The sequence below is a fragment of the Zingiber officinale genome, chromosome 4B (genome assembly GCF_018446385.1).
Source record: "Zingiber officinale cultivar Zhangliang chromosome 4B, Zo_v1.1, whole genome shotgun sequence".
Taxonomy (NCBI): Eukaryota; Viridiplantae; Streptophyta; class Magnoliopsida; order Zingiberales; family Zingiberaceae; genus Zingiber; species Zingiber officinale.
In genome coordinates, this window is record NC_055993.1 from 61796418 (window position 1) to 61940596 (window position 144179).

Below are 144179 nucleotides of genomic sequence, written 5' to 3' on the forward strand. Positions count from 1 at the left end.
CACCAGTGGTATCAGAGCCACGTGCAAAGCGAGTACGAGTTTCGTATCATATTTTTATGAAAAATATAAATCTGTAAACTTTCTGTAAATTGATGTTTTTATAGTTTTAATGGGTTATTTTCTCGTAGTAACGAAGCACAAGTGTTTAGACACTTGTACGCTTCGACTACCGAGAAGTTTTTCACGAAAAGGCGAAGTTTCGACCCAAAAATGTTTTGGGACAGCGGGCTTAGGCGCTATTGGATCGATTAGGAGCAACTCCCGATGGTTAGATCGTGGGTAGGGGTACTTCCCCTAACCCCGCAAGGGGATTTGCTCCGCGATTGCGCCCGAAATCGCTAATCGAGACCGCCGGGAAAAATTTACCCATAAAATTGTAAAATTATGAAAAAATTATAGAAAATTATGAAAAAATATATAATTTTGAATTATATATTAATTTTGTGATAGTCATGGCCCAAATGACCCAAATTAGATTTGGAAATTGTGTTGTAATTTATAATACGGCCTGCGCGCCGTCATTTGTGTTTGCGTGTGTTGTATATCATTCGCGACCTGCGCGTCGTGCCTCTCTTTTATATATTCTTGTTGTAAATTAGATTTAGACTCGAATGTAACTCGAGTTTCAAAAATTGTAATGTACAAAATTGGAGCGGTGGAAGGTCCACTCGAGACGGAGTTACGAGGAGGGCACGAGCAACACAAGGTGGTCAAAAGGAAAGCGCTTAAGAAGCTGTTGACCCTAGGTTGACCATCCGATCTTCTCATTGGCTTGAGAAGATCGTAGTAGGACCATGACTAAATCACAAAAATTATTTAATTAATTGATTTTGTGTATGTGATGCATAATTTAGTAATTAATTAGTGCCTTACGATTAGATTAGATCTAAATTGTGCACAAGATGCACCCTTACGATTAGATTAGATCTACATCATGTACAAGATGCACTCTATCAAATAGATTAGATCTATCGTGTATTTGATACACATCGACGTTTAGATTAGATCTAAATTACGTCAACTCTAATACCTACCATGTCGTGATACCTACCACTACCTCGATCGCATGCTGTTGTAGAATCTGCCAAAGCAGAGCAACACATACTATCTTGGTAGGGTACGGAGGGACAATCTTGGTCCCGCCTATCAACGCATGGGTGAATACAAACTCAATTAGATTGAGTATTCCTAATTTACTCGGTTAGATCGAGTACAACTATAGGCATTCTTCCAATGGTTGGAAAGGTAGGACAAAATCACGTTTATATTGATTCTCGGGCGTATTAGCCAAAGCTAACTCAAGTTTTAATATAAATGTGGATTTTATCCTATAAACAAGAGTTGCATAGAGATGTAATTGGTAATCGTTACCTACCGATCATACTAAGTCTTGGGCGTATTAGCCAAAGCTAACTCAAGGATTAGTATGATATGGATCTTGTCCCACATGAATTATAGAATTCAGTGGGAGCATCATTTAGTTAAAGGCCTAATTAAATGATTTAGAATATGGTATTTATTTCTGTTTTTATTTCTGTTGTAGATTACCATGACGTCGAATACGAACACCTTCTCTCTGTGATCTGTCCTTGAGAAGGACAAGCTCAACGGAGCAAATTTCCTGGACTGGTACAGGAACCTGAGAATAGTTCTCACTAAGGAACGTAAACTGTACATTCTGGAGCAGCCCATTCCAGAGGCTCCTCTTGCCAATGCCCCGCGAGCTGACAAAGATGCTTACAAGAAGCATCAAGATGACGCATTAGATGTGTCATGTCTAATGCTCGCGACCATGAACTCTGAGCAACACGAGTTAATGGGCGCTTATGATATGGTTGAACATCTTCGTCAACTATATCAAGGTCAAGCGAGGCATGAGAGATTTGAGATCTCAAGGGCACTGTTTCAGTGCAAGATGTCAGACGGGGCTCCTGTAGGCCCATATGTACTCAAAATGATTGGGTACATAAAGAACCTACAAAGGTTGGGGTTCCCACTTGGCCAAGAGCTGGCCACTGACCTGATCTTGCAATCCTTGCCGGATAGCTACAGTCAATTCCTTCTAAACTACAATATGAACGAGATTGACAACCACTGCCCGAGCTGCTTAGCATATTGAGAACTGCTGAGCTAAACCTTAAGAAGGCTAAGCCCAACACTGTTCTGATGGTTCAGAAATATAAGGGCAAGGGCAAGCCCAAAGGCAAGGGAAAGTCCCAAGCCAAGGGCAAAGGCAAGGCACTGAAGCCTAAAAGAGGGGTCGCCAAGGATGCTACCTGCTTCCACTGAGGTTAGACCGGGCACTGGAAGAGGAACTGCAAGGTATACTTGGAGGATCTTAAGAAGAAGCGAAGTGAGACTTCCACTTCAGGTATATATGTTATAGAAGTCAATCTATCTATTTCTACATCATGGGTATTAGGTACTGGATGTGCTTCTCACATTTGTACTGATGTGCATGCGCTGAGAAATAGCAGGGCATTGACAAAGGGCGAGGTGGACCTACGAGTAGGTAATGGAGCACGGGTTGCTGCTGTTGCTGTAGGGACTTACTTTCTATCTCTGCTCTCTGGGTTGTACTAGAGTTAGACGATTGTTGTTATGTGCTTGCATTAACTAAGAACATCATATCAGTTTCTTGTTTGGACAAGAAAGGTTTCTCGTTTACTATAAAGAACAAATGTTGTTCCGTCTATTTAAACGATATGTTCTATTGTAGTGCACCTCTGATAAATGGACTCTATATTCTAGACCTTGAGAGCCCTATCTATAACATAAATACCAAGAGATTCAAGTCAAATGACATGAACCAAACTTACCTCTGGCACTATCGCTTAGGTCATATAAATGACAAGCGCTTATCCCAGCTCCATAAGGATGGTATGCTGGACTCATTTGATTTTGAATCATATGAGGTATGCGAGTCATGCCTACGAGGCAAGATGACCAAGACTCCCTTTAGTGGGCACAGCGAGAGAGCGACTGATTTGTTAGGACTCATACATAGTGATGTATGTGGCCCTTTCAATGTTGCTACTAGAAGCGGTTATAGGTACTTCATCGCATTTACTGATGAGTTCAGTAGATATGGTTATGTGTACTTGATGACACATAAGTCTGAATCCTTTGAAAAGTTTAAAGAATTCAAGAATGAAGTACAGAACCAGCTTGACAAGAGTATTAAGATACTTTGATCCGATCGAGGTGGAAATACCTTATCCATGAGTTTCGTGACTATCTAGCTGAGTGTGGGATTCTATCCCAACTCACTCCTCCTGGAAAACCACAGTGGAATGGTGTGTCCGAAATGAGGAATCGTACCCCATTAGATATGGTGCGATCTATGATGAGTCACACAGATCTTCCGACATACCTTTCGGGTTATGCTCTAGACACGACAGCTTTTATAGTCAACCGAGTTCCATCCAAGGCCGTGATAAAGACACCATATAGGATATGGACTGGGAGAGATGCCCAGGTGTCTTTCATGAGGATTTGGGGTTGTGAGGCTTACGTTCGACGTCAAGTCTCAGACAAGTTAGGACACAAATCCGACAAGTGCTACTTTATTGGATATCCCAAGGAAACTAAGGGATATTACTTCTATCAGCACAAGGTAGTTGTGGCAAGATCGGGTCTTTCTAGAAAGGGACTTTGTTTCTAGAAAGACTAGTGGGAGCGCGTTCGATCTTGAAGAAGTTCAAGATGCGAACAATAGCACTGATGCCTCGATGGAAATTGAACTGGAACCACAAAGTGTTGTGGATGATGTTGTTCCACAAGGAGTTGAGGAACAACAACCAGTTCAAGTAGACCTACCTCTTCGCAGGTCTGATAGGGTACGTCGTCAGCCTGAGAGATACTCATTTCTCTTGTCTGACCATGATGACGTTGTGCTCATAGAGGATGAGCCTACCACCTATCAGGAAGCTGTGATGAGACCAGATTCCGAGAAATGGCTAGAGGCCATGAGATCCGAAATGGAATCCATGTACACCAACCAAGTATGGACTTTGGTTGATCCACCTGAAGGGGTAAAACCCATTGGGTGTAAGTGGGCCTTTAAGAGAAAGACTGACATGGATGGACTTATCTATAAGGGTCGTTTGGTAGCTAAAGGTTTCAAGCAGATTCATGGTATTGACTATGATGAAACATTTTCTCCAGTAGCGATGTTTAAGTCCATTCAGATCATGCTTGCTATTGCAGCTTACCACGATTATGAGATCTGGCAGATGGACATCAAAACCGTGTTTCTGAATGGAAACCTACTCAAGGATGTGCACATGACACAACCTGAGGGTTTGGTAGATCCACAGCATACTAGCAGAGTATGCAAGCTGCATAGGTCCATTTATGGACTAAAGCAAGCTTCTCGGAGCTGTAATCTTCGATTCGATGATGCAATCAAACAGTTTGGTTTCATCAAAAATGAAGATGAACCTTGTGTCTACAAGAAGGTTGTAGGGGATATAGTTGTCTTCCTCATATTGTATGTGGATGACATACTACTCATTGGGAAGGGCATCCCGATGCTTCAGTCTGTCAAGACCTGGCTAGGGAGTTCCTTCTCAATGAAGGACTTAGGTGAGGCATCCCGCATTCTAGGAATACAGATCTATAGAGATAGATCTAAGAGATTGCTTGGCCTAAGTCAGAGTACATACATTGACAAGGTACTCATTCGGTTTGCCATGCAGAATTCCAAGAAGGGATTTCTGCCGATGTCACATGGTGTGAGTCTTTCGAAGACTCAAGGTCCCTCTTCTAGAGAGGAGAGAGACCGCATGGATCAGATCCCTTATGCCTCAGCCATAGGATCGATCATGTACGGCATGCTATGTACTCGACCTGATGTCTCGTACTCTTTGAGCATGACGAGCAGATACCAGTCAGATCCAGGTGAAAGTCACTGGATAGCGGTCAAGAATATTCTTAAGTACTTAAGAAGGACTAAAGAATATTTCTTGATATATGGAGGCAATGATGAGCTAGCTGTAAAAGGTTACAGTGATGCGAGCTTCCAGACCGATCAGGATGACTATAGATCGCAGTCGGGGTTCGTATTTTGTATTAATGGTGGTGCTGTGAGCTGGAAGAGTTCGAAGCAGGACACAGTAGCTGATTCTACGATAGAGGCCGAGTATATTGCTACATCAGAGGCAGCAAAGGAGGCAGTTTAGATTCGCAAGTTCATCACTGAACTTGGGGTGGTTCCTAGCATTGCTGACCTTATTGAGCTCTATTGTGACAACAATGGAGCTATAGCACAGGCGAAGGAACCTCGCTCACACCAGCGGACCAAACACATACTACGGCGCTTTCATCTCATTCGAGAGATCATCGAGAGAGGAGATGTGAAGATTTGTAGAGTACCTACAGAGGCTAACATCGCAGATCCCTTGACCAAGGCTTTGGCACAGAAAAAGCATGATGGTCACACTAGGTCATTTGGGCTTAGAGCCTACACTGATTGACACTAATGCTAGTGGGAGATTGTTAGCTAGAGCCCTAGAGCCAATCATTTGATGATTGTATTTTGGACTTGTTGTATCATATTCTATATAAATAAAGGCATTTGGTTTTTGGTTATTATACTTACTTGTATTGGTGCCAAATAAACTAAGTATAGTAACGTCCTTGAGTAGAAGGTTCTTACCTATATCAATCGGTTAGTTGAACCGATAGTGAGATGATATAGGGAACACTACTCTAAATCATAACTACTCGAGTATTAACATTCAGGGACAATGTTAATGAGACTTGCATGTAGGTCAACTCGATGACTTGATCTCACAAGTCATGGATATAGAGATATCAAGTTGACACATGGGTATGCATTAGAGAATGTAAACTGAATGACCCACCATGAGAAAGTATCATGGATCATTATATGAGTGTCATATACTTTCTCATGTGGCTATTAGTATGACTACTAGTCCTTAGACATGAAGTCACCATGGTTCCCTACATAAGGAGTTATGTACTTTAGTTTCGTCAAACGTCACCCGTAACTGGGTGGACTATAAAGGCGATTACTGGGTATGCTACAAATTATGCAGAGGGATGTGAGTGATGTAGATGAGATCTATCCCTCCTATATGACGGGAGTGACATCGGTATTCTTGATAGAGTGAGATCACGAAGTGCATGACCATGCCCAAATGAGTCAATATAGGATATTCTGCTCATTTGATTTAGTGAGCCTACTTGGAGTTCAAGATTTAGATTGGTCAGAGGGTGACACGGTCTATGCCTCACATTGGCCAATCTAGATGTCTAGGATAGAAGGACACTTGTCATATATTGTGAGGAGTCACAACTAGTAGTCACAAGGTGATGTTGGATCTCAACATTCTTGTAACTTGGGTAGTAATGATGTGTTGCTATATACCGCTCATTACTTATGCTCCTAAATGGGTTTAGGGGCATTCTCAACGTTACAAGAACCTATAGGGTCACACACTAAGGACAATTAGATGGAGATTAGGTTCATATGATGAATCAAGAGGACTTGATTCATTTGATGGATCCAATTGGATTAAGAGTAATCCAAATTGGGCTAATTGAGTTAGACTCAAGTTGATTCATGTATACAATGAGTCTAATTTAGATTATGACTCATTAGATCAATTTAATTTAATGAATTAGATTCATTATATTAAGTTTGCTTGAATCAAATGGTTAGATTAGATCAACCATGGAAGAGATTTGGTCAAGTTTGCTTGACTTAAGAGGAAGATGAAAAGTCAAGTTAGACTTGACTTTATGCCACCTCATTGGTGAGTTGGCATTGATGTGGACTAATGATGTTACTCCACATCATCATTGGGTGCCACCTCATGGAAATTACAAAGTCATTCTCTTTAATGGCTTCACATTAATGACACTTAATGCATTAATGTGAAGAGTTACACACATGATGGTGGCCGGCCACTTGAATGAGAAGAATAACTTTTCATTTTGAAAATTATTCTCTCATTCATTCCTTCTTCTTCCTCCTTGAGTTCTTCTTGCTCTCTCCCTCTCCTCTTCTTGCCGTGGCCTATCAAGGTGCTAGCACACCTTTGTTTAGGTCTTCTCCACCTAGGTTGTCCGTGTGGATACTTCTAGAGGACCGTACGCTTGACGGTCTAGAGATCCGGCATTTTGGACGAGCGGGATTTGTTAGTTAGAGCCCTAGAGCCAATCATTTGATGATTGTATGGACTCATTGTATCATATTCTTGTATATCAATAAAGACATTTGTTTGGTTATTATACTTATTTATATTAGTGCCAAATAGACTAAGTATAATAGCGTCCTTGAGTAGAAGGTTCATACATATATCAATCGATTAGTTGAATCGATAGTGAGATGATATAGGGAACACTACTCTAAATCATTCCTAGTCGAGTATTAACATTCAGGGACAATGTTAATGCAATAAGACTAGCATGTAGGTTAGCTCGATGACATGATCTCACAAGTCATGGATATAGAGATATCAAGCTGACACATGGGTATACATTGGAGAATGTATACTGAATGACCCGCCATGAGAAAGTATCATGGATCGTTATATGAGTGTCATATACTTTCTCATGTGGCTATTAGTATGACTATTAGTCCTTAGACCTGAAGTCACCATGGATCCCTACATAAGGAGTTATGTACTTTGGTTTCGTCAAACGTCACCCGTAACTGGGTGGACTGTAAAGGCGATTACTGGGTATGTAACGAATTATGCAGAGGGATGTGAGTGATGTAGATGGGATCTATCACTCCTATATGACAGGAGTGACATCGATATTCTTGATAGAGTAAGACCATGAAGTGTATGGCCATACCCAAATGAGTCAATATGAGATATTGAGCTCATTTGATTGAGTGAGTCTACTTGGAGTTCAAGATTTAGATTGGTCAGAGGATGACATGGTCTATGCCTCATATTGATCAATCTAGATGTCTAGGATAGAAGGACACTTGTCATATATTGTGAGGAGTCACAATTAGTAGTCACAAGGTGATGTTGGATCTCAACATTTCTTGTAACTTGGGTAGCAATGATGTATTGCTAGATGCCGCTAATTGCTTATGTTTCTAAAGGAGTTTAGAAACATTGCCAATGTTATAAGAACCAATTGGGTCACACACAAAGAACAAGTGGATGGAGATTGGGTTCATATGATGAACCAATTGGATTAAGTTCATATGATGAACCAAGATGATTAGATTCATTTGATGAATCAAATTGGATTAAGAGTAATCCAAATTGGGCTAATTGAGTTGGACTCAAGTTGATTCATGTATTCAATGAGTCTAATTTAGATTATGACTCATTAAATCAACTTAATTTAATGAATTAGATTCATTATATTAAGTTGGCTTGAATCAAATGGTTAGATTAGATCAACCATGGAAGAGATTTGGTCAAGTTTGACTTGACTTGAGAGGGAGAGGAAGAGTCAAGTTTGACTTGACTAATTTCCACATCATTAGTGAGATGGCAAGATGTGGACCAATGATGATGCTCCACATCATCATGGTATGCCACATCATGGAGTTTACAAGCCTCCATTCTCATTAATGTGGCCGGCCACATTAAATGAGTAGGAGTTACTCATGTGGCCGGCCACACAAGTGAATGAATGGGAATGAATTTTCATTCATTGGTCTCATTCATTTCATCTCCTTCCTCTAGCCATTCTCTTCTCCCTTTCCTCCTTCTTGGCCGAGAGTTTCAAGCAAGGTGAAGAGGAATGTGTTAAGGTCCAAAGAAAAGGGTGAAGTGAAGGTCACAAAGGAGGACACCTAGAGGAGTATGTGAGATTCCTTTCCTTTCTCTCCTTTTTCCCTTTTCAAATCCTACCCGAGAGCTCTAGAAAGTGCTAGCACACTTGGGGCTCTCTTCTCCATCCTTTGAGTGTGAGAGACACTCCTTGTTCGTGTGGATATCATTAGAGGAGTGTCTACGCTGACACTCTCGAGATCCGACAATTCCTTGGACTAGTGGGAAAGCGAAAGGGCTCGCTTCGAAGGTATAACTCTCATCTAGTGTAGATCTAGAGTCTTTGAAACTCGTACTCGTATTTTCGTTCGGTTTTTTCCTTGCACGGATCCGTTGGCCTTGGGTGATTTGGGGTTTCCGCGACGCGAAAAGCGGTTTTCGCGGCCCGAAAAACCCAACAGTGGTATCAGAGCCATGTGCAAGGCTTGTACGAGTTTTATTTTTGGTTTTATGAAAACTAAAGTTTCTGTAATTTTCTGTAAAATTATGATTTTTATAGTTTTTATGGGTAATTTTTCCGTAGAAGCGAAGCACAAGTGTCTCGGCACTTGTAGGCTTCGGCTACCGGAAAGATTTTTCCAAATCCGTTTGGGACAGCGGGCTTGGGTGCCATTGGATCGCAAAGGAGCAACTCACGATGGTTAGATCGTGGGTAGGGGTACTGCCCCAACCCCGCAAGGGGATTTGCTCCGCGATTGCACCCGAAATCGCTAAAAACGAACCTGCCGGGAAGATTTTTCCGAAACGGCAATGTCTTGACCCAAATCGTTTTGGGACAGCGAGTTTGGGCGCTGTTGGATCGCAAAGGAACCCTCGCGATGGTTAGATCGCGGGTAGGGGCGCTGCCCCTGGCCCCGCAAGGGGATCCGTTCTGCAATTGCACCCGAAACCGCTAAACGGGACCGCCGGGAAAGTTTACTCGTAAAAATTGTAAAAAATTGTTTTTAAAATTATAGAAAATTATGAAAATATATAATTTTGAATTATATATTAATTTTGTGATAGTCATGGCCCAAAAACCCAATATGATTGGATTGTGTTGTAATTCATAATACGGCCTGTGTGTTTGCGCGTGATGTATGTTTTTATTTTTCCGCGACCTGCGCGTCGTGCCTTTCTCTTATATTCTTGTTGTAAATTAGATTTAGACTCGAATGCAACTCGAGTTTCAAATTGTAATGTACAAATTGGAGCGGTGGAGGGTCCACACGAGACGGAGTTCCGAGGCGGGCACGAGCAACACAAGGTGGTCAAAGGGAGGAGCTTGGAGAAGCTGTTGACCCTAGGTTGACCATTCGATCTTCTCATTGGCTTGAGAAGATCGTAGTAGGGCCATGACTAAATCACAAATATATTAATTAGTTAATTGCTTATGTATATGATGCATGTTTAATAAGTAATTAATTAATTAGTGCCTTACGATTAGATTAGATCTAAGTCGTGCACATGATGCACCCTTGCGATTAGATTAGATCTAAGTCGTGCACAAGATGCATCCTTTTCGATTAGATTAGATCTTGATCGAACCAACTCTAAATGCTTAACCGTGTCGTGATACCTATCACTACCTCGATCACATGTATTGTTGAATCTGCCAAAGCAGAGCAATACATATTATCTTGGTAGGGTACGGAGGGACAATCTTGGACCCACCTATCAACGCATGGGTGAATACAAACTCAATTAGATTGAGTATTCCTAGTTACTCGGTTGGATCGAGTCAACTATAGGCATTCTTCCAATAGTTGGAATGATAGGTCAAAATCACATCTATATTAACTCTCGGGCGTATTAGCCAAAGCTAACTCGAGTTTTAATATAAATGCGGATATTGATTTTATAAATAAGAGTTGCATAGAGATGTAATTGGTAATCGTTACCTACCGATCATACTAAGCCTTGGGCGTATTAGCCAAAGCTAACTCAAGGGTTAGTATGATGTGGATCTTGTCCCACAAGAATTATAGAATTCAGTGGGAGCATCATTTAATTAAAGGCATAATTAAATGATTTTAAAAGAATATGATATTTATTTCTGCAAATTTTCTATTGTAGATAACCATGACGTCGAATACGAACTCTTTCTCCCTGCGTTCTGTCCTTAAGAAGGACAAGCTCAACGGAGCAAATTTCCTGGACTGGTACAGGAACCTGAGAATAGTTCTCACTCAGGAACGTAAATTGTACGTTCTGGAGCAGCCCATTCCGGAGGCTCCTCCTGCCACTACCACGCGAGCAGACCGAGATGCTTACAAGAAGCATCAAGATGGCGCATTAGATGTGTCCTGTCTTATGCTCGTAACCATGAACTCTGAGCTTCAGAAGCAACATGAGTTGATGAGTGCTTACAATATGGTTGCACATCTTCGTCAACTATATCAAGGACAAGCAGGGCACTGGAAGAGGAACTTCACAGGATACCTGGAAGATCTTAAGAAGAAGAGAAATAAGGTTTCTACTTCAGGTATAAATGTTATAGAAGTCAACCTCTCTATTTCTTCGTCGTGGGTATTAGATATCGGATGTGCTTCGCACATTTGTACTAATGTACAAGCACTGAGAAATAGCAAAGCATTGACAAAGGGAGAGATAGACCTACGAGTAGGCAATGGAACACAGGTTGCTGCTTTTGCTGTAGGGACTTATTTTCTATCTCTGCCCTCTGGGCTTATACTAGAGTTAGACTATTGTTGTTATGTGCCTGCATTGACTAAGAACATTATATCAGTTTCTTGTTTGGACAAGAAAGGATTCTCGTTTATAATAAAGAACAAATGTTGTTCTGTCTATTTAAACGATATGTTCTATTGTAGTGCACCTCTGATGAACGGACTCTATATTCTAGACCTTGAGAGCTCTATCTATAACGTTAGTACCAAGAGGTTCAAATCGAACGATATGAACCACACCTATCTCTGGCACTGTCGCTTAGGTCATATAAATGACAAGCGCTTATCCTAGCTCCATAAGAAAGGTTTGCTGGAATCATTTGATTTTGAATCATATGAGGTATGCGAGTCATGCCTACGAGGCAAGATGACCAAGACTCCCTTTAGTGGGCACAGCGAGAGAGCAACTGATTTGTTAGGACTCATACATAATGATGTATGTGGACCTTTCAATGTTGCTGCTAGAGGCGGTTATAGGTACTTCATCACATTTACTGATGATTTCAGTAGATATGGTTATGTGTACTTGATGACACATAAGTCTGAATCCTTTGAAAAGTTTAAAGAATTCAAGAATGAAGTACAGAACCAGCTTGGCAAGAGTATTAAGATACTTCGATCCGATCGAGGTGGAGAATACCTTAGCCATGAGTTCCGTGACTATCTAGCTGAGTGTGGGATTCTATCCCAACTCACTCCTCCTGGAACACCACAGTGGAATGGTGTATCCGAACGGAGGAATCGTACCTTATTAGATATGGTACGATCTATGATGAGTCACACAGATCTTCCGACATACCTTTGGGGCTATGCTCTAGACACGGCAGCTTTCATTCTCTACCGAGTTCCATCAAAGGCTGTGATAAAGACACCATATAGGATATGGACTGGGAGAGATGCCCAGGTGTCTTTCATGAGGATTTGGGGCTGTGAGGCTTACGTACAACGTCAAGTCTCAGACAAATTAGGACCCAAATTCGACAAGTGCTTTTTCATAGGATATCCCAAGGAAACTAAGGGATATTACTTCTACATTCCCAGTCAGCACAAGGTAGTTGTGGCAAAGACTGGGGCCTTTCTAGAAAGGGACTTTGTTTCTAGAAAGACTAGTGGGAGCGCATTCGATCTTGAAGAAGTTCAAGATGCGAACAATAGCACTGATGCCTTGATGGAAGTTGAACTGGAACCACAAAGTGTTGTGGATGATGTTGTTCCACAAAGAGTTGAGGAACAACAACCAGTTCAAGTAGACATACCTCTTCGCAGGTCAACCCGAGAAATATTCATTTCTCTTGTCTGACCACGGTGATGTAGAGCTTATCGGTCTTGATGAGCCTACATCTTATCAGGAAGCTGTACAGGGCCCAGATTCTGAGAAATGGCCAGAGGCCATGAGATCCGAGATGAAAACCATGTACACTAACCAAGTATGAACTTTGGTTGATCCACCTGAAGGGATCAAACCCATTGGGTGTATGTGGGTCTTCAAGGTGAAGACTGACATGGATGGACTTATCTATAAGGGTCGCTTGGTAGCTAAAGGTTTCAAGCAGATTCATGGTATTGACTATGATGAAACCTTTTCTCCAGTAGCGATGTTTAAGTCCATTCGGATCATGCTTGCTATTGCAGCCTACCATGAATATGAGATATGGCAGATGGATGTCAAAACAGCGTTTCTGAATGGAAACCTGCTCGAGGATGTGTACATGACACAACCTGAGGGTTTTGTAGATCCACAGCATACTAGCAGAGTATGCAAGCTGCATAGGCCCATTTATGGACTAAAGCAAGCTTCTCGGAGCTGGAATCTTCGTTTCGATGATGCAATCAAACAGTTTGGTTTCATCAAGAATGAAGATGAGCCTTGTGTCTACAAGAAGGTTGTAGGGGATATAGTTATCTTCCTCATATTGTATGTGGATGATATACTACTCATTGGGAAGGACATCCCTATGCTTCAGTCTGTCAAGACCTGGCTAGGGAGTTGCTTCTCAATGAAGGACTTAGGTAAGACATCCAGCATTCTAGGGATACAGATCTATAGGGATAGATCTAAGAGATTGCTTGGCCTAAGTCAGAGTACATACATTGACAACGTACTCCTTCGGTTTGCCATGCAGAACTCCAAGAAGGGATTTCTGAAGATGTCACATGGCGTGAGTCTTTCGAAGACTCAAGGTCCCTCTTCTAGAGAGGAGAGAGACCGTATGGATCATATCCCTTATGCCTCAGCCATAGGATCGATCATGTACGTCATGCTATGTACTCGACCTGATGTCTCGTATGCTTTGAGCATGACGAGCAGATACCAGTCAGATCCAGGTGAAAGTCACTAGATAGCGGTCAAGAATATTCTTAAGTACTTAAGAAGGACTAAAGAATATTTCTTGATATATGGAGGCAATGATGAGCTAGCTGTAAAGGGTTACAGTGATGCTAGCTTCCAGACCGACCAGGATGACTATAGATCGCAGTCGGGGTTCGTGTTTTGCTTAAATGGTGGTGCTGTGAGCTGGAAGAGTTCGAAGCAGGACCTAACTCGTACTCGAAATTTTTCGAATTTTTCCTTTGCACGGATCCGGTGGCATGGGTGATTCGGGGTTTTCGCGACGCGAAAAGCGGTTTTCACGGCCCGAAAAACCCAACAAGAACTTCCTGATGGTTCTACAGCACAACAAAAACTTGACCTTGATGCTCACTGCTAAGGGAATATTGATTAGTTCAATGGTAAATGACTTGATATTTGATTACGAGTCTGTTGGTGTGGGAAGCATTCGATGATCGAACCTGAGTTTTTATAATGTCAAAGGGTTCAAAGTTAAGGTAATTTGTTGTCTAACATGTTTGAATGAGTTTGCAGGAAAGCCCTAAGTGTACTTAGGCAAATGTTCTAGCTGCGGTTAGACAAGTGGAAAACCTTAGGGGGTGGTAACCCTATGCGGAAAGTCTTGACGGGTCGAGGGTTTTGAACAAAAGTCCTAGAGTTAGGGACTCTAGGTGGAAAGTCCTGGTACCGCGAACCAGGTGGAAGACTGGACGGGTCGTGGAGTGGACGTCTAACAAAAAATCATGGAGCCTCGAGTGCTGAGCAAAAGTCCAATCGATTTGGAGGGCTAGTCTAGCAACATGTAAATTCTCCTGAGTGGAGTAGGTGAGGACGCGTTCCCCAGTGAGGGAACAGTAGGCGTCGGTTCGACCTAAGGTTTCCGGATGTGAAATTCGAAGTCAGAACCGGACAGTTTGGAGACTATCAAATACTTTATTTATCATGTCTATATTGTGCTAAATTTGTTTTGGAGGGTATGGTTAGTTTCTGGGACTAACGTATTTTGCATGAAACGAATTGGACACATTTGCCTCGGATGAACAGTACTCGAGGTGCCCTCCATGGAGATTGGAGGTGCCTCGGGTTCACTTGCAGAGACGGCCTCACAGTAAGGCGCAAGGGTGCCTCCATGGAGCTTGGAGGTGCCCTGGACACTGGCGCGAGGGTGCCCTCCATGTAGGTTGGAGGTGCCCTCAGGTGGATAAACAGTGACCAGTTTGGAGCTCATCCATACTACAATTTCAGCGGGATTGAGGGCGGCCTCCATCCACCGGCTACTTAAGCCCAGTTAGAGCAGGAGCCAAATAACAACAAAAACTAATAATCCTTCTTCCGTGTGCTGCTCAAAGATCGATTCTACAAAGTTGTAACTCGACACCGACGACCAGAAGTTTCAAACTCTTTATTTTTCATTGTCGGTATAATTTTCATTTTTCTTTATATTGTAAATCAAAATTGTATATTTCCGAGCTTATAGTGATTGCCCAAAGTAAACATTCAACGAGCGTGAGCCTTGGTGTAGGAGTCGCCATAGGCTCCGAACCAAGAAAACCCTGTTAGCTAGAGCCCTAGAGCCAATCATTTGATGATTGTATTTTTGGACTTATTGTATCATTTTCTATATAAATAAAGGCATTTGGATTTTGGTTATTATACTTACCTGTATTGTTGCCAAATAAACTAAGTATAATAATGTCCTTGAGGAGATGGTTCTCACCTATATCAATCGGTTAGTTGAACCGATAGTGAGATTATATAGGGAACACTACTCTTAATCATTCCTTGTCAAGTATTAACATTCAGGGACAATGTTAATGCAATAAGACTAGCATGTAGGTCAACTCGATGACTTGATCTCACAAGTCATGAATATAGAGATATCAAGTTGACACATGGGTATACATTAGAGAATGTATACTGAATGACCCGCCATGAGAAAGTATCATGGATCGTTATATAAGTGTCATATACTTTCTCATGTGACTATTAGTATGACTATTGGTCCTTAGACCTGAAGTCACCATGGTTCCCTACATAAGGAGTTATGTACTTTGGTTTCGTCAAACGTCACCCGTAACTGGGTGGACTATAAAGGCGATTACTGGGTATATAACGAATTATGCAGAGGGATGTGAGTGATGTAGATGGGATCTATCCCTCCCATATGACGGGAGCGACATCGGTATTCTTGATAGAGTTAGACCACGAAGTGCATGGCCATGCCCAAATGAGTCAACATGAGATGTTAAGCTCATTTGATCGAGTGAGTCTACTTGGAGTTCAAGATTTAGATTGATTAGAGGATGACATGGTCTATGCCTCACATTGATCAATTTAGGTGTCTAGGATAGAAGGACAATGTCACATATTGTGAGGAGTCATAATTAGTAGTCACAAGGTGATGTTGGATCTCAACATTCTTGTAACATTGGGTAGTAATGATGTGTTGCTAGATACCGCTCATTACTTATGCTTCTAAATGGGTTTAGGGGCATTGCCAACGTTACAAGAACCTATAGGGTCACACACTAAGGACATTTAGATGGAGATTAGGTTCATATGATGAACCAAGAGGATTAGATTCATTTGATGAATCAAATTGGATTAAGAGTAATCCTAATTGGGCTAATTGAGTTAGACTCAAGTTGATTCATGTGTTTAATGACTCTAATTTGGGTTATGACTCATTAAATCAATTTAATTAAATGAATTAGATTCATTATATTAAATTGGCTTGAATTAAATGGTTGGATTAGATCAACCATGAGAGAGATTAAGTCAAGTTTGACTTGACTTGAGAGGAAGATAAAGAGCCAAGTTTGACTTGACTTTATGCCACCTCATTGGTGAGTGGGCAAGATGTGGACCAATGATAATACTCCACATCATCATGGTTGCTTATGTGGAATGCCACCTCATGGGAGTTACCAAGAGTTGTGACTCTTGGCATTCCATGGGAGTTACTCATGCTCTTAATGTGGCCGGCCACATGAATGGGTGAGATAAGTTTCATTTTGGAATTAATCTCATTCATTCATTCATCTTCTTCCTTGCTCCGATTTTTCTCTCCCTCTCCTCTCTTGGCCGAACCATCTAAAGGTGCTATCACACCTTGTTTTGGTCATCTCCACCTAGTGTGTTCGTGTGGATACATATAGAGAAGTATCTATCCTTGATACTTTCGAAATCCGACGAATCTTGGACGAGCGGGATACGAAAAGGGCACGCATCGAAGGTAAAGATCTTCATCATGTAGATCTAGAAGTTTTGTAACTCGTACTCGTATGTCTTCGAATTTTTCTTCGCACGAGATCCGTTGGCTAGGGTGATTCGGGGTTTCCGCGACGCGAAAAAGCGATTTTCACGGCCTGAAAAACACAACAGTGGTATCAGAGCCACGTGCGAAGCTTGTACGAGTTTAATTTGATTTTTATGAAAATTTAAAGCTTCTATACATTTCTGTAAATTTATGATTTTTATAGTTTTAAGAGTAATATTTCTCGTAGAAGCGAAGCACAAGTGTTTATACACTTGTAGGCTTCGACTACCGAGAAGTTTTTCCCAAAACGGCATCGTTTCGACCCAAATTTTTTTTTGGGACAGCGGGATAAGGTGCTCTTGGATTTCTTAGGAGCAACTCGCGATGGTTAGATCGTGGGTAGGGGTACTGCCCCTAACCCCGCAAGGGGATTTGCTCCGCGATTGCGCCCGAAATCGCTAATCGGGACCGCCGGGAAAAATTTACTCATAAAATCTGTAAAATTATGAAAAATTACAGAAAAATTACAGAAATATACAATTTTGAATTATATATTAATTTTGTGATAGTCATGGCCCAAATACCTAATTCGATTGGACAATTGTGTTGTAATTCATAATACGGCCTGCGTGTCGTTATGTGATGTGCGTGCTTGTATTTTATTTTTATTTTTATTTTTCGTGACCTGCGCGTCGTGCCTTTCTTTTATTCTGGTTGTAAATTAGATTTAGACTCGAATGTAACTCGAGTTTCAAAGTTGTAATGTACAAAAAATTGGAGCTGTGGAAGGTCCACTCGAGACGGAGTTACGAGGAAGGCGCGAGCAACACAAGGTGGTCAAAAGGAAGGCGCTTGATAAGTTGACCTTAGGTTGACCATCCGATCTTCTCATTGGCTTGAGAAGATCATAGTAGGGCCATGACTAATCACAAAACTTAGTTAATTACTTGTGTATATGATGTATGTTTAATTAAGTAATTAATTAGTGCCTAGCGATTAAGATTAGATCTAAATTGTGCACAAGATGCACCCTTACGATTAGATTAGATCTACATCGTGTACAAGATGCACTCTATCGATTAGATTAGATCTATTTCGTGTATATGATACAACATCATTTAGATTAGATCTAAATCACGACAACTCAAAATGCCTACCATGCCGTGATACCTACCACTACCTCGATCGCATGATGTTGTTGAATCTGCCAAAGCAGAGCAACACATACTATCTTGGTAGGGTACGGAGGGACAATCTTGGTCCCGCCTATCAACGCATGGGCGAGTACAAACTCAATTAGATTGAGTATTCCTAGTTTACTCGGTTGGATCGAGTACAACATAGGCATTCTTCCAATGGTTGGAAAGGTAAGACAAAATCATGTTTATATTAATTCTCGGGCGTATTAGGCAAATCTAACTCGAGTTTTAATATAAATGCGGATTTCATCCTATAAACAAGAGTTGCATAGAAATGTAATTGGTAATCGTTACCTACCGATCATACTAAGTCTTGGGTGTATTAGCCAAAGCTAACTCAAAGGTTAGTATGATGTGGATCTTGTCCCACATGAATTATAGAATTCAGTGGGAGCATCATTTAGTTAAAGGCATAATTAAATGATTAAGAATATGATATTTATTTCTGCTTTTATTCTGTTGTAGATAATCATGACGTCAAATACGAACACCTTCTCCCTGCGATCTGTCCTTGAGAAGGACAAGCTCAACGGAGCAAACTTCCTGGACTGGTACAGGAAACTGAGAATAGTTCTCACTCAGGAACGTAAACTGTACATTCTGGAGCAGCCCATTCCGGAGGCTCCTCCTGCCACTGCCCCGCGAGCTGACCGAGATGCTTTCAAGAAGCATCAAGATGACGCATTAGATGTGTCCTATCTAATGGTCGCGACCATGAACTCTGAGCTTCAGAAGCAACACGAGTTAATGGGCGCTTACGATATGGTTGAACATCTTCGTCAACTATATCAAGGACAAGCGAGGCATGAAAGATTTGAGATCTCAAGGGCAATATTTCAGTGCAAGATGTCAGACGGGGCTCCTGTAGGCCCATATGCACTCAAAATGATTGGGTACATAGAAAACCTACAAAGGTTGGGGTTCCCACTTGGCCAAGAGCTGGCCACTGATTTGATCTTGCAATCCTTGCCGGATAGCTACAGTCAATTCTTTCTAAACTACAATATGAACGAGATTGACAAGCCACTGCCCGAGCTGCTTAGCATGTTAAGAACTATTATTCTGATGGTTCGAAACATAAGGGCAAGGGCAAGCCCAAAGGCAAGGGAAAGTCCCAAGCCAAGGGCAAAGGCAAGGCACTGAAGCCTAAAGGAAGGGTCGACGGTCAGACCGGGCACTGGAAGAGGAACTGCAAGGTATACTTGGAGGATCTTAAGAAGAAGTGAAGTGAGACTTCCACTTCAGGTATATATGTTATAGAAGTCAATCTATCTATTTCTACATCATGGGTATTAGATACTGGATGTGCTTCTCACATTTGTACTGATGTGCAGGCGCTGAGAAATAGCGGGGCATTGACAAAGGGCGAGGTGGACCTACGAGTAGGCAATGGAGCACGGGTTGTTGCTGTTGCTGTAGGGACTTACTGTCTATCTCTGCCCTCTAGGCTTGTACTAGAGTTAGTCGATTGTTGTTATGTGCCTGCATTAACTAAGAACATTATATCAGTTTCGTGTATGGACAAAAAAGGTTTCTCGTTTACTATAAAGAACAAATGTTGTTCCGTCTATTTAAACGATATGTTCTATTGTAGTGCACCTCTGATAAACGGACTCTATATTATAGACCTTGAGAGCCCTATCTATAACATAAATACCAAGAGGTTCAAGTCAAATGACATGAACCAAACCTACCTCTGGCACTGTCGCTTAGGTCATATAAATGACAAGCGCTTATCCCAGCTCCATAAGGATGGTATGCTGGACTCATTTGATTTTGAATCATATGAGGTATGCGAGTCATGCCTACGAGGCAAGATGACCAAGACTCCCTTTAGTAAGCACAGCGAGAGAGCGACTGATTTGTTAGGGCTCATACATAGTGATGTATGTGGCCCTTTCAATGTCGCTGCTAGAGGCGGTTATAGGTACTTCATCACATTTACTGATGACTTCAGTAGATATGGTTATGTGTACTTGATGACACATAAGTCTGAATCCTTTGACATGTTCAAAGAATTCAAGAATGAAGTACAGAACCAGTTTGGCAAGAGTATTAAGATACTTTGATCCGATCGAGGTGGAGAATACCTTAGCCATGAGTTTCGTGACTATATAGCTGAGTGTGAGATTCTATCCCAACTCACTCCTCCTGGAACACCACAGTGGAATGGTGTATCTGAAAGGAGGAATCGTACCCTATTAGATATGGTGCGATCTATGATGAGTCACACAGATCTTCCGACATACCTTTGGGGTTATGCTCTAGACACAGCAGCTTTTATACTCAACCGAGTTCCATCCAAGGCCGTGATAAAGACACCATATAGGATATGGACTGGGAGAGATGCCCAAGTGTCTTTCATGAGGATTTGGGGTTGTGAGGCTTACGTTCGACGTCAAGTCTCAGACAAGTTAGGACACAAATCCGACAAGTGCTACTTTATTGGATATCCCAAGGAAACTAAGGGATATTACTTCTACATTCCCAGTCAGCACAAGGTAGTTGTGGCAAAGACTGGGGTCTTTCTAGAAAGGGACTTTGTTTCTAGAAAGACTAGTGGGAGCGCGTTCGATCTTGAAGAAGTTCAAGATGCGAACAATAGCACTGATGCCTCGATGGAAATTGAACTGGAACCACAAAGTGTTGTGGATGATGTTGTTCCACAAGGAGTTAAGGAACAACAACCAGTTCAAGTAGACCTACCTCTTCGCAGGTCTGATAGGGTACGTCGTCAGCCTGAGAGATACTCATTTCTCTTGTCTGACCATGATGACGTTGTGCTCATAGAGGATGAGCCTACCACCTATCAGGAAGCTGTGATGAGACCAGATTCCGAGAAATGGCTAGAGGCCATGAGATCCGAAATGGAATCCATGTACACCAACCAAGTATGGACTTTGGTTGATCCACCTGAAGGGGTAAAACCCATTGGGTGTAAGTGGGCCTTTAAGAGAAAGACTGACATGGATGGACTTATCTATAAGGGTCGCTTGGTTTCAAGCAGATTCATGGTATTGACTATGATGAAACCTTTTCTCCAGTAGCGATGTTTAAGTCCATTCGGATCATGCAGCCTACCATGACTATGAGATATGGCAGATGGATGTCAAAACTGTGTTTCTGAATGGAAACCTACTCGAGGATGTGTACAAGACACAACCTGAGGGTTTTGTAGATCCACAGCATACTAGCAGAGTATGCAAGCTGCATAGATCCATTTATGGACTAAAGCAAGCTTCTCGGAGCTGGAATCTTCGATTAGGTGATGCAATCAAATAGTTTGGTTTCATTAAGAATGAAGATGAGCCTTGTGTCTACAAGAAGGTTGTAGGGGATATAGTTGTCTTCCTCATATTATATGTGGATGATATACTACTCATTGGGAAGGACATCTCTATGCTTCAGTCTGTCAAGACTTGGCTAGGAAGTTGCTTCTCAATGAAGGACTTAGGTGAAGCATCCCGCATTCTAGGGATACAGATCTATAGGGATAGATCTAAGAGATTGCTTGGCCTAAGTCAGAGTACATACATTGACAAGGTACTCCTTCGGTTTGCCATGCAGAACTCCAAGAAGGGATTTCTGCCAATGTCACATGGCGTGAGTCTTTCGAAGACTCAAGGTCCCTCTTCTAGAGAGGAGAGAGACCGCATGGATCAGATCCCTTATGCCTCAGCCATAGGATCGATCATGTACGCCATGCTATGTACTCGACCTGATGTCTCGTATGCTTTGAGCATGACGAGCAGATACCAGTCAGATCCAGGTGAAAGTCACTAGATAGCGGTCAAGAATATTCTTAAGTACTTAAGAAGGACTAAAGAATACTTCTTGATATATGGAGGCAGTGATGAGCTAGCTGTAAAGGGTTACAGTGATGCTAGCTTCCAGACCGACCAGGATGACTATAGATCGCAATCGGGGTTCGTATTTTGCATTAATGGTAGTGCTGTCAGCTGGAAGAGTTCGAAGCAGGATACAGTAGCTGATTCTACCACAGAAGCCGTGTACATTACTGCATCAGAGGCATCAAAGGAGGCAGTTTGGATCCGCATGTTCATCACTGAACTTGGGGTGGTTCCTAGCATTGCTGACCCCATTGAGCTCTATTGTGACAACAATGGAGCTATAGCACAGGCGAAGGAATCTCGCTCACACCAGCGGACCAAACACATACTACGGCGCTTCCATCTCATTCGAGAGATCATCGAGAGAGGAGATGTGAAGATTTGCAGAGTACCTACAGAGGCTAACATCGCAGATCCCTTGACCAAGGCTTTGGCACAGAAGAAGCATGATGGTCACACTAGGTCATTTGGGCTTAGAGCCTACACTGATTGGCACTAGTGCTAGTGGGAGATTGTTAGCTAGAGCCCTAGAGCCAATCATTTGATGATTGTATTTTTGGACTTATTGTATCATATTCTACATAAATAAAGGCATTTGGATTTTGGTTATTATACTTACTTGTATTTGTGCCAAATAAACTAAGTATAATAATGTTCTTGAGTAGATGGTTCTCACCTATATCAATCGATTAGTTGAACCGATAGTGAGATGATATAGGGAACACTACTCTTAATCATTCCTTGTCGAGTATTAACATTCAGGGACAATGTTAATGCAATAAGACTAGCATGTAGGTCAACTCGATGACTTGATCTCACAAGTCATGGATATAGAGATATCAAGTTGACACATGGGTATACATTAGAGAATGTATACTGAATAACCCGCCATGAGAAAGTATCATGGATCGTTATATGAGTGTCATATACTTTCTCATGTGACTATTAGTATGACTATTGGTCCTTAGACCTGAAGTCACCATGGTTCCCTACATAAGGAGTTATGTACTTTGGTTTCGTCAAACGTCACCCGTAACTGGGTGGACTATAAAGGCGATTACTGGGTATATAACGAATTATGCAGAGGGATGTGAGTGATGTAGATGGAATCTATCCCTCTCATATGACGGGAGCGACATCGGTATTCTTGATAGAGTTACACCATGAAGTGCATGGCCATGCCCAAATGAGTCAACATGAGATGTTAAGCTCATTTGATCGAGTGAGTCTACTTGGAGTTCAAGATTTAGATTGATTAGAGGATGACACGGTCTATGCCTCACATTGATCAATCTAGGTGTCTAGGATAGAAGGACAATGTCACATATTGTGAGGAGTCACAATTAGTAGTCACAAGGTGATGTTGGATCTCAACATTCTTGTAACATTGGATAGTAATGATGTGTTGCTAGATACCGCTCATTACTTATGCTTCTAAATGGGTTTAGGGGCATTGCCAACGTTACAAGAACCTATAGGGTCACACACTAAGGACATTTAGATGGAGATTAGGTTCATATGATGAACCAAGAGGATTAGATTCATTTGATGAATCAAATTGGATTAAGAGTAATCCTAATTGGGCTAATTGAGTTAGACTCAAGTTGATTCATGTGTTTAATGACTCTAATTTGGGTTATGACTCATTAAATCAATTTAATTAAATGAATTAGATTCATTATATTAAATTGGCTTGAATTAAATGGTTGGATTAGATCAACCATGAGAGAGATTAAGTCAAGTTTGACTTGACTTGAGAGGAAGATAAAGAGTCAAGTTTGACTTGACTTTATGCCACCTCATTGGTGAGTGGGCAAGATGTGGACCAATGCTAATGCTCCACATCATCATGGTTGCTTATGTGGAATGCCACCTCATGGGAGTTACCAAGAGTTGTGACTCTTGGCATTCCATGGGAGTTACTCATGCTCTTAATGTGGCCGGCCACATGAATGGGTGAGATAAGTTTCATTTTGGAATTAATCTCATTCATTCATTCATCTGCTTCCTTGCTCCAATTTTGCTCTCCCTCTCCTCTCTTGGCCGAACCATCCCAAGGTGCTAGCACACCTTGTTTTGGTCATCTCCACCTAGTGTGTTCGTGTGGATACATATAGAGAAGTATCTATCCTTGATACTTTCGCGATCCGACGAATCTTGGACGAGCGGGATACGAAAAGGGCACGCATCGAAGGTAAAGATCTTCATCATGTAGATCTAGAAGTTTTGTAACTCGTACTCGTATGTCTTCGAATTTTTCTTCGCACGAGATCCATTGGCTAGGGTGATTCGGGGTTTTCGCGGCCCGAAAAACCCAACAAACCCTTGGTGTGTTTGTGTTTTATTATTCCGCTGTGTATTACTCAAAGTTTTCTAAAATGAACATGAAAGCCATGAGCGCTATTCAACCCCCCCTCTAGCGCTTTTTGATCCTACAATTGGTATCAGAGTAGAGTCGTTTCGAATTGGTGAAACCACCAATCAAGCAAATTTTTCGTGGTGATTTTTAGTTTTTCGGAGATAATCGGAATCGGTTAAGTTGCCGCCTTCTGATATGTTCTAATCGCAATCAAATTTTTTCCTCGAAGTTGGTGTAACACCACTCGAGTTCACATATTAATTTCTTAATCCCACACTACTAATCCAAGACCAAGTCTTGGAACAAGTTTCTCACTTCTTTTGTGTGCAAGGTTTTCTCCTAAATGGCCCATCAGGAAGGCTATAGCACAGTCTGCCCGCCGCTCTTCTTCGACGAAGATTTTGGCTACTGGAAGGGCCGAATGGAGTTACCTCCAAACCCAGTTCGAGATGTGGATGATCATCAAAACTGGAATCATACTCCCACCCAACGACTCGGGAAAACTAGTTTCATGTGAGAATTGGGATGCAAGTATAATAAATAAGGTCGAAGCCAATGCCAAAGTGACATGCACCCTTCAGTGTGGCCTAACAAAGGAGGAGCTGAACCGAGTTGGCCCGTTCTCAAGCGCGAAAGAGCTGTGAGAAAAATTGATCGAGCTGCAGGAGGGCACTTCCGACACGAAGGTAAGCAAGCGTGATTTACTTTTTAATAAACTGTATAACATCAAAATGCAGGAAGTTGAGACGGCTAGCCAACTTCACACGCGCATTCAAGACCCCCTCGCAATCGGACAGGAGGTGGAGAATCGGGATGTAATAAGGTACGCATTCAACACTTTTCCGAGGAATACATTGTGGGCATCAATAGTAGATGCCTATAAGGTATCTAAGGATTTGTCTTTAATTAAACTAGATGAGTTGTTTTTCGAATTTGAATTGCATGAACAGACTAATGCACGTCCAGTTGAGAAAGGTATTACATTGATTGCAGGTACAAGCAAGGCAAAGGAGGCTAGAAAGAAGCATCAGAACCCGAGTCCGAAGAAGAATCGGACTCAGATGATGATGACGATGAAATAGCAGCCAAACTCATCAACCTAGTACACAGAACTCTATAAAAAGAAAAAGGTAATTCAATCTAAGAAAGTACAAACAAGTTCAAAAGTGAAGTTTGAAGTAACCTGCTATGGCTGCAATCAAAAGGGACATGTCAAAGCCAACTATCCAAACCAAAAGAAAGAAAAGAAGCAGAGGAAGAAGAAAGCACTGCAAGCAACTTGGGATGAGTCCTCGTCAAAAGATTCAGACGAAGAGCTCAGGCAGATGAGCTTCCTTGTGCTGACAGCCCTGGAACAAATCGATGAATCAGAGACTGAGAGAGAATCAGAAACAGAGTCTGAGAAAAGCCATGGATCCGTATCTATTTTCAAAGGACCTAAATCCACTGTAAGTATTTCTCAAGTAAATAAATTTTATAATTTAGTCAATTACTTTATGCGTAAATTTGCTAAATTCAATGTCCGGGTTAAATCACTTTAAAAGGAGGTAACAACCCTTAAAGAAGTGACTAACCCTAGCTCATTGACTGACCTCATTCAGACTGAAACCTCAACTCAAGTCCAAAATTTGAAGAAGAGAATTCTAGCCTGAAAAATCAAGTTAAGGAACTAAAGGATATGTTGGAACGGTTCACCTTGGGCTCCAAGAATCTTGATCCGATTCTTGAAAAATAGCGAGCCGTTTACAACTGATTCGGACTTGGATTTAAGGCTAAAAGGAAATACAAGTCTTATTTATCCCTTATAAATAGAACGAATAGAAAAATAGTCCAAGCATGGGTCCCCAAGTCAAACTTGGTTAATCAAGTTGGACTTGGACAATATTGGGTCCCCAAGGATCAAGTCCACTACCTTGATAAACCTTATCGAGGCTATAATCCAAGGAGCCAATAAAAAGACTATTTTTATTAATAAATATATTTGTTTGTTGATTGTCTTTACTGCTTTTATTATACATGCTTAGATTAGGATAAATAAGGACCTAGGCGTGATTTACACTTGATTAGTTAGACCTAGGGGTTTTAAAAGGAAAATTAAATATTCAATTTCTTTGAAAGGCTTTGTCTAGAAGTGGTGGATGATTCCATACCCAAGAAGGCCTAGTGTCTCACCACAACATGGAAGCCAATCTTTGAAATGAATATTTAATTGACTAATTGGAAAACTTGAGTCTAATTCAAGTATAAATTAATCCTTAGATGATAACCTAAATCAAAGATTAAATTAACCATCTCACAAAAACCTATAAGGTTTCTGATTGATAATTTAGAAATGGGTGAGATGGACTTAGGTAAAATTTAGATCACTCAATTAATCTAATCTAATTGATAAAACTAATTAAATTAATCTCAATTAATTAACCTAGTCAATTAATAAATCTAATTAATCTAATTAATAAAATTGATTAAATTAATCTCAATTAATTAACCTAATCAATTAATAAATATAATTAATTTAATTAATCTAATTAATAGAACTGATTAAATTAATCTCAATTAATTAACCTAATCAATTAATAAATATAATTAATTTAATTAATCTAATTAATAGAACTGATTAAATTAATCTCAATTAATTAACCTAATCAATTAATAAATCTAATTAATCTCAATTAATTAACCTAATCAATTAATTTAATCAATTTAACCTAATTAATTAATTTAATTTAATTTACCTAATTACTTTAATTTAATCTAATCAATTAATTTAATTTAATTTAAACTAATTAATTTAATTTAACCTAATTAATTTAATTTAACATAATTAATTATTTTAATTTAATTTAACCAAATCAATCAATTAATTAAATCTTAATTAATTAATACTACTTATCTCTAAATTAACCTAATCCAAATTAGAACTTAAAAAAAAATATTCAGAAGGGCCATCGAAGGGTGCCTCCTGAAGCCACCTCCAGCACCGAAAGGAGGCGCTCTCGGGAGTAGCGGGAAAAACTCCCACCGAAACTAAGGAGGGCGCCTCCCAATAGGTTAGAGGCACCTCCCATAAACATTGAGGGTGCCCTCAATGAGATTAAAGGTGCGCTGATTTTTCCAGCAAACAGAACTTTCTTTGTTCACGTTTTTTCACTGCTCAATTCACATCGAGGCGCCCTCTGCAACCCGATTTCTCCCCTTCAACACAAAATGCCTCCTAGGTATACCCTATTTCATTATATTACACCAATATATATATTTTTTGTGTATTTTTGTTACATTTTTGTGTATATAAATCTAGGAAAAGATGAAACATAGGTCCTCCTAATAATAACACCCCATCCACGGATCCTAGGTTTCCTACTGAGCGACATATGCTAGAGTTCATTAGACATACATTTACTCCATTAAAATATAGATATTTGAGTAGATATTTTTTTTCTAGATATTGCGCTCCTATTGTCCAAATGATTGAGCACTACTAGCTAGATATACCGGTTTACTGCAGCCATGCAGTTAATCATGACCTGTGTGCTCAGTTTTATAATAACCTAGATAGAGTAAATGATTTGACTTACTCCACCAGAGTTGGTGGAAAGGAATTTTAGTTTTCTCCGACCCTCTTACGTACTAGCCTAGGACTTAGGCCATCCACTTGTTCATTTTTGTATTACCCTAGTAGGGACCTCTCATTTGGTGAGCCCTATTCCCATATTACATTAGATACTATCTATATGTATCTTTTTGAGGAGGAGAGACCACCTATGATGACTGACTTCAGGTCACTCTCTCTTAGGGTCCAGAATTATATTATGTATCAGGTCCTAACAACCTGCATTTTGCCAATCGCATCTCAGAACATTCCGACGATGCACCCTTCTGACTCTTTCTTTTTGTATGCTCTTTGTCATCATTTAGATATAGATATAGCATTGCATATATTTCATAACATCATTTGTGCATCCGGTCTCATCACTAGACTTGAGGTCCACATGCCCTACTGTCATATTTTGACATATATCTTTTTGACCTTAGAGATAGACACAACCCAGGGAGGGTTACTTCCCTTACTCTATATGGCGAGATTGGTCAGCATTAGTTCTCTCTAGTGCATATAGACATTACTGCTCAGGGGATCCTAACCTGAAGAGGTGGACCTCAGCCAGCTGATTCAGCTGAGGATGAGTTTATTGCTCCAACCGAGGGCGCTGCTCTAGCCGAGGGATTCGTTCCAACTGGAGATGAGTTTTATTACCCAGCCGAGGAAGAGTAATGGTTAGAGTTTACGAATGCATAAATTTTTGAGCATCCTTCTTCACCGGCACAGCCCTCGACCTCGACCCAACCCTCGACTTCACGGTCCGTTAAGGATCGACTCACTCATCTCGAGGAGTCGTCCGCACAGATACAGCAGACAGTCACAGATGGTTTTAGTGCACTACGGGGGGAGATGACTGCTCTCAGGGATGACCTGACTACCAGACTTGAGCAGATCCTTCAGACACTGTGCGCCCCTGAGCGATCACCACTACACCTACTAACGATAATTAGAGTTGATCATACTATGTATTGTATATGATTGATATGTTATAGATAGTTTGTTTGATGTTTACATTTGATCGACTAGGATTCCTTTTCAAATATGCCTTCACTTATAATTCATCTTTTTATTTTTTGTTATATTCTTTTACTCAGTTTAAAAATCTAGGAAAAATATATTTCAAAATTCTAATTTTGTTAGTTTTTCAAAATTTGGACTTAGCCTAGGTATTTACCTTCTAGAAAGCATGTACCCCTAGGTTTCAGCCAGAGCATCTCACAAGCATACTAGGATTACCTTGATTGTGTATGAAAGACACTTAGAATAGTGCGAGATGCATAGGGTACTACTTGGACTTTAGAATGCTTATGTCTGTGCATCAATATAAGTCTGAGCATTAAATACCAAATTCATATTAATCAAATTAAGTTGTCCATGCTTAGTTAAACTAACTGGAATACTTACTTAATTTGACTATCAAGTGAAAGCTACTACCTCATGGTAAACCACTAGTAACTAAAAGTTAGACATTTGTTTGAAAGTAGAGATTTTGTTACTCATGCTTGGACTCTAAGACTTTAACTTTTTTTACAAAAATTGACTGGCATTAATCAAGGGGGAGTAAAAGAAAGATTTTCAAATTAAGCCAAATTCATGTTTTTTTTCAAACAGAAGTTTTTTGTTAGACTTTACTTTAAATTATTTTTAAAACTTGGTTATTTTAAAACTTGGTGTTAAAATGAAATTATTTTTCGTGTTTAAAATAAATTATTATTAAACTTAGTGTTTATTCAAAATTAAAATTATTTTTTTATCTTATTGTTGAATTAATATCATTTTTTGAAGTAAAATTATTTTTAAAGCTTAGTGTTTATCAAAAGTTTTTTTTAATGCTTAACTAAGCTAACACTTTTATCAGAATTTTTATTTAAGATGAGTACTTTTAAGGCTAAGTATTTAATCAACTTCTTTTAAAGCTTGCACTTACCTATGTTTAAAATCCTTTAAAGCTAAGTTATTTTCAATATTTAATTAAAATCTTTTTCAAATTTTTACTTCTTCTTACAAAACTATATTTAAGTAAGAGCTACCTTCAGGGGGAGTTAAATATTTTCTATCTTTCCATTGTTTTCTCCTTTTTAGGTAATATTTTTAATATATGGCAAAGGGGGAGAGGAGAGTGAAAGTTAAGTAAATAAGTGATTAAGGGGGAGATACAAACAAGTTGCAACTAAATGTTTATATTTTTTTTGCACCTACATGTTTTTTCAATTGATTTATACTACTTTAATATTTACTTAAATTTTACTTAGCTTTGAATTTTATTGTCATAATCAAAAAGGGAGAAATTGTTGGTGCGGGAAGCATTCGACGATCGAACCTGAGTTTTAATAATGACAAAGAGTTCAAAGTTAAGGTAATTTGTTGTCTAACATGTTTGAATGAGTTTGTAGGAAAGTCCTATGTGTACTTAGGCAAAAGTCTTAGCTGCGGTTAAGTAAGTGAAAAACCCTAGGGGGTGGTAACCCTAGGCGGAAAGTGAAGGATCGAAAGCGCTAGAGGGGGGGGGGGTGAATAGCGCTCGTGGCTATTTTAGCGATTTAAAACTGAGAGTAGAAACGCAGCGGAAAGTAAATGCAAACACACAGAGACGCAAGTGGTTTACTTCGTTCGGAGTCTATCTCGACTCCTACTCGAAGGCCCGCGGTCCTTGACCGCTTTCGGTGGGCAACAACTATATGTCGGAAAGATGATTACAAGTTGGAGTACAATTAAGTGCAATAAATGAAATATACCAACGAAAAGAGAATAGAGAACTTTGGAGTGATTCGTTGGAGTAGCAGAGCGTTGTTGAGGCGTTAGCAGCAGCACACGGAAGAGCGCAGTTTTCTGTTCGAAATCGATGATCTGAGCTGCTCCTCGAGGACTCCTTTTATAGCTCTGCAAAGTCTGATCCAGATCCCCAAGGCTCGGGATCAAGATTGACCCGACGCGGATCGGTCGACCGATCCCAATGTTCGGTCGACCGATCAGGCGATCTTCTCCCATCCGATCCGCCCGATCCTCTCGCTCCGCTGGTCAAACTTTATCTGAGGTTCGGTCGATCGATCACCATTTTCGGTCGACCGATCAGCTGTTCTGACTCAGCCCAGTCATCTTGATCCCGTCGACACCAAACCCAGGTTCAGTCGACCGATCACGAGGTCTAGTCGACCGATCCCCTAGTCGAGCCCGGTCCAACCTCTAGAGATTTGATCTGCTGGCTTGTGGGTTCGGTCGACCGATCTTGTGGGTTCGGTCGATCGATCCTGGTCACTTCTAACCCTGCACAAAAAGGTTGGTCTCATGCAAAACAGAGTTATAGCAAAATGGATAATATGTAAACAAATGAATTGACAGCCTTCGGACTGTCCGGGTCTGACTTCGGGTTTCCGACCGGAAACCCTAGGTCAACCCGACGCCTACTGTTCCCTCTACGGGGAACGCATCCTCACCTACTCCACTCAGGAGATTTACCTGATGTCAGTCCGATCCTCCAGACTGATTGGACTTTCCGCCTAGGGTTACCACCCCCTAGGACCTAGGGTTACCACCTCCTAGGACCTAGGGTTACCGCCCCCTAGGGTTTTCCTCCACCTAGGGTTACCTCCCCCTAAGACCTAAGGTTGCCGCCCCTTAGGATTTTCCTCCACCTAGGGTTCCCTCCCCCTAGGACCTAGGGTTACCACCCCCTAGGGTTTTCACCTGCCTAGCCGCAGCTAGGACTTTTGCCTAAGTATCACTTAGGACTTTCCTGCAATCTCCATGAACCTTGTTAGATAACAACACAGCTTAACTTTAAGCCCTTTGCTATAATCAAAACTCAGGTTCAATCATCATCTGGTGCTCACAGCACCAACAATCTCCCCCTTTTTGATTATGGAAACCTCGGGTCAAAGTTAAGTAAAACATAACATTAAATAAAGGAACAAATAATGGAAGTTAACCATGAGCATGAATGAGATTTAAAGTTTATGCTTCCCCTTTCATTATTTATGTTTGATTTCTTAACTTTGACTTTTCACTCCCCCTTTGACATAAATCAGAAAGGAATTAACACAAGAGAGAAATCGTCTCTTTAATTTTAAGCTCCCCCTAAAGGGTAGCATAGTTTAAGTACTTAGACTTTGATAAAAAAATTTGGTTAAGTACTTTAGCTTAATTTAAAAGACTTTTGAAAATAATAGTTTTCTTAAAAAGACTTTTCTTAAAAAAAATTATTTTGAAAACCACTTAGCTAAATTTGAAATGCTTAACTATGTTTTCAGCTTAAAAATGATTGAGTTGAGAAAGTATCTTGCCAAGTGGCTAAGTTTAGAAAATAATTTAACTCAGTTCGAGAAAACTTAATTAAGTACTTAGCTTAGCTTCTAGAGGAGTTATAATTTAAAAGTCAGGTCATGAATAATTTTAATTTTAAAGCTAAGTTAAAAAATAACCTGAATTTATGAAGATAAGGAAAAATTAGTTTTTAATTTTTAAGTCAAGTCAAAGATAATTTTATTTAAAAACCAAGGGAAAAATTACTTTAATGAACAACTAACTTGGAAAAACTAACTTTAAGGCCAACCCAAAATCACTCCCCCTTAATTAATGCCTTAATAACTTTGAGTATGGTTATTCATTCAAATTTAGCATGAGTCAATATGTTTCAGGCTATTTACTTTTGAGAGGTATCAGAGCTCTAAAGTTCATGCCTAAGTGAACTCAAACTGGTTTAAATATCAAGCACGTTGTTTTATGGCCACATGTCTAACTATTTAGCTACTAGCTGATTACCTAGAGGGCAACAGCTTTCACTTGGTTAGTCAAGTTAAGTCACTAAATCCAGTTAGATTTGACTAGTGCTGGAAGACTTAACTTGATTACTGTTTACTTGGTGTTTAACGCCCAGACTCATATTGATGCACAGATATAAGCCGCAGCTAGGACTTTTACCTAAGTATCACTTAGGACTTTCCTGCAATCTCCATGAACCTTGTTAGATAACACCACAGCTTAACTTTAAGCCCTTTGCCATAATTAAAACTCAGGTTCGATCATCATCTGGTGCTCACAGCACCAACAGAAAGTCTTGGTGGGTCGAGGGCTTCAGGCAAAAGTCCTAGAGTCGAGGACTCTAGGTGGAAAGTCCTAGTGTCGCGAACCAGGTGGAAGACTAGACAGGTCATGGAGCGGACATCCAGCAGAAAGTCCTGGAGCCTTGGGCATTGAGCAAAAGTCCAGTCGATCTGGAGGATCGATCTAGTAACAGGTAAATTCTCCTGAGTGGAGTAGGTGACGATGCATTCCCCAGTGAGGGAACAGTAGGCGTCAGTTTGACCTAGGGTTTCCGGATGGAAAATTCAAAGTCAGAACCAGAAAGTTCGAAGATTGGCAAATACTTTATTTATCATGTCTATATTGTGATAACTTTATTTTGCATGATATGGTTAGTTTTTGGGACTAACATATTTTGCAGGAAGCGAATTGGACACATTTACCTTGGATGAACAATACCCGAGGTGCTCTCCATGGAGCTTGGAGGCGCCTCGGGATCACTTGTAGCGACGGCCTCATAGTAAGGTGCGAGGGCCCCTCGATAGAGCTTGAAGGCACCTGGACACTAGAGCAAGGGCGCCCTCCATACAGGTGCATCCTCAGGTGGATAAGCAGCGACCAGTTCGGAGCTCATCCATGTTGCGATTTCGGTAGGAATGAGGGCGCCCTCCATGGTGTTGGAGGCACCCTCTATGGACTACTTAAGCCCAGTTCGAGCAGGAGCCAAATAACAACAAAAACTGACAATCCTTCTTCTGTGTGCTGTTCAAAGATAGATTTTACAAAGCTGTAACTCGACACCGATGATCTGAAGCTTCAAACTCTCTATTTTTCATTGTCGGTATAATTTCTATTTTGCTTTATATTGTAAATCAAAATTGTATATTTCTGAGCTTATAGTGATTGCCCAAAGTAAACGCTCAACGAGCGTGGGCCTTGGAGTAAGAGTCGCCACAGACTCTGAACCAAGTAAAACCCTTGGTGTGTTTATGTTTTATTATTCCGCTGTGTATTACTCAAAGTTTTCTGAAACGAACGTGAAAGCCACGAGCGCTATTCACCCCCCTCTAGCGCTTTTCGGTCCTACAGAGTCATTACCATATGTTCATGCAGTCTGGGTTACCCTTAGAGAGAAGTATAGTGGAGTAAGTTTAAGCAAGTTTCGTCATGATGTTACAAAAAGCGTCCGAATGTTACCATAACCCAACATATGAGGAAAATAACAAATATGATTCGGGACTTAAAAGCTACTGGTCATGAGTTGACTAATGAACAATAGGTTCAGATAGTTATCCATTCCCTTCTTGATTCTTGGGAAACGATGAAATAGAATCTGACATATAGTGAAAGTATCAAAATGTTCACTAATACCTCAGGCGGATAAGCAGCGACCAGTTCGGAGCTCATCCATGCTGTGGTTTCGGTAGGAATGAGGGCGCCCTCCATAGTGTTGGAGGCGCCCTCTATGGACTACTTAAGCCCAGTTCGAGCAGGAGCCAAATAACAACAAAAACTGACAATCCTTCTTCTGTGTGTTGTTCAAAGATAGATTCTACAAAGCTGTAACTCGACACCGATGATCTGAAGCTTCAAACTCTCTATTTTTCATTGTCGGTATAATTTCTATTTTGCTTTATATTGTAAATCAAAATTGTATATTTCTGAGCTTATAGTGATTGCCCAAAGTAAACGCTCAACGAGCGTGGACCTTGGAGTAAAAGTCTCCACAGGCTCTAAACCAAGTAAAACTCTTGGTGTGTTTATGTTTTATTATTCCGCTGTGTATTACTCAAAGTTTTCTGAAACGAACGTGAAAGCCACGAGCGCTATTCACCCCCTCTAGCGCTTTTCGGTCCTACAGAGTCATTACCATCTGTTCATGCATTCTGGGTTACCCTTAGAGAGAAGTATAGTGGAGTAAGTTTAAGCAAGTTTCGTCATGATGTTACAAAAAGCGTCCGAATGTTACCATAACCCAACATATGAGGAAAATAACAAATATGATTCGGGACTTAAAAGCTACTGGTCATGAGTTGACTAATGAACAATAGGTTCAAATAGTTATCCATTCCCTTCTTGATTCTTGGGAAACGATGAAATAGAATCTGACACATAGTGAAAGTATCAAAATGTTCACTAATATCTCATGCCATGTTGAACTTGAGGTGGAGAGAATAGAATCCGCAAGGATTACTGGATAAGCTTTTGTAGCTAAAGATTCTAGTTCCAAGAATAAAAAAAGATAATTTAAGAGAGGAAAGAGAAGGGAAAAGAAGCTGGTGTTGTTGCTGGGCAAGACCAAATCAAGAAGAAAGAAAAGAAATATGGATAAAAACCTAAGGGCAAGTTGACTTGCTATAATTGTGGTAAGAAGAGTCATTTTGCTCAGGATTGTACTGAGCAGAAAAAGGTAAATCCATCTTTATCTTCTTTCCATAAATATTATGTTGCAAGTTCAGTGTTGTTAGTTAATTCTTATCTGTTGTGGATTATAGATTTAGGAGTAATGAACCATGTAGCTCGTGAACGAGATACATACATGGAGTACTGTCAGGTACTAGCTGGTAACAAATGGATATATGTGGAAAATAATACAAGGATTGAAGTCAAATGAATTAATACTTGCAAACTCAACCTATATGGTTGGCATACCTTGTTTCTACATAATGCTTTGTATGCTCCTAAGATTCAACGGAATCTAGTTTCTGTTACTAGTCTTTTTGATTAAGGTTATTATGTAAACTTTTATAGTCGTTATGTGGAACTTCAGATTAACTCTGTGTTAATTGGGAATGGTTATGTAATAAATGATTTCGTGGTTCTTGATATAGAACCAAATAATAATTATGGAAATGATGGTTGTTTTTCAAATATTATTTTTACTAGTGATGCTGATATTAATGATGAAGTTTGACATGCTAGATTAGGACATATAGGACATGAATAAATGGATAGATTAGCTAAAGAGGGTTTGCTCGATACTCATGCTAAAGTTAACTTGTCTATATGTGAGTATTGTTTTGTTGGAAAAGCAACTAGGAAACCATTTGGTGAGGCTATTAGAGCTGAATCACTATTGCAATTAACTCATTCGGATATTTATGGTCCAATAAATGTGAAGGCTAGAAATAGAAGTTCTTATTTCATTACATTTATTGATGACTTCATAAGTTTTGGTCATGTGTATTTGATTTCTCATAAATTTGAAGCATTAGATTGTTTCAATCATTAATTAAACGAAGTTGAGAATCAATTAGATCATAAGGTTAAGACCTTACGCACTGATTGTGAAGGTGAATATTTATCTAATCAGTTCAAGACAATGTGTAATGAGAAATGGATCATTAGACATCTAACTATCCCTGTAACTCCACAGTAAAATGGGATTGCTGAAAGAGAAAATTGAACTCTTCTAGATATGGTTAGGTCTACGATGACTCAAGCTAATTTGCCTATTTTCTATTGGGGAGATACGTAATTAGCTGCAACCTATATATTTAACTGAGTGTCTTCTAAATCTATTCCATCTACTCTATATGAATATTGGACAGGTAGAAAATCATATTTGAGTAATTTACGACCTTGGGGGTTAGCTGCCTACATTCATGATAAGACTCATAAATATAAAAAATTAGGACATAGAGGTAAAAAGTGTATTTTTATAAGATATTCTGAGACTTCTAAGAGTTATGTCTTTATTGATGAGCGACTAGATGAAACCATATCTGAAATAGAGTCAAGAGATGCTACTTTTCTCAAAATTGAGATCCCAACAAAAGGTGAAGTTGATAAGATAATTCCTCTATTTAAAATAGAGGAAGAGAATAATGCTTCTTTATCAATAAATCAGGAATCACTAAAGATGCTTGAATCTAGTCAACTTAGTGGGAGTAATTTTCTAAGTCATAAGTTGACTTCTCAACAACTCGACTTACGAAGAAGTGTTTGTAAGATTAAACCTCAGAAATGGTTTGATTTTGAGAATGAGGCATTAATATCACTCTTAATTGACGACGATGAACCTCGAACGGTTGAGGAAACATTAAGATGCTCAGTTAGAGAAAAAAATAGAAAATTGCAGTGGATGAGGAAATGGAGCCAATGAGAAAGAATCAAGTTTGAGATTTACTCAATCTTCCTCTGGGCCGAAGGGCTATTGGGAATAAGTAGATTCTTAAAATCAAGAAGAAAGCAGATGGATCGATTAATCAATACAAAGCTCGACTAGTTGCAAAAGGATATACCTAAATGGAGGCACTATAGTAAATATGACTTTCCACAACGTGCAATTATGTTATTCGCAGCACGCATCGCACGCAACATAACTGCAAGCTGTTGAAAGTCATAAGACAATGATAACATGCATCACGTGCTGTGGTTAAGAGCATTCACGACATGCATTGTGCACTGTGATTAAGAGCATTGGCAGCATGCACCGGACACTGCTGTTAAGAGCATTGACAGCGCGTAGTGTGCGCTGCGATTAAGAGCATTTGTAGCACATGGTGCATGCTGCGATTAACCACATACAATTATCAGCATCATACAATTATCACTAATATTTATTTAAAATATATAATTTAAATTTAAAATTTAGAGATCATCTGAATTCATTCATCATTTTAAATAGAAATAAAAATTTTCAAAATACAATCATGAATATATAATTTTATTCATCTAATAAACATTTGAGTCAATTTACAAATGAAAATTTACAACATTAGAAATTTGATACATTAATAATTTGAACATTTTCTAATACAAATTAAGCCTTCACCAAATAGCTAATACCATTCATGATTTCGTCAAAAGCCAAGGATACACTATTCTTTCCAAGCATCTTTTATTGTAAACAACTAAATCAATCAATCTAGTAACACCGTCTTCATTAACAGTTGCAAAGATCTCTATGCTTACGTCCAAGACAGCCTGCATATGATAAAACAAACAAAATGACATCAAAATCTTATAGCAAGAAATATAATTTACACTAGTGGAGAATGAATATACTTCCTGTTGTTTTCAAGACTTAATGAACTTTTAGCAAAACAGAGAAAGGAATCAAGGTCCAAGGATAAGGCATGAGCTGAGAACGTGGGAGAATTCACATAACAGTATTGATAGAATAACAAATGAAAAAGAAAAATATGAATTACAAACACTGATGCAATATAGGCCAACTCACTGAATGCCTATGTTATGAAGTAAGAGTGATTCACTAGAGAGGTGAAAGATGAGCAAGGAATGTTTAATTTTCCAAAGAACCAAATCTTCAATCAATACTCACTATTGTCATAGCGAAGGTCGCATAGATCTTGTCAGATTTGAAGAACCTAATCCAGTGGTGATGGTCCCCTCAAATCCATGTCCAAGTTCTGAGCATCTGTCAATTTAATTTTGTGGATGAACTAATGAGCATCCAATTCATATAATTGTTGTAACCTCTTTTTTTTTTCCTTTTCAAGCTCCAGCTTATAATACTGGAGAAGATTGTTACTTCCTGTAAATGGTAAGTAGAAGAACAAAGTAATAACTTTAATAATCCTAAAGAAAAAGAAAATGAAAATGATAGGTACAAAAAGTGCAAATTACTCATTATAAGGATCAAAGCGATAAAGAACTTGGCAATCATTACTCAAATAGATGATAGCAATCTTTGGTTTTTTACTCTAGATGCTTTCTGATGTCAGGAGAAAAGACATTTAAACACAAAGGGACAACCATAACCACAGTTGATTACTTAATTCTCAAATCTGTTGCAGCAATCAACCTCAAGAGTTTTGATATTTGACAATATACCTAAGTCTAGTTAGTTTGACCAAGGATTTATTCAAACAGAACTTAATATTTGGAAGAGAGAAGTCGAGTCAGGATTAGATGACTAGTAAAAGTCTCATAACTTAGGCAAGGGTAAATCTTAGTGAGTGAAGCTAGGCAGTGAAAATCCTAGGAGGAGGTATCCTTAGGTGATGGAAGTCCTAATGAGTGAAGCTAGGTGGTGAAAATCCTAGGGGGAGGTATCCTTAGGTGGTGGAAGTCCTAGTGAGTGAAGCTAGGTGGTGAAAATCCTAGGGGGAGGCAACCTTAGGTGGTCGAAGTCCTAGTGAGTGAAGCTAGACCATAATAAGTAAAGCTAGGTGGTGAAAATCCTAGGGGAAGGTAACCATAGGGGTCGAAGTTCTAGTGAGTGAAACTAGGTAGTGGAAATCCTAGAGGGAGGTAACCCTAGGTAATGGTAAAGTCTTGGATGCTATCTAAGCATGAAGCCTAGTAGGTGAGATAAACTTACAAGAGTGCGGCTTGATCCTAAGGGATTGACCCTTAGGTGGTAGACTTGGAGAAGGGACCTCCAAGCAAAAGGTAAGCCTAGTAGGTCAGGTAGACTTACAGATATAGGCTAGGTTGTTTGTTTGTTTTTGTATGATTGTTTTATAGGAACCTGGAGCTGGAAGAAAAACAAAGAACAGACAAATACAAATGGGTGAACTAAACTTGCCTTTGGTCGAACCGGACCCAAATCGATTCAGGTAGACCGACTGGGTTCGGTCTAGATTGCTGAGTTGTCAAAAATATTGACATGGAAGATGATGTGGCAAAAGATCATCTTTATGATTTGGATCAGGATAAAGATAAGCTAGATGATAAGGATAGAGATAAAGCCTGATCTAGATATTCCTTCATCTAGATATGACTTTATCCAGATATGCTTCATCCATATCTGAGACTTCATCCAGATAAGAGTTGATCCAGATAAGGATCTGATCCAACTCTATAAAAGGAGATGAATGCTCTATGTTCAAGATATCAATTCTTTTACTACTCATATTCCGTGTGCTCAAAAGGAAGGCTATGAAGTGAATCTTTGCTACCGGGGAAGCTCTAAGAAGGGTGCGCAACACTCAGGACTTCTGAATCGGCTCAGCAAAGTTTTTGTTTGTATTTCTTTTACTACAAGCTATATTTACTTTATCATTCTTTTATGCTTGTACTTGATAAATTGTAAGACGGATTTCTCCACCTTCGGAAAGCTTCCGGTAAGGAGACCACTAGTGGACTCACACTTGAGTGCGTAGGCCTTAGAAGTACTAACCCTGAGGGGTTGGGAACCAAGTAAATCCCACGAGTATTCTTTCCTTTAAGTGTCACGCCCTGGGGGTGTCCCTGTCCGAAGAAATTTCGGCAACACCTCCCCTGTACGGGTGACAATCTGAAGCATTTCTACAGACACAATATACATCAGCCACATGCGGCTGGAATATATACATAACCACGCAGTTAATAATCTCAGCCTACACGGCTGGACAAACATAACATCAACCACGCAGTTATATACATTTTTTATCAGCCCACTCGGCTGAAACCAAAACCAACACAGCAGAAATACATGAAACAAGCTCATATAAAACAAAACAACACACTGCTAGCCAGCTAGGCTTACACCACACAACGACACAATACTCCAAAAACAAAACCGGAACACACCAAGCCAAAAACACACATATCATATACCAAGATAAAAAAAAACAAGAAGGCGAAGACATGTCTTCTGATGTGACGTGGGGACCAGCAGACAGGATGCTCCAAGCGACACCATAAATAACATGGTACCTGAAAAAGATTGTGTCAACGGGGGTGAGTTCAATAACTCAGCGAATACCAATGGACATTAGTAGTAAGATATATCTAACAGCAACAAACATGGAATACAGCTTCCTAATCATATACAGGGAATATGCAAAACTGAAAGGTAACTGAGGAAGCTGTACTCACCAGGAACTCCTATCCAGAAAAAAGGATCGTCAAACAGAAAGTGTCAACAATCCTGTATGCAGGTCAAAGGTATGCATCCAACCAAAATGCAGCAACCAAATGCAGCAAACACCATCACAAGAAATAAATGCATCAATGCATATGATGCTAATGATGCGTCCTAGTCACCCCTGACGCAGTTAGTCATCTCACACACAAATGGCGAGATCGAGTGGGTAGGGCTGTGACAACCGTGCACTCTATCGTCACTGCTACTGATGAGTGACCGAGTGGCGGGATGCTGTCGGAGCACACCTATCCTCCTACCCCAAATCATAAATGGGGGAGCGCAATGCTCTCAACTCCCGGTACACGATGACGGGGAGGAATCCCTGCCGGCTAACACGTTGTGTCACACTACCCATGAGCGGACCAACGTAGCCAAACAAAGTCCCTGCTGCAACACACACTGCCTTAATCGACCACTAACCCATGAGTGGTGGTGTGTGCAGATCCATGTAACTGGCGATGTGCTTAACAATAATGGAGTCGACTATCGCACAGCATGCAATCATGATGCATGACAATATCCTGATCATCATAGAAAAATCCATGTATATATAATATGGGTACCACAATATCAATAAGTCAAATTCACGAATCCAGGGTATACTGGTCCTCTATGGTATAACAACCTATATCCTAAACATATCCCCCTCCATAACATATGTACCAACAATATGCCCAGATCAAAGAAAAAGGGTCTAGGTACACAAATCAGATATGATATACAAATAGAGGTACACAAGTCAGGTATGGTATAAAATCCTAGGTATCAGATAATCTAGATACACATGCCAGAAAATAAAATCCAAAACCTAGTCCTAACCTCAGTAGGTATGGTATGTCATTTACTCTAGGAACTAAGGTACTCATGGCAATAATCACGAGGTATAACATAGATACCTAACCAGAGAAAAAATAGAACACGCTATGGATATCAAACTGACATACCAAAGACAATCATGATTATTGCATGTAGTTATAAAATACTATGCATATCCAATTGACAATATCATAAAAGATAAGTCAAGAGGTACCCGCCTCCAATCGGAAGGTCCAAATCCAGTCCAAATCCGACGTTGAGATGCTCGTCTCGTGTCAACGTCCTATGATACATGGTGTCCAGTTTTAGCTAATTACATAAAATAAATTAGCTAAATCAAATCCTCGAGAAGCTAACATAAATCCAGATCCAATCATAAACTCTAATTGGATCACCTAACTCCTCAATCGATTCTAATTAATCCAAAACTTAAATCCAATTACACATGAATCTAAAACATGATCAACCATGATATAGCATGTATCAAATGCCCTACACCTTACCTTATTTCTCAGCCGCTCCTGTTAATCCACAGGCAAGGAAAAATTGCTGTTGGACGAAGTAATTGCTTAATGTCACCAATCCTCTACTCCACCAGAAGCAACTAGCTGTTCCAGAAGCCACCCAATGCCTCCGCTGCCATAATCAGTCCACATATAAATTCTCAACCCTTTAATATACCCTGATCCCACCAATAGGATGTAGATCTAATAGGTCAGAAATAATCAAACCCAAACTCACCAGTTTCGAATGCTCCCGTGCTGGTTCACTGTAGGAGGTGGCTGAAGGAAGACATAACAGGGGAATTAGGGCACGGAAAAGAACACCAAGGCTTGAGTTGCTACTCCTAACCAAAGACCTACTCAAATTTCTGGATTCCAGCGACCTAGGGCACAGATACGCCGGCAACAAAGCACAGTGAGGTCGGCGTCGTCTGTGGTGGCCGGCAGCAACTCACGAAGAGGGAGAGGCTCGGCTGTGCCAGGTGGTGTCGACGGTACTCGGCGGCTACGGCACAGGCGCTATGGCAGAAGAAAAATGTCGCGAAGAGGAGATCGGAGGCGCCTACAGTCGGGGAGTCAGTGTCGGCGCAAGAAGAGAAGAAAGGAGACTCGGTCGGCGGTCGCTTGAGCGTCGTCGGCGCTAGGGCACAAGGATGGGGCGCCGGCAAGGCACAGTGGCGTCGCTGGCGGCAGTGGGCGTCGCTGGCGCAAGTAGGAAGAAAGGTTCGGCTCGGGGAGGAAGTATGAGAAGAGAGGAGGGATCGACGTCTAGTGGCTTAAGGCACGAGCGAGAGGAGAAGAAGGAAAGGCCGTGAGAAGATTAGGGCATGGCATGGTTTCGGCGGAGAAACGGCAGGGAACGAAGAAAAACAAAGAAAAGAAATAGAAAACAAAAAAAGAAAAGGAAAAGGAAAATGCAACTTTTCCTCATTTAATTGGGATAGCCTAAACAGGCTTTCTCGGGACTCGTTTTTTTTAATCCTCATAAACTCGTCCATGCGAGTTCTGAAAAATTCCCAAAAAATTTCTAAAAATTTCGAAAAATTCCCTTATCATTATTCATCATTTTTTTTTCGGTATTTTACATTAAGTTTTTATTATATTCCGCTGCGACTAACGCTTTGATAGAAAGAACAAACGAAATCGAAGCGAAAACGACGAGTCGATATTCACCCCTCTATCAACGCCACCAATCCTACAATTGGTATCAGAGCGTGAGGTTTTGATTGGACTAACCGCCGACAGAGCGAACAGATCACGGATTAAGGGGGAGAAGGGTAAAAAGGTAATTTTACTTAATGTTAAATTTAAAATTACATATTATATACTTCAAGTGTAGGTAGAGAGACATTATAAAAATAAGTGACCTACTCATAAGAATCAAACGACACCACTAACAGCAAAGGAGGAACCATTGGCAGGAGTTCAGAGGAGAAAGGACCACATCCAATGTTTCAAGTGTCAGGAGTTCGGACACTATAAGAATCGTTGCCCAACATAGAAAATTGTGAAAAAAGTTAGTAATTTTATATTTTATGCGAATCCAATTTTTTTATGTTATACTACATACGAAAATTCAAATAAAAAATTTAAATTAAATTAATTGTGAACATTCAAATACTATGAAAAATTTAAATCTTAATAATAAAGATAATCAAGAAAGTATAGTTCTAAATAAAATTAATCATAATCTTAATAAATTTTTTAACCAAGATAAATTCAAATTGGATGAAACAAATCTAACTAATTCAAACTTAATTAATTTAAATAATAATTCTAGAAATTTAAATAATAATTCTAAATATTCAAATAATTATTCTGAAAATTTAATTATCAATTAAGAAAATTCAAATAAGAAATCTAAAAATTCAAATAGTAATTCTGAAAATTTAAATAATAAATCTAAAAATTCAAAAAATAAATCTGCAAATTTAAATAATAAATCTAAAAATTCAAAAAATAAATCTGCAAATCTAAATAATAATTCTGAAACATTTAATTAATAATTCTGGAAATTCAAATAATTATTCTGAAAATTCAAATAATAATTCTAGAAATTTAAATAATTATTATGAAACTTTAATTATTAATTCTGAAAATTTAAATAATAATTCTGATTCTGAAACATTTAATTAATAATTCTGGAAATTCAAATAATTATTCTGAAAATTCAAATAATAATTCTAGAAATTTAAATAATTATTATGAAACTTTAATTATTAATTCTGAAAATTTAAATAATAATTCTGAAAGTTCAAATAATTATTCTGAAAACTTAAATAATAATTCTAAAAATTTAATTATTAATTTTTGAAATTTAATTAATAATTATTCTGAAAAATTAATTAATAATTCTGGAAAATTAAATAATAAATCTAAAAATTCAATTATTAATTATGAGAATTTAATTAATAAATATAAAAATTTAGTTTTAATTAATTTAATAAATTTAAATAAATTAATTAATAAAAATATTAAAAAATAATAAATATTTAATCAATAAAATGACCAAGTTAATCTTGAACTAGATAAGATTAGACAAAATTTGAATAAAATTTTTAATCTATTTGGTGAATATAATTCAAATTCTAATTTGATTAATATTCCAACTGAACAAGAGAAACAAAAGTTGAATAAATCAAATTTAGTTAATAATTTATAATTAAATATTAAAATAATTAATAATCAAGATAATCATAGAGATACCAATTCAAAAGATAAGATAAATTCTAATCTTATAAATTTAAATCCTAAAAATTCCAAATTAAAACTCAAAAAATCCAAAAATCAAATCTACAAATTTTAATTCAAATGATAATGGTAAAAAATTAAATTAAATTAATTATAATAATTACCTTTTAATTATGAAACAATTAATAATTTAGTCTTAAAAATTCAAAATTAAATCTTAAAAATTTAGGAAATAAAAATTCAAATATTAATAATTATAATTTAATTGCAAAAAAATCGAACCTAATCAATTATAATAGTGTACCATTTAATTATGAAATAATGAATAATAAATTTAAATTTAAATATAAAAATTTAAGAAATAGAATCTACTAATTTTTACAAAGTAAACCAAAATTAAAATTAATAATAATAGTAAAATAAATAAAAGTTTGATAAATTCAAATCTTATGATAAACTCTATTCAACAATTAAGATAAAATTAATCTAATGGTTTAACCAACGAAGATAAAATTTTAATTAAAATAAATCCAAATATAATTTGATTAATTCCCATCTTACGAATATAGTAATTCTAAATTAAAACTAAAAATTTGAAAACAAATCTTAAAAATTTAGAAGATAAAAGTTCAAATTTTAATTATAATTTAAACACATTAACTCAGTATAATAAAGCTATAAAATCAAGATTAAAATTTAAAATTAATTACCTTAATTCAACAAGATAAACCAACAAATTTTAGTAAGTATATAGTCAAAAGTTAAATCAAAACTAATTATGAAACTAATTAACAAATCTAACCTAATGAAATAATTAAAATAATTAGAATGTGTCAACGAAATGCATCAAATCGAGAATTTGATTCATCCTTAGAAATGAACTATAAATTGCTTGACTTGTTTGACACATGCATACTTGCCATGTACATGCATTATTAAATGTTAATTTATCAATAAATGTTATGTCATTCATACTAGTATTTTATTCATGCTTAATCTAGAATGATTAAGGACTTAGTGTTGATTAATACTTGATTAGTTAGACCAAGGATTCTAAGGAAGAAAGTTAAATATTCAATTTCTTTAAAAAATTTGTCTAAAAGTGGTTGTTGTTTCAATACCCAAGAAAGCATCGTGCCTCGCTACAGCCTGGAAGTCATTATTGAAATAAATATTTAACCAACTGACTGTCAAACCCTAGCCTAACTTAAGTGTAAATCAATTCTTAAATTCCAACTTAAATTTTAAATCAGATAAAACTGACAAAATATCTCACAAAACTCATAAGGGTACCCTGATTGATTGCGCTGAGACACTTAAAATGGGTGAGATGATAAGGACTATTAAATTGAAAATACTTTGAAAAAGTTTTCAAAATTCATAGATATTTTTCTAAAAATTATTTTTAAAATAGTAATTTAACATAATAATGTTTTAATGAATTTCATACTTGATTGGGTGTACTTATATATAAATTTTGAAAAATCTATATACTTGAAAAATATTGATTATTGTCAAGTACTTAGGAATCCACATCCCAAGGTCAACACTAGAATCTAGTCCCCTAGGCACTTAGGTAAATTTCCTCGTGGTTAATAAGGATAACCAAGGTGTGTCAAGTTAAGGGGGAGGTGCTTTTTTAGGAAAATGCTTAAAAAAAGTTTTGGAATTTTTTTTATAATTCTTTTTAAATCTTTGAAAACTCTTTGAACAATCTAGATATGTTTTCCTTTTGAAAAATCACAGTTGAAAATATTTAGAAAACTTATTTTGAAAATTTATGTTTTGAAAAATATATGTTAACTGATCTTTTGATTTGGATTAACCCCTAAACATATATGCACTCTTCCTTGTGGTTAACAAGGATTCTTAAGGATGTGCCAGGATAAGGAAAGACCTTATAAAAAGATCGATATAAGTTTAAAAATTATTTCAAAATTCATTTGTAAATCTTTGAAAGCTCATTTGAAAATTCATTTTGAATTTTTTTGACAAATATTTTTGAAAACTTACTTTGAAAATTCTTTGAACTTCTTTTTGGAAAACTCTTTGAAAAAGTTAGTTTGAAAACACTTTTGAAAATACTTTCCTTAAAAATTTTTAGAAAATACTTTAAAAAATACTTTAGTTGTTCTTTTAATTTGGATCAATCTCTAAGACACATAAGATGTATTCCTTATAGTTAACAAGGTCCTAAGAAAGTGTCAGATTCAGGAGGAGTCCAGATTGAAAGATCAAACATAGTTTTCAAAATTCTTTCAAAGTTAATTTGAAAAATTCTTTAAAACTATGTTTGAAATTTTTTTGAAAATTATTATATTTTTAACTACACTTTCAAAAATGATATTTTCAAAATAATGTTTGAAAATAAATGCTTTCATAAAGATTTCTCAAAGTATTTTTTAAATTGTTAGTGCAAAACCAAGGGAACCTTAGGTAATCTTTTTGATGTATGTCAAAGGGGAGAGTAACCTTAAGTCTAAAAATATTTTGACTTCTAACTTTGGTATAAAACCCTAGAGACCATATACCTAACTTAAGAAAATTATCAAACATCAAAAATGGGGAGATTGTTGTTGCAATCAGCCTCAAGAGTTTTGATTTTTGACAATATACCTAAGTCTAGTTAGTTTGACTAAAGGTTTATCCAAACAAAACTTGATATTTGGAAGAGAGAAGTTGAGTCAGGAATATATGACTAGTAAAAGTCCCCTAACTTAGGCAAGGGTAAGTCCTAGTGAGTGAAGCCAGGTAGTGGAAATCCTAGGGGGGTAACCTTAGGTGGTGGAAGTCCTAGTGAGTGAAGCTAGGTGGTGAAAATCCTAGGGGGAGGTAACCTTAGGTGATGGAAGTCCTAGTAAGTGAAGCTTGACCCTAGTGAGTGAAGCTAGGTGGTGAAAATCCTAGGGGAAGATAACCTTAAGTGGTTGAAGTCCTAGTGAGTAAAGCTAGACCCTAGTGAGTAAAGTTAGGTGGTGAAAATTCTAGGGGGAGGTAACCTTAAGTGGTGGAAGTCCTAGTGAGTGAAGCTAGACAGTGGAAATCCTAGGGGGAGGTAACCCTAGGTATGGTAAAGTCTTGGATGCTATCCAAGCATTAAGCCTAGTAGGTCAAATTGACTTACAAGAGTGCGGCTTGATTTTAAGGGATTGACCCTTAGGTGGTAGACTTGGAGGAGGAACCTCCAATCAAAAGGTAAGCCTAATAAGTTAGGTAGACTTACAGATATAGGTTAGGTTGCTTGTTTGTGTTTGTATAGTTATTTTGTAGGAACCTGGAGCTGGAAGCAAAACAGAGAATAGAGAAATGCACATGGGTGAACCAAACTTGACTTAGGTGGAACTGGACCCAAACCGGTTCTGGTTGACCGACTGGATTCCGTCTAGATTGCTGAGTTGTCAAATATATTGACATGGAAGATAATGTGGCAAAAGATCATCTTTATGATTTGGATCAGGATGAAGATAAGCTAGATGATATGGATAGAGATAAGGCTTGATCTAGATATTCCTTCATCTAGATATGACTTTATCCATATATTCTTCAGCCATATCTGAGACTTCATCCAAATAAGAGTTGATCCAGATAAGGATCTGATCCAACTCTATAAAAGGAGATGGATACTCTATATTCAAGATATCGATTCTTCTACTACTCATATTTCGTGTGCTTAAAAGGAAGGCTACGAAGTGAATCTTTGCTACCGGGAAAGCTCTAAGAAGGGTGCGCGACGCTCAGGACTTCCGGATCGGCTCAGTAAAGTTTTTTGTTTGTATTTCTTTTATTATAAGCTGGATTTACTTTATCATTCTTTTATGCTTGTACTTGATAAATTGTAAGACAGGTTTCTCCGCCTTCGGAAAGCTTCCGGAAAGGAGACCATTAGTGGACTCGTACTTGAGTGCGTAGGCCTTAGACGTACTGACCCTAGAAGGTTGAGAACTAAATAAATCCCATAAATATTCTTTCCTTTAAAAGAAAATGATGTCACTGATCCTACAAAATCATCATATAAAGAACCATCTAAACAAGAAAGGAGTGTTGAAAAAGAGAAACCTATTCATGAATTCACAATTTGACTGCAGTGTTCATTTTGACCAAGTTAGATATGGTCTGTCCAATTGAAGTCTTTAACTAATGAGTGGGAAAAATTCATCAAACAGAACTTAAGTTGAAATGTGTTAAATTTCCAGACTAAATAAAAAGGAAGTGTTGAGAGCAAAATAGATTTCAGGTCTTTATCATAACAATTTCTTTTGGAAAAAACTACTGTGCTTGTTAGAAAGCTCTTGGCATCGGTAGGATCGACTAAAATATATTGAAAGAATAGGAACAGTGAATGCAAAACATAATAATCTATGAAGGATTAGAAGGTGAGGCAGGATATGGGAAGATCATCTGTGGGTTATGGTCACTCCCAATGAGCCCTCTGAAATACTGTTATTAAACTCACAAAATAAATTTTCCACCTTGTCATCAAGAAACCATTCTTTAGTCACAAGATACATAAAAGATATTATTTATTCTTAGGAACAGTCGTAGTAACATAAATAGTGAAACAACAATGTGTATACCATCTTCCTTCACCATCAAATACATAATGGAGAATCCTTGTAGAACACTTCCTTGACAGCATATCCCATGTATTTGTCCTTTGAAATATTATCCCATCGATCGTTTTGTGTATCTTGGCAATCCAAAGAAAGGTCAATTTCCAATGGAATATAACGACCAAAAATAGATTAAAATCAACATGACACTTGTCATATATGTTTTGTTCAAAACAGAAGCTATTATGGTAGATGACAAACCTTACTGGTGAGAAGAAACAAAAACGATTGTACTGATCGCCAACTTCTAGAATTGCTTGGAATAGAAAGCAAATCCATTTCACTGGAATTAAACATGCAGCAAAAGTATTAACCTAGACTAATTCAACTAGTAAAAGAAACATAAAGTTCAATAAAAATAGAGAAACTTGGTAGGAGTAAATTTCAGAATAAGCACTGAAAAAGTTTGATTACCTATTGTTAATGTAGTCTTCTTCCTACAAACTTTTGATAATTTCATTCCAATGGCCTCTAAAGGCCGTGCAACAATGAAAACCACAAACATAGAAAAGCAAGGAAAATAAAAAGAAAGGAAGCAAAAAATATAAAAAAAAAAAACTAACCTAAGAAAAGAGCTAGGTGGAGATCAGAGAGTGCCAAGAAGAGAATCGAGAATCCTACGAGGTGGCGGATCGGGTGAAGGATAGGGTTTTATATTTTCATGAGTGAGAGAGAATCTGTTGGCCGTTACAGGAGACGAAGGGAAACGGAATCCTTTCGTCTTTCCTCATTGCTGCCAACACCAAGGAGATGAAGGGACGTCCTTTCCCCTTCCTCTTCCTCAACTTTCCTATAAAAGGAGCGTCCAAGCAATAGATCGGGAGACGCAACAGAAGGTTTGAGAAGGTGATCAAAGAGGAGCGTAGCGAAGTTGTGAGGTGATCAGCGAGCGTTGGAGAACGTCCAGAGGCTAGGATTTGGTTCGTGGAAAAGTTCGAGGAGGTTCCGAGTGGTGATCTTCTTGGCGACAGCAGCAGCGACTTCTCCGGCGGTTCTTCGGCGATTTCTTCGGGAGATCACTGTGAGTGGTTACCGCTTTGATTTCGTTTTGTTTCATGCTCTCAAAGATACAATAATGGTATCAGAGCATAGTTTTGAAAGCATGAAAATCGGGATTTTCGCATTTTTTTTCTTTCTGTCGCGAAGAAGATGAACAGTGGGCACTGTTCATCAATTGAATCGATTAACCAATCGATTCAATTGAATTGAATTGATTGAAATTTCATTTCAATTGATTCAAAATCGCGCACAGTGGTTTAATCGATTGAAGAAAAAAAACGAGATGCATAGCCTTAATCGATTCATGAATCGATTGAAAAAAAGGAAATGCACAGTATTTTTTTACGAAGCATAGTGACGAAGAAAAAAAAAACGTGTAAAAAAATGCATGCATGTTTTAATTTTTTTTCTTCTTCACGTGCATGAATAGTGTCTAAAATTTAATTAAATATATTTATTAATTAATTAAATATATAAGAAAATATATTTATTAATTAATAAATAAATATTTAATTAATTTATTGTTCAATTTACTGAAAATGGAACCAGACCAACTTGTTCAATCAAACCCAAGTCTAGTTTAAATTATTAGTTGATTTAAGCAGACCAGTTTGATTCAATGATACTTAAAGCTGGTTCAAATTATTTGTTGGTTTAACCAGCTCGGTTTATTATTGAATTAATTGGGATAATCTTGATTACAAAAGTTGGGTTGATCAAATATGACCGGATTAATTCTGTTGTGTCAGATTTGATCAAAAAGATTAGATTTGTTCTAATGGGTCAGACTTAATCCAATGGGCATTGGATGAATCAAACAGACCTAAGTTTGATCAATAAATCTGAGATTGACTCAAATGGGCTTAAACAATAATAGAACATAGGTCAGAATTTCCTGTCCAATTAGATTAGTTCTAATGAGGACAATAGACTAAGCTTAAGATCCGGACTCCTGATTGACCGGTCTAATGGGTCAGTCGACTTAAATTCCTAAAAATCAAGAAGATTTATTTTTCTTGATTCATAATGATGGTATTATGCTTGTATGAATTGAATTAAACTGATTTTGTACTGGTTAGTTAGTTTTGTACTGACTTATTTAAATTCAATTTTTTAGATGACACGGACTATTACCACATTGACTCGTCGCGAAGTGCGGCGAAACCAGCTCCGAGAGGAGATTTAGGAGATAGAGTATAAGTCTGCTTATGGAGTCGACGGACATGTAAGAAGGCTTGATAGACTGTTCTGGAAACTTGAGCAAGAAGAGTTTCTAGTCCTGGACAGTTATAGGATATGGGCATTGATGCAATCATTGCCAGAGTATCCTAGGGTAATAGCAAACTATGTATGGGGACGTCATGAAGGACAGGTCACATATTCAGAACTGTGTGAGGAACTGCCTCACCATATGGGTGAAGAAGAACCTGAAGAGTTTGAAGAGGACCAGGAAATGTTTGAGGAAGATCCAGAAATGGATCTGATGGAGAATCCTGAAGCTGGCCCATCTGAGATTATCCCAAATGAGTCTAGGTTAATAGGGATAATATTGACTGTTGCACTAGTGTTTGTCCTAGTGGGAGCAATGCTGGCCAATCTAGTTTATTAGTGTTCTGTTTACTGTTATTATGTATGAACAGTGTTAGCTCATCTAGTTTTTGAGTTATGTAATAATTTCTGTCGTTATGTATGAACAAAATTATATAATGAAAAGTTGTGTTATATGTTAACAAACTTGGAAATGATTAGTTCATTTCATGACATGATTAGTTCATGTGAATATGATTCGTTCATATATCCATATGATTAGTTCATATGAAAAATGATTAGTTCATTTTAATAATGATTCATTCATTAGATGAGTTGTGTGTAATATGATTGATCAATGTTGATTAGATTAGAACATACAAATGATGAGAGGAAACAATGTTATCACTTGATTTTGTAAACTAACTCATGTAACACCCTTAAATTTTCTATTCCAAAAGAGCAAAAAGAAATAAAAGAAGAGAAAAAAAATAAAAATATATTCATAAATGGCCCGGGCTAGGATTCAACCCTAGACCTCTTACTTGAGATTTGTTTAAGCAACCATTAGGTGGTGGTAAAGCATCACATTGGTAATAAGAAACAATTCCTTATATGCAGGTTTTGTGGGAAGAGATGCTTTAACTTCCGCTTAGTATAAAAGGGAATGGAAGAGACCAAAACCTAAAATCTTTTCATTTCCTCTTCTCCTTTAGCCGAAATTTCTTCCTCTTCCCTTTAAATTTCGGCCAAGAACCTTAGGGTTCCATCCTTTGAAGCTTTTCAAGAGGAGAATCAAAGAGGAGGGTTTTCTTCCAGAGATGAATACGCGGGTGAAGAGAAATCCGGAGGCCAAGGCATACAAGGGAGGTTTATTCTCCCAAAACCCTAGTGGTATAATTGTAAGAAATAGCGAAAGGATGTAAGTATCTCTCACCTGCAGTATAAGTTGCTTTGATATTACATATATTGATACGTTTTAAGCATGTAAAGGAAGATGCATGTTATGAGATGTTTATTGCATGTTAAGAAAAGATAGATTCTATGATATATAAGATGCCCTCCAAGTTTGCGATTAAGAGTAATGTTAGAGTATCTTGATTTGCTTCCCATTAAGTTTTGGGACTAAGAAGCATAATCAAGTGCCCTAAAGTGTTTCCCTATAAGTGTGAGGGATTACGCGCACATAAGGTGCTTGTTGAAATGAGAAGTGCAAGTATAAGAAACCAGCATTTAAAAGAAAGTATTTTACTTTAGAAAGGCATGTACTGGACACAAGGTCCATGGGTGGGCTCCTAGATCGCCCCTAGGCCCCTAGATCACCTAGTAGTACCTTGATAGGTTCGAGATTAGCTACCTCGGATCTTATTAAGGATACGCGCAAAGTGGTACAATGTCGGGCCCAAAGAAAGTTGATTATTATTTTCACTAATTATGTAATATAAAGTTTTCAAACTTCATGGTTTATCTTAGTGGAAGTTTCCTAAGTAGAGAATTTGAGTCATATTGGGTAGCCTTGATGAACTCTATAATATGCCAAGATTCCTATGTTCCTTACATTACTAGCAAGGTTTTTAAGTTGATGGTTTGCATGATAAACTGGTTTAAAAATACATGTCATGTACATATTTCCGAAGTATAGTTTTTAGCGTGAATTATAGTCAAGTGCATGTTTTGCTTTTTCCCAAGCAGTTAAAAAAAAAAGCATGTCCTCTTTTAATGTATCATTTTGTGAGTAGATAGTACTTACTAAGTATTTGTTTATAGATTTTCATTTCCTTATACTGCAGATAAAGGTAAAGGAAAGCACGAGTAAGAGGGGGCAGCAGGAGCAGTGCTTGGTGGGTGTGTGTGTGACGGAACCGTGGAAAGGATCCTGGAACTTACTAGTGCAGGGAAGGTGTTAAAAACTGGGTGTAGTGTAATTTCCTACTTTTTGGTTATGCATGAAATACCTTTAAGAGTTGCCTATGATGAATTTATAGTTTGCTAGCAATTAGTGTGTCAAAGACTCTTCCTCAAGTAAGGGGATAGAAGGGTAGTCTAAGGAGGAGTACAAAGGGGAGAACAACTCCTTTTGTAGGGCTGGGTGTGACCCCCACACGGCTTGTGACACAGTCGTGTGGATTCACATGACCACGGTCCTCTCCCTTTCGGCCAAGGGGACACAGTCGTGTGAATTTACACGGCCGTGCACCTCCTGCTCTCGGCCAATGTGACACGACCGTGTGGTTTCACACGATCATACACCTCTTCCTGTCGGCCAGAGTGACACGACCGTGTGGATTCACACGGTCGTGCACCCTTTTGGTCTCAGCCAAGGTAACATGGCCGTGTGAAGTCACACTACCGTGCACCTCTTCTTCTCGGGTAAGATGACACGACCATGTGGCTTCACATGGTCGTGCCCTACTCCAGCAGTGAAGGCCTTACACGGCCATGTGGCACACACGGCTGTTCTCGGGCCAGGTAAGGTCACACGGTCGGTTATCACCACACGGGCACGACTAGCTCCTTCTTCGGTGAGGCTACACGGCCGATCAGGGTCACACGACCCAAACCCTCTAGAAGCTCTAGACTTCATCTTAGCTCTACATCACTCCAAACCATGACTCAACAGTCGAAACAAGTTCAGAGTAGATCTTTAAACCGAGCAGTGTGCATATAATGAAGTCTTTAGAAGTTATGAAAAGTGTAACGACCGTGACTGAGGTTTGGGTAAAGAAGTAGGGTGGGCGTTTACAACTCTAATTTACACTGAGTCAATAAATAATTACACATATATGAATTACACTGAAATAATAAATAATGTGTTTATTTATGTAGATCATGACAACTAAAAACATCATAGCTGAACTCAATAAGGGTGAGAAATTATATGGGGATAACTACAAAATCTGGCATCTCAAGATACAATACGTTCTTGAGGAACAAGAAGTTCTAGAGGCTGTAAATCAAATCATGGAAGAACCAGCTGATGGTTGTACAACACAATACAGATGTGACCTTGATGCCTATAAGGCATGGAAAAGGAAGGACTCCATTGCTAAGAGTATATTGATTAGTTCAATGGTGGATGACCTAGTATTTGAGTATGAGCCATTACCATCTGCTCATGCTGTCTAGGTAACCTTTAGAGAGAAATACAGTGGAGTCAGTCTGAGTAAGCTCCATCAGCTAACTATCAAGTTTGATAGCTATAAAAAACGCTCGAATGTTACCATGGTCCAACATCTCAGGGAGATGGGTAACATGATTCGAGAGCTTAAGACTGCTGGTTATGTGTTGACTGATGAACAACAGGTTCAAGCAATTATCCGTTCCCTTCCTGATTCTTGGGAAACGATGAAATAGAATCTGACCCACAGTGAGAGTATCAAGACTTTCACTGATGTCTCATGCCATGTGGAACTTGAGGCGGAGAGGATTGAATCCGCAAGGATTTCTGGTCAAGATTTTGTAGTTGAAGGTTCTGGTTCCAAGAATAAGAAAAGATGGTTTAAGAAAGGAAAGGGAAAAGGAAAGAAGGCTAGTGTTGTTGCTGTTAAAAACCAAATCAAGAAGAAAGGAAAGATATATGGATAGAGACCTATGAGCAAGTTGACATGCTTCAACTGTGGCAAGAAGGGCCATTTTGCTCGGGAGTTTGCTGAGCCTAAAATGGTAGATCCATCTTTGTCTTCTTTCCACGAACAATATGTTGTAAGTATAATGTTTTTAGTTGATTTGTATCCTTTGTGGATTGTAGATTTAGGAGCAATGAACCACATAACACGTGATCGAGCTACATATGTGGAGTACCGTCAGGTACCAGCTGGCAAAAAAGGGATATATGTAGGAAACAATGCAAGAATTGAAGTAAAAGGAATTGGCACTTGCAAGCTCAATCTACGTGGTGGGCGTACTTTGTTTCTGCATGATGTCCTGTATGCTCCTGAGATTCGACGGAATCTAGTTTCCGTCATTTGTCTTCTTGATTTAGGTTACAATATAAATTTTTATATTCATTGTGTGGAACTTCGAATTAACTCTGTGTTAATTGGGTATGATTATGTAACAAATAATTTTATGGTTCTTGATGTAGAATCAAATAATAATGATGATTGTTTTTCAAACATTGCTCTTACTAGTTATGCTGATGTTAATAATGAAATTTGGCATGCTAGGCTAGGACATATAGGACAAGAATGAATGAATAGATTAGCTAAGGAGGACATTTTAGTCACTCATGCTAAGATCAACTTGTCTATATGTGAGCATTGTCTTGCTGGAAAGACGACAAAGAAACCATTTGGTAAGACTATTAGGGCTAAATCACCATTACAATTAATTTATTCGGATATTTATGGTCCAATGAATATGAAGGATAGAAATGGGAGTTTTTATTTCATTAAATTTATTGATGACTTCACAAGTTTTGGTCCTGTGTATTTGATTTCTCATAAATCAGAAACATTGGATTGCTTTATTCGTTACTTGAATGAAGTTCAGAATCAATTGAAACGTAAGGATAAAACCTTGCGCACTGATCGTGGAGGTGAATATTTATCTGATCAGTTTAAGATAATATGTAATGAGAAAATGATTATTAGACAGCATACTATCCCTGGAACTCCACAGAAAAATGTGGTTGTTGAAAGAAGAAATATGACTCTTCTTGAAATGGTTAGGTCTATGATGGCGTAGACTAATTTTCCAATCTCCTATTGGAGGGATGCATTATTAGTTGTGACCTATATACTTAACAAAGTGGCTTCAAAGTCAGTTCCATCTACCCCACATGAACGTTGGACAGGTAGAAAGCCGGATTTAAGTAATCTGAGACCTTGGGGGTCAGCTGCCTATGTTCATGATAAGACTCACGAACATGGAAAATTAGGACCCAGAGGTAAGAAGTGTATCTTTATAAGGTACTCTGAGACTTCTAAGGAGTATGTTTTTATTGGTGAGCGACAAGATGGAACCATCTCTGAAATAGAGTCAAGAAATGCTACTTTTCTTGAAACTGAGTTTCCAACACGAGATGAAATTGATAAGATAATTTCTTTATATGAGATAGAGGAGGAGGATAATTTTCCTTTATTAATAGATCAGGAGATGCCTGAATCTAGTCAACCGAGTGGGAGTAATTTGCCATTGAATGAGTAAGTTTCTCAATAGTCTAACCTTCGAAGAAGTAGTCGTCAGATTATTTCTCGGAGAAGGTTTGATATTGAGAATGAGACATTGATGGTTCTCCCAGTTGATGATGAGGAACCTTGAACAGTTGAGGAAGCTTTGAGAAGCTCAGTTAGAAAAGAATGGAAAATTGCAATGGATGAAGAAATGGAGTCAATGAGAAAGAATCAAGTTTGGGATTTAGTCGATCTTCCTCTGGGCCGAAGGGCTATTGGGAATAAGTGGATTCTCAAAGTAAAGAGGAAAGCAGATGGACGGATTAATCGATACAAGGCTCGATTAGTTACAAAAGGATATATCCAAATGGAGAGTATTGATTTTGAAGAGACATTCTCCCCAATTGTGAAGTTTGTGTCAATACGTGTCATGCTAACTATAGTAGCACAATATGACATGGAATTACATCAGATGGATGTAAAAACAACTTTCCTTAATGGTAATCTTGACGAAGAAATCTATATGGTATAACCAGAAGGTTATGTTGCTGAAAACTAAGAGAAAAGAGTATGTAGACTTAGGAAGTCTATATATAGGCTAAAGCAAGCGTCAAGATAATGGAATATAATATTTAATGAAGTAATATTGTCTTATGGTTTCGAAATGGTCAATGAGGATCATTGTGTTTACCAAAGAAAGGAGAAAGGAAAGTTTGTCATTTTATCATTATATGTTGATGATATGCTAATAGCTAGAAGTGATATAAAGTGTGTGATAGAAGTCAAAAGTTGGCTTTCATCACAATTTGACATAATAGATATGGGAGAAGCAGAGTATATCTTAGGAGTGAAGATCATTAGAGACCGATCAAAAAGGCTTTTGAGTTTGTCATAAGAAGCTTATATCACTAAGATGCTACAACACTTCAATATGTCAGATTGCAATATTGAACAGATGCCTATAGCGAAAGTACTGTCTTGAGCAAAAGTATGTATCCCAAGACTCCTGAGGAAATAATCGAGATGAAAAAAAAAATCATATGCTAGTGCCATTGGTAGTTTGATGTACACTATGTTGTGTACTCGTCCTAATATAAACTATGTTGTTGGCTTAATTAGTCATTTCCAGTCAAACCCAGGATCGAGACACTGGAAAGTGGTGAAGAGGATATTCAGATATCTTAAAAGAATAGTTGATTATTGCCTCTATTTCCAAGGATCAGATATGAGCTAAAGTGGCTACTCAGATGCAGATTGGGTAGGGGACCTTGATGACAGAAAATCCACATCTGGTTATGTCTTCTTGCTGAATGGTGGCGCCATCTCATGGAACAGCAAGAAGCAGGCTTGTGTAGCCTTGTCGACAATGGAAGCTGAGTATGTGGCTTGTGCAGCGGTTGTGCAAGAGGTTGTCTGGCTAAGAAGGTTCCTAAAGCATCTGAAGATTGCTGAGGATAGTGGGAGTCATGTTACTGTGCACTGTGACAGTCAAGCTGTGTAGCTTTTTCCAAGGATCCCAAATATCATAGAAAAGACAAGCATATAGAAATTAAGTATAATTTTGTTAGGGATATTGTTGACAAGAAAAAGATTATTCTTGAGTACATCCCTACACAGAATATACTTGTTGATCTTTTTACTAAGTCATTGACTAAAGAGTCATTTCATGGACATGTGAAGTCTTTGGGATTTCAAAGAATGTAACTAATTGTAAAGACATTTTGATAAATGAAAAATGCCATGATCTATTCAGTGTATATATGTCTTTGTTACATTCGAATAAAAGTCTCGATAAGCATATTGGTAGATTGAGATTGGTCCACTCACATGGACAATCATCTGTATTTGTTAAATATGAATAGAGGTAAGACCGTTGCTTATGGAATAGCTTATGTAGCTATGAATAGAGACATATCCATAAGTTTAGATCACCTTGATAATTGTGTCAAGATGAGATCATTTGTGTAATGATTGGAGTAAATTCACCCACTATTTACTGAATCTGCTTAAAGGCCAGATTAGAATTCATATGTTGAATTCAGGATTAGACATTAGGTATGTCTAGATCAAAAACTGTACAATGTTAAATTTGGAAAAAAAAACATGCGCTCTTTTTAGTAAAGAGAATAACATCGTAGCATGTGATTCATACCAAATGTGCTATGGTGACAAAAGGGTAGTAGAAGAATGGATCCCTGCTTCTCTACTATGTATGACCCTTGAGATTATAAGTTAATCTCAATCTTACCCTAAGTGACTATTTAGCTGTTTACTTGAAGTTTTAATCAGTGTCTGCTACTTTAGCATAACTAGGAAAGTGACTGATTAGAATGAATAGATTCTAGCTAAAAAATAAGATTAAGATGGATTTACATCTGTGACATTTATTCACTGGTACCAGTTACATTTTTAGTTCAGTAGATAAAATGTAATTGTGAATAATTTGTTTGATTGGAGATGTTGAACATGCTCTTGACATATAGTCAATATGAGGGATTAGAGATGTTCATAATGATGTAAATAATTTAATCTAGGGTAAAGGCAAGCCATTTATGTCTCTGATTCATTCTATGGACATTTATGTCTCTGATTTATTCTATGGAGTAGCTAAGTAAGGTATGATAATTTTCTTAACAGTTGAATGCTCAATGTGCTTCCTGTTGCACAAACCATTTTCCCTAATGTATGGAATGGATGTTCTTATTTGGTCTTTGTGACTAATTAATTTTACTTTGGTCTTCGTGACTTGATCCTCATAAAGTCTACGTGACTTATTTGGTCTTTGTGACTAATTTTGCTCTGGTCTTCGTGACATGATCACCTTGTAGTCTATGTAACTGACATGGTCTATGTGACCATATAACCTTATGGATTGACTTGGATGAGTGGGAGATGTTCGGCGTTACAGGAGACAAAGGGAAACAGAGTCCTTTCATCTTTCATCTTTGCTGCCAACGCCAAGGAGACGAAGAGGCATCCTTTCCCCTTCGTCTTCCTCAACCTTCATATAAAAGGAGTGTCCAAGCAATAGATCGGGAGACGCAACAGAAGGTTTGTGAAGGTGATCAAAGAGGAGTGTAGCAAAGTTGTGAGGTGATCAGCGAGCATTGGAGAACGTCTAGAGGCTGGGATTTGGTTCGTGGAAAAGTTTGAGGAGGTTCTGAGTGGTGATCTTCTCGGCCACAACAGCAGCGACTTCTCCGGCTGTTCTTCGGCGATTTCTTCGGGAGATCACTATGAGTGGTTACCACTTTGATTTCATTTTGTTTCATGCTCTCAAAGATACAACAGAATCGAGAAGCTTCACCACCATGATGCTGTAACACCCACGAAATTATAAGGTATGGGTAGCATTTTTCATTAGAGCATAAAGGTAAGAGGAAGCAAAAGAAATAATAGAGATAAAAAGAAAGAGAGGGAAGGTTTGAACCTTGAACCTCCCACAAATAATAGAGTTAAATTGGTGTATGATAACCACTAGAATAATGAATGATAGATGGATAGGAAGGAATAGAAATTGTAGTTAAAGGTAAGAAGAAGGAACTAAGTAAAAAGAGTAAGAGAAAACCAAGTTGCTTACATTCTCTTCCTCTTGGTTAAGAGAGGGAGCAAGAAAAAGGCAAATTGCCTTCTTTCCTTCTTTCCCTTCTAACTTTTCGTGAGAATCAAAGAGGGAAGAGATAGAGGAGTTAAGGGAAGGATAAATGAAGACATAATTCATTCCCATGATGAATAAATAGAATTTAGAGGAGAAAAGAGAAAGAGAATTTCTAATTCTTCTTCTTCCTCCTTCTTCCTCCTTCCTTTTCCTTCTCCACCGAAACATTGAGCTCTTCTTCCTCAATCTCAAGAGTCAAGTTAAGGTTTCCTCTCTAAGAAAACCTTATTTCCAATAAAGGAGTCTCAAGGTTTACCTCTTACAAGAAGAAGAAAACAAAAAGAGAAAACTAAGAAGAGAAGTTCTTCTTCCTCCTCATAAGGGTATTATTTTCTTAAGGAACAACAAGCGGAAATTAGGTAAGCATCCCCTCACCTGTGGTACAATAGTTCATGTGTTCTTCCATGAGGTTAGATTTCTTGAAAAAAAATCTAGGTTTATTTCATGGAACTCTCGGCCAACGCAAAAAGAAAGACCTAGGAAATTTAAGACCTAACTAGATATGCTCAATATGTTTCTTGTAACATGTATCTTATGGTAGGAGGTTAATCTAATGTTTCTATGCTGGGATATTTAGTTAGAACTTAGATCCATGTTCTTAGACTCTCGGCCAAGCATGAATAAAAGAACTAGGTGAGCTTAAGACCCAAACTAAACATGCTCCCTTTGTTGTTATGATATGTAACCTATGATAAGAGAGTTGTAACATTTTCTCATACTTGTATGTTGCTTGGAATTAGGATTTCTCCCCTTTCAACTTTCGGCCATGATAAGATTAAGGGCCTAGGAGAACTTTAAACTTAATCCAAGCATGCCATGATTTTTACCTAAGATAAGATATGGAGTTAACATGATATGCTCATGCTTGTATGTTGATTTGAACTTTATTTCATGCTCATGAACATTCGGCCATGGTAGGTTTTAGGGCCTAGAAGAACTTTAAACCTAAACTAAGCATGTCATGATGTTCCTTAAGACAAGATATGTAGTTAACATGACATGCTCATGCTTGTATGTTGATTAGAATTTTTATTTCATGCTCATGAACATTCGGCCATGGTAGGTTTTAGGGCCTAGGAGAACTTTAAGCATAAACTAAGCATGCCATGATGTTCCTTAAGACAAGATATGAAGTTAACATGACATGCTCATGCTTGTAGGGTTGATTAGAACTTTTCATGCTTTATGAACTTTCGGTCACAACTAGATTAAAGGCCTAGGAAACTAAGAACCCAACCTAACTATGCTTATGATGTTCCTTGTAATAAATGCTATGAAAATGGTTTAGGGTTTTTCATGCTTTTATGCCACATGAAACCTAGTCCCATGATTAACATGCTTCGGCCATGGTAGGTTTATAAGCTTAGGAAACCTAGAACCTAAACTAAACATGCTTATGAGGTTCCTTATGATATATGATATGATATTGGGTTAGGGTTCATATGCTTGTATGTTGATTTTTAACCAAATGTGATGCTTGATGGTATTCGTCCATGACAAGTTTATAAGCTTAGGAAACCTAGAACCTAAACTAAACATGCTTATGATGTTCCTCATGATATATAATATGATATTCGTCTAGGGTTCACATGCTTGTATGTTGCTTTTAACCCAATGTAATTCTTGATAAGATTCGGCCATGACAAGTTTCTAAGCTTAGGAAACCTAGAATCTAAACTAAACATGCTCATGATGTTCCTTATGATACATGATATGATATTGGTTTAGGGTTCACATGCTTGTATGTTGATTTTTAACCTAAGTCACAACCATATGTTTCGGCCACTATATGATATTAGGGTTAGAGACCTAAATATGATTTCCATGTGTCTCACATGCAATGTTTCATGATATGATAAGAACTTGCTATGCTTCTATGATTATTTATGTATGCTCATGATCTATGCATGTTGATAACCCTTATGATGTGCTGTGTGCCCAAATTATGCATGCTATTATGATGAGCTGTGAGCCCAAATTATGCATGTTTTTATGATGTGCTGTGTGCCCAAATTTATACATGCTATTATGATGAGCTGTGTGCCCAAATTATGCATGTTTATGATAGGTTAAGAAATATGATATGCATGATATTATAAGAACCATGATATGTATGATATGCTACTTTACTTGATATGGCTTGTACCAAGGGTGGGCTCCATAAGCGTCCCAGGGTCGATGGACTAAGAAACGGGCCTCGTTAGGGATGGGCTCCTAAGTGCCCCTAGGTCGATGGACTAAGAAACGTGCCTAGTATGTATGCCTTGTAGGGTTCAAGACTTGCTACCTTGGACCTACATAGGATGCGCGCATTTATGTATGTGGTACAAGCCGGGGCCCCCCTTATGTTGAGATTATGTTTAAGTATGTATATAATAAGTTTTCAAAAGACATGATACATATATTTTTCATGATACATGTTTTGAAAGTCATCTTGCATATACTTTATGATTTTGCCACGATACGTCATGATACTTATGATTATGTTATGATATGCTAGGATGCACTTTATGATTATATCAGGATATGCCATGATACTTATGATTATGTTATGATATACCAGAATGCACTTTATGATTATGTCATGATATGCTATGATACTTTATGATTATGTCATGATATGCTATGATACTTTATGATTATGTCATGATATGCTATGATACCTTATGATTATGTTACGAAATGCTATGATGTGCTTTATGGCATGATATGATTTGATACTCTTATGAATATGACATGATATGATAAGATGTTCTGTATTTTATGATTATGAGAGTTACGATATGATGCTTCTATACATGATATGATGAGTTTATCTCCATGCTTTATGCCTTGTGATTATGCTACGCTATACGGTTTTTGTGAGTAGGAAGGATCTTACTGAGCCTTGTGTGCTCATAGCTTACTTTCCTTGTACCACAGATAAAGGCAAGAAATGGATGAACTAAGGGAGCAGCAGGAGGGGCAAGAAGGATGTGTGTGGTAGTGGCTTGGCTAAAAGAGAAAGACCTGCTTTTGTTTAATAAGAATTATGCTTAGCTTATGTTATTGTTTCATGACTCCATGACATTTAATCATGCTTATTGGTATTATGACTTAAAATCATGTTAAGCATGCTATGTGACCTTATATGCTAGGTAGTTAGTCATGGTGATTTGAAAATTAAAGAAAAGTTTTAAAAGAAAAAAAAATCCTATAAACAAGACTTCCGCTGTTTTAAGTAGAAAAGAATATTAATAATAAGTAAGTAAGTAAAGTAACCCCCGTCCCTTGAGCAGGAGGGTCGGGGCATTACAGATGCAAGGCCGGGTGAGGCGACGACGACGAGGTGCTGTGGCTGGGCGAGGTGGCCATGGCAAGGGCCTTGTGAAGTGCTACAGCTTGGTGAGACATCAGAGAAAAAAAGACTGAGGTTTACCTATAAGGAAGCGGAGGCTTGTTAACAATGGGGAGGAACTAAGTGTTCATGTGTCCGGAACTGAGATTCCTACATTGCAAACAAAACACTTGGTTGGGCTACAGTCCATGACAATCAACTTAAATCCATGTCTGAGCGCGTGGAGAGGGATTTGAGAAAAAGAGGTTTGGCGAAGAGGGGTTCGGTGGAGAGGAGTTCGCCCTAGAGGGGTTGGGATGAGATGTTCAACGGAGAGGGAGTGCGGAGAGGGAGTTTAGGTTTCGACAGAAAACTTGGGTGAAGAGGGAGTTGCCATCTTGCAAAAGGTTTTGGGCAAAAAAAAAAAAATGTTTACGAATGTTTGCGATATAGTCATAGGGTTTATGTATTTATTTTTAAAATTTTTTTAAAGATTATTAACAACGTGCTTTACACGTTGTTCATATTTTAGATAATATTTATTTAAATATATATTTTTTACATGCCATCATTTATCTAAGTATAATAATATTAACAACACACAAAACACATTGTTAATATTTAATTTTAACAGCATACTCTATACGCCGTAGAAAAATTTATTGACAGCATACTTTTTCTACACGTTGTCATTTGCATAAACATTATACTATTTGCAATGCACATAATTGTGTGCGCTGTAAAAACTATTATTAACGGTGTACCATAATCGCGCATCATTGATAACGTGTTGCGGAAAGTCAGATTTGTTGTAGTGAGGGTATTATTTTTGAAGAGAAGTTGAGTACATCTTAGAAGTGAGGATCATGAAAGATCGATCAAGAAGGCTTTTGGATTTGTCTAAAGAGGCTTATATCACTAAGATGCTACAACACTTCAATATGTCGAATTGCAACATTGTATCCTAATATTCTTGAAGAAATAGCTGAAATGAAGAAAAAAATCATATGCTACTAATATTAGTAGTTTGATGTACACTATGTTGTGTACTCGTCCTGATATAAGCTATGTTGTTGGCTTTAGGCGTTTCCAGTTAAATCCATAATCGAGACACTGGAAAGTGGTGAAGAGGATATTAAAATACCTTAAAAGGACAACAGATTATTGTATCTATCTCCAAGGGTCTAAGATGAGCCTGAAGAGCTATACAGATGCAAATTGGGTGGGAGACTTTGATGACAAAAAATCCACATATGACTTCTTGCTAAACGGTGGTGCCATCTCATGGAATAGCAAAAAGCAGGCTTATGCAGCCTTATTGACAATGAAAGCTTTGTAGCTTGGCTTATGTAGCCTTGTTGACAATATAAGCTATATAGCTGGGCTTGTGTAGCCTTGTCGACAATGGAAGTTGTGTGGCTTACACAACGGATATTCAAGAAGCTGTTTGGTTGAGAAGGCTCTTGAAGCATCTAAAGATTGCTGAGGATAGTGGGAGTCCTATTACAATGTTCTGTGATGGTTAAGCTGCTATAGCTTTTTCCAAAGATCCTAAATATCACAACAAAGGTAAGTATATAGAAATTAATTATAATTTTGTAAGGGATATTGTTGATAAGAAATAAATAGTTATTGAATACATCCTTACAAATAATATGTTTGCAAATCCTTTTACTAAGCCATTGACTAAGAGTCATTTCAAGGATATGGAAAGTTTTTATGACTTTGTAAAATATAACACATTGTAAAATATCATGATCTATTCAGTGTATATGTTGTTACATTTTGGAAGTCTCGATGAACATGTTGACAGGTTGAGATTGGTCCACTCACATGGACAATCATCTCTATTTATTAAGTATAAATAGAGGTAAGACCATTACTTATGGGATAACTTATATAGCTATGAATAGAGACATACCCATAAGTTAAGGTTGCCTTGATCATTGTGTTAAGATGAGATTATTTATGTAATTATCAAAGTAAATGAATCCATCATTTACTGAATCTTCTTAAGGCCAGATTGAAATTCATATGTTGAATTCAGGATTAGACATTAGGTATGTTTAAATTGAAATCGGTATGAAATTGAATTTTAAGAAAAACATGCGCTCTTTTTAGTAAAGAGAATAACATCATAGCATGTGATTCATATCACATGTGCTATGACGACAATAAAAGTAGTAGGAGAATTGATCCCTGTTTCTCTACTATGTGAGACCCTTGAGATTATAAGTTAATCTTAATTTTACCCTAAGTGACTATTTAACTGTCTACTTGAAATTTTAATTAGTGTTTGCTACTTTAGCATGTTTCCTATTGGTTATGGGTGATTCAATCTATGGAGCATAAAGCAACTGATTAGAATGAATAAATTCAAGCTAAGAAGGAAGATTAAGATAAATTTACATCTTTGACATTTATTCACTAGTTGACCAGTTATATTTTTTGTTTAGTAATCAAAATATGATTGTGAATAATTGTATTGATTGGAGATGTAGAATATATGTTGGTACCCCAAGGTAGTTTTGATGTGATCAAACAAGTTAAGTTAGGTTATATTATGTTTAACCCTGTGTCTAAGTTTGTAGGAACTTAGGAGCACAGGAAGTCGAGCGAAAGACGCAACTAGCGAGAAGGACGGCATGGGAGCGAGCCGACGGGCTTGGTGCATCTGAGGGATCAGGTGCTGCGGAAGAGTACATCGGTGGAAGAGAAGGGACCATGCGGTGTTTCTGAGGGACAAGAAGCCGGAGCGGAAGATTGCTCGAGGAACAAAAGACGCAACTGTCCGGGGAACAAAAAGCTAGGGAAGGACGCTGGTAGACGAGAAGGAAGCAAGCAACGATTCTGAGGGACAAGAAGTTGGAGCGGAAGTTTGCTCGAGAAGGTAGGAAGTTGGGTTCGGGTGAGCCTTATTCTGGATGGCCAAAATCAACCAAGAAAGTGGAGCAGGAGCGGAAGACTCGGATCAATGCGAGCGGAACTAGAGCAAGAGATTAGGAAAAAAAATCAGTAAAAGCTGATTTTTGGTGCTCGGAGCGCCCGGACCAATTCGGGGCGCCTGGACCAATACGGGGTGTCCGAACTCCAGGCGCCCGAAACCATTTCGGGCACCCAAAACCTAGTTTTCATCCAAAGTTTATGTGGTGTGTACCATTGCATCGGGGATAGAATTTTAGCACATTCCAAGCACCTGGAACCCTTCCAGGCGCCCCGAGTAGGGCTATATAAGCAGCCCTGCTCCCAGAAGCTAAGAACAATAAGAATTACAGAGTAACAATACTTGTGCTTGAGTTTGTTTGAGTTTAGCTTTGTTTTGTGAGCTTTGAATGTTGTACGAGGCTTCTCCACCCAGAGGAGACTTTTAGTGTACTTTTTCATCTGCCTTAGATTAACAACCTCCCCGGTTGTAACCAAGTAAATCTGTTGAGCCTCATCTTTTTAGTTTATTATTATTTCTATGTTTATGTAAGTGTTTTAATTATGTTTTAAGTCCGAGAAAGGTTCTTTTTATTTTGTTTTTGTGCAAGGGCTATTCACCCCCCCTTTAGCCGGCCGCCAAGGGTCCTAACAATATGCTCTCGACATAATAGTTATTATAAGGGATTAGAGATATTCATATTGATATAAATGATTAATCTTGAGTAAAGGCAAGTTATTGATCTCTCTGATTCATTCTATAGAGCAGTTATGTAAGGTGCAACAATCTTCTTAACAATAATTGCTTAGTGTGCTTATTGTCATAAGAATCATTTTTCCTAAAGTATGGATTGAATGTTCTTATTTGGTCTTTGTGATTTATTAGTATTTTGCTCTGGTTTTTGTAACTTGATTATAATATAATTTTTGTGACTTACATGGTGATGTGTTACCGCAAGCGCACGGTCGTCGTTAAGTAATAAAATTTATAAGTCAATCCCATAAAGATTGAGAATTAAATGCTAATTGATTTTGCACTTTGAATTTAGCTAGACAATAATCGATAAACGAGTATTTTGGTTTTTCAACTAAGATATGAAAATAAAAGTAAAAAAAAGATAACTAAGGAGGTCCTTTGTTCAGAAAATGTTCCAGGTCGAAGGTTTCATTGTAATGGTGGATGTTGTGCTACGAATTGACCCATTCCTAATTCTATGCTTGCATATTGTAGGACAGTCTAAATATCTACCGAATTCGACCTTGGGACGGTGTATTGGAGTACTTCCCCTATTGTAGGACAGTCTAAATATCTATCGAATTCAACCTTGGGACAGTGTATTGGAGTACTTCCCCTACCAGTAATCAATTATGCCATCAAGTGAAGAAGTAACTTAGAGAGTTTGGGTTTTCAGTAGAGTACATCCTGTCACAAGATCTCCCCCGAGTATATGTCTCTAGATTATGTAGATCACTTGCATAGCATATGATTAGGGGAAGCCCAGGGTCAAGTGGTAGACCTGTCCATACATAGAATCATTCTCCATTAGGAGGTTACGTTCCATATAGAAGGATAATTACTTTAGATACTCAACTTCAAACAAGTATCTTAAGGCCATGCCGAATTATATCGGAACGTACACTCAAAAGAGTCAACAAACTATGCATCTCTCCAATGAAAATTTAGGTTCATACCCAGTCCTAAATATAGATACACAGCAACACATGTAACTCAGAAATAAGATCTATGCATACAAAAATGAAATCTAGATAGACAAATTCACGCTCATAAGGAAAAGCCTCTATGCAAGTATTTCATCAAACAGAACAAGTGTCACACAAGCATCATCAAACATGGACATTGGCAATTCAATAGAGTTTACAACCTTCCACACATTATAATTACTTTCTACATCCTAGAACAATGAAAATCTACTCTATAAGTGAAAGATCTACAATCCAAGAGCTCAAATGTATAGAATTTCTAGAACCCTAAAGAAAGGGGAAGAAAAACTTATCCTTGGAGTCAAGTGGAGCTTCCGGTCAAAGATATTGGAGTGTCAATGAGGATGGAGTAGCAGGATGGCCTTAGATCACCCAGAGGATGCCTCAGAGTGCAGGACTTGACCTAGATGGTCACTTCTTGCCTAGGATCCTCCTCCCTCAACAAGGAGGTGAAGCCCTCTTTAAATAGAGGTGAGGCTCGGGGTGGCCATGCCTCTGGGCACGACCTGACCAATGCTGGGGCTTCTGGCCATGCCATTTGGCATGACCAGAGCCAATTTTTCTCTAGCTCTGGTGGGTTGTCCACACGGGACCAACAAGTGGTATCAGAGTGAGGATGTTTCAGGATGACTAACCATGAACCGAAGCACACAAGAAATGGTTGGACCAAGCATCTACCCACCTAAGTTTGAGGGGGAGTTTGCGACTTGGAAAAAGAAGATGGAGGTATTCTACAAAACTGATTTTGAATTACTTTTAATTATGAAATATGATTTTGTAGGACCTAAGGATCAGCAAGGAGCCGACAAAGAAGAATATCGATGGATGAAGAAGGAGCAAGCCAACATTGTGTAAAATGATAAGGCAGAATTCCATCTATTGAGCATTTTATCATCATAAGAAGTCAACAGGATTAGAGCCTACGAGTTAGCCAAAGAGTGTAGGATCATTGCTCTAGGGGGGGGTGGGGGTGAATAGCTCTCGTGGCTAATTTGTTCATTTAAAATCAATCGGAGTAAAAGCAGTGAAAAGATAGAAAGAAAACCAAGCAATCGCTAACACATTTCTTTTACTTGGTTTGGAGCCTGTGATGACTCCTACTCCAAGACTCACACGTGAGAGTGTTTTCGATGGGCAAATACTAATCTGTTGGGACTTTCGGGCCGCAAAAACCGCCTTTTTTGCGTTACGAAAACCCCGAAGTTCCATGCCACCGGATCCGTACGAAGATTAAAATTTTACATGTACAAGTTTTCTAATCCTAGATCTACACTAGATCTACATGGTAGAGAAGTTATACCTTTGATGCGAAGCCCTTCGCTTATCCCGCTCGTCAAAATTTTGCCGGATCTAAAGGGTGTCAAGTGAACACCCCTCTATGTGTATCCACACGAGCAAAAATGGAGAAGAAACCTTTAGAGTGTGCTAGCACTCTTGAAGGTTTCGACCAAGGTGGAGGAGAGGGAGAGAAGAAGATGAGAGGAGGAAGAAGAAGGAGTGAATGAGCACACACAACATTCAACACCACTTAAAGTGGCCGACCACTTCAAGAGGGGTTTTTAAACTCCATGGAATACCAAGAGTCACAACTCTTGATCTCCCTCATGAGGTGGCACACACATGTACTATCCTTGATGATGTGGAACATCATCATTGGCCCACTCTATGCCAACTCACAAATGAGGTGGCATTGGTCAAGTCAAACTTGACCTTTCATCTTCCCTTCTCAAGTCAAGTCAAATTTGACCTCTTCTCTCCCATGGTTGATCAAATCTAACCATTTGATTCAAACTAATTTAATTTAATGAATCTATAACCATTTAATTAAATTGACTCAATGAATCCAAATCTAATTAGACTCATTTATCACATGAACCTAATTGAGTCCAACTCAATTAGTTTAATTAGGATTACTCTCAATCCAATTTGGTTCATCACATGAACCTAATCCTCTCGGTTCATCATATGAACCTAATCTCCATCTAATTGCCCTTTGTGTGTGACCCTATAGGTTCTTGTAACGTTGGCAATGCTCCTAAACCCATTTAGAAGCATAAGTAATGAGCGATATCTAGCAACACATCATTACTACCCAAGTTACAAGAATGTTGAGATCCAATATCACCTTGTGACTATTAATTGTGACCCTTCACAATATATGGCAATTTCCTTCTATCCTTGACATCTAGATTGATCAATGTGAGGCATAAACCGTGTCATCCTCTAATCAATCTAAATCTTGAACTCCAAGTAGACTTACTCTAATCAAATGAGCTTAATATCTCATATTGACTCATTTGGGCATGGCCATGCACTTAGTGATCTCACTCTATCAAGAATAATGATGTCACTCCCGTCATATAGGAGGGATAGATCCCATATACATCACTCTCATCCCTCCGCATAATTTGTTACATACCCAGTAATCGCCTTTATCGTCCAACCAGTTACGGGTGACGTTTGACGAAGTTAAAGTATGTAACTCCTTATGTAGGGAACCATGGTGACTTCAGGTCCAAGGACTAATAGTCATACTAATAGCCACATGAGAAAGTATATGACACTCATATAACGATCCATGATACTTTCTCATGGTGGGTCATTCAGTATACATTCTCCAATGCATACCCATGTGTCAACTTGATATCTCTATATCCATGACTTGTGAGATCAAGTCATCGAGTTGACCTACATGCTAGTCTCGTCGCATTAACATTATCCCTGAATGTTAATATTTGACTAGGAATAATTAAGAGTAGTGTTCTCTATATATTATCTCACTATCGATTCAACCAATCGATTGATATAGATAAGAACCTTCTACTCAAGGATGCTATTATACTTAGTTATTTGGCACCAATACAAGTAAGTATAATTACCATCAAGAAATGCCTTTATTTATATATAGGAATATGATACATCTAGTCCATTCAACAATCATCATATGATTGACTCTAGGGCTCTAACTAACAATCTACCACTAGCACTAGTGTCAATCAGTGTAGGCGCTCTAAGGTCCAATGACCTAGTGTGACCATCATGCTTTCTCTGTGCCAAAGCCTTGGTCAAGGGATCATCTATGTTAGCCTCTGTAGGTACTCTACAAATCTTCACATCTCCTCTATCAATGATCTCTTGAATGAGTTGGAAGCACCGTAATATATGTTTGGTCCGCTGGTGTGAGCGAGGTTCCTTAGCATGTGCAATTGCTCCATTGTTGTCACAATAGAGCTCTATGGGATCCACAATACTAGGAACCACCCCAAGCTCAGTAATAAACTTACGGATCCAAACGACCTCCTTTGCTGCTTCTGATGCAGCAATATACTCAATCTCTGTTGTAGAATCAGCAACTATGTCCTGCTTCGAACTCTTCCAGCTCACAGCACCACCATTCAAGCAAAACACGAACCCAGACTGCGATCTATAATCATCCTGGTCAGTTTGGAAGTTGGCATCATTGTAACCCTTTACAGCTAGCTTATCATCGCCTCCATATATCAAGAAATATTCTTTAGTCCTTCTCAAGTACTTAAGAATATTCTTGACCGCTATCCAATGACACTCACCTGGATCTGACTGGTATCTGCTCGACATGCTCAAAGCATACAAGACATTAGAATGAGTGCATAGCATGGCGTACATGATAGATCCTATGGTGGAGGCATAAGAGATCATATCCATACGGTCTCTCTCCTCTCTAGAAGAGGGATTTTGAGTCTTCGAAAGACTCACACCATGTGACATCGACAGAAATCCCTTCTTGGAGTTCTGCATGGCAAACCGTAGTAAAACTTTGTCAATATATGTACACTGACTTAGGCCAAGCAATCTCTTAGATCTATCTCTATAAATCTTTATGCCTAGAATACGGGCTGCTTCACCTAAATCCTTCATTGAGAAACAATTCCCTAGCCAAGTATTTACAGACTACAGCAAAGGGGTGTCATTCCCAATGAGTAGTATGTCATCCACATACAATACAAGGAGGATAACTGTGTTCTCAACAATCTTCTTGTAGACACAGGGTTTATCTTCATTCTTGATGAAACTAAACTGTTTGATCGCATCATCGAATCGAAGATTCCAGCTCCGAGAAGCTTGCTTTAGTCCATAAATGGACTTATGCAGTTTGCATACTCTAACAGTATGCTGTGGATCTACAAAACCCTCAGGTTGTGTCATGTACACATCCTTGAGTAAGTTTCCATTCAGAAATGAGGTTTTGACATCCATCTCCCAGATCTCATAATCATGGTATGCTGCAATAGCAAGCATGATCCGAATGGACTTAAACATCGCTACTGGAGAAAAAGTTTCATCATAGTCAATACCATAAATTTGCTTGAAACCTTTAGCTACCAGACGACCCTTATATATAAGTCCATCCATGTCAGTCTTTCTCTTAAAGACCCACTTACACCCAATGAGTTTGACCCGCTCAGGTGGATCAACCAAAGTCCATACTTGGTTGGTGTACATGGCATTTCGGATCTCATGGCTTCTAGTCATTTCTTAGAATCTGGTCTCATCACAGCTTCCTGATAGGAGGTAGGCTCATTCTCAATGAGCATAGCGTCATCATGGTCAGACAAGAGAAATGAGTATCTCTTAGGCTGATGACGTACCCTATCAGACCTGCGAACAGGTAGGTCTACATGAACTGGTTGTTGTTCCTCAACACTTTGTGGAACAATCTCATCATCCACAACACTTTGTGGTTTCGGTTCAACTTCCATCAAGGCTTCAGTGCTATGGTCCATATCCTGAACTTCTTCAAGATTTGACGTACTCCTACAAGTTTTTCTAGAAACAAAGTCCCTTTCTAGAAAAACCCCAGTCTTAGCCACAAGTACTTTGTGTTGACTAGGAATGTAGAAGTAATATCCCTTTGTTTCCTTGGGATATCCTATAAAATAGCACTTATCGGATTTGGGTCCCAGTTTGTACGAGACTTGACGTCGAACGTAAGCCTCACAACCCCAAATCCTCATAAAAGACACATGAACATCTCTCCCAGTCTATATCCTATATGATGTCTTTATCACAGACTTGGATGGAACACGATTGAGTATGAAAGCTGCTGTGTCCAGAACATAGCCCCAAAGAGATATAGGAAGATCTGTGTGACTCATCATAGACCATACCATATCTAATAGGGTACGAGTCCTCCTTTCGGATACACCATTTCACTGTGGTGTTCCAGGAGGAGTAAGTTGGGATAGAATCTCACACTCAGCTAGATAGTCACGAAACTCATGGCTAAGGTATTCACCACCTCGATCTGATCGAAGTATCTTAATACTCTTGCCAAGCTGGGTTTGTACTTCATTCTTGAATGCTTTAAACTTTTCAAAGGATTCTGACTTATGTGTCATCAGATACACATAACCATATCTACTGAAGTCATTAGTAAATGTAATAAAGTACCTATAACCACCTCTGGCAACGACATTGAAAGGGTCATACATCACTATGTATAAGTCCTAACAAGTCAGTCGCTCTTTCGCTGTGTCCACTAAAGGGAGTCTTGGTCATCTTGCCCGGTAGGCATGACTCGCATGTCTCATATGATTCGAAATCAAATGAGTCCAGCAAACCATCTTTATGGAGCTGGGATAAGCGTTTGTCATTTATATGACCTAAGCGATAGTGCTAGAGATAGGTTTGATTCATTTCATTTGATTTAAGTCTTTTGGTATTTATGTTATAGATGGGGTTCTCTAAGTCTAGAATATAGAGTCCGTTCATCAGAGGTGCACTACAATAGAACATATCATTTAAATAAACTGAACAACATTTGTTCTTTATTATGAATGAAAAACCTTTCTTGTCTAAACAAGAAACTGAAATTAGGTTCTTAGTAAGAGCAGGCACATAACAACATTCATCTAATTCTAGTACAAGCCCAGAGGGCAGAGATAGATAGTAAGTCCCTACAGTAACAACAGCAACCCGTGCTCCATTGCCTACTCGTAGGTCCACCTCACCGTTCATCAATGCCCTGCTATTTCTCAACGCCTGCACATTAGTACAAATGTGAGAAGCACATCCGGTATCTAATACCCATGATGAAGAAATAGAGAGATTAATTTCTATAACATATATACCTAAAGTAGAAGTCTCACTTCTCTTCTTCTTAAGATCTTCCGGGTACACTTTGCAGTTCCTCTTCGAGTGTCCGGTTTGACCGCAGTGGAAGCAGGTAACATCCTTGGCAACCCCTCCTTTGGATTTGAGTGCCTTGCCTTTGCCCTTGGCTTGGGACTTTCCCTTACCTTTAGGCTTGCCCTTGCCTTTGTGCCTTTGCACCATCAAAATGGAGTTGGGCTTAACCTTCTTAAGGTTGAGCTCAGCAGTTCTTAACATGCTTAGCAGCTCGGGCAGGGGTTTATCAATTTCGTTCATGTTGTAATTTAGAACAAATTGATTGTAACTATCCGACAAGGATTGCAAGATCAAGTCAGTGGCCAACTCTTGGCCAAGTGGGAATCCCAACCTCTGTAGGTTTTCTATGTACCCAATCATCTTGAGTACATATGGGCCTACGGGAGTCCCATCTTGCATCTTGCACTGAAATAGTGCCTTAGAGAACTCGAATCTCTCGTGACTTGCTTGTCCTTGATATAGTTGATGAAGATGTTCAATCATATCATAAGCACCCATCAACTCGTGTTGCTTCTGAAGCTCAGAGTTCATGGTTGCGAGCATGAGACAGGACACATCTAATGTGTCATCTTGATGCTTCTTGTAAGCATCTTTGTCTGCTCGTGTGGCAGTGGCAGGAGGTGCCTCGGGAATGGGCTGCTCCAGGACGTACAGTTTTCGTTCCTGTGTGAGAACAATTCTCAGGTTTCTGTACCAGTCCAGGAAGTTAGCTCCATTGAGCTTGTCCTTATCAAGGATAGAACGCAGGGAGAAGGTGTTCCTATTCGATGACATGGCAATCTACAACAGAAAATGTAGAAAATAAATATCATATTCCACTAATCATTTAATTAGGCATTTAACTAAATGATGCTCCCACTGAATTATAGAACTTTTGTAGAATCAAGTCATGGATGTGGTCAAACCACACCTACTAGATTCTAACCAACTAGCTATAATTCTTGCGGGACAAGATCCACATCATACTACGCCTTGAGTTAGCTTTGGCTAAATCGCCCAAGACTTAGTATGATCGGTAGATAACTAATTATCAATTACATCTCTATGCAACTCTTGTTTATAGGATCAAGATCCACATTTATATTAAAACTTGAGTTAGCTTTGGCTAAATCGCCCAAGAGTTAATATAAATGTGATTTTGTCCTATCTTCCAACCATTGGAAAATACTTATAGATATACCCAATCCAATTGAGTTAACTAGTTATACTCAATCTGATTGAGTTTGTACTCACCCAGGCGTTGATAGGCAGGACCAAGACTGTCCCTCCGCACCCTACCAAGATAATACGCGTTGCTCTACTTTGGCAGATTCAACAACAACATGTGATCGAGGTAGTGATGGGTATCAAAATGTGGTAGGCATTTCGAGTTGACGCGATTAAGATCTATTCTAATCGTTAATGTGTATCATATACGCGATTAAGATCTAATCTAATCGTTAAGATGTATCATATACGCGATTAAGATCTAATCTAATCGTTAAGGCACTAATTAATTACTCTACTCTAGCATGCATCACATACACACAAGCAATTAATTAAATTTTGATTAGGTCATGGCCCTACTACGATCTTCTCAAGCCATTGAGAAGATCGGACGGTCAACCTAGGGTCAACAGCTTCTTCAAGCTCCTCCCTTTGATCGCCATGTGTTGCTCGCACCCTCCTCGTAACTCCGTCTCGAGTGGACCTTCCATCGCTTTATTTTTGTACATTATAAATTTGAAACTTGAGTTACATTCGAGTCTAAAATCTATTTACAACAAGAATTAAATTAGAAAGGCACGACGCGTAGGTCGCGTATCAAATACAACACGCACAATCACACAAAAATGCACGCAGGCCATATTATGAATTACAACACATATTTCCAATCAAATTGGGTTCTTTGGGCTATAGCCATCAAAAAATTATATATAATTCTAAATTATGTAATTTCCATAAATTTCTATAATTTTATACCTATTTTTACAATTTTATGAGTTACAACTTCCCGGCGGTCTCGTTTAGTAATTTTCGGGCGCGATCGCGGGACAATGCCCCTTGGGGGGTTAGGGGCAGCACCCCGGCTCGTGAAATGAGTCTCATGAGTGTCCTACGACGATTTAACAACGCCTTAAGCCGCTGTCCCAAAATGTTTTGGACGAGACCTTGCCGTTTTGGAAGGTGTTTCTCGGTAGTCGAAGCCTACAAGTGTCCAAACACTTGTTGCTTCGCCTTTACGAGAAAAATACCCATAAAATCCATAAAAATAATAAAATCACAGAAACTCACAGATCTATAATTTTTCATAGAAATACAAAATGAAACAAGTACATGCTTCGTACGTGGCTCTTATACCACTGTTGGGACTTTCGGGCCGCAAAAACTGCCTTTTTGCGTTGCGGAAACCCCGAAGTTCCATGCCAGCGGATCCGTACAAAGATTAAAATTTTACTTATACAAGTTTTCTAATCCTAGATCTACATGGTAGAGAAGTTATATCTTTGATGTGAAGCCCTTTGCTTATCCCGCTCGTCCAAAATTTGCCGGATCTCAAGGGTATCAAGTGAACACCCCTCTATGTGTATCCACACGAGCAAAAATGGAGAAGAAATCTTTAAAGTGGACTAGCACTCTTGAAGGTTTCGGCCAAGGTGGAAGAGAGGGAGAGAAGAAGATGAGAGGAGGAAGAAGAAGGAGTGAATGAGCACACACAACATTCAACACCACTTAAAGTGGCCGACCACTTCAAGAGGGGTTTTTATACTCCATAGAATACCAAGAGTCACAACTCTTGATCTCCCTCATGAGGTGGCACACACATGTACTATCCTTGATGATGTGGAACATCATCATTGGCCCACTCTATGCCAACTCACAAATGAGGTGACATTGGTCAAGTCAAACTTGACCTTGCATCTTCCCTTCTCAAGTCAAGTCAAACTTGACCTCTTCTCTCCCATGGTTGATCAAATCTAACCACTTGATTCAAACCAATTTAATTTAATGAATCTATAACCATTGAATTAAATTGACTCAATGAATCCAAATCTAATTAGACTCATTTAACACATGAACCAAATTGAGTCCAACTCAATTAGTTTAATTAGGATTACTCTCAATCCAATTTGGTTTATCACATGAACCTAATCCTCTTGGTTCACCATATGAACCTAATCTCCATCTAATTGCCCTTTGTGTGTGACCCTATAGGTTCTTGTAACGTTGGCAATGCTCCTAAACCCATTTAGAAGCATAAGTAATGAGCAGTATCTAGCAACACATCATTACTATCCAAGTTACAAGAATGTTGAGATCCAACATCACCTTGTGACTACTAATTGTGACCCTTCACAATATATGACAATGTCCTTCTATCCTTGACATCTAGATTGATCAATGTGAGGCATAGACCGTGTCATCCTCTAATCAATCTAAATCTTAAACTCCAAGTAGACTTACTCTAATCAAATGAGCTCAATATCTCATATTGACTCATTTGGGAATGGCCATGCAATTAGTGATCTCACTCTATCAAGAATAATGATGTCACTCCCATCATATAGGAGGGTTAGATCCCATCTACATCACTCACATCCCTCCATATAATTTGTTACATACCCAGTAATCACCTTTATAGTCCACCCAGTTACGGGTGACGTTTGACGAAGCTAAAGTATGTAACTCCTTATGTAGAGAACCATGGTGACTTCAGGTCCAAGGACTAATAGTCATACTAATAGCCACATGAGAAAGTATATGACACTCATATAACGATCCATGTTACTTTCTCATGGTGGGTCATTCAGTATATATTCTCCAATGCATACCCATGTGTCAACTTGATATCTCTATATCCATGACTTGTGAGATCAAGTCATCGAGTTGACCTACATGCTAGTCTCGTCACATTAACATTGTCCTTGAATGTTAATACTTGACTAGGAATGATTAAGAGTAGTGCTCTCTATATCATCTCACTATCGATTCAACCAATCAATTGATATAGATAAGAACCTTCTACTCAAGGATGCTATTATACTTAGTTATTTGGTACCAATACAAGTAAGTATAATAACCATAAAGAAATACCTTTATTTATATATAGGAATATGATACATCGAGTTCATACAACAATCATCATATGATTGGCTCTAACTAACATAATCAATCATAAAGAGTACAAATACAGTTTTAAATGATTACAAGTGATTTGAAAACTAAAGAATACTGACAACTTTGTATGATGAAATCTTTAGTAGAATCGTCATCAGAACTTTCGAATGTCATAGAGGCATTTTCTGAGCAGCTCGAAGAAGTAGAAGTCGTTCATAATCTTGTGTTCAAGCTCCTGGTTGAAGGCTATTTTTAGGCGCTTGGAACCACTCCGGGTGCCTGAACCATGTGGTTCGGCCAACTGGCACGCACCACATCAGCTTGATTTTTGTGTTCCGGGCACCCGGATGACTCTGGGCTCCCGGAATAGCTTTTCCCAGCCCCTTATTTTCTGAAAAATAAAGTTAGTATAGGTAAAAAATATATATATAATATGAAATTTGACAACCTCTGATTGTCTGGTTCTGACTTTGAGTTCGTCGAAACTCTAGGTCGAACCGATGCTACTATTCCCTCTTCGGGGACATGTTCTCACCTACTCCTCTCAGGAGAGTTTACCTTTTGTCAGACCGGTCCTCCAGACCGACTGGACTTTTGCTCAGCGTCTGAGTTTTCAGGTCTTCTCTGCTGGACATCCGATCCCGACCCGTCTAGTCTTCCACCTGGTTCGCGACCATCAAGATTTTCACTTAGTGTCCCCGACTCTATGATTTCGCCCAAAGAACCTCAACCCATCACCTAGGGTTACCACCCCCTAGGATTTTCCACCTGTCTAACCGCATCTAGGGATTTTGCCTAAGAATACTTAGGACTCTTCTATAATCTCATTCAAACTTGTTAGACAATAAATAACCTTAACTTTGAACCCTTTATAATATCAAAATCCAGGTTCAATCGTTTGATGCTTCCCACACAACAATCTCTCTCTTTTGATTATAACAACAAAATTCAACGTTAAGTAAAATATAACACAATTATAAAGAATAAAAATGCAATTTGTAGCATAAATATGCATAAGTGCAAAAAGATGCAACAGTCAACAGTTAAAACAACTTGTTATAGCTCCCCTTAATCACTTAACTTAATCTTTTCCTTAACTTTAGAATTTTCTAGCTTTTCTCCCCATTTGTCATATATAAAAAAATGAATATTTTATCCTTTAAAAGTACAGAATATGGAGAAAATTTCATAAAGATTGTTAGTTAAGATAAAGATTTTGATAAACACTTAGCTTTAAAAATATTTTGATAAACACTTAGGTTTAAAGGATTTTGATAAATACTTAGCTTGAAAAAGAGTTTGATAAACACTTAGCTTTAAAATTATTTTTTTTCTCAAAAAAACTATCTTTTCAAAAGTAAATAATTTTAAAAAATAGTTAAAAAAAACTGAACTTTTTTTTTCAAAAATACTTTTAATTTGTTAATGGAAAATTTTAACTAAGAATACTTTAACTTTCAAAGATATTTAACCCTTAACTTAGCTCTTTTCACTCCCCCTTGATTAATGCCAAAAATTTCTTTAAGTTTCAGAGTCCTAGAGTCCAAGCATGAGTGTTAAAAAGAAATTCAACATAATCTTTCTTAACAAAATGTCTAACCTTTAGCTACTAGTTGTTTACCATGAGATAGTAGTTTTCACTAGGTTAGTCAAATTAAGTAAATGCTCTAGTTAGTTTGACTAAGCATGGATAACTTAACTTGATTAATTTAACTTGGTATTTATTCCTCAAACTTATATCGATGCACAGACATAAGCATTCTGAAGTCCAGGCAGTGCCCTATGCATCTCACACCATTCGAAGTATTTTTCATATACAAGCATGATAATCCTAGTGTGCTTGTGAGATGCTATGGCTGAGACCTAGGGGTACATGCTTTTTAGGGGTAGATACCTAGGCTAAGGCCATTCTTTTGAAAATCTAATAAAATTAAAATTTTGAAAACATTTTTTCTAGGATTTTAAAACCAAGCTGATTTTAAAAAAAAACAAAAATTTTGAAATAGCAAAAAAAAGTTTGAAAGTAAACTCTATGCTACTAAGCATATACCTAATTATCTTCTAAGTGCACTGAACTCAAGTTCAGGTAAAGGTTTTGTGAAAATATCAGCTAGGTTTGACTTGGACTCAACATAGTTAAGTACAATGTCACCCTTAGCTACATGATCCCTTAGAAAGTGATGTTTTACTTCTATATATTTAGTTCTTAAGTGGTGGATTGGATTTTTGGTTAAGTTAATTAAACTTATATTATCAATTAAAATTTTTATATTTTTATATTCTAATTGATAGTCCTTTAAGGTATGCATCATCCATAATAGTTGAGATGCGCATTCCCCCATAGCTAGGTACTCTGCTTCAGTAGTGGATAAAGCAACACAGTGTCGCTTTCTGCTTGACCAGCTTATTAGGCACTGACCTAGAAATTGTCAACTTCCACTTGTGCTTTTTCTATCTAGTTTACACTGAGCATAGTCTGATTCAGAATAGTCAACTAGGTCAAAATAGCTGATCCTAGGGTACCAAAGTCCTACATTTAGGGTTCCCTTAATGTATCTAAGTATTCTTTTAATATTTGTTAGGTGTGATTCTTTTGCACAAGATTGGTACCTTGCACACATTAATTTACTTTCCATTAATTTAGTAAAATCTTTTAAAAACTTAGTATTGGTTGAGCCAAAAATTATGTCATCTACATAAATTTGAGCTATAAAGAAATCTTTGTCTAAAGTTTTAACAAATAAAGTTTGATCTATATGTCCTTGATTAAATCCTTTGGATATTAGATAAGTTGAAAGTCGTATATACTATGCACTAGGCGCTTGTTTTAGTCTATACAAAGCTTCCTACCTAAGGGCATGGTTTGGGTGGTCAAAATCTTCAAATCCTGGGGGTTGATTTACATAAACTTTTTCTTTAATGAACCCATTTAAGAATGCAGATTTTACATCCATTTGATATAACTTGAATCCTTTATGTGCTGCATAGGCTAGCAGCATCCTTATGGATTCAAGTTTGGCTACGGGTGCATAGGTTTCATCATAATCTAACCCTTCTACTTGGCTAAACTCCTTTGCTACCAACCTAGCCTTATTTCTTACTATTTCACCTTTCATCTAGTTTATTTCTGAATAACCACTTAGTGTCAATTATAGATTTATTTGTGGGCTTAGGTACAAGTTCCCAGACCTGGTTTCTTTTAAATTGGGTCAACTCCTCATGCATTGCTATTATCCAATCTTAGTCAGGTAAGGCTTCTTCTATAGTTTTGGGTTCAATTTTAGAAATAAGAGCTATTTGGCTTAGGTTTCTATAGGATGATCTAGTTCATACTCCTAGGGTTGGATCATCTAAAATTTGGTCAAATGGGTGATTGGAACTTATTCTAGATGGCCTTGGGTTAGGGTCAACAATTGGTTCTTGTGATTCACTTTGTTTAGGTCTAAGTTGAATATCTTCTTCATTATCTATTTTTCTTATATTTTGATTATCACTTTTAATGATAAAATTAGGTAGGTCATTTTCTTCATCAAAAATTACATTGATTGTTTCTTCAATTTTTTGGATATTTTTAGTATAGACTCTATAGACCCTACTAGTTGTGGAGTACCCTAAAATATGCCAGTTGTAGATTTTGATGTAAATTTACCTAAATAGTCCTTAGTATTTAATATGTGTACATTACATCCAAATACTTTTAAATAATTTATGTTGGGTAATTTATTGTAATAAATTTCATAAGGGGTTTTATTATGGAATTTATTAATTAGTATTCTATTTTGAATATAGCATACAATATTTATTGCCTCAGCCCAAAATTGATTGCTTAGGTTGTATTCATTTAACATGGTTCTAGTAGCTTCTTGTAATGTTCTATTTTTTCGTTCTACTAGACCATTTTGTTGGGGAGTTCTAGGGCATGAAAATTTATGATTATATCTATTAATTTTATAAAATTTAGTAAATTTATGATTTTCAAAATTCCCTCCATGATTACTTCTAATTCTTTTAATTTTGGTATCTTTTTGATTTTTTATTAATTTACAAAAATTCTTAAAGATTTCAAATGTTTCGTCTTTGGATTTTAAAAATTTTACCCAAGTAAATCTTGAGTAATCATCAATTATGACTAAGCAGTATTAGTTTTTGCTTAGTGACTTGGCTCCGTGTGAATCAAATAGGTCTAAATGTAGGAGCTCAAGTATTGAGTTAGTTCGATTTTGGTTTATTGATTTGTGTGTTAACTTAGTTTGTTTACCTTATTGGTAAACATTACAGATTGTATTTTCTAAATTTTTTAATTTGGGTAATCCTCTAACTAGACCAATTTAACTCATTTTTGAAATGTCTTATGTGAGTGTGACCCAGTCTTCTATGCCACAACTTAGTTTCCTCTTATTGTGTTAGGAGACACTTTTATGAGGAGGTTGGTATGCCAATAGTGTAAATATTATTTTTCCTAATTCCTTTAAGTGTAATTTCAGGATTTTCAATATTTCTAATTATACACTTAGAGTTGGAAAAGATAACTAAATAACCAGAGTCACACAGTTGTCTTATGTTAAGTAAGTTAAAGTTAAATTTATCAATAAAATCGGAACTCAGTTCGATATTACCTGTTCTGATTACCTTAAGTTTTTCGTCCTTGTTGAATGCAACTGACACTAAGTTCTTGAGTTTTAGCTTAGTGAATTTCAATCTGTCTCCAGTCATGTGTCTAGAACATCCACTATCCAACATCCATTAATTCAAATCTTTATGTTTCTATACATAAAGTATTTGATTTAGTTCAATTTGACAGATTAAAAGATAGTTTGATTGAAATTAGCTCCTTAATATTCCATCTCACCCAGTCTAGACTGTTAAACATGTTATTCGTATGGGTGATTGTGAGATGGTTTATTTTTAAGTTGATTTGAATTTAAGTTTAATTTTAATTTGAGTTAGTTAAATGTTAAAATTAAGTTAGTTTAATTAAATTTGATTAAGTTTAAGTTAGTTTAATTAAGCTTGATTTAGTTTTAATTTAATTTAAGTTAGTTTAATTAAGTTTGATTTAGTTTTAATTTAGTTTAAGTTAGTTTAATTAAGTTTTAATTTAGTTAAAATTAGTTTAATTAAGTTTTAATTTAGTTTAAGTTAGTTTAATTAAGTTTAATTAAGTCTTAATTTAGTTTAATTAAGTTTGATTTAGTTTTTATTTTAATTTAAGTTATTTAATTAAGTTTGATTTAGATTTAATTTAATTTAAGTTAGTTTAATTAAATTTAATTATGTTTTAATTTTAATTTAAGTTAGTTTAATTAAGTTTGATTTAGTTTTAATTTAATTTAAGTTAGTTAATTAAGTTTAATTAAGTTTAGTTAAGTTTTAGATTTAACTAATTTAAATCTAAATCCATCTCACCCTTCTTCTAGATTGTCAATCAGAGAACCTTATCTGTTTTGTAAGATGGTTAATTTTTATCTTCAATTTAGATTGAAATCTAAGCATTAATTCACATTTTAGTTAGATTAAGGTTTAACAGTTAGTTAATTAAATATTCATTTCAATAATTGACTTCCAAGTTGTGGCGAGACACTAGACGTTCTTGGGTATTGGATTATCAAGCACTTCTAGACAAAGCCTTTTAAAGAAATTAAATATTTAATTTTCTTTCTAAAAATCCTAGGTCTAACTAGTCAAGTGTGAATTAAGCTTAAGTCCTTATCTACCTAATCTAGGCATGAATAATGAGAAGCAGTAAAACATACATCAAACAAATTTATCTAATGATTATGGTCTTTCTGTTGGCTCCCCCTGGATCATAGCTTCAATAGGGTCTATCAAGATAGTGGATTTAATCCTTGGGGATCAAATATTGTCCAAGTCCAACATGATTAATCAAGTTAGACTTGGGGACTCATGCTTGGAGTGTTCTATTATTTGTTCAATTGACCAGTGATAAGTAAGGTCTAAATTTCTGCTTAGCCTTATATCCAATTTCAGATCGATTCTATATGGCTCTTTATTTTTTAAGAATCAGATTGAGATTCTTGGAACACAAGGTGAACTGTTCCAGCATATCCTTTAGTTCCTTGACTTGTCTTTTCAAGCTGAAATTTTCTTCCTCGAGCTTTTGGCTTGAGTCGAAGTTCCAGTCTGAACTGATTCTATCAAGGAGTTTGAGATAGTCACTTTGTCACGCCCTAGGTAGTCCCTGCCAGAAGAAATTTCGATAGCATCTCCCCTGTACGGGTGACAATCTGAAACTATTCTGCAATGCCCTCAGGGCCACATATACATCGGCCAACACAGCTGAAACAATAACAATAATATAAGGCAATCACCCACGCTGTTAATAATTAACAAACTAGAACAGTGATAAGAAGACTCAAAAACAACCCTATTCAACTACACCCAAAAAGCTCACAACCAATATCCTACTCCACTACACTCATAAAACACAAATCACAACGAACTTACCTCTTCTGCCATCCAGGCAGGCATGTAGCAAAACATATCCAATCCAAACCCATCGACAAATAAAAATCCATACAAGATCCAAATGTATCAAAATAGAACAAGTCTAATAAAGAATAAACCAAAAGATCAACACACGTCCTCGTGGACTGCAGGGGACTAGCGACTGGAACTCTCCGGACAGCATCAACTTGAAAATAACAACGGAGAAGGGTGTGAATCCAACACTCAGCGGGTAACAACTGATATGCATAATAAAGAAAATAACAACCAGCACTAATCATGCGTACAGTCTCTTGATACAAGAAGGATAAATGCAACTGAAACAAGCAGGAGAAAAATATACTAACCAGGACCAGGGTATAAGTACAACAGGGTCGTCAGACCGAGAGTGTCATAAATCCTGTATGCATGTCAATCATATGCATCCATATAAATGCAACAAGTAAATGCAGCAAACACAAGCAATAAATGCATCATGCATATGATGCAAATGTCATGGTCACCCCTTCAGCCAGTCAGCCATCTCACACACAATGGTGAGACCGAGTGGGTAGGACTGTGACAACCGCGCACTCAGCCATTACTGCTCCTGATGAGTGACCGAGTGGACGGGATGCTGTCGGAGTACACCTATCCTCCTACCCCAAATCATAAATGGGGGAGCTCAATGGTCTCATCTCCCGATACACGATGACGAGGAGGAATCTTTGCCGGCTACCACGCTGCATCACACTACCCATGAGTGGACCAACGGAGCCAAACAAAGTCCAACTGCCTACCGGCTACCACGCTGCTGCACTAAACCAACGAAGCCAAACAGAGCAGAATTGTCTGCCGGCTACCACGCTGAGTCACCGGACCAACGGAGCCTAACAGCAGAACTACCACACACCTGTCTGATATACCACTAACCCATGAGTGGTGGTGTGTACAGATATATGTAACTGGCGATGTGCTCGACAATAATGGAGAAAACTATCCACTACAACAAAATTGTTAAAAGACAACATCATAAAGACAACGGTTTTAGAAGGAACTGTTGTTAATTTGGTAAAAGACAACGGTTTTTGACAAAACCGTTGTCTTGTCAAAAACCATTGTCTTTGAGCGTCTGAAAAAAATAAAAGACAACAATTTTGTAAAAACCATTGTTGTTGAGCGACTTTTTGTAAAATCAACAACACCTTTTACAACAGTTTTCTAAAACTGTTGTCTTTAAGTGCTTTTTTAGGGGGTCAAAGACAACAGTTTTAATAAACCGTTGTCTTTGACTTTATTCTTTCGCCGTTTTTCCCCTTCGTCGTTTTTTGTTGTAGCAGTGGTTTGCTTCCCTCTCTCCGAAAATTTTTTGGCGCCCTATTTTCCCCCCTTAGCCTAGCCGAACCCTAAACCTTTCTCCTCATATGATCTTTCTCCTCATACGGCTCTAGGCGAGTGTGGAAGTATGCCTCCTTTTTTAAAACGTGAGGCAGGAGCGTGGGTGGTTGCTGCTGCTTATGCAGATTGCTAGGTAGAGGCGGAGGCGGAGGTGACTCTGGTCGGTAGTTCTACCGGCCGATGCCTGAGATGACTCTTCTCTGGTAGGATTGGTTATGCTCTTCTTACAATTGAAAGCCACATTTGGAAGAAATGTCTTTTGATTCTTTTCTAGCTGGATGCCTGGAATGCTTGCCCTTGACTATGCCCTCCCTGTCTGCTCCCTAGCTGTTCATGTGTCAAATGCCTCTACTTGTTCTTGCCATAGGTTCTGGCTTATCAGATGCAAGTCTAGATCCCGCTGGCACGAAACCCTATCCAAACACTTTTTTTTTCCTTTTTCTGTAGGACTTGTTTATCTTCATTAAGTCGGCGTTTGTTCGTGCATAATGATCACAGTTGAACATGGAATCCTCATATTGATTATTTTTGTTTATTTAATGGTAGGTCTTGGCCTCACATTCCAGTGGTGAGCATTCCTGAAGATCCGACAATGAAAATTGCCCTATCTCTGAGATACGAGATCAACAGGAGTCTTGCTGTTTTAATGGAAATTGCATTAGGGCGCGACATGAAGAAATTCCTTGCTGTATGCTTCTAAATTTGTTCTGTTAAGAAGATTTGGATATCGATTTTCTTGTATTTGCCCCAATTCATGTTCTGGATACAGGTTATTGCTGGTCTATGGGTTATGATCCTGTCCGGAAGCTGAGTCGGACGAAGGCTGGTCACGGCGGCCTAGATGTTGACGGAAAGTCGTGGATGATCCGGCTCCCACGGGCGGCTGACGATGCTACAGGCTCCTGCACACACTCAGACGATCCCCCCTCCTCACGTCAGAAACCAGAACCCAGGGAAAAAGTCCCCGGGTCAGGCCCTCCGACGCTCAAGTCAGGTACTTTTTCCCCAGAAAAATGCAGAGAGCAAAAAACGACTGAAAGTGAAAAGTTGTGGAAAAAAAAGTGATGAGAGAGCGTCCCCGCGTACGAAGAATCCTCCTCCTTTTATGCATCGCCTCGCTTCTAGAACCTGCAAGCCTCTCCGAAAACGTTAGACGCTGGGCTTTCTCCTGTCGTGAAGGACACCTGTCTGGCTACTATTGGTTAAGGAGGCATCTTCTCGTTTAGGAACCTCCGCCTTTGCGCAGGGACTTTGTCATGTAGTGAAAGACACTTGTCTGGTTATTACTGGTTATGAAGGCATCTTCTCTTTTAGGAACCTCCGCCTGTGCGTATGTCCCTTGGTATGTGATGATTACCTCCTCACCTCCTCCTGTCAGACCTGCTCCCCAGCTTTTAAGCGCAGCCTGTAGTCGAGTTGTCCCTGAATAGCTCTGCTGATTCCAACCTGTACTGTGTGACTTATGCTCCGGGCCTTCGAACGCAGGCCTGTAGATCGAGCTGTCTCTGCCGATCCCGACCTGTACCGTGTGACTTATGCTCCGGGCCTTCGAACGCAGGCCTGTAGATCGAGCTGTCTCTGAACAGCTCTGCCGATCCCGACCTGTACCGTGTGACTTATGCTCCGGGCCTTCGAACGTAGGCCTGTAGATCGAGCTATCTCTGAACAGATCTGCCGATCCCGACCTGTACCGTGTGACTTATGCTCTGGGCCTTCGAACACAGGCCTGTAGATCGAGCTATCTCTGAACAGCTCTGCTGATCCCGACCTGTACCGTGTGACTTATGCTCCGGGCCTTCGAACGCAGGCCTGTAGATCGAGCTATCTCTGAACAGCTCTGCCGATCCCGACCTGTACCCTGCGTTTTGTATTTCTTGGCCCTCGACTGTAGGCCTGTGGATCGAGCTACCTTTAAACAGCTCTGCCGATCCTGACCTGTACCCTGCGTTCTGCCTGTCATCTCCTTTTGTCTTTCAACTATTTTGCCCCCTTGATCGACAAGTCTGCCTGACCTTTGACTACCACATATGCTTAACTTTGACTGCCCAGTCAGCTTGACTATTGACTGCCACATCATCTTGACTTTTGACCATTATATGGCCTTGACCCTTCTCACCCTTTCCTTTTGGGCCCCTCCATTGCCAGCCGTATCACAAGCCTCCCCCACAAGTCTAGTCGAAGGAGGATGACAGGTTGACTGACTAGACCTCAGCACATCTCTAAGATCTCAGCATATCTTTGTGACCTTAGCATATCTCTGTGTTTTACCATACCTCTGCGCCCTCTGCTTCCTGCTTCACGTACCAACCTTTGTGTCCCGTCGCCTGGGATACTATGCCTCATTAATTGCTTTACCAGTTGCTTGGGGTAGAGTGCTTACGTAATTGCTTTGACTTAAAGGCGAGCTCCCCTTTTTAAAGAACCTTCCAGCCGCTTCTTTGTCATGTCATTCTTTCCTCATACTTTCTTTCTATCTTTTGTGATCTTGCATTCCATTAGTTTCTCCTCGACCCGATGCATTCCCCTTCTTATGATGAGGTTGATCAGCCGTCCCCCCAAACGGGGCGAGATCAACTCATCTTACGCCTTGCCGAGAAGGAACGTGAACTGGAACGTATATCCCGAGATCAGGCACGTCTGCTGGCCGCCTTGCAGGACATGGACGCCCTGTATCGTCTTACAAAATCTCGCGTGCATGCGGAAAAGGCGATGAAGGAAGAATACCAGTCTAGCCTGCAGCACCAACTTAGCCTCCAAGAACGTTTACAATGAGAGCATGAGACGGAGATATCTCTTCTCCACACCTGCCTTGACGTCAAGAAAGACACGATCGCTCATCAACAAGCAGTCATCGAATCCTTACACGCGGTGCGGGCTCGAGCTTTGAATGCCCCAGAGGCTCCTAAGTCCCCAGATATTTCTTCACACGGCAGTGCTCATGCTCCATAACCAATCCTTTCCCCGAGTTAAAGCTAGTCCGGGTTTTAGTTGTCTCAGTGGCTCCTGACCCACGGACGTTCCTTCTTGTAGCCTCAGCTGTATCGCCTAATGGTTTTATGTAATTTAGATACAGTAATGTAGCTAATGAGCTTTAGTCGTCTCCGGGGCTCTTGACCCACGGGACGTTCCTTCTTGTAGCCTCAGCTGTATTGCCCACTTATCGAGCTGTGCTGCTATACTTGTATATTTGTCCTTTTCCTGCATAGTCTTTCCTGATCAATTTTTATCTAGCAAGCATTCTTAGAAACGGACCCGTATATAAATGATAAGAGTTGCATCATGACTCGTTTTTATGAATTTTGGATAATCAAACCAGTATAATACTTGAAAATTAAAACTGTAACCAACGGGCAAATCCTGATTTCGCAGTTAATATTGATGCTTTATGGGTATGGTGGATGACCTCCCTTATTCAGTACCTTGCATATTTGCTGTATATTTGCAATTTGCATAAAGGAGCTAAAATAAGATCAGATGTAGTTGACCTGATTATTTGAAGACGCACTGCTCAGCGTGAGGCATATCAGTCTGGAAGGCCGTTAGGCGTGGGCGCCGGGTTCACTTTTGATTCTTTCAAGAGAGCTGATTTTTGATTCCCGCATGGGAGCCAACCTGAAAGGTCGTTGGGCGTAAGAACAGAGCTCACTTTTGATTCTCGCATGGGAGCCGACCTGAAAGGTCGTTGGGCGTGAGAACAGAGCTCACTTATAACTCGCACTGAGGTGAGAGTCTGGGACAACCGACCTAAAAGGTCGTTGGGCGTGAGCACAGGGCTCACTTTTGATTCTCGCATGGGAGCCGACCTGAAAGGTCGTTGGGCGTGAGAACAGAGCTCACTTTTGATTCTTGCATGGGAGCCGACCTGAAAGGTCGTTGGGCGTGAGAACAGAGCTCACTTATAACTCGCACTGAGGCGAGAGTCTGGGACAACCGACCTAAAAGGTCGTTGGGCGTGAGCACAGGGCTCACTTTTGATTCTCGCATGGGAGCCGACCTGAAAGGTCGTTGGGCGTGAGAACAGAGCTCACTTATAACTCGCACTGAGGCGAGAGCCTGGGACAACCGACCTAAAAGGTTTGTTGGCTGTGAGCACAGGGCTAACTTTTGATTCTCGCATGGGAGCCGACCTGAAAGGTCGTTGGGCGTGAGAACAGAGCTCACTTATAACTCGCACTGAGGCGAGAGTCTGGGACAACCGACCTAAAAGGTCGTTGGGCGTGAGCACAGGGCTCACTTTTGATTCTCGCATGGGAGCCGACCTGAAAGGTCGTTGGGCGTGAACACAGGGCTCACTTTTGATTCTCGCATGGGAGCCGACCTGAAAGGTCGTTGGGCGTGAGAGCAGAGCTCACTTATAACTCGCACTGAGGCGAGAGTCTGGGACAACCGACCTGAAAGGTCGTTGGGCGTGAGCACAGGGCTCACTTTTGATTCTCGCATGGGAGCCGACCTGAAAGGTCGTTGGGCGTGAGAACAGATCTCACTTATAACTCTCACTAAGGCGAGAGTCTGGGACAACCGACCTAAAAGGTCGTTGGGCGTGAGCACAGGGCTCACTTTTGATTCTCGCATGGGAGCTGACCTGAAAGGTCGTTGGGCGTGAGAACAAAGCTCACTTATAACTCGCACTGAGGCGAGAGTCTGGGACAACCGACCTAAATGGTCGTTGGGCGTGAGTACAGGGCTCACTTTTGATTCTCGCATGGGAGCCGACCTGAAAGGTCGTTGGGCATGAGAACAGAGCTCACTTATAACTCGCACTAAGGCGAGAGTCTGGGACAACCGACCTAAAAGGTCATTGGGCGTGAGCACAGGGCTCACTTTTGATTCTCACATGGGAGGCGACCTGAAAGGTCGTTGGGCGTGAGACATAGCTCACTTATAACTCGCACTGAGGCGACAGTCTGGGCGTCGGTCCGAGATCAGTAATGATACTCCGGTTTGAGACCGGTGGCGATGGCGCTGGTCCGTGACCAGTAATGATACTCCGGTCCAAGACCGGTGGCGATGGCGCTGGTCCGAAACCAGTTGGACCTCAAATGGCAAAGGTATAGATGAATTGCTCTTTTCCGCTTTCATCCATCTTGCCTATGCCGACCTAATTGCCCTTGTCGATCTGGTTGTTATTGCTAGCCTTAGGCTTACTCATCCGCACCACTTTTTTCTCTGCAATCGCATTATGTATGGTATAGGATTAAGAATAAAGAAGGGAGCACATAAACCTTACTTGACCCTTGGGCCATAATGCCCTCGTAGTTTGCGATGACCCCGCAGCTCTCGCGATGCGCTTAGTTAGATGATCTGATCCGGAGATACCTACGCAGAACTACTTACTCGGATGATCCGAGCAAGCAACACCCCTACAGGCCTGCTCGCTGCTTCTCTGATCTGACACTCACTCCTGCTGACCTGCCCTGTCTCATTCTCTGCCCTTTTGAATTGCCTGGATTCTGTAGCTTTATGAAACTTCCCGCTTAGTCTCGGGCCTTTCATGAAGAATGCGTCTTTTTTAGGTCACACCCCTTCATGATCGCCTTGCCATGTCAATCCTTAATGCACTTCTTCTCGGGACGACACCTGTTTGACACCTTTACTGCTCACGCCTCCTAACGCCAACTTCTGACCCTTTTTCGCACCCTTCGACGCTTACTTCCTATCAGACGGCGCTGGGGCATATTACCCAAAAAGATACTTGGCTCAACTCTCGATGTTTCCTAGGAATGAATGGGCTTTATAAACCTTAAAGGTAGTCCGCCGTCTTCACTTTGATGCTTCGCTATCCTCTTCCTTTCGTTCGTGGCCGTTTCTGGTAGTGTAACTTTTCGTCTTCCTGCTTGCGCCCGACCTGTGACCCCTCTCGTCTCCGACCCCCTCACTTGCTTACTCCTCATAATCATGGATGGTAAGGAAATCTTTTGGTATTCATGTTACATCTCTGATTTAGACCATCATGACCTGTCTCTACTGCAATCCCACTTGAAGCTAGATTTCACGTATGAGCTTCGTCTCCCTTTGCCAAATGAACACCCTTCTTCCCCTCCCGAAGGTTTTGTCACTGTCTTTAGGGATCAAATCTTAGGCGGCCTTCGCTTTCCTTTACATCCTTTCCTCTCCGAGTTGTGTCAGTATTGCGGCATCAGCATTTCTCAGTTTGCCCCCAATGTATTCCGAGCCGTTTGCGGAATCATCATCTTGTGCCGCATTTATCAAATTCCCTTGACCGCTCAACTATTCCATCATTTCTATTCCTTCAGGCGGGCTGAGCCGGGGGTGTTCAAGGTACAGGCCAAGCCGGGCTATAAATTTTTTGATGACTTACCTTCTTCCAATAAAGGCTGGAGATCTCACTTTTTCTTTCTTAAGCCCCCAGTCCCCTTAGCTGGGCCTTCCCAATGGCATTCCATCCTTCCTTCGGACTTCCCTTCACATGTTCATGAATCTGCCGGCTCCACAGCCTTGGACAAGCTAACCGGCGTTGTTGTTCGCTTGTCCGTGCTGATGCTGGAAGGCATTCTGTACGCTTTTGGTCTTAGCCCTGTTTCAACATAAATCGGAGCTCCTTTTGGTAAGTTGCTATTTTTTATATGCCGTTCTTCGCTAACTGAGGTGCTTTTTCCTCTTATTTTTGTAATGGCTGTCATTCTCCGTTCTTTTGTCAGCCAGGAAAAACCATCTGTGGTCGTTCTGCAAGCTCTGAACGAAGAGCTAACACAAGGCTTATCTTCTGATCCTGCTGCTTCCGTCGGTCTACAGCCTTTGGAACCCCCAACCTCTGATGCGGTAGCCACCTCGACACTTATCGAACCACCTGCCCCCAGCCCTGCAGACTCAGCCCTACTCCGAGTCTCTGATCGACCTGCAACTGAGCCATCGCCAGCAAGACAAGTGCCCTCTCCCCTTCCTACTATGAAGCTGCGTCTTGCGCGCAAGGGCAAAAGAGTGGCACCAGTCACCGCAACTTCTCCGCCACCCCCTCGCCATCAACGTGTAGTTGGTATCTCTTCTCCTTCTAGGTCCTCGGATACAAGCTTGGCCCAGGAGAAGGCCTCTAATCCGGAAATTACAGACCTGTCATTGGACGTGAAAGCTCCGGTACCGATCCAAAGCTTATTACCTGCCCCGCCTTCGTCCTCTGGCGAGCAGCCCCAGGGCTCGATGACTCCCTCAGCCTCTCCTCTTCTTATGCCTACAAGCTCAGCCACACCGACCCATGAACTGCCTTCCACGGAGCTAGCTTTCGAGGCTTCCTAGAGACTTCCCTCAGAGACCGATCCGGCTTATGCACCCTCTGCCGCCCTATCTTCCATCCTTGGTAGGGTTGATTTCTATGGGGACTTGGCCACCTCCTGGCAATCAGCCAATCGTCAATTCTGGGAGAGCAGTTCCCCTTTGGAGGGGTTTGATCAAATTGCCCGTTCCTTGGTAGCGGTAAGCTCCTTTTCTTCTCCTGGGTATTCATACATTTCTATAACCTACTTTCCCTTCCTATGGCCATTTGCAGACCTGTTCCGCGAGTTTGAGTGTCGTTCAACAAGCGGCCGAGCTTCAGCGAGAGAATATTGTGCTCCAGGCCCGCCTTCGGGAACTAGAGCCTCCTGTGGCTTCCTCAGCTCCTCCTGAGCCTTCACTTGGAAATTTGGATGCCTATCTGCGTGCCGCTGGGGAATCTGCGGCCTCTGCCCGAGCCATCTCCCATGCCGCCATCGATAATCTACAAAAGTTGGAGGCGGCCTTAAAGACGAGTGAATCCTCATTGGCTTCTGAAGCGGAGTGCCATCGCGCGGCAGTTTCTGAACTGAAAAATAAAGAGGCCGAGTTGCTTTCCCGATCAGCTGAGTTGACACTGTTACGGCAAAATCAGGAGCTCCTGCAAATGGGACTGGCCGATGCCCAGGCTCTGGCTCTTGCTTCCGCTGCCCGGGAGGCAACCATGGAAACTCAATGGGAAACTTGTCATGCTACTCTTCAGTCTTTGCAAGCAGATCTCTTGAAGGTCCAGGAAGCAGCATCTCAGGGCCAGAATGACTTATCCGTGGCCCGCGCTGAGGCTGCCGAGAACAAGAACAGTTTGGAAGCGTACCAGGCTGGCGATGCTGCTATGTTACGAGGCCGCTGGCGGGGTCAGACAGGCATTCGAGCAAGGTTTTCTACGCTTGGCACCCTCCGCCACTTTTCTGGACACAGCTCGCTTATCTAGGGAATTGTCGCAGGAAACTTTTCCTTCCTTTGAAGCGGATGATGGACTTTTTCTTCTGGAGGCTCCTCCCCTTGCGGCCGACCAGACTTCCCTTGATATTTCTGCCCAGGCTCTTCCTACTACTGTTCCTGAAGCGTCTGCTGATCTTGCGTCTTCCTCCACAGTGCTGGCCGAACCCGTGCTCCTTCCGTTGGTATCCAATGACCCTGCACCCTCTTCCTCGGATGTTGCGTAATCGGAAACATGCTGTAATGTTAATATTTACGCGCTGATGCTGAATCTTTCATGACTGTACTTATCTGTGTGGTCATGCTAAACTTTTGATGACTATACTTATCCGCCCTTATATCTGTATGGTCATACTGCTTCCCTTCCATGCATCCTTAGCTTGCCTCTTTTCTTAGCAGGTCGTCTACGGCTTTTGTTAATCCGCTGATCTCTAGTAATCAGCTTGCCTTTGCTTATTATGCTTTGCTACGTTGCTCTTCTTCTAATAATCGCTTTTATACTGAGCTCGACGAGAGCTAGATTTTACTTTTTATCTCTGATGCATGTCCATGAAGCCCGCTGATCTGATCTACCTATCTTTCTGATGGCCCTTCTGTACACCTCTGTCCTTACGAGGCGCCTCGTATCCTGAGCCCCTGCCTTTCCTATAATGCCCCCTGGTTATATTCTCGAGGATCCTCACAAGGCGTTCCCTGCCTATCTCCGCCCCTGTATCAACCGTCCGTTGTCAACTTACGAAAATGTCCTTCCTCTACAATACCTATAAGTATCTTCTTACTCTCTTCCTTCTGTTATGATTCGCCATTACCACGGAGCACTCAGACGTCGCCGCCGCAGACCGACTTCCTTTGAAACTTCCCCGAGATCCTTCCTTTTCTCCAGGCTTCTTCTTTTCGTTTGTTCTTTCTCCCTCCGAAGGTAATCTCTTTTGCAATGACCTCTTCTTCTTGGTTCTCCCTGTTAGCGGAGCACTTCCCGGGTGCTTCGACTTTTGCTGAGTTGGATTGGGATGACCTAAGGTATACTTATGAAATCCCTATTAGCTTTCGCCCCATCATCCCTACTGGTGTGAACCTATACTTTGATCCTCCGCCTGGTTCTTGTACTTTCTTTACTGAACAATTTGTATCTGGCCTTCGTCTACCCCCACATCCTTTTTTATCTGGAGTGTGCCGCTACTTTAAGATCCCCCTAGGTCAATTGACTCCCAATTCCATAAAGATTTTGTGTGGCTTTGTAATACTCTGCGAAGTTTGTGAGGTTTCCTGGTCAGCTCCTCTTTTTCACTGCTTCTTCGCTCTTGCTCGGCACGCTGACGGTCTTTTTTATTTCCAAGGTCGTAGTCACACAGCTTTCTTCTCTCCTCTTCCTCCTCCCAGCGCTAACTGGAGGAAAAAGTTCTTTTTTCTCCGGTTTCCAGAGGAAGCAAGCTGGCCTATGCATTGGCAATCTGAGCTACCTCTGACTCCGGCGTTGGAAGACTTCCATATGGACCTTCCTTTTACTGTGGCTGCGACCCGCATGGAGGATTGGCACTTGAATCTAACAAGACTGTTGTCCGGCGACCTACTTTCTTATTTCAGGCTGAGCCCCCCTTCTCCTGAAACACCGCACTCCTTAGGTAAGTTTGCGCTGAGCTCCCCCCCCCCTTTCGATCATTTTCTCTGTTAGAATGACCTTTCGTGTTGGTGCCTACAGTTGAGGTTTTGTATCGCGCATCCGAGGTTCTGCCTTTGCCCCTCAGTGATCTGGAAATACTGCGGCGCGGTCGGGTAATCTTGGAGAGGAGGCTACTCCCTCATCTTGGATCCACCTCATTTGGGGCAGCGACTCAGCCTACTTCCAACCCCGCCTCACACAACGCTTCTCCTTCACCTGCCGCCCCGAGCCGAGGTCGGGGTCGTGATCAAGCCGGCCGTCTGTGTAACGACCCAACTCCTGGGTACTAGGCTGTGAGCTAGATCGCTACATTAACTACTGAAACTACTGTGCGAAAAACTGAGCAAATTTGAAATTTGCTAAACTAATTACTGTAAAGTCTTAACCTGACATTCTAAGAGTACCTGAGTGTTGTACACATGCTAGGAGAGACAATCTATGCCTCTTGGATGTCCTGCTAGCTGTAATCAGACATTTCAACCGATCCGTGAGTCGATTGAGGCGTCGGAACGATTCACAGATCGTTCCAGCTGATACTGGCACGGTGGCACCCTCTGGATCGGTCGGCTGACCGATCCACAAGCTTACCTCGCTTCTGTACGCAGCTGGATCGGTCTACCGACCGATCCAGGAACACCCTGATCGATCGGGAGACCGATCAGTGAGCCTCCGTGCTTCTGCTGCGTTCTGTACGCAGCTGGATCGGTCTACAGACCGATCCAGGAGTACCCTGATCGGTCAGTAGACCGATCAGTATACTTTCTATGCTTCTGTTCGCCTCTGGATCGGTCGGCTGACCGATCCATAACCCTTACCAACTCTCTGTTCGTGCCTGGGTCGGTCGGCTGACCGATCCAGGAACCTACAAATCTCCTCCGAGGCTACTGTATCGAACTAGATCGGTCGGCTGACCGATCCAGGAGGATACAGCAGCATACTGTATCCCGCTGGATCGGTCGGCTGACCGATCCAGTGGGGCAGCTCAGACACTGATCGGTCTGGAGACCGATCAGTGTCTGATTTCACTCGAGAGTTCTGATTTCAGCACTTTGGCGTGCCAAAACATTACACAACAGTTCTAAAACAATGGAAATACATTCCAGCATGTAAGTACTAATATTCTAAACATGATGACTAAACAAGATATAGTTTACTAAGCTGTAACAAGACTAATTCATAAAACTAGACATGTTAAGTACTAAAACTGAAATAAAAGCGTGTAGATCCCAAGGATCTTTATTCCAGACCCCTTGCACACACACATCATCGTAGCATCGCCCTCCAGCCTCCGCTAGTCCACTTTTCTTTTACCTGTATCTGCAGTATAAGAAAAGTAGTACCTGTAAGCTTAAAGCTTAGTAAGAAACCATCTACCTCACTAAATCATGCATACGATGCGAATATGATTTTAAATCATTTTGTTTGAAAAACATACTGAACATGCAAGCATGGCATGGCATATCAAACAAAGCATAAACTGGAACTGAAACATGGCATAACATATAAACTGAGCATGAAACTGAACTAGTCATGCATATGTCTAAATCTGTACATGAACTCAAATCATGTAAACTGAACCTGAACTGAACTGAAAGCTAAATTAGTGTTCTCATCACTGGTTTCAAATTTGAAAACTATACATATAATAGATGAAAATACTAAACATGCTGCTGGGGCCCTGGCAACTGTACTTACTGTGCGCGCATCCCTACGAGACCCGGGATTGCAAGTTCCGAATCCAGCAGGGTTACTAGGTTATCTGAACCTAGGGACAACCATGGATATCTGATCCAAGTACAGTGCCAACTGAATAAAAGTAAAATACTGAATACTGTTTTATTTTACTTTGCTATTCTAGGTTATCTGAACCTAGAGCTAGGTTATCTGAACCTAGAGCTAGGTTATCTGAACCTAGAGGCTACTGCGGGAGCCCACCCAATGGATATCTGATCCATATAGCTGTAATAACTAATAATAAACTGAATAAAATGTTTCTATTACATTTTATATGCTGTTAGGACGCCTATTGGTACATCCTTCTGAACTGGGCATTCTACCGAATGCTTGGTGTGCACTAAAAGCATGCCCTAAAACTGAAAACTATAAAATTACTGAACTAACGCCAAAACTAACAAGCGAGAGCAATTATACTGCAGGTGAGGGGTTTCTTACCTCAATCGTAAGGTTCTCTTAGGTGTTTCCGGAAAACTGTCCGCTCGACGAACCGCTTACGTCTTCGCGTTCCTCTCGCGGAGAAGAACCCCTTTCGTGTTGGAGTCGTCGCCGGAAGATGATCCTATGGACCCTTGCCTTGGTGTGCCGTGCGTGAGGAAGAGGAGAAGAAGGGAGAGGCGGCGGTGAGGTTTTGGAAGAGAAAGTGGCGTGAGGTGAAGAGGTGCCGAACCAAAATAAACCAAACCCCACTTAAGTTTATTATTTATATTAAGTGGTTTAATGAACCCAACTCTAATATAAATATATTTGGTTCTCCTTCCTTTCAGCACGGCCCTGCTGGGTTCAACTGGTTACTAACATTATCCCTTACACCATAGGTCTCGGGTTCGATTCCCGCCTAAGCTATTTTGCGACCTATTTGTTTTTGCTACTTCCGCTACTCGGAAAATTCCGGAAAAATATCTAATAATTCTAGAAAAATCATAGAATAATTCTAAAATAAATTTGGGAATTTTTCGGGCTTTACAGTCTGGCCAGACGCGTCTTCCGAGGAACCTCCCGGGCCTCTAGGCGTGCTCGCGCAACCCTTCATTGTGCTGGTCGAGGCTCATCCGGTCGGGGCGCAACAGACAGGGGTGCTTCAGCCTTTTCACAGGGTCAGCCTTGCTCTGATAATTCTGACTCTGACAACCAGCCCCTGCTTCACAGACGGCGTCGGAGACCAGGTCTGACTTCACAAACGCTCGATCCTGTTCCTTTTACTATCATATTGCCCCCCGTTGTCACCGTGGCTGGCTCTAACACCACTCCCCTCTTCATTCTTGTTTTATTTATCTGGCAGCCTCCCCCAACCCTTACAGGGGAAGACCAGCGGCATTCCGCTCCGCCCCTACCCCTGCTGAGGAAACTAACTCAAGCGAGCATCATGACACAGCGCCAACTGAGCACATTCCAGGGCCACCTCCTGCTCCTCTTGGTTCTGCCACCGGCCCTTCTCGACCTTCCTCCTCCGTCCGCTATCGTTACAAAACCACTATCCCTTCTGAAGCTGCTTTAGCTCGGCGACATGACGTCCCCACGAGCATTCTGATGATGAAAGGCTGTCTCGGCAGTTTGTGGGCAAAGAGCATGAGTCAAATGGATAGCGCGCCGCCATTAGTCCAGATGGAGAGGTTCTCGAAGTCCTGGGCTAAAGTAAGTACTCCTTACTTTACGTTTTTTATTAGTTTGTCTCAGCTGAAGGTTATATCTTCCATCCAGACTCATGCAGAATCTTTAGTTCTAAACTAATCTTTCCACGACCTCCATTATCAAAGCAAAGAACTCTGAGAGAGAGTCTCTGAATTAGAGCAGCAACTGAATGACCCAGCCCAAGCTAGTTATGCATTGCGAGCAGAAATCCAAGCCTTAACCAATCAGACCAACCGACAGAAAAGGTCCCTGGTACAGGTCAAGGATGAGCTCCAAGCTTTGAAGGAGGAGAGAGATGCATCTGAGGCAGGGTATCAGCAACAACTAGCCCACCAAGCTCAGGAAATACAGTCCAAGGATACCCTTCTGCAGGAGAGGAACAATAAATTGGAGGTTCAAGCAGCTCAGTTGGAAACTCAAGGAGCTGAACTGAGGGCCCTGAGGGCGGAACTATTCCAGTCTCGGGCGGCTTTGACGGGAGTATCTACTGCCCTGGCGGTCTATCAAGAAGGAGAGAATGATCGTTGCCTGCGAAGTCGAATGTCATATCTGAGCTCTCCTGAATTTTTATCCCAGGCCGGGGCACGCTTTTCTACAACCGTACCCTACACGGCGGCTGGAGTTATCCGACAACTTCACGCACAGAACCTCTTGAACTCCATCCCTCCCGCAGACTTCTTGGATCAAGACAAGATCATTCAAGGCTTTCCGGATGAGATCTTTGCTCCTTTTAAATGATCTGAACCAACTGCTTAAACTGATGAGATTTTTACATGTACATACGTATCTTTGAGTTTTTACTTGACTATCCTACTGTCTCCAGGCCCTTCGCCTGACTTGGCTTACAACAACAGAGTCAGCACCCCTCAAACCCGATAGGGCCGTAGGTAGTTAGCACTCCAAGGTCGGTCTAGCTTCCTTCCTTGAGCATCCTGCAAATAATAGGCCCCTGATGCCAATTTCTTGATAACTTTGTATGGTCCGTCCCATTGAGGCGCCAACTTTGTCACTTCCCCTAAGGGCTTCACCTGCTTCCAGACTAGGTCTCATTCTCCGAAGCATCGGGGGATCACCCTTCTATTATAGTTCTGTCTCATCCTCTGTCTATAGGCTTCCAGTCTAGCAGCTGTTTGTTCGCGAATTTCGCTGATGAAATCTAGTTCGGCCAGCCGTCGCTCTATGTTCCCTTCGTCATACATCATTCTTCTGACGGATGGTATCCCGACCTCTAGAGGTACCACTGCTTCATTGCCATATACTAAATGGAAAGGTGTCAGACCTGTACTTTCTCGGGGTGTCGTACGATAAGCTCACAAAATGCTCGGCAGCTCGTCCACCCAATTGCCTCCCGTGTGATCCAGCTTGACTTTGAGCCCTCGCACTATTTCTCGATTGACTACCTCTGTCTGACCATTGCTCTGAGGATGAGCCACCGAAGTAAAGGCCTGAGTTATGCCGAACCCCTTGCACCAATTTTGTATCTTGCGTCCCTGAAATTGTCTGCCATTGTCCGACACTAACTTATGAGGTAAGCCGAATCTGTAAAAGATATTCTTCCACAAGAACTGGATCACCGCATCTTCAGTAATTCTGGCCAGAGCTTCCGCCTCTACCCACTTGGAGAAGTAATCTACTGCTACCAACAAAAAGCGTCTTTGCCCTGTAGCCATCGGGAAAGGTCCTATAATATTCATACCCCATTGGTCAAATGGACAAGACACTATAAAAGTTCTCAGCAGCTCTGTGGGTCGATGCGTCAAGTTCTGATACTTCTGGCATGACAAACAAGTATTCACCAGCTTCTGTGCATCCTTTCGCAGGGTAGGCCAGAAATACCCGGCCAGTAGTACTTTCCGAGCCAGCGTTCTTCCGCCTGCATGATTGCCACAGCACCCCAAATGTATCTCCCGCAAGGCCTGATCTGCTTCTTCCATATTCAAGAACTTGAGCAGAGGTCTGGAGAAAGACTTCTTGTACAGTTGATCTCCAATAATAACATAAGAATGGGTCTGTCTCCTGAGCATATGCGTCTCTTCTAAGTTGGTTGGTACAATTCCTTACTGGAGGAAATGTATTATGGGTGCCCTCCAATCAATTACTCCTCCCAGGTTATTTTGTAGATCTATCTGAGCTATAAGGAAGGTCTGTGCTATAGATTTGTCAAGTACCCAAGTGGTCAGGGAGCTGGCTATTTTAGCTAATTCATCTGCTCTTTCATTTTCAGCCCTAGGAATCTTAGTGACTGTGACTTCTTTAAAATCTTTGCTCATCTTCTCATAGGCTTCCTTGTAAACTTGAATCTTTTCGTTGTTTACCTCAAAATGTCCGGTCACCTGTTGAGTTACTAGTTGCGAATCTGAATATATTATGTGTAACGCCCGCCCTCCCTGCTGTCAACAAGGGACGGGGCTACGATACTCTACGTACGTATTACAGCGGAAGACTTAAAATTATTTTTCTTAACTTAATTAAAACCGAACTACACTAACATAGTTTCATAACATGATAACAAAATAAATAAAAACTCAACATCAAGTCACCCATATTGTATTACATTTCACAAAACCAAAGCATAGTTCTTAAAGGTTTTAAAGCAGGTTCTTAATTAGTTGCCTAGCCACCGCCACACACATCTTCGTTGCCCCTCCTGCTGCTCCTTTAACTCATCCAACTTTTTCCTTTATCTGTGGCACAAGGAAAGTAAGCTATGAGCACTCATGGCTCAGTAAGTTCCTTTCCTACTCACTAAAACCAACAATCAACACATAATCAAATAATGTCTCAACTTAACATGATCTCAACTAGTCATGGCATAACATATCATACTCTTTAAGCTTATCATGCAACATAACTAACATTGTAACTAGTCATGGCATATCATCTCTTAAAGCATAGCATGAAACATAACATAATCATATCATGGCATATTATCTCTTAAAACATAGCATGAAACATAACATTAATTATATCATGGCATATCATCTCTTAAAACATAGCATGAAGCATAACATAATCATATCATGGCATATCATCTCTTAAAACATAGCATGAAACATAACATAATCATATCATGGCATATCTTAAATCATAGCCTCAACACAACATAATCATAGATCATATGCATCATGATTTTAAAAACATGTATCCGAAAAACATGTGTATGTCTCATGATCTTTTAAAACCATTTTCTTCTTACATATATATACTTGAACATAATATCAACATAATTAGGGCCCCGGCTTGTACCATACATACATAACATAGATGCGCGCGTCCTAAGTATATCCAATGTAGCAAGTCTTGAATCATACTAGGAACTAGGTCAAGATCACAAAGCATGGCCTAGGGGCGTACTTGAAGAGTCCATCCCTTATTAGCCTAGATCACAAAGCAAGGCTTAACCTAGATCACAAAGCAAGGCCTAGGGGTGTACTAAGGAGCACATCCCTTATTAGCCTAGATCACAAAGCAAGGCTTAGAGACTGATTAGGAGTCCACCCTTGGTACAAGCCTTACAAAGTAAAATAGCATGTATAAAAATGCATCATTTAGTCACATAGCATAGCATAAAAGTATGCATCACTTAGGCATACATTATGTCATAAAAGTATGCATCACTTAGGCATACATCATATCATAAAAAGTATGCATCACTTAGGCATACATCATGTCTTAAGAAAGTATGCATCACTTAGGCATACATCATATCATAAAAAGTATGCATCACTTAGGCATACATCATGTCATAAAAAGTATGCATCACTTCTATCCACATAGCATATCATAAAAGCATGCATATTCTAAGCATATAGCATATCAACAAGCATGCATATCTCTAACCACATATATCATAAAAATATGCATATTCTAAACACATATCATATCATAAAAACATGCATATTCTAAACACATATCATATCATAGAAAGTATAAATCACAAGCATACATGTTTAAGCATAAGGGTGTATCATGTAATTATACTATCATAAGAACATGGTAACATAGTTAACTTGGGTTCTAAGCTTCCTAAACCCTTGGGTTCCTATCATGGCTGAACCCCCTTAGGTCTCAATTTAGGTAAAAACAACCTCCAAGCATGTGAAACCTAAATCATCATCACATAAATTTCATAGGAAGCATTATAAGCATGATTAACTTGGTTTCTAAGTTCTCCAAGTCCTTAACCTCATGTGGCCGAACCCTATCAGTATATAAACAAGGTCCCATATGTCATGAAAGCATGGAAACCTTAAACCATATTTATAGCATTTTTTTCAAATAGCATAGTAAGCATATTGAGCTAGTTCTTAAGTCCTTCAAGCCCTTAACGTATATCTTGGTCAAACTTTTAACAAGTGTTCATTAGGGCTAAAAACAAACATACAAGCATGTGAACTTGAACTAACATCATGTATAAATTCATAACAAGACATCATACAATAGGTATGGCCGAAACTTACCCTAGCCTCATTTAGGTCACTAAACAACATATAGTATGAGAACTTTGGTTTTCTACTTATCATATTTCATATAGAGTGACATAAGCATATTTAATTCTTATTCTAGGGTTTCTAGGGCATCTATTCCTTCAAGGCCGAAACACACAATGATCCATTTAGGTCATGGAAAAATTATACAAATATGTGACACAATCAACACCTTATCATATTTTCATAAGAAGCACTTTTAACACATTTGGTTTCATTTCTAAGGCCTCTAGGTATTTTAAACCCTACTTGGCCGAAACTCACAGAATATAAACTTGCTTCAAATAGCCTAAAAGCATGAGAAATTATACAAGTTTCATAGCATGTGTAAGGACAAGCATAATAAACATACATGTGAATTGTGTTTTAGGCTTCCTAGGTTTCTTTCCCTTTTTTTTTTCTTTTATTTCTCCTTATGGCCGAAACCTACCAATTTATAAACTAAGTTTTAAGTGGCCTAAAGCATGGAAAACCTAAGTAAGTTTCATGGAAAAAATTACTAAGAACATCATATAAAAAGTTGGTTCATAAACAAGCTAGGACCCTTGTGATCTTACATGTCATATATCATGTAACTAATTTTCTATATTCAATTTAAACATAAGAGCATTAAACAACTTTCATATCATAATATCACAGAGGTCTTGAGCATATTATAATTTTGTTTAAGCTTTTCTAAACTATCCATCTTATCATGGCCGAAAATCTAAAATAAGAGTTCATGAATTTCTAGCAATGTACAACATGCAATTCTTTAAGAGAACTCTATATTCTATCATACAAACATGGTTATTTAAATTTAAAGGTCTTCCTAACCCTAAGCCCTTTTCTTGGCCGAAACATATAAATGGATTTCTTTGGTTTCAAGTAACTTTCAAGCAAGAAAACCAATAAAAACCCTTAGTAGTTCATGGGAGAAATTTTGTACTAGTTTAGTTAAACAATATTTTTCCCTAACCTCCTTAACATATTTTTGGCCAAAATTCTAGGGTTAGATACTCCTCTGATCAAGCATCATTTAAGTATAAAAACATGAAGAAAATCCTTCCTACATAGCATAGAAAGAATATCATGAAATAAGGACTTGTTCAAATCATCCTAGATTTGAAAACCCTTTCTTTAGCCGAATTTTCTTAAATTCTTTCCTAGGTTTTCTAATCCTTATAGAATCCAAAAATCACATAAAAGCCTTGTACCACAGGTGAGGGGAAGCTTACATCCTTTTCGCTTGTGGATCTAAGGTATGGTGGAGAAGAAATAGCCTCTTCTTCTAGTTCATTTTCCCTTGATTCCCTTGCTTAGTCCTCCTTGTATCTTAGGCTTTCTAGGAGAAAACCTTGGCTTTGGGGCCGAAGGTGGAGGAGAGGGGACTGAGGTGTTCTCGGTGAGGGAGAGGATGAATGAGAGAAAAACAATTTTCTCTTTTCTTGCTCTCTTTTATGTTAAGGGGGAAGAGGTAGCAAAATTGATTTTTGCTTTCCTTCTCCCTTAACCCATTTTCTATTTTTCTTACATTTATTTTATTTTCTATTTATTCTCACCATTCATGATAAAATAAGGGGGAATGAATCCCCTTAATTCCTCTTTAAGTTTTCGGCAAAAATTAAAGAGGAAGAGGGAGAGAAAGGGAGGAAGGCAAGTTGCCCTTCTCTTGCTCTTTTCTTATTTTCTTTTGGCTAGCTTTTACTCTTACCTTTATCATGAGTTTCCCTCCTTTGCTATCAATATCTTCTCTCTATCCCAATTGGTTTCTACTAATTAATTCTATGAAATATAATATAAGAGGTTTATGGTTCAATCCTTGACCTCCTCTTCTTTTTATTTCATTTTATTTCTTTTTGCTTCAACTCACTTCCTATTATTTTTCTAAGGAAAAATCCCACATTCATATATTTATCTTACAAGTTTAGTGGGTATTACATTATGACTCGGCTTGCCCCCACATGCTGAGCTACTTGCAGACCTGCTAATAGGGCTTCATATTCTGCCTCATTGTTGGTAGCTCTGAAATTTAGCCGTACAGCCAGCTGCATAACGTCTCCTTGCGGAGATATTAGAAGTGCACCTACACCACTTCCATGATAGGTAGCCGACCCGTCTACATAAACTTTCCTAACCTCCTCCGAATCCGCTTGATAAACCTCTGTCAAGAAATCCGCCAGGGCCTATGCCTTGATCGCGGTTCGGGGATGATACTGTATATCATATTCCCCTAGCTCGGTCGCCCATTTGATAAGCCGACCTGCTACCTCCACCTTGGTGAGAGCTCGACCCATTGTACTGTTTGTCAGGACGGTAATAGGATGCGCCAAAAAATATGGTCGGAGGCGCCGAGCCATGAGAACAAGTCTGTAAACCAACTTCTCCAGGGCTGTGTACCGAGACTCAGCCCCCTTCAATAGATAGCTGAAAAAATACACTGGCCGTTGTACATTGTCCTGCTCTTTAACTAGCACGGCCCCCACGGCCTCGGGGGTGGCTGATAAATAGACCCAAAGGGGTTCTCCAACAACAGGTTTGAACAGCGATGGTAAAGATTCCAGGTATTGCTTTAGCTCCTCAAAGGCCTGTGTGCACTCTTCCATCCACTAAAACTTGGCTGCTTTTCTGAGCACTTTGAAGAAGGGCGCGGCTCGATCTGCAGATCTGGAGATGAATCTGGACAGTGCCGTTATCCTGCCTACTAGCTTCTGCGTTTCCTTCAGATTCTGAGGGATCTGCATGTTTCGGAGTGCTTGAACCTTCTCAGGATTGACTTCTATCCCTCGTTCAGTCACCAGATATCCCAGAAACTTCCCTCCTTTGGCCCCGAACAGACATTTAAGAGGATTCAGCTTTACACCATATTGTCTCAGAGTCCCACAGGTTTCTTCTACATCTCTTATCAGATTGGACGCCAGGGGGGACTTAATTAAGATGTCATCAACATAGACTTCAACGTTCCGCCCGATCTGACTCCGAAAGATTTTGTCCATCATCCTTTAGTAGGTGGCCCCAGCATTTCTAAGTCCAAATGGCATGACCGTATAGCAGAAAGTACCATCAGCCGTTATGAAGCTAACCTTCTCCTGATCCTCCCTAGCTAAGGGTATCTGATGATATCCTTGATAAGCGTCCATCATGCATATCCTCTCACAGCCAGCAGTTGAATCCACCATCTAATCGATCCGCGGGAGAGGATAACAGTCTTTGGGGGTGGCTTTATTGAGGTCGCGGAAGTCTATGCACACCCTCCACTTGTTGTTAGGCTTCTTTACTAATACAACGTTAGAAAGCCAGGACGGGAATTGCACCTCCCGAACATGTCCCGCCTTCTTGAGCTAATCCACTTCAGCTCGGATAATTTTATTCTAGTCGGCAGAGAAATTTCTCTTCTTCTGCTTGACTGGCTTGGCTTCAGGTATTAAATGCAGCTTGTGCTCAGCTATCTCTGGTTTGACTCCGGGCAGTTCTTCCGGAGACCAAGCAAAAACGTCCCTATTACGGGTCAGACACTGTATCAGCTCCGACTTAAGCGCCGGCGGTAAGTCACTAGCAATGCGAGTGATGCTCTCTGCTCTGTCAATATGCAACTGAATTTCTTCCCAAGGGATAGGCTCCTCGGCAATAGGCAGGGGCTCCTCTTGGATAGTGTGCACACCACCATCCTGAGTCCTCCTGCTCTTGCGTGCCTCCACTCGGACCATATCGATGTAGCAACTACGAGACACCTTCTGCACTCCCTTGACTTCTCCGACCCGCTAGCCGACCGGGAACTTAATCTTCTGGTGAAAAGTAGAGACAGCAGCCCTGAACTCATGCAGAGCTGGCCTTCCCAGGATGACATTGTAGGAGGAAGGAGAATCTACCACTATAAAGGTGCTCCTCCTGGTGTGCACCAGTGGCTCAGTGCCCATGGATATGACCAGCTTAATCTGACCCATGGGCTTGACTTCATTACCTTTGAACCCGTATAAAGAAGTGGTTATGGGTTGGAGCTCAGCGGCATCAATCTGCATCTCCTCGAATGCAGCTTTAAACAAAATATTGATCGAGCTCCCGGTATCCACAAAGACCCGAGCCACTCGGCTATTAGCAATAACGACCTTGATTATGAGAGCATCGTCGTGGGGTAGTTCCAGACCCTCCAAATCTTGTAGCCCAAAGCTAATAACAGGGTCAAACGCCTGCTCGTGGCTGCACCCCACAGCTCCCACATATAACCGCCGACCGTGTGACTTACGGGCTCGGCCTGAGTCCCCATTAGTGGGCCCTCCTGAAATCATGCCGATCTCTCGTACAGCAGCGTTACCCCGGTTTTCCAGCTCCCCGACATCTCTTCGGTCTTCCACGGGACCAGCTTGGTCAGAAGGACCGGCTAGGTCGGGCCGGGTCTGACGAGCACGTCCGGCTGCGGCCCGTTCTTCCTCCATTCTCTGTATTTGGGGCGCTAACTCCGGGGGAGGCAAGCCCTCCTTTGCAGCTCGCCTGGAGTCACGGGCGAATTGGAAGCAGTTACTGAGATCATGCGTCCTGGACCGATGATATGTGCATGTTAGTTAGAGCCCTAGAGCCAATCATTTGATGATTGTATGGACTCATGTATATCATATTCATGTATATATATTAAGGCATTTGACTTTTGGTTATTATGCTTATTTGTATTAGTGTCAGATAAAATAAGTATAGTAACGTCCTAGAGTAGAAAGGTTCTTACCTATATCAATCGATTGGTTGAATCGATAGTGAGATGATATAGGGAACACTACTCTAAATCATTCCTAGTCGAGTATTAACATTCAGGGACAATGTTAATACAATAAGACTAGCATGTAGGTCAGCTCGATGACTTGATCTCACAAGTCATGGATATAGAGATATCAAGCTGGCACATGGGTATGCATTAGAGAATGTATACTGAATGACCCACCATGAGAAAGTATCATGGATCGTTATATGAGTATCATATACTTTCTCATGTGGCTATTAGTATGACTATTAGTCCTTAGACCTGAAGTTACCATGGATCCCTACATAAGGAGTTATGTACTTTGGTTTCGTCAAAACGTCACCCGTAACTGGGTGGACTATAAAGGCGATTACTGGGTATATAACGAATTATGTAGAGGGATGTGAGTGATGTAGATGGGATCTATCCCTCCCATATGACGCGAGCGACATCAATATTCTTGATAGAGTTAGACCACGAAGTGCATGGCCATGCCCAAATGAGTCAACATGAGATGTTGAGCTCATTTGATCGAGTGAGTCTACTTGGAGTTCAAGATTTAGATTAATTAGAGGATGACACGGTCTATGCCTCACATTGATCAATCTAGATGTCAAGGATAGAAGGACATTTGACATATTTTGTGAGGAGTCACAATTGGTAGTCACAAGGTGATGTCGGATCTCGACATTCTTGTAACTTGGGTAGTAATGATGTGTTGCTAGATACCGCTCATTACTTATGCTCCTAAATAGGTTTAGGGCATTGCCAACGTTACAAGAACCTATAGGGTCACACACTAAGGATAATTAGATGGAGATTTGGTTCATATGATGATCCAAGAGGAATAGATTCATTTGATGAATCATATTGGATTAAGAGTAATCCAAATTGGGCTAATTGAGTTGGACTCAAGTTGATTCATGTATTCAATGAGTCTAATTTAGATTATGACTCATTAAATCAACTTAATTTAATTAGATTCATTATATTAAGTTGGCTTGAATCATATGGTTGGATTAGATCAACCATGAGAGAGATTTGATCAAGTTTGACTTGATTTGAGAGGAAGAGAAAAAGTCATGTTTGACTTGACTTTTTGCCACATCACTAGTGAGTTGGCAAGATGTGGACCAATAGGATTGCTCCACATCATCAATGTGTGCCACCTCATGGAGGTTACAAGCCTCCATAGCATTTAATGTGGCCGACCCACATTAAATGAGGAGGTTACACTTGTTGCCATGTCATTTAGTGAGGTGGCAAGATGTGGACCAATAGTGTTGATCCACATCATCCTAGAGTGCCACCTCATGGGGGTTACAACTCTTAATGGTCTCCACATTAATTGGAATTAATGTGGGGGTTACACCTCCTAGAGTGGCCGGCCACTTGATGGCTAAAGGGTGTTTTTTGAATTTCCTCTCAATTGATTCATTCACTATTCTTCTCCCTTGGGTGCTCTCTCTTCTCCTTCTCCCATTCCTTGGCCGAACACTCCATTGGTGCTAGCACACCTTGTGTTTTGGTCATCTCCTTCTACTTGTGTCCGTGTGGATACATATAGAGGTTGTCTACTTTGACAACTAGAGATCCGGCGACATCTTGGACAAGCGGGAACGCGAAGGGCTTCGCTACAAGGGTAATGATCTTAACTTTAGTGTAGATCTAAAGTTTTTACAAACTCGTACAAGAAAAAGGTTTTTCGATAATTTTGTTTACGAATCTTTGCACGAGATCCATGGCTTTGGGTGACTCGGGGTTTCCGCGACGCGAAAAAGTGGTTTTCGCGGCCCGAAGAACCCAACAGTGCAATATGGTACTCCCCTTGGTCCAGGCCTGGGCGCGTGTATGGCAGCAACTCGCGGAGCTGGTCTGACTCCCTGAGCGGGCTGAGGGGCAGGCCTGAGTTGAACGCACCGAGGCTGAGCTGGCTGTGGTGCTCTCCTTTCAGGTCGGTTGCCAGGAGCCACTGTCTTTTCGGCCTTCCTCCTAGCTGCCTGAGCTTCCTCCACTTTGATGTAGCAAGAAGCTTTCTCCACCACATCATCAAAACTTCGGGCAGGGTTTTTGATGAGGTCCCTGAAGAATTCCCCTTCTAACAATCCGTGGGAGAAGGCGCTCATCAGTATTTCTGAGGTGGCGGAGGGGACGTCATTGGCCACCTGACTGAACCGATTGATATAGCTTCGCAGAGACTCGGCCGGACCCTGTTTAAGAGCGAAAAGACAGTGGTCGATTTTTTGATACTTATGACTGCTGGCGAAACGACGTAAGAAGGCCATTTTGAAATCCAAGAAGCGATTGATGGACTCTAGGGGCAATCCATCGAACCACTTTTGCGCCGAACCCGACAGGGTATGTAGGAATACTCGGCATTTGACAGCATCGCTGTATTGATATAGCATAGCCGCGTTCTTGAACTTTTGCAGATGCTCTTCCGGATCTTTGCTTCCATCGTATTCTCCGATGTTCGGGGCCCGATAACCCCTTGGTAGGCTTTCCCTCAAGATCTGAGCCGAGAAGGGTACCTTGTCATCCGGGTCTTTGGGCAGATCTTTGGCAGAGATTATAGCTTTTCCCCTTCCTGAATCCCTGGGTGGATGTAGAGAGCTTTCCGCCACCGACGCCTGCGGCTCTTCTTTCTTCAGATTATGCTCGCGAGGTCCAGGTTGATGATAGTTGCAGCGAGACTCTCGGAATGAAGTACGAGGGAGTTCTTCTGGTTGCTTCCTCTTTGAGCCCTTGTCGGAGACAGGAGCTGGTTCTTTGGACGCTTCAGGCGCTAGGCGAGGTCGATAAACTGTTCCTTGTTTCTCCGAGGCGGCTCGCTTTTTGACCTCCTTAAAGAGCTCGTACTCCCCCGCGGTCATGGTAACATTAATCCTCCTGCCGGAACTTCGACCAGAGTCCTCCATCTTCACGCTTCGGATCAAGCTATTGTGTTTCCCACAGACGGCGCCAAATTTGATCCTGTCCGGAAGCTGAGTCGGACGAAGGCTGGTCACGGCGGGCTAGATGTTGACGGAAAGTCGTGGATGATCTGGCTCCCACGGGCGGCTGACGATGCTACAAGCTCCTGCACACACTCAGACGATCCCCCCTCCTCACGTCAGAAACCAGAACCCAGGGAAAAAGTCCCCGGGTCAGGCCCTCCGACGCTCAAGTCAGGTACTTTTTCCCCAGAAAAAGGCAGAGAGCAAGAAACGACTGAAAGTGAAAAGTTGTGGGGAAAAAAGTGATGAGAGAGCGTCCCCGCGTACGAAGAATCCTCCTCCTTTTATGCATCGCCTCGCTTCTAGAACCTGCAAGCCTCTCCGAAAACGTTAGAGGCTTGGCTTTCTCCTGTCGTGAAGGACACCTGTCTGGCTACTATTGGTTAAGGAGGCATCTTCTCGTTTAGGAACCTTCGCCTTTGCGCAGGGACTTTGTCATGTAGTGAAAGACACTTGTCTGGTTATTACTGGTTATGAAGGCATCTTCTCGTTTAGGAACCTCCGCCTGTGCGTATGTCCCCTGGTATGTGATGATTACCTCCTCACCTCCTCCTGTCAGACCTGCTCCCCAGCTTTTAAGCGCAGCCTGTAGTCGAGTTGTCCCTGAATAGCTCTGCTGATTCCAACCTGTACTGTGTGACTTATGCTCCGGGTCTTCGAACGCAGGCCTGTAGATCGAGCTGTCTCTGAACAGCCCTGCCGATCCCGACCTGTACCGTGTGACTTATGCTCCGGGCCTTTAGATCGAGCTGTCTCTGAACAGCTCTGCCGATCCCGACCTATACCGTGTGACTTATGCTCCGGGCCTTCGAACGTAGGCCTGTAGATCGAGCTATCTCTGAACAGATCTGCCAATCCCGACTTGCACCGTGTGACTTATGCTCCGGGCCTTCGAACGCAGGCCTGTAGATCGAGCTATCTCTGAACAGCTCTGCCGATCCCGACCTGTACCGTGTGACTTATGCTCCGGGCCTTCGAACGCAGGCCTGTAGATCGAGCGATCTCTGAACAGCTCTGCCGATCCCGACCTGTACCCTGCGTTTTGTATTTCCTGGCCCTCGACCGTAGGCCTGTGGATCGAGCTGCCTTTAAACAGCTCTGCCGATCCCGACCTGTACCCTGCGTTCTGCCTGTCGTCTCCTTTTGTCTTTCAACTATTTTGCCCCCTTGATCGATAAGTCTGTCTGAACTTTGACTACTACATATGCTTGACTTTGACTACCTAGTCATCTTGACTATTGACTGCCACATCATCTTGACTTTTGACCATTATATGACCTTGACCCTTCTCACCCTTTCCTTTTTGGCTCCTCCATTGCCAGCCGTATCAGGTTATTTCAATTGTTGGAAACTGCATGAATTTCCTGACATTTTTTTATATCGGTACAACCTTCAAATTTCTTAATTGCCTCCTATTATATATGCATACCTTTGCTCTAGCAGCTGAAACCTATTCTTTTTATTTTTGTTTGCAGTTTTCATCACGCTTCACACCGTGCCTTTCTTATATGACAAACATGAAGACCAAGTTGATGCATTCGGGGAGAAGGCAGCTGCAAAATTCAAGAAGCACTATGCAGTGGTTCACGCCAAGTATCTAAGTAAGATACCAAAAGGGCCATTGAAAGACAAAAAATCCCAGTAAGACAAAAAAAATGATGGTATCGCATGGTGTCTTGATGTTCAACGGTAGCTATCTTTTTCGTGCTTTAGTTCCAACTTTCGGTCTCTCAGTGCTGAACCGAGTTACTGGTTTTTGAAACTTGTCGTGTCGTGGCTGGGACCGGTTCTTGTTTTTTTTTTGTTTGTTAATGTGGGTTCTCCTAAAATCTTTTATTGCAAATATACATGTAATATTTATGCTTGCTTGGAGTGGTGTTAGAATTAGAATTGATGGGTTGGTAAATTATGCAGGGAATCTGAAACAGATAATTAAAGCTTATTGTTTCCTTTTTTTTATCTGTATGCTTTGAATTTGCATATTTGGCTGTGTGCTTGGCTATGGATACTCCTTTTAGTGTCTTCTTTTAGTGAAGTTTGAGGATCTATAATCGATTCTTGCCACATCTTGATTGCAATTTTCAGAGACTATAAATTCTGGTCCTTACCACATCTTGTTTGTTTGCACCAGCGATGCTCTGGAAACTTATTGCATTTTCTGGTGCTGGGCAATGACATATCTATCTCTGATCGTCGCGGCAACTCGGAGCAAGTCATCTGCAATCTGGGGGCCTAGCTATATAAATGGCATTTCTCTTGCCTTCTTCATGTTATGATCAAGATGTCAAAGACTGGAATGATCTCCACGTGATGTGCATTAATGATACAACCATCATATTCAGGAACAATCTATCTGAGCGGTCAATGAAACTGAAAACTCTCAGGAGGCTTTACGGGTACTTAGACATATCAGATGGACTCTCAGATGGACTTGAAGTTGGTTTAACTAACTATGCCGCAGGTAACCACTCACTCATCTTTCTTAATAGATGTTATGGTTATTAAAAAGCCAAAGTTGCTGTTATACAGCCTATTGCACTGGACTTCTTTTGGCTCGGCGAGTATTAAAGAAGCTTGAATTGGACGAAGAATATGAGGGGAATGTGGAGGTACACATTTTATCCCTTTGTAGAGTTTCTTATAGTATTTACCTGCAGGCTCGAACAACTTGTGCTAATCTCTTGGATAGGCTACTGGAGAAGATTTTTCGTGACCACAACTAACAGATGATTCAGTACATATTTTCGTGATGGTTAATTTGCAATTTTCATGTTTATTTATACTTTATTTATCTCTATGCTATTTTATGTTTTATGTGGTGTCCCATTTTTGATGTGTTTGTGTCAAAAAATGGCTCAAGGATACACTAAGATGTAGATCAAGGCCGTTCGTTAGACCGGGAGCATGAAATGAGTGTTTGTATAGCTTTTCCAAAGAGAGAGTTTGTGGTTGTGCACCTTGGGATGTCATTAGATAAAGCCTATAGTTTGTCAATTGAAGATCTCAAAGAAAAAAAACTTCCTAGTTATTATTGATTATTGATCTTTTTGAAAAAAATTTCTCCATAGCATAATGATTAGTTACCATATGAATGCATACTAATGATCTTCATTCTTGTTGAGCCTCATTAAAAATCACTTCCATTCAAGGTGAAAGATTTTCTGAGATAGTTGGAAGCCCTTATTACATGGCTCCAGAAGTTTTAAAACGTAATTATGGACCAGAAATTGATATATGGAGTAATGGAGTTATACTCTATATCTTACTGTGTGGAGTTCCCCCATTTTGGGCTGGTAAGCTTTCTATCAATAAATCCATTTTGCACACTTTATTATTTGTTCTACCATTTTTTGCAAATAAGTTACTTATTGTCTACGGTAAGCTTTCCATCAATAAATCTATTCTTTATTAGTTCTGTCACTTTCTGCTAATAAGATACTTGTTGTCTATTAATTAATACACTTTTTGTATTTCTTCAGATACATTTTTTATCTAACAAGAGTTATGATTTCTTAATTGCAGAATTCACCTTCCGTTGCTCATTGCATAACATGTTCATCTCTCATGTTCTCGTTTCTGAGGTTGATCATTAGGACTTTTTAATTAAAATTCTTGTTCTACTTTTTGCACAGTTTTGTAGGAAATATTGGTCTTTGTGGCTATTGGCTAAGCTCGCCTTGCCACTTCCATCCACCACAAAGAGGTATAAATCTTTGTACAATAATCTAGGAATTTCCTAGAAGCACCTGCTATTTGTTGTTGTATTTTGTACAATAATCTATGAATATACAAACCTCTTATTAACATACATGAACATCACATGCAATGTATTAATATTTCATTTAGACAAGAGATTACTAGAATCAATATAAAAATTCTAATCTCATGTTGTGCACATACTTCTAATCTCATGTTCATTTAAATATTGTATTAGGTGTTATGGATGAATTGTTTAAGGTTCTTGAAAACCAATAATATAACAGCTTGGGCACAAGATGCACTTATTCCATGTAAAATAAATGGTGGACGTTGAAAATTTTAGTGTTTTTCAGTAGAATCATATTCAAGTTTTCAAATTTACTTGTTCCAGATATAAATACTGTTTGTCTTGTTATTCCACATGCTTTGAGGAGGCACGATGATGGAACCATGCTGAGCAAAAAGTAGCTAGCTAATTAATTAATGTTTCGTCAATGGCAAACCACACATTCATGATTCTAATTCTCTATCTGTAATACATTATTTTGTTCTCAAGCATCCATGACCACATCATCAAATTATGTTTATGCATGTTTACTAAATGCATCTTTCTTTCTATTATTAACAGGTATCATTCTCTACATTAAGCTAAAATTTAGCCACTACCCCACTGTTTCATACACTTGCACTAACATGATCTCATTTACCAATTCTCTTTAAATGCTCTCCATTCACTCATTTTAGCACCAACAAAGAGCTAGCTTCATATACATCAACAATCACCCTATTCTTCAGGTAAGATATATAGATAGACTTTTGTTTTTTAAATTTTCTTGTATACTTGTGCTATCGATGTTGTTTTCTTACATGTAGAACTACAATGAATGGAAAGAAAGGTAACAGTATTCAGATCAACATTTGCTTGCCGCCAAATGCAACACCACAATCAGAAAGTATGAAGAAGTCTACCAAGGATCATAATGGCAAAGCCACGATACCAATGAGGAAATTGATGATGGAAGTGTGGGAGTTTGCCAGAGAGGACACAGACAGGATGACCTTTTCCCTCAAGGTTGGCTTGGGTTGCCTCCTCGTCTCCCTTCTCATTCTCATCCAAGCACCTTATCAAGTCTTCGACACCAACTTCATATTGGAAAAGGTTGGTATGAAAAAATAAGTAAGTGAGAAAGAGGAGTCTAATGAAATCCTACAAGTTGAAGATTGTGATGGGACTTTGTTTATTTGTAATTGAGATAAATTTTATTTGAACATGAGATATGTTTCTTCTTTTGTGACTGTAATTCTTGTATAACTAACATTTTGAATGATATTGATGTGGGGAATATTCTTTCTTGATTATGATTCTTTATTATATATTTAAATTGAAATCTGATATATTGGTATTAAAAGATAATAATTTAAAAGACAACGGTTTAAAACCATTATTATTGTCTATTACCAGCAAAGACAACGGTTAAAAACCGTTGTCATAGTCCCAAAAATGGTTGTAACTGACAGTACTATTTTAAAAATGTTCTAAATAACAACGGTTTTAAACCGTTGTCTTTTCATTCAAAGACAACGGTTTAAAACCGTTGTCGTAGCCCCCCACTTTTAACAACACTGCCAATTACAACGGTTTTAAAGGGCTACGACAACGGTTTTTAACCGTTGTCTTTTAATATTTTTGTTGTAGTGATCGCACAGCATGCAATCATGCGAGATGATGCATGATACTAAACATGGCAATATCCTGAACAGCATAGCAATATCCATACATAAATATAAAATGTGTACCATAGGACAATGAACCAAATCAAAAGTGCACAGATCAGATAAGGTATCAAAAACCCTAGGTCCTGAACATAATAAATAACATGGTTGTGTCACTACCTCTATAAGTATGTATAATCAGGTAAATACTAACATGATGTGCATAATAAATAAACAAACAAGCATGTAACAGATCGAGTAGTGATCAACCGAAGCAAATAAGAAACACAATCATTGCTATTTGTTAAAAAATATTATTATGCATATCAAATGACATAAAGTCAAAGTACCCGCCTCCAATAGAAAAGGATCGTATCTAGTCCAAATCCGACGTCGAGATACTCGTCTCACGTCAAAATCCCATGTCACCAATATAAATATATTTTATTTAGCTACAATTTACATAAATAGCTAAATAAAATTCTTAAGAACTATTTAGGGCAAAACCCTAAACCAACCTCCTCGACCTGCCTAAATTAAATCCAAATCATACCTAATTCAATTCATATCTCTAATCCAACCTAATTAAATATCTTACCTCAACACCCAAGTCTCCTCTATTGATTCACAACCGGTAGTTGCTGTCGGAACAGGGGCAGCTGCTGAAAATCAGATACACTACCAGGAATTTATTGATCTGATCCAAGATTGAAATCCTAGAAATCAACAAGGATACACATGCTCACCTCACTGCTCTCTATGTTCTGTCCGTATCGCCAACACCTGCAAGTATTCCAGCCAGCATAAGGATTCTAGTGGAGCTACAATGATCAGACAATAAGAGATCGAATCCAAGCTTACCCCTAAGTGTCTACTGATGGCTCTTAGCAAACACAAAATTCCGGCAGCCAGGACCAATGAACAGCAACACTGAAGTTTCAAACCACACAGAAGCCCTAGGTCAGCGCTGGCGAAGAGAGGAAAAGGGAGAACCTGTTGGTTGCTACTCGGAAAGCCTAACGGTTCCACTGTACAAAAATTTTGTACAAAGGTCTGAACCTTTTTCCTAGCTACCATGTGTTCTTTTAAATTAAACTTGGATCACCTGCCGAACTTAACACGTTTGATCCTAAGTTTAACTTATTTTTTCTTTTAGGTTTAGACTTGGATCTCCTGCAGAATTTAACACGTTCGATCCAAATCACCTAGGTCACAAAGACAATTAAATATCTATTTCCAAAATCGGCTTCCAGTACTGCATGGCGAGGCACATGGCCTTCTTGGATATGGGAGCAACCACCACTGACTAGACAAAGCCTTTTAAGGAAATTAAATATTTAACCTTCCCATAGTAACCCTAGGTTAACCACTAAGAACAATCAAATCACAAGGAAAAGAAAAAACAAAAGAACACAACTTCGAAAACTAATTCGAAAAACTAGCATCGCATGCCTCTTGTATTTGGTATTTTTACAAAGAAACAAAACTAACATGATGCGGAAAATAATTATTAGTTATACCTTTCTTTGAAGATAATGACCTCTTGATCTTCTACCGTATTGATCTTCTACCGTATTCCTCTTCTAATCTCGAACGTTGTGTGGGCAACAATCTTCCGAGACGGGAACCACCTAGCACCTTCTTCTTATTCCTTCAAGTTTCGGCCAAGCACAAAAACTCCTAAGGATGAAGAACCTTTTCCACCAACCAAGCTCCAAGGGATGCAAGCTTCCTCTTCTTCTTCTCCAAGCTAGGATCCGGCCACCACTTAATCTCCAAGAGGAAGAGGAGGTTCGGCCACAAAGATGGAGAGAAGAGAAAAAGAATAGGCCGGCCACACCAAGGAAGAAAAGAGGGAGAAATAGAATAGAGGTTGTATCCATGAAGGCACCCAAAGCCCCTCTTTTATAATCCTTAGCCTTGGCAAATAAGGAAAATTTAATAAAACCTTCCTTAATTTTTTTGCCATTGAAAAGGAAAATTTTAATTAATTAAAATTAAAATCCTTTTCTTAATGCATATGGCCGGCCACATCAAAACAAGCAAACAAGGAAATTTTTCGCTAGAAAAATTAAAGCTTCCTAATTTGCTTCTGGAAAAATTTTAAAATAAAATTTCTCTTTAATAATCCCTTCATGGTTGATATTATAAAAGGAAATTTCTATAATTTTAAAATTTATCTTTTCAACATGTGGATGATTTATAAATAAGGAAAGTTTTTACCAAAATTAAAATCAACCTTTTAATCTACAAATAAGGAAAGAGATTTAACTCTTCTCTTAATCTTTTGTAGAATCTTATAAAAGAAAATATTTTAATTTTTAAACTCTCTTTTAAATCATGTATTCCACATAAGAAAATATTTAAAATTAAAATTCCTTTTCTATTTCTAATAGCCGGCCACACATAGGTTGAACCCATGCATGGGCCGGCCACAATCAATCCCATCTAAACATGGTTTAGCCGGCCCTTGCTTGAACTCCAAGCAAAGCTTGGTCGGCCCCCTTTTAGATGGGTACGAAGGTGGGTATAGTACTCTATAATTAAGAGGCTACGATAGGGACCGAGAGGAGGAATTAGTTTTGGTCTCCTGATAAAATTAAGCATCCCGTGTTCGCCCCGAACACACAACTTAATTTTATCAATAATAATTCATTCCACTAGAGAAATAGTATTGAACTACCGCACTAATCCCAAATTACATTTTTGGGCTCCTTATTATGAGTGTGTTAGTCTCCCTGTGTTTAAGATAATGAATGGCCACTAATTAAATGAATTACTGACAACTCACTTAATTAATATCTTAGTTCAAGAGTAGTACCACTCAACATTATCATCATGTCGGACTAAGTCCACCTGCAGGGTTTAACATGACAATCCTTATGAGCTCCTCTTGGGGACATTCTCAACCTAGATTTCTAGGACACAGTTTCCATTTCAATCAACAACACACACTATAAGTGATATAATTTCCCAACTTATCGAGCTTATTGATTTATCAAACTAAATCTCACCCATTGATAAATTAAAGAAGTAAATATCAAATATATGTGCTTGTTATTATATTAGGATTAAGAGCACACACTTCCATAATAACTGAGGTCTTTGTTCCTTTATAAAGTCAGTATAAAAGTAACGACCTCTAATGGTCCTACTCAATACACTCTAAGTGTACTAGTGTAATTATATAGTTAAGATAAAATAATACCTAATTACACTACGACGTTCCAATGGTTTGTTCCTTTCCATCTTGGTTGTGAGCTACTGTTTATAATTTATAAGGTACTGATAACATTATCTTCTGTATGTGACACCACATACTATGTTATCTACAATATAAATTAATTGAACAACACAAATAAATGTAGATAATTTGACCAAATATGATTATTTATTCAAAATAAATGTCTACAAAAGCTTAGGCTTTCAGTATACACTCTAACAGAACCTCGGCTCGGCAGAATCCCGCGACCACAGTTAGGGCTCACAATAACTGGTGCTAGGGCTGAGGAGGAGCGACGGTCAACATGTTAGTTAGAGCCCTAGAGCCAATCATTTGATGATTGTTGTATGGAATCGTTGTATCATATTCTTATATATATAAAGGCATTTGTTTATGATTATTATGCTTACTTGTATTGGTGTCAAATAACTAAGTATAATAGCGTCCTTGAGTAGAAGGTTCTTACCTATATCAATCGGTTAGTTGAATCGATAGTGAGATGATATAGGGAACACTACTCTTAATCATTCCTAGTCAAGTATTAGCATTCAAGGACAATGTTAATGCGACGAGAATAGCATGTAGGTCAATTCGATGACTTGATCTCACAAGTCATGGATATGGAGATATCAACTTGACACATGGGTATGCATTGGAGAATGTATACTGAATGACCCGCCATGAGAAAATATCATGGATCGTTATATGAGTGTCATATACTTTCTCATGTGGCTATTAGTATGACAATTAGTCCTTGGACCTGAAGTCACCATGGTGTTAGAGTGTATACTAAAAGCCTAGCTTTTGGTATAAATATTTATCTAGAAATAAGAATCACATTGGTCAAATGTCTACATTTATGATAAATGTAGTTGCTCAATTAATTTATATTGTAGATAACATGGTGTGTGGTGTCACACACAGAAGATCATGTTATTGGTTCCTTATAAATTATAAACAGTAGCTCACGACCAAGATGGAAAGGAACAAACCATTGGAAGGTCGTAGTGTAATTAGGTATTAGTTTATCTTAACTATATAATTACACTAGTACACTCAGAGTGTATTGAGTAGGACCATTTGAGGTCGTTCCTTTTATACTGACTTTATGAAGGAACAAAGACCTCAGTTATTATGGAAGTGTGTGCTCTTAATCCTAATAAAATAACAAGCACATATATTTGATATTTATTTCTTTAATTTATCAATGGGTGATATTTAGTTCGATGAATCAATAAGCCCGATAAGTTGGGAAATGATATCACTTATAGTGTGTGTTGTTGATTATAGAAAGAAACTGTGTCCTAGTGATCTAGGTTGAGAATGTCCCCAAGAGGAGCTCATAAGGATTGTCATGTTAAACCCTGCAAGTGGACTTAGTCCGACATGATAATGAAGTTGAGTGGTACTACTCTTGGAGCTAGATATTAATTAAGTGAGTTGTCAGTAACTTACTTAATTAGTGGATATTTGTTATCTTAAACACAGGGAGACTAACACACTCATAATAAGAAAGAGCCCAAAATGTAATTTGGGATTGGCGCGGTAGTTCAATAATAGTTCTTTAGTGGAATGAATTATTATTGATGAAATTAAGTTGTGTGTTCGGGGCGAACACGGGATGCTTAATTTCATCGGGAGACGAAAACCAATTCCTCCTCACGGGATGCTCCGCAGAGGAGGAGACGACGTTGATGGCCTCGTCGTCGCAGGAGAGTGAGCGAGGAAGGATCGGGAGTGCAAAGAAGAGAAGGAAGGGGATCGGCAAACCCTCGTCCGCGGCTTTAATCGCGAGAAATTGTCGCGTGCGGCGGTTAGGGCAGAGAGGAAAGGGTCGGGCGGCTCGGCACGAGGAGGAGGGAGATCGCGCGTGAGAGGCTCGGTGAGGGCACGGGGAGGAGAAGAAAATAAATAAGAAAAAAAAGAAGAGAAAATAAATAAATAAATAAATAAATCTTTTCCTCGCTTAAATGGGTAGCCTAAACAGTCTTTCCCGAGGCTCAGTTTTCATCCCCGTAAACTCGTCCATACAGTCTCCGAACAATTCTAGAAAAATTTCTAAAAATTTTGAAAAATTCTCTTATCATTATTCGCCATTTTTCGGTATTTTACATAGTCACTTCCTTGAGGGCTTTGATCTCCTCTTAGAGTGACTTGACCCGGATGTTGGACTTAGCTAGCTTCCTTGACAAGTAAGAAATTAAGTTGTGCGATCTAATTATAGAAATACTTACATTGGTTTGAGAACCTTCTGAACCGGATATGGATCCGTGGCTTCATTCGGACTCAGCTTCCGATTCTGTCTTTGAGTTGGATTTGATGACTTGTTCTCGAGTCGAAAGTGCGAGGAAACTCATTTGTTCGAGATCTTCTTCAGAGTCTTCTGATGATGATTCATCCCATGTTGCTTGTAACGCCTTCTTTCTTTGTTGCTTCTTTACTTCCTTCTAACTTGGACAATTCGCTTTGATGTGTCCATTTTTGTTACAACCATAGCAGGTGACTTCAAACTTCATTTTGGAGCTTGGGCTCGGTTGCATAGTCTTTAACTGGATCACCTTTTTGATCTCTCGTTTTATAAAGCCCTTCTTTTTCTTGCATAGCTTTCGCACAAGATTGATGAGCTCGACGATGATCTCGTCATCATCTTCTGAGTCTAATTCATCTTCAAGCTCAGGTTTAGTTCTGCACTTGACTTTTGGTTCCTTTGTCTTGTTTATACCTACGACAAATCAATACTTTTCTCAACCGAGGATGTATTAGTCTGTTCATGTAATTCGAATTCTGAAAATAATTCATCTAGCCTAATTGAGGAAAGATCCTTGGAAACTTTGTAAGCATCTACCATGGATGCCCACAAAGTATTCCTTGGAAATGCATTTAGTGCATACCTGATGACGTCGCAATTCTCCACTTTTTGATCGATTACGTGGAGACCATTGAGAAGGTCCTGGATCCGAGCGTGAAGTTGGCTTACCGATTCTCCATCCTGTATTTTTATGTTATATAATTTATTTAAAATTAAATCCCTTTTGCTTACCTTAGTATCAGAGGTCCCTTCGTGCAGCTCAATTAGCTTTTCCCACAGATCTTTGGCGCTTGAGAACGGGCCAACTTGGTTCAATTCTTCTTTGGTTAAGTCGCATTTAAGAGTGCATGTTTCTTTGGCATCAGCCTCAATTTTCTTCATCAAGGTTGTGTCCCAGTTCTGGCATGATACTGGCTTTCCAACATCGTCGAGTGGGAGTTTGAGACTAGTTTGGATGATTATCAACATCTCGACTTGCGTCTTGAGGTGGTATTCCATTCGGCTCTTCTAGTAGCCAAAGTCTTTGCCAGAGAAGAGGGGAGGGTGTGTAGTGCTATATCCTTCTCGGAAGAAAAATAAAAATAGCAATTCACTAATTTCGAGAAAAAAAATAAAATATTAATAAAAAATATTATTTCAAATTTTGTTAAGTGTGATATTTTGTCAATATTAACCAATGGTGAAAAGATGAAAATGAATTTTTCAAAATTAATTTTGGAGGGAAAAAATGAAAGGCGCAAGGATTTATTTTGAATACAAACGATATCGATTTTTCTTTCAAAAAGGAACCCCCTTGCTCGATTGGTGGTTTCACCAATTCAGAGCAGCCTCGCTCTGATACTAATTGTAGGATCATTGTACTAGAGGAGGGTGGGGGTGAATAGCACTCGTGGCTAATTTGTTCGTTTAAAATCAACCGGAGTAAAAGCAGCGAAAAGACATAAAGAAAACTAAGCAATCGCTAACACATTTCTTTTACTTGGTTCAGAGCCTGTGACGACTCCTACTCCAAGGCTCGCACGTTCGATGGGTAAAGACTAATCAATCGTAAAGAGTAAAAATACAGTTTTAAATAATTACAACTCCAAGGCTCGCACGTAAGAGTACTTTCGATGGGTAAAGACTAATCAATCGTAAAGAGTAAAAATATAGTTTTAAATAATTACAAGTGATTTGAAAACTAAAGAATACCGACAACTTTGTATGATGAAATCTTCAGTAGAATCGTCGTCGAAACTTTCGAGTGTCGTAGAGGCATTTTCTGAGCATCTTTAAGAAACGAAAGTCATTCGTAATCTTGTGTTCAAGCTCCTGGTTGAATGCAACGACCCGCCTCCTACTGGTACTAGGCTGCAAGGCCGGCCATCACATTATGCTGTGCTAAACTATAAGGTGCGGAAGACTGAACTAATTTAAAATTTCTTTATGCTAAGGCAATTTCTTTGTTCTACATGTGCTAAGGGATGAGATCTAAGGTATACATGACATATTTTTCATCCCCCATGCTCAAGGAGCTACAACTAAAGGTTTCTAGTCAAAATCCAGCTTCCCGATCGATTGAGCTTATCACTCAATCATTGGAGCTATTGGATCGATCCACTGATCTATTCAATGTGCTACTGTGCACGGATGAATTTCTGGATCGATCGGCTGATCGATCTAGGCTGACCAATCGATCCAATGATCGATTCAGAAGCTCTCTATTCATGGGAGCAAATTACCCGATCGATTCAGGAGCTTACTGTTCGCGGAACAAGCTGCCCAATCGATCAACTGATCGATTGGGGTTTCTGATTTCGTATCAGAAGTCTGATTTCAGCACTGTTTCGTGCTTAAATCACATATATCAATTCTATAAGCAAAAACAAAGCTACTAGACCTATCATTACTCATGATTAGCTATCTAATATCATGACAACTAACAATCTATGCATAACTTTCATAATCCAAGACACTTAAATAACTAAAGTGCAGAAAGGAATAACATAAAGGAAATGCTAAGTTCTTAAGTTGCTAGTTTCTCCAAAGATCTTTATTCCAAGTTCCTATCCACACACATCTTCATTGCATTGTCCTCCAGCCTCCGCTAATCCATCTTTCCTTTACCTTTATCTGCAGTATAAGGAAAAGAAGTATCTGTAAGCTTGAGAGCTTAGTAAGAAACCATCTACCTCACAAAACATGCATACGATGCAATTTATGCTTTTAAAACATGCTATTTGAAATATATACTGAACATGTTAGAGCATGGCATGGCATACTATCATACAAAACATAGAAATCCATAGCTGATCATGGCAATATCTTCTGGTATCAACAAGATAGAACTAAACTGGTACAATAGCTAACTAAACTAATACTAAGCTGATACAAATTCTGAACTGTAATCACATAACTAAATTGTGAAGCTTTGAAAAACTATTTATCATAAATAGATGAAAATACTAATCATGCTGCTGTTGGGCCCGGCAACTGTACTTGCTATGCGCGCATCCCTAACTAAACTCGGGGTTGCAAACCTAGGGACGACTGTGGGAGCCCAACCCAAGGACAACTGAAGTCCAGTACAGTGCCACTGAAAAGTAAAATACTGATTTGTAGCTGATATACCTTACCTTGCTCTTACTAGGTTATCTGAACCTAGAACTAGGTTATCTGAACCTAGAGGCGACTATGGGAGCCCACCCATTGGACCATATGTCCCATATAAGCTGCAGCAAGGCTAAGTATGCTATAAATGCTCCTATTGCATTTGTCTAAGCTATTAAAAATGCCTATGTTGCATTTAACTGAGCTAAGCATTTTATCAAACATTTGGTGTGCACTAATTCACACCCTATGTGCTGAAAATCTGTATATAACTAAACTAAGGCATAAAATCGTGAAAAGAGCTACTTATACTGCAGGTGAGGGATTTCTTACATCCTGCGCTAGATTCCTTACAATCCAATCGCTAGGTTTTTCGCAGAAGGGGTGTCTTCGACGATCTTCTCGCGTCTATGCGTTCTTCTCGCGGAGAGGAGCGTCCTCGTACCCTTGATGTTGCCGGAAGATACTCCTATGGCCCTAGGGATGGAACCCTAGGTTCTTCCTTGGACTTGGGCGCCGAGAGGTGAGGAAGGGAGAGGGGTCGGCGGAATTAGGGTGAGGAGAGGAAAAGCTTCCGATGAAAACTAATAACTCCTCACTTAATTTTTCCTATTTATATTAAGTGGTTTATTCAGCTAACTAAACCTTAAATATAACTGTTTCCCTCTTCTTTCAGCACACCCCTGCTGGGGCCTCCTGGTTACTAGAGTTGTCTATAAGACATAGGGTCTCATAGGTCTCGGGTTCAATTCCCGCTTAGGCTATTTTACGTTTCTATTTATTTTTGCTACTTCTTCTACTCCAAAAATTCCATAAAAATATTCTAAAATTCCAGAAAAATCATAGAATATTTCTAAAATTGATTTGAGAATTTTCGGGTGTTACATTAAAGGCTGCTTTTATAGGTTATTCTGGGCACCTAGAACCACTCCAGGCGCATGAACCACGTGGTTCGGCCAATCGACGCGCACCACATCAGCTTGATTTTGGGGTTTTGGGCGCCCGGACCCCTTTCAAGCACCCGGACCCCTTTCAAGCACCCGGACCCCTTCCGGGTGCCCGAACCAGCTTTTTCCAGCTCTTATTTTTTGTAAAATAAAGTTGGTCCAGACAAAAAAAAACATATATAATATGAAATTTGACAGCGTTTGACTATCCAATTTTGACTTTGAGTTTCGTCAAAACTCTAGGTCGAACCGACGTCAATTGTTCCCTTTTTAGGGAGCGCGCCCTCACCTACTCCTCTCAGAAGAGTTTACCTTTTGCCAGATTGGTCCTCTAGACCGACGAGACTTTTTCTTAGTGTCCGAGTCTTCAGGTCTTCTTCACTGGAGGTCCAATCTCGACCCGTCTATTCTTCCACCTGGTCCACGACCACCAGGATTTTCATCTAGAGTCCCCGACTCTAGGATTTCGCCCAAAGAATTTTGACCCGCCAAGACTTTCCACCTAGGGTTACCACCCCTAGGGTTTTCCACCTGCCTAACTGCAGCTAGGGTTTTTTCCTAAGAACACTTAGAACTTTCCTACAATCTCATTCAAACTTGTTAGATAACAAATAACCTTAACTTTAAAACCTTTATCATTATCAAATCCTAGGTTCGATCGTATGATGCTTCCCGCACCAACAAAGATCTCTTGAAGAAATTCCTGGAACTACATGAAGGGACCTTGGAGGTGAAACTCGCAAGATGGAACCTACTCCAGAACCAAATAAGCAACCTCTGGATGGAAGAAGGTGAAATAGTTGCACATCTACACTCAGGGATCAACAAAATGATCATCAGACTCATGAATCTCGGAGAAAAGGTAACAAATCGAGATTTATTAAGGTATGCTTTAAATTCATTTCCAAGAATACCCTAGTGGACTTCAATAGTCAACTCATTTTACATCTCTAAGGACCTCGAGGTTAGTACCTTAGAAAATTTATTTTCTACTTTTGAACTTCAAGAATCAATGCAGGCCTAAAGAATAAAGAAGAAAAGACAACCCAAAATATAGCACTAAAAACTAACTAGAATGGTGAACCAGATTCAGACACATCGCTTGACGAAGACTAGGCTGCATTTATGGTAAGAAAATTTGGTAAATTTCTTACAACTAACAAATTTAACAAGTCACAGGATAAGAGACATTCATAAATCAAACGAAAGGTAAGATGTTATAACTTCCAAGAAGAAGGACATATAAAGGACTACTATCCAAAACTGAAGGACAAGGAAAAGAACAAAAGACTAACACAGACAAAGCACAAAAATCTAAAGGCGACGTGGGATGAAACGTCGTCATCAGAATAAGAAATAAACAATCGTAGCCTATGCCGGACTTGCACTGATGGCAAGTCACTAAGAAGACAATGAGGTAAGCTCATCCGAAATGAGCATCGAGAGCATCGACAAAGGGGGAGCCACTTCAGAAGGAAGTAACAATTTAGGGGGAGCATCAGATAATGAGATTGACAAGGTAAGTCAAGTACAATCTCTACCTCTTGACAAGTTATATAAATTTATAAAAATGCTTTATAAGAATTCCTATCAATTAGAAACTAAAAATAAAAAATTATTAAAGGAAAATTTAGAATTAAAAGGTACTTTAGCAAAATCTTATCGATTAGAAAATTTCGACAAGTTAAAAATTAAAAATGAAAAATTAAAAGATCAAATAGAAAGCATGAAAAGAATTAGTTATGACACATGCTCAAAATTCAAGAAACTATCAAGGGTTAAATTAGTATTTCAAATATCACACGAGTAAAATTAAAAAAATTATAAAAAAATTTATTCCAAGAAAATATCTGATTAATCGTAGATAGGAACCTATATTGAGTTCCAAAATCATGCTTAGGTAAAATTTTCATGCATGTTCTAATTTTTATTTGCTTTAATATTTTCATTGCATGCTTAAAATTTTCTAACATTTTCAAATAAAAATTTTCAATTCTTTTCTATTCAAAATTAATAAATTCTTAATTTTATTGTGAAAAAGGATTTTATTACTTATCTGTAGGAAAAATTTTGAAATTTTTTTACCAATATATTATTTAACAAAAATCATATATTTAAAATTAAAATTATTTTAGAGAGTTATTTTTGAAATTTTTATTTTTTTGTAATGAAATATCATGTGTTGGTTCGGGTGAGCCCTATCCCGGATGGTTGTGATCACCCAGGCGATCGGAGTAGTAGAAGAGCAAAAAGAAGGCTGGAAATACTACTGGAGCTGCCTTCAAAGGGAGTTGAAGGCACCTCCGTCTGCCTCTGCACCTTCACTGTGGAAGGCACCATCCATGGCTGGAAGGAGCCTTAGATAAACAATACGAAAGCACCTTCCAGCCTTATAGAAGGCAACTTCGACCAGGCTGAGTTTAGTTATTGCCAAAGGATAAAGCTTTATCCTTTGGCGCCTCGCTGGAGGAGTCTTCCAACCTATTGGAGGCACATTCCCGCCACAGATAACTTTTTCCAGGGCTATAAAAAGACCCCTAGACCTAGAAAATAAGAGAACAACTTCTGTATTTATTTCCTAGCTACTTTCTGAGCTTCCAACGAGTGTAAGAGGCTTCTCCGCCTTCATAGAAGGAGATTTTTAGTGTGTTTACTTACCTTGGATTAACAACCTCCCCGGTTGTAACCAAGTAACTCTTTTGTCCCCGTTTCTTTTTAGTTGTTCAATTATTCTATTTTTTAATCTAAGTCGAGAAAGGTTTTTCTTAATAACTAGTTCACCTCCCCTTCTTCTAGCCTACCTGGGCCAACATCATGTTCTTTGTCAAAGGAAATATTTTTTAATTTTTTTTACCGTTATTTAATTTTCTATAAATTTTTTTTATTAAAATACTAATTTTTAATATTAAAACTTCTTGAGCATTCAATTTTTTTTAAAAATATTTTTCTACCGATATACTTCTTATTTTATATTCTCAAAAAAATGTACAAAATTTTTTGAGCTCAAATTTATTTTTAAACATTTTTTTAAAAAAATATATCTCTTTGTGTAGAATAATTAATTATTGCTCATTTAAATTTTATTAATTTTTGGATATTTTTCAATGTTTTGGATAAATATGTTTAATCGTTACAAAAATTTCCCAAAATTTTCAACGGCTAAAGCTAATTTTAAAATTATTTCTTCTAAAACTGGTTTTTAAATCACAAAAAATTAGAAGTACCCCGTGGTAATTTTTAATGTGATCAACCAAGTCATGTTAGGCTCTGTGTTATTTGATGCCTTGCGTCGGAGTGTGTAGAGACTTAGGAACATAAGAAGTTGAGCAGAAGATGTGACGGACGAGAAAGGTGGCATGGGAATCGAGTTGATAGGCTCAGTGCATCTGAGTGATGAGAAGCTACGGAAGAGTATGCAGGTGGAGCGAGAAGGACAGTGCGATGCTTTTGAGGGATGAGTAGCTAAAGCAGAAGCCTGCTTGAGGAGAAGGTCGGAGTTGGGTTCGGGTGAGCTCAATTCTGAAAGGCCAGAGTATCACCCAAGCAACCGATGAAGAAGACAACAACCGGAGGAGGCGTCGGACAGTCAGCATGAAGCTGACCGATCCTGGCACCGTTTGAGCACCCGGACAAGATGGTTCAGGCGATCGGACCACTTTGGTGCCAACTAGAGGGCCTCATCAAGTGGATCATTGTTGGGTCCATGTTAGCAGCTGTCCGGGCGCCTAGAGCGGGTCCGGGCGCTTGGGAGTGAATAAAAAGTTATCTTCTTACTGTTGCCGCCGTTGCGTGGATATTGATTTTCCACGATGGGATGCCCGAATAGGGTCCGTGCGCCCGGATTGTGCCACATCGACAAGCGGTCAGATTTGACCAGGGGCTATAAATAGAGCCTTGGTCTTCTTCATTTGAACAACATTTTCTTTACTCAAAGTTCTTATTCTGTTTTTAGGTTTTTTCACTGTCAATGTCCTATACGATGCTTCTCTGCCTCCAACTTGTGTTGAAGAAGGAGTTTTCTAGTTGAGCTACATTTGCCTTAGATTAGCAACCTCCCCGATTGTAAATCAGGTAAACAGTTTGTGTCTCGTACTTATTTTATGAATTTTAGTTTTTTATTAAAGTGTATGTCTTAATCAAAGCTATAAGTTTCGAGAAGGGTATACTTGTATTTTTTGAGCAATTTACCCCCTTCTTGTTGGCCGCACGGGGCCAACATTCAGTACTCTTCTTGGCACCCCTTTTGGATTTGTTGGTATACTTTCCCTTAATGCAGTCCACATAAGTCTCAAAATTAGCAAAATCCAAAGTACTAAATGCTCCTTTAGTTACTAATCTTTTTATCCTCTCTATGGAGATATGTCCCAATCTCCGGTGCCACAAAGTAGAGGAATCCTCATTTATAACACATCTTTTAATACCCGCTCAAACATGCATAGTGGTATTGCTATTATTTTGCAAAGATATAAAATAAAGGTTATCAATCATTGTACCATTTCCAACAAGATTGGATTTATAAAATAAACTCACAGAGTTATTTAAAATTTTAAATGAGAATCCATGAGGTGCAAGCTTTGAAATAGAAATTAAATTTCTAATAAATTAGGAACATAAAATATTTTTTCCAACTTTAAAACAAAACTACCATCTAAAATTAAAATGCATGTTCCAATTATCTCCACATATGAGCACATCTTGTTTCCAGAATCGATACTTCGCTCACTTTGTATGACTTCTTTAGGCTTTGCATACCCTGCAAAGTATTTGTTACATGGATTATAGAACCAAAATCAATCCATCAAGTGTTATAAATCGTACTAACCATATTAGATTCATAACAGACAAATGAGATTGAAATAGCTTTCTTTTCAAACCAATCCTTAAATTTGGTGCAGACCTTCTTCATATGCCTCTTCTTTTTACAAAAGAAACACTTGGATTCCTTCTTGATGTCAGGTTGGGATGGAATCTTCCCTTTTCCTTTTCCCTTGGCTGTGGCCTATTTTTGTGGCTTCCCTTGTGCAGTTATAAGAACATTATCACTTATTTCCATCAGCAACCTTCCTTCCTCTTGTACACACATGGCCATTAACTCATTGATTGATCACTTATTCTTATGTGTATTGTAGAAGATTTTGAAAGGACCATATTGATGAGGAAGAGTGCATAAGATGTAGTGCATAAGGAAAGTTTCAGATATTTTCACCTCAAGTGTCTTTAATCGAGCCGCCATATCCCTTATCTTCATGATGTGCTCTCGTACAACTTTCACATTGGTGAGCCTTAATGATGAGAATTCCATTATTAGGGTGCTAGCAAGAGCCTTGTTTGAAGTTGTAAATTATTCATCAATTGCCATATGTAGGTCCTTGACATTTCCATGTTTCTCAATCGAACCACGAATACCACTAGAGATTTTAGTGTTTATGAACATTATGCAGAGAAGATTAGATCACTCCCATTTTTCATAAAGGTTAATCTCATCAGGAATGCTAAAATCATTAATAGCAAGTGATTCATCTTTTCTTATGGCATAGTCAATGTTCAACCACCCTAAAAGAAAGAGAACTCTTTCCTTCCCAACTTTATAGTTATCACCCTTGAGTTATGTGATATCACAATGCATAATAGAGAAATTTGAAGATTGTGCTGGATAAATTAAATACATGCTTATTAAAAAAAATTGAGGAAAATATCATGCTTACCAATGTAAATCATGTTTAGAGAAGAAAAATCTAGTGACATAAAATTTGTCTATGGGCCAAAGTTTAATTCAATTAGATTTTACTATAACTTTATAATAAAGATATCTAATTATATATATATTTTTTTACTCCTGTGGGTAAATCAAGAGAAATATAATTTGATATTTTATTCTAGTTAATCATATAAATATAACAAAGATCCCTATGAGGTAAAATTTGTTATGTTTATATAATTAATTACAATTTATGTCTGTTATATGATTCTAATCCACTTAATATGTAATTTTAAATAATTAAGGATGTTGTAGCTAAACCTCAGTTATTTAAAACTATATGGTTCACTAGACCCTTTTTTAATCTTTATATAGTAATTATTTAATAACACAATCAACACTTTCCAAGAGTACTCCCAGGAAAGATTGGTAGGGCAAGACCTCTTTAAAAGATAACCTCCTTAGACAGAGCAATGTTACCAAGCAGACTAGTGGCCCAAGCGTTAGCCTAAGGCGGGAGAATCAACAAGACTAGTTTATGAATAACCCTCTTGGATCATGTCTTCTTATGCCACCTTATAATTGCTATTTAAACTTCATTATTCAAATAATGAATCTTCATTAGTCAAAATTTCCTACTTAATTTACATGTAAAATTTTCAAGTGTAAAATCAAATCATATGTATAACAAAAAAATATATCACATGTAAATTTATACTAAGAAAATTAATATTCATAATTTTGGAAGGACAATTTTTCCATATTCTAAATTTCATATATGCAAATGATTCACAATCATTGATATATTACATGTAAATTTATTCCAAGGAAATCAATATTCATAATTTTAGGATAATTTTTCCAAATTCTAAATTTCATACATGCAAATCATTCACAATCATTCATATATTACATGTAAATTTATTCCAAGGAAATCAATATTCACACACACACACACACAAGTCTCAAGTGTCGACTACCACGACAGGTGGCTAGCATTTAACGTCTTTGATTGGCGAGGGTTTGAGACTGCGTGGGAAGGCCGACGATTGAAAACTGTTAATCGACAATAATGTTCGTCATGGCAGAAAAATCATGGTGTTGGTAGAGAAATCGCGATGTGGGAGTGTGAGAAAAAGTTTTAATCAAATGAAAGAAAAAAGGAAAATGTAAAGAAATATTCAGAATCGGGACTAGTCTGGTTCAAACTAGTTGGTTTAACCAAACCATTTTGGTTCAATAAGACCCCAGTCTGGTTCAAACTATTGGTTGATTTAACTTGATCAGTTTGGTCCAATTAGACCCGATCTAGTTCAAACCATTGATTGATTTAATCATATTAGTTTGGCCAAACCAGAATAATCTAATTCAAACTGGTTTGTTTATTCAAACCAGTTTGACTTAGTGAGATCAGATTGAATCATATTGGTTATAATTGATTAACTAAGTTTTGGTTTGATCAATAAGTCTGAGTTTGACTTAATGAGCTTTGGTTAAATAATAACAATGCATAGGTATAGAATATCCCTGTCTAATTTGATTAGTGTTAATGAGGGCAATGGATCAAGCTAATACTTAGGATCCGATTTCTCAAATGAACTGTAGACTGATTGATTGACATAGTAATAATCAATTGATTGGTCTAGTGTGTCAACCGCTTGAAGCTCCTCAAATGAAGAAAATTAATTTTTCTTATTGCTCAAGTATTATATGTATTGGTTCTATGTATGCGTGAATTGAATTTAATCAGTTTTATTATTGGTTTATCAGTTTTTTTATTGACAACATTTATTTTCAATTTTAGATGTCACGGATGATATACATGATGACTCGTCGTGATATGCGATGGAATGAGCTGAGGGAGGTGATCCAAGAGATAGAGTATGACCTGGTTTATGGAGTCAAGGGACACATTGGAAGGCTCAATTGATTATTCTGGAAACTCAAGAAGGAAGATTTTCTAATCTTGGATAATTACAAGATCTGGGCTTTGATTCACTCATTATCGGAGCATACCAAAGAGGTCACACACCATGTATAAGGGCAATATGAAGGGTGCATAACATATATAGAGTTGTGCATAGAATTATGACATCATGTGCATTGGGAGAATTGATAACTAACATTTTATCGTATTATTTATGATCATATATTCATATTTTTGAGTTGATTGTGTGTTTAAATTCATATTTATATCTTATTTCATGAGTTTGGATTTATTTAGAATTTTGATATGATTTATCTTATTTTGTGAAATTACATGCTAATTTGTGGAATTGATTTTGTAGTCAATCAAGGAGAAGGACCAATTTATTTCAATCTAGACCTGTTCACCTAAAATATGAAAAAAATCTAGGTCATCTATTAGTCCATCCAAATTAAAAAGACATTAAATCATGACTATTGATTTAGATTTTGAGCCTGATCTAGATGTAAACTAATCTAGAAGCATTCTAGGTGTCACTGCTTTTCCCACCTCCCTTGTACTTTTCCCTCTCCGATCCCACCTTAAAATTTATTCTTATACTTTTTTATCAGTTTTATTTTTTTTATCAGTTAGCGTTAAAAAAATTTTTAAAAAAACAAAAGATTATTTTTTATCAGTTTTATTTTTTTAGTATTTTTTATTATATATTTGTATTTTTAATAGTAGATTATATATATATATGAAATTAATAAAAATAATATAAAATTAAATCAAAATCAAAATAAAATTGATTAAATCTAAAATAAAAATAAAAATTTATATATATAAAATTTGATGAAAAAATCATAAATAAAATTGTTTTAAAAAATTAAATAAAAAAAGAGAAGTATAAAAGTCATTTGAAAGGAGGGGTATTGTCAAGTAGGGGGAGAAGCAATTAGAGTCGGATCCTCTGTCCCTGTGTCCCATTCGTCGCCTCCAGCCCACCACCGGCAGCCTCTAGCCGTCGCCCCAATTATAGCTATATCCTAAGGGGAAGGTGAACCTAGGGGGTCGTCATGGCGCGATCGACGCCGGAATCCGGCCGAATCTAAACAGGGACTCAGATTGTTAGCGGAGGAAAATCTGCTCAGATCCGGTCGGATTTCGTCACCGATTGTACCGATGGCGACTCCCTGCGTTCACCTTCTCCCTAGGATATAATTTTGATCGGGACGACGACCAAAGGCTGCTGGCGGTGGGCTGGGGCGACGAGTTGGACACAGGGATATGTAATATTGGAGACAGAGGATTGGATCTCTTGTAATCTTTTATTTTTTTAATAGTAGATTTTATGAATTATTATTTGTAAAAATTTTAAAAGTCTAAAAATTATAGATCAAAATGAAAATATAAAAGATAAAAAAATTGATGAAAATAAAAAAATGATTAAAAAATAAAACTAAAGAAAAATAAATAAAATTTAAAAAAATAGAAGTTAAGGAGTTAGGATAAAATAATTTGTTATTTTAAAGAAAAGGGTAAAAACGTCATTTAAAAGAGGAGAGAGAGGGGGTGTCGTGAGATATTGTGGGAAAAGCAATTTACGTTCTGAAATTAGATTCAAACTGAGAACCTAAACTGTGGAGATCGTTAATTGGCTACCAGAGATTAGCATCAAAAATGGAGGCGGCGCACGAGAACAGAGGATCGAGATCTTCTTCCGCCTTTCATCATCAATCACCAGAGACCCATCCACCACCAGGATTAAGGGTTTTTTCCTTTCCTAACAACCTCCATCGAGCTCCGAGGATTCCACTTCATCCATCTAAATCCTGATCGGCAGTATCACAATCGCAGGGGTGCGGAACAGAGAATTGGATTTCTTCTTCACAACCGACGCTTCCTTCACCACGAGCCACCATCCGGCCATCTTCATCCTCCATCCATGGTCCACATCAGATACGGACAGCGCCATTGAGTTGTAAGCCCAGTTTTGATTCATCGTTTCCATCACAGTTGATTGAAGCTTCGCCACTCGACGTCAATATCAAGTCTTCTTCCCCAATTCCGATCCATGGAGCTTATGGGATGCCCTAGCTCAAGTTGTAAGCAGATTTAGAGTTCTAGATTCATTTGTTTTGGTTGTAGAATCTATTCATGTGTTCAATTTGATGCAAGCATGCCCTATTTTAAATTCCCGAACACACTTTATTAAATTTGCTTGAGTTCTTGTTCAATTGACTTGTAGCTGGTTTTAGTTAGTTAATCATAGTGCTATTGTTCATGCATGGTTGTTTTCAACAGTAGGTTAGTTTAGTTTAGATTGATTGTGTTTCAATTGCTTGGTTAGTTTATCTTCGCAATATAGTTTCCTTATTCTCTTTTGACCTAAATAGGTTAGGTTAGCTTAGATTTCATTGAGTGCTTTGTGTTTCTTTAGTTCTCTGCAATTGCAATTTAAGTTGGATTAGGTCATCTTTCATTATTTGTTTTTAGTATTTATAGCTTTAAACCCAAAACCCCAAACCAATAATAAATCGATCCTAGGATTTATCACTTGCCAGCTACATTCCTTGTGAAAAACGATCTGAGTCATTCCTATACTGCATTAGTATAGCAAGGGATTTTGGTGATTATTTGATACTGTAGTGCGACATAAACAACTTTATCAAATTTAGCATCGTTACCGGAGAGTGTAGGGGTGTTTGATAATTTTAGAATTGGTTCTTTTCTATTTGTTCATAAAAAATTGTGTCAAGTGCTTTCACGTTCAGATATCCATGTGCTTGATTTTATATGTTTTCTGTATCATTTGTTCTTATTTGCTAGTATTTCAGTGTTAGAATAGGAAATTTCTTTGACCATGTATCCATATTATCAACATTTTAGAGGTAGGATGGAGAGTCAATACTATGAGCCTGAGCAACATCAATAGTACCATCTTGAACCTCATTATTATCAGCCTCAGATTCAATATCATTAGCCTAAACCTCAATACTACTCATATAAAATACCAAAAAAATGGCGAATAATGATAAGGGAATTTTTCGGAATTTTTAGAAATTTTTCTGTAATTTTTCGGAGACCGTATGGACGAGTTTACGGGGATAAAAGGGGTCCGGGAAAGCCTGTTTAGGCTACCCCATTTAAGTGAGGAAAAATTTATTTATCTTATTTCTTTTTATTTTCTTTTCTTTCTCCCTTAAACGTCGTTTTCTCTCCTCACCCGCCCGATTCTTCCCCTAACCCAACGCCGCTTCCCCTTCCTCTCGGCGCCGAACTCTCCCCTTTTCCCTTACCCCCGAGCCCGATTCCCCTTCCTCGTCCTTCTCCCTCACGCGGCGCGCAACGCCTTCTCCTATTCCCCTTTCTTCTCCTCCCCTACCGATGCTTTAGGATTTTTGTTTTTCCTCTTCCTCTTCTGCTCGACGCCGTCTGAGCCCTAGCCATTTCCCCGGTCGCGACTTCTCCACCCGACGGCGTCGCCAACCACAGTGTCGCGACTTCCTCTGCCCTAGGCCAGGTCGACACCCGACTCCCTCTCCTCCCTGTCCTCACGACCAGTCGCACCTCTGCACATTCCGAGCCCTAGCCAACGATCCACCGTCACCTTTGTCTTCATTGGTCCACTTGGAGATGGTATCCCTTAGATTTATACTTGGGTATGTGCCAGAACTTTGCTCTGTACTGATCTGAGGTATTTTAGGTTGGAGAACAACAATGTCAGGTTTTTCGGCCACATTATCCAGCAGTGATTCGGTAGTGGGATTAAAGGTGAGGGTTTAGGGTTTGGCTTTTCGATTTTGTGCTCTAATTCTTGTCCTGCCATGAGCAGCATTGTGTTAGGTGGAATGGTAATGCTAATGGAGGATGGTGGTCTCTGGTTGTAGAGTCATTGTGCCGGCGGTGTTCTGGTCTCCAACAGCAGCTAATTCTTTCCGGAGCAAACTTCCTTGGCTGTGAATTAACAGGAGCGGCTAAGAAGTAAGGTAAGGGTTTGGTGTATGGATTAAGTTGGCACGCTCTTGATACATGTTGTTTTATGTATGAATTGATACATATATAATTGGATTTGGATTTAGGTTAGTTTTTCGGGGATATGATTTAGCTAATTAATTTATATGTAATTAGCTAAATCCGTATATCATGTTGTTACAGGACTGTGATTCGAGATGGACGTCTCGACATCGGATTGGTTCGATTCGATCTATATCGGAGGCGGGTACCTCTTGACTTATCTTTTATGATATTGTCAATTGGATATGCATAGTATTTTATAGCTACAAGCAATGATCATGTTTGCCTTTGATATGTCACGGTTTGATACCCATAGCATGTTCTGTTTGTCGCTTGTTATGTATCCATGTTTATACCTCGTGAATATTGCCATGAGTACGTTAGTTCCTAGAGTAAGTGACATACCATTCTTTACTGAGTTTAGGACTAGATTTTGGATTTTTATTATCTGGCATGTGTACTTATATTTTTATATCATATCTAATCTGTGTACCTAGACTCTTTTGCTTTGATCCATGTTGGTACATATTTTACGGAGGTGGAGATGTTCAGGACCTAGGTTGTTATACCATAGAGGACCTGTATACCCTAGATCTGTGGATTTGACTTACTTGTACTAGGGTACACATTAATATATATATATATATATATATAGATTGATTCAGGATGTTGTCATGCTTAGTGTCATGTACCATTCGCATGATTGCATGCTGCGTGATAGGTTGCTCCATTATTTTAGAGCATATCTCTAGTTTCATCACTGTTCGGTGCTCCATTGGTCCGCTCATGGGTAGCGTGATGCAACGTGGTAGCACGACAGTTTGCTCTGTTCGGTGCTCCGTTGGTCCGCTCATGGGTAGTGTGACACAGCGTGGTAGCACGTCAGGGATCCCTCCTCGTCATGGTGTACTGGGAGATGAGAGCATTGCGCTCCCCCATTTATGATTTGGGGTAGGAGTATGTGTGTACTCCGACAGCATCCCGTCCACTCTGTCACTCATCAGGAGCAGTGACGTCAGAGTGCACGGTTGTCACAGCCCTACCCACTCAGTCTCACCATTGTGTGTGAGATGACTGACTGGCGTCAGGGGTGACCATGTCATTGGCACCATATGCATTTATTGCATTTATTTGCTTGTGTTTGCTGCACTTATATGCTGGATTTTGGTGGATGCATTTGTTTGACATGCATACAGGAGGCATATTGTGTATCTGGTTTGACGACCCTTTGTTCTAGATAGGAGTTCTTGGTGAGTATAACTTCCTCAGTTACCTTTCAGTTTTGCATATTTCCTATATATGATTAGGAAGCTGTATTCCATGTTTATTGCTGTTAGATATATCTTACTAGGCATGTCTATTGGTATTCGCTGAGTTGTTGAACTCACCCCCGTGGACAATATCTTTTTTAGGTACCAGGTTGTTTATGATGTCGCTTGGAGTATCCTGTCTGCTGGTCCCCACGTCACCTCAGAAGATCTATCAGTTTCATTTATGTTTTTTTTGTTTTATGTGTCAGTGTGTTTAGTTTGTGCTCCGGTTTTGTTCTAGAGTGTTGAAGTTGTTATGTGATATTTTGTATTGGTTGTTGGTTGTGTAAGCCTAGCCTGCTAGCAGTTTTGTGTTTGGTTTGTATTTGGTTTCTGTCATTTTCCGTTGTGTTTTGGTTTTGGTACAGCCAAGTGAGCTGCTTTACATATAACTGCGTGGTTGTGTTTTTATTGTATCAGCCGAGTAGGCTGTATTATAAACTGTGTGGTTGTGTGTATATTCCAGCCGCCTGTGGCTGATGTATATTATGTCTGTAGAAATGCTTCAGATTGTCACCCGTATAAGGGAGGTGCTGCCGAAATTTCTTTGGACAGGGACTCCCCCGGGGCGCTGCCATGAAAAATTTTCTTTCGCCCTTCTCATACATATAGGGTCATGGCAGCGAAAGAAAATTTTTCATTTCATTTAATCATATGCATGTTAACAACATAATATAGAGAACAATATCATCTTGTAACGTATTAGACATGTGAACATCCTAGCGTCCATAACTTGACTTGATATCTACTACTTGATACATGATGTATGCTTGTTTAACTAGAGCATAAAGTGTACTAAATAAGAAGGAACTAACATGGATATTATTCTCTAGAGTTCGTGATAACTAACAAGGTTTCATGCAACAGGAGAAAGTATAAGTTCACATGCAAAAGTTTAAGACATATATAAGTCTTGAAAACATAGACAGATCACTTCCACCATGCCACTGCCACACACACACTTGCCCTTCCTGCTGCTCCCTTTAGTTTAGCCATTCTATACCCTTTTCTGCAGTACAAGGAAAATAAACTATAAGTACATAGGCTTAGTAAGATCCCTTTCCTACTCACAAAACCATGAATCATAACATGAAAAAATATATATATAAACATGAATAATAAACATTGCATATGAGAGCATAAGCATAAGGTAATAGCATGTTCATCTAGGCATTTAAACATCACTCAAGAGAGTATGAAAACATAGTATATGAGAGCATAAAGAAAATCATATAGCATGTTCATATAGGCATTTTAGACATCACTCAAGAGAGTATGGAAACATAGTATATGAGAGCTTAAAGAAAATCATATAGCATGTTCATATAGGCATTTTAGACATTACTCAAGAGAGTATGGAAACATAGTATATGAGAGCATAAAGAAAATCATATAGCCTGCTTATATGCAAGATGTTCTTTTGAAAACTTATGATAATGCATATATGCAAGATGTTCTTTTGAAAACATATATTACATAGGTACTTAAACATAATCTTAACATGAGGGCTCGACTTTGTACCACATACATGAATTTGCGCACATCCTAAACAAATCCGAGGTAGCTAATCTCGAACCTATTAGGAACTAGGCCCGTTTCTTTGACCATCGACCTAGGGGCAACTTAGGAGTCCATCCCTTACTAGGCCCGTTTCATTGACCATCGACCTAGGGGCAACTTAGGAGCCCATCCCATGGACCATTCTTAGGGTCTGGTACAAGCCAATACAAAAGTAAAATAGCATATCATGTTCTTGTCATATCATAAAGCATAGCATGTTCTTGTCATATCATAAAGCATAGCATGTTCTTGTCATATCATGGAGCATAGCATGTTCTTGTCATATCATGAAGAATGCTCTTGATCCCAACTTATAGGGAAGTAACTCTTATAACATATCATCATACATATGTCTTGCATAAACATAACATGGTAATCATGAAGTTCACATATCACATAGCATATCATAGAGAGTCATTATCATGCATAGTTGGAATCCTTTTTTTTTTCTTAGAACTTTCTACAAACCCTAATCATGACTTGGCCGAAACTTGCAAGGGTTATGGTCTTGGATCTTAAGCAAAATTTTAAACAAGGAAAGCATCACATTAGTATCACATGGTACTTATCATAACATAGGAGGCCTTTAGCAACATAAACCCTAGTTTTCTTGGTTTGGCCGAAACCTACATGTCATGGTTCTAGGTTTTTCAAAGAACATTTAAACATGGCTCAATTATCTAATGTTTCATGATACATAGCATCACATGTAACGACCCGCCTCCTACTGATACTAGGCTGCGAGGCCGACCATCACATTATGCTATGCTAAACTATAAGGTGCGGAAGACTGATCTAATTTAAAATTTCTTTATGCTAAGGCAATTTCTTTGTTCTACATGTGCTAAGGGATGGGATCTAAGGTATACATGACATATTTTTCATCCCCCATGCTCAAGAAGCTACAACTAAAGGTTTCTAGTCAAAATCCAGCTTCCCGATCGATTGAGCTTATCACTCAATCGATTGGAGCTATTGGATCGATCCACTGATCGATTCAACGTGCTACTGTGCACGGATGAATTTCTGGATCGATCGGCTGATCGATCCAGGCTGACCAATCGATCCAATGATCGATTCAGAAGCTCTCTGTTCGCGGGAGCAAATTCCCCGATCGATTCAGGAGCTTACTGTTCACGGAACAAGCTGCCCAATCGATCAGCTGATCGATTGGGGTTTCTGATTTCGTATCAGAAGTCTGATTTCAGCACTGTTTCGTGCTCAAATCACATATATCAATTCTATAAGCAAAAACAAAGCTACTAGACCTATCATTACTCATGATTAGCTATCTAATATCATGACAACTAACAATCTATGCATAACTTTCATAATCCAAGACCCTTAAATAACTAAAGTGCAGAAAGGAATAACATAAAGGAAATGCTAAGTTCTTAAGTTGCTAGTTTCTCCAAAGATCTTTATTCCAAGTTCCTATCCACACACATCTTCATTGCATTGTCCTCCAGCCTCCGCTAATCCATCTTTCCTTTACCTTTATCTGCAGTATAAGGAAAAGAAGTATCTGTAAGCTTGGGAGCTTAGTAAGAAACCATCTACCTCACAAAACATGCATACGATGCAATTTATGCTTTTAAACCATGCTATTTGAAATATATACTGAACATGTTAGAGCATGGCATGACATACTATCATACAAAACATAGAAATCCATAGCTGATCATGGCAATATCTTCTGGTATCAACAAGATAGAACTAAACTGATACGATAGCTAACTAAACTAATGCTAAGTTGATACAAATTCTGAACTGTAATCACATAACTAAATTGTGAAGCTTTGAAAAACTATTTATCATAAATAGATAAATATACTAATCATGTTGCTGATGGGCCCGGCAACTGTACTTGCTATGCGTGAATCCTTAACTAAACTCGGGGTTATCTAAACCTATGGACGACTGTGGGAGCCCAACCCAAGGACAACTGAAGTCCAGTACAGTGCCACTGAAAAGTAAAATACTGATTTGTAGCTAATATACCTTACCTTACTCTTACTAGGTTATCTGAACCTAGAGGCGACTGTGGGAGCCCACCCATTGGACCATCTATCCCATATAAGCTGAAGCAAAGCTAAGTATGCGATAAATGCTCCTATTGCATTTGTCTAAGCTATTAAAAAATGCCTATGATGCATTTAACTGAGCTAAGCATTTTATCAAACATTTGGTGTGCACTAGAACACACCCTACGTACTAAAAATCTGCACACAGCTAAACTAATGCATAAAACACACGAATAAAATACTCCTATTGCGTTCTTCTCGCGGAGAGGGGCGTCCTCGTACCCTTGATGTTGCCGGAAGATACTCCTATGACCCTAGGGATGGAACCCTAGGTTCTTCCTTGGACTTGGGCGCCAAGAGGTGAGGAAGGGAGAGGGGTCGGCGGAATTAGGGTGAGGAG

General features: G+C 39.3%; 1 protein-coding gene across 1 annotated transcript; it reads left to right on the forward strand.

Annotated features, from left to right (window-relative positions):
• Nucleotides 1–24780: 24780 nt before the first annotated feature.
• Nucleotides 24781–114096, forward strand: LOC121978285 (reticulon-like protein B2). The gene is made up of 6 exons (XM_042530649.1): nucleotides 24781–24879; nucleotides 25175–25260; nucleotides 87406–87547; nucleotides 87629–87646; nucleotides 113613–113664; nucleotides 113757–114096. The coding sequence occupies exons 1-6, from the start codon at nucleotides 24781–24783 to the stop codon at nucleotides 113924–113926; spliced, it is 567 nt and encodes a 188-aa protein (XP_042386583.1). The 3' UTR covers nucleotides 113927–114096.
• The last annotated feature ends 30083 nt before the right edge of the window (nucleotides 114097–144179 follow it).

Coding starts and splice junctions, on each gene's coding strand:
- LOC121978285 (XM_042530649.1), top strand. CDS start 24,781: ATGGCCCATCAGGAAGGCTATAGCACAGTCTGCCCGCCGCTCTTCTTC. Junction 24,880..25,174: donor TGGAGTTACCTCCAAACCCA/GTTCGAGATGTG, acceptor ATCAAAATGCAG/GAAGTTGAGACGGCTAGCCA. Junction 25,261..87,405: donor GAGAATCGGGATGTAATAAG/GTACGCATTCAA, acceptor ATTTAATGGTAG/GTCTTGGCCTCACATTCCAG.